Below are 144,179 nucleotides of genomic sequence, written 5' to 3' on the forward strand. Positions count from 1 at the left end.
TCCGGGACGACGTGCACACAAATTTGATGCAATGTGCAGCATGTGGCACAGGCTGACCACCCATCCCACTATCCAGGCGCTATTGAGTACATATGTTACATGTAAGCAAATGGAGGAAGAGCCCGAAGAGAGGTTTAGGAAGGCGCTTGGTGCAAACAGCAGGCATAGAGATCCAATGGATAAAGGAATCTCTTTTATTGTTACTAAAAAAAATTTTCTTATAAAATGAACATGTACATAACGTATTAAAAATGCAGTGCAACGCGTTTCAGCTCTGGACTAGAGCTTTCATCAGGCATGGTGTAAAGAAGAAATCCAACAGATTTATAGCTTACCTCGTTATGGAAAAAAAACGGGAAGTCCGTGATCATGACCTACCGGGGGTCAAAGTTCGGGGTTTTTCCGTTCGTGTACGGAACCCTCCCAGTATTCTATTGGTAAAAAGTACATTTCATCTATATAAGTAGGCGGGATTTATACATAGTATTTTTTCTTTGATATAGCAATTACGATTTGAAAAGAATGTGTAAATTGTCAGAACGATAATTCAGATGGAAAGAAAGATTTCAGATGGAAAGACACATACCTTTTTTTGACACTAGACATCTCGTCCCTTTATTCCAATATACCTCATCACTTAGGTTTGCAATCCATGCAAACCATGCAATGGTATCTGTCAAAATGCACTACCCTTCCTTCTAAACAAGTAGAATTTCTGACAGCCGGAATGGAATTCATCCGCAAACACAATGCATTTGAATTCCAAGAAAAAATTTACCATCAATGTCGCGGAACGGCTATGGGGACCCGAGCGGCCCCCAGCTACGCAAATTTATTTATGGGGCACTTTGAATCCCTTTTTATTTATAACTCAACCTTTTGGCCAAAGAATATTGTATATTTTCGTCGTTACATCGACGATTTGTTCTTTATCTGGCAAGGTAGCGAGGCTGAGGCAAAAGAATTTGTCGGAGAACTCAACAATAATGATTGGGGTCTTAAGTTTACCATGAATCTCAGTAGAGAAAAAATAGTGTTTTTAGATTTAGAACTGATAAAAAACAGCGGGAAAATCATTTCTATCACCCACTTTAAAAGCGTAGATAGCAATAGTTTCTTAGAATTCCATAGTGCACACTACGCCAAATGGCTGAGGAACGTTCCCTTCAGCCAGTTCCACAGGATCCGTAAGAACTGTACACAACAGACAGATTATGTAAAACAATCCTTGATACTGAAAAAAAGGTTCCGAGAGAAGAAATACCCCAAAGAACTAGTCGAGCAAGCGTATCTTAAATATGCTAAAAAAACACAGAAGGAATGTCTAGAAAGTGCAGAAACACGGAAAGGAGTGGAAAATGATGCAAAACGTCCTCTCAACTTTATCACTACTTATGATAGAGGTAATACCAAAATCAGAGCATGTCTGGCCAAACACTGGGGAATCCTAAGAAAGGACCCTGTTCTACAGAATATATTGCCAAAACAGCCAATAATCACATTCAGGAAAGCCACGACGATCAAGAACCTGATCGCACCCAGCAGACTAAAAAGCAAAAATGCTACCAAGTCTGTTACGCAGACTTCGAGCCCTAAGGCCCCCAGAGTAATCAAATGCAGACACAAATTATGTCTCTGTTGTGAGACCATCAATGGTGGCGTTAACACATTTGTTTCTAGGAAAACAGGAGAGATTTAAAATCAAAAACACTCTCTCCTGCTCATCCAGCTTCGTTATATATTTGGTTGACTGCTCATGTGGCCAACAATATGTTGGCCGCACCATTCAATCATTGCGAATGAGAATAAATGGGCACAGACACAAAACCAAAATTGGTTTTTTAAAACAAAGCCTCTCTAAACACATTACACAGGTACATGGAGGCGATTTCAGCTGCATAAAAGTTACCCCGATCGAGGAAATATCAGAAAAAGTCCCTGATCGAATCAAAATGCTTAACCGAAGAGAGTCATATTGGATATACAAACTCGATACCCTAAGCCCACATGGTCTGAATGAAGTCATAGAATCTATCTAACAGTAGTTCCATCATCAAAAGCCATATGACCATTGCGCTCATTTATTCATCTATTCACCCATCATCTGTTTGACTACCTGTGGTCCGTGTTTCGCTAAGATAGTAGCGTTCACTCCTGATCACTTCAGATCAGGTTTCAATTCACCTATCATCTGTTTGACTATTTGTAGTTCGTTTTTTGCCAAGATAGCAGCGCTTACCCCTGATCACTCCAGATCAGGTTTCAATTCAACATCCATATACATCACATTTCCACTCACCTTCCCCCAATGCATTACAGGTTCGAGTCCCGTCCAGGACCAATTTCGCCTTTTTAAAACTGTCACATGCTGCTTTCCGTAGTTCGGGTATCCATGGCACCCAATCCAGACGCTACTACAGCGGGTTGCCCCGGAATACCTCGCAAGACACTATATCTTCTTAGGTTCGCTTCATCATACCATATACTTGTCTTTGCCCTTCTGGAATGTCCTCATATATAGGTTTATAGATGTATGTATTTATCCATTGTTGTATGTATTTATCGATTGTTTATATAGATGGATTATCGTTCTGACAATTTACACATTCTTTTCAAATCGTAATTGCTATATCAAAGAAAAAATACTATGTATAAATCCCGCCTACTTATATAGATGAAATGTACTTTTTACCAATAGAATACTGGGAGGGTTCCGTACACAAACGGAAAAACCCCGAACTTTGACCCCCGGTAGGTCACGTGATCATGATCACGGACTTCCCGTTTTTTTTCCATAACGAGGTAAGCTATAAATCTGTTGGATTTCTTCTTTACACCATGCCTGATGAAAGCTCTAGTCCAGAGCTGAAACGCGTCGCACTGCATTTTTAATACGTTATGTATATGTTCATTTTATAAGAAAATTTTTTCTAGTAACAATAAAAGAGATTCCTTTATCCATTGGATCTCTATGCCTGCTGTTTGCACCAAGCGCCTTCCTAAACCTCTCTTCGGGCTCTTCCTCCATTCCACATCGTTCTGGGATCCTGGTCCTTGGCAAACGTGGTCTCCTAGGAGTGGCAGCTGCTGGTAGCTATTCACTACATGCTAGTACCATCTTCATCAAGGTGAGAGTCTTGACTTACTCTTCTATACCATTTAACCATTACGATATCACACGATAGCTGCGCCTCTCTTCCCTTGTTTCTACCTCCTGTCACTATCTGGGACCTGGAGCTTTGCCCCCCCCCCCCCCCCGAGTCCCTCGATCCCAGGCTCCTACTCCATGTAAGCAAATGTAACCTGATCCTTTGTATCCAATACTGGGTTAATGCATAAGCCTTTGGAAACTCCAGAGACTATTTCTACAAATAACTGCAAGCTACTAATGAAAGTCAGGAGTGACACTCCTCTTTTATAGTTACACTGGGGGAAATAAGTACATTATAGTACAGATTTTGCAAGTTTTCCCACTTACAAAAAATGGAGATGTCTGTAATTTACTGTAGGTACACTTCATCTGTGAGACAGAATCTACAAAAAAATCCAGAAAATCACATTTATGATTTATGATGTATGATTAATGAGCAATTTTATTGCATGAAAGAAGTATTTGATTCTTAACAAGCAAGAAATCTGGCTCGCTCAGGGTGCGTTCAAACGTTCAGTTTTTCAGATGCTGTTTTTGAAGCCAAAAGCAGGTGTGGATCATAATGGGTGAGAACATATCACTGAGAGGTGCTGCTCCTTCTCCTCTTTTTTTAAAAATAATAAAAGTTAAATCTTAATACCCTCACAACTTTCTCCTACAATTCCCCCTCCCCTTTTTTTCTTTTTTGGAAATATCTTTTTTTTTTACTCCACTCTTTACTGCTGTTAGTTTTTCTTTAAGAAGATCCTCCTACGCTGCCCTCATCACCTGTATTAATTGTGTAACCTGTTTGATTGAGTGAGTAGTCAGGTGTCTTTTATACAGGAAATAAGTTCAGTCACACTACAACCTCTCCACCATGGGCAAGACCAAAAAGCTGTCCAAGGACCCCAGGGGCAAAATTGTAGACCTGAACAAGACTCGGATGGGCTACAGGACCATAGGCTAGCAGCTTAGTGTGAAGACAACTCTTGGCACAATTATTATAAAACAGTAGAAATATTAGATGACCGTCAATCTTCCTTGGTCTGGGGCTTCATGCAAGATCTCACCTTTCTCTGAAAGGTTAGGAAGCAGCCCAGAGCTACTCAGGATACCTGGTCAATGACCTGAAGCCAGCTGGGAACACAGTCTCAAGAATTACTGTTGGTAACACACTAGGCTGTCATGGATTACAATCCTGCAGGGCTTGCAAGGTTCGCCAGCTCATGTCCAGGCCCGTTTGAAGTTCCCCACGGACCATCTGGATCATCCAGAGGAACCATGGGAGAAAGTCATGTCGTCAGATGAGACCAAAATCGAACTTTTAAGTATCAACTCTACTTGTTGGGTTTGGAGGAAGAAGGAAGTTGAAGGGTACCTACAATAAAAGTTACAGAACTCTCCATTCTTTGTAGGTGGGAAAACTTGGAAGGGAAAAAAAAACGGCCTGGGATCAACTACTTACAGTATTTCCTCCAACTGTAGTTTTGTCACCAATTAATGCAGTATATTTCATTCTTGTGACAGTTCTCGTACAGCTGTACACCCCAGCAAATGTCCAATAAAGAAAACTGTAGACCACAACTTGTTAGAAAGATCTATTTTATTTAACATTTGCTATACAGATTAGAAAACATTTCAACAAGCATCCTTCCACTCAAGTCTAGGACCCGCAATATGTCTACACAGATACGTCTCCAACAGAAGTGTGCACTGGAATAACAGCTCTCACAACGTAAGGCACCACTACATGATCACAAGTTGTAAACACAACATTGAAAGAAGGGCTTAGAAAGAAAACAGGTAAAAATACTCATGCAAAACTGTATACGTTTCATATGATCCAGTTACGTGTAGTGTAATGTGCATCAATTGCATTGCAAAGATCAAAGGAATTCATAAATCACAAAGTGCATAAGAACCCATGAGCAGAGTCTCACATTCACTGCAGAAAGCAGGGCCAGATTATAGGAGCAATTCTGATTTACGTGCGGCTGTAAATACAAAGTTACTTGCCATTTATGCCAAGTTCATCAAGTTCTAAACATTATGTAACATGTATTTTATCTCACATCACACAGTGTCATCTCAGTTTCCTCAGAGGGATCATACTTGTCTGGAGACTGAGGGTCATTTAAAGGATATGACAAAAGCTTCACACACAACCACCAAGAGTGTCAGCAATAAATGCAGCAGATATTAACTGTCATAATGTTATTATCCGATATACTTGAAAGAACATCCATTATATGATCAATTTGATCCCTACACTAGTGGCATGTTTAAGATACTGGCAGAGAGGATTTTGGGCAATATGAAGACATCAAGAAAGACTATAGCTGAACAGGCTTTCTTAATGTCCCTTGAAGGACTCCAATATACACATAAGCAAGGTTTTAGCCTAACACATCCGGGGGAGTAACTACAGCAGTAGCCGCTGCTATGGGGCCCACAGCGTCAGGGGGCCCTGGCATCCAATCTGACAAACTAAATACAGGATGTGCATTCTTATATACATACTATACTGCATATTTATCAGTATATACATGTGTGTATGTGTGTAAGAGTGAGTACAGTGTGTGTATGTGTGAGTACAGAAATATGTATATTTTTTGAGGGTGTAGGGGGGGTCCTGCCTCACCAAGGTACACCCCTGGACACATCCTTCTACCACTGCATGTATGTAGCCAAGACCTAAACTAGTTCATCGACTAGGGAGCCTGTCTGCTCCCTAATTACATACAAACTAAACTTATGGCCTTCTAGGTAAAAAGTTTTTAAAGCTTTTAATTTTTAATATGCTTAACACAATTGTCGTATCTTAGGGAAGTGTTACAATTTTTTCACTTTTCATTCATGCTCTGCTTGTAGAAACAGTGCAGTTAGGCCAGTGTCACACAATCATGCTTGGCTCCATGATGCAACTAGCACCGGGATCGGACTCCAAAGATCATAGTTATTTATGATACAAGGAGTCCCTTCTTCTCTGCAAACTGTAATCATGATTCAATGTGCCTCAGGTGAATCACAATTCATCTCATGCTACATAATAAGGTCCTGTCTCCGTTACCTAGCCTTATATCATATCTTCTATCCAATGACTTAGTGCATGCCATAGCAATGGGACAAAATTCTCAAAATTCTCTTTTGTCTATTTGTGTTCAACCTTATGGACAGTATTTTTGACTCCCATTAAACATTGCCACATTTTTGCATAGTAATTCTCCCCCATTCGAGTTTATTTTATGGTCTAGCCAAATATAATTAATTCAGACAGTATTTTCTGTGTGTGGGAAGTACATAGACCTTCTACATTTTTATAGCACATACTTTTTTATAGAAGATTTCTTTGAGATTAGGCTAAATTCACAATTGGACCTAATATTTGCTCATTAAAAGCATTCGCTGCATGATGTTTCTGCATTGGGCGTTTTCTTTTTATTTACACCAAGAGTAGGGCAAAGCTGTAAAAAGCTACTTTCAAGCTTATAGGCCAAAATGCTGTAATAATGATGTACAGGAACTGTACTGCACCTGATGTGAAGAAGGTATACAGCAATTTCAGAACATCTGGCATGAAGGTAGAAAATCTAAAATAAAGTTACTACAATATTCACAATTTTGATATCATCTGGGAGCAGGGCAGTTGTGAGGCCAATGAAGCACATTTTATGAGTTATCCAATTTTTTCTAACTAAACATGGGAGAAAATGTCAGTACATGCGAGGGCAGAACAAATTTAGTTGTAGATGCTGTACATGGTAGAGATTTAGCAAAGGTGTAAGGTGAATCTGCGGGGCACAAAAGCAAAATCTATGTCAGGAAACCAACTACAATGTATTGTCTTTAGAACTGTTCTCATATTGGGTAGAGACACCTTATAGAGCAGCAATGGTGAACCTTTTAGAGACCGAGTGCCCAAACTCCCTGTTCTGTCACTGCTTACATTCATATCAGCACCCTGAGGACACCAATAAAGTAGAAAATAGAAGAAATTTGGATGATCAATGTATCTTTCCTCCAGGTTCCCTGGAGTCCTCTCTGGTGATGGCCTGGGTGCCCACAAAAAGGGCTCTAAGTGCCACCTCTGGCACCCATGCCATAGATTCGCCACCACTGTTATAGAGGCTCCTGGTGTAATGCTACCCTCTAGGCCTGCTTTAGTTATACCCCTCCATATAGGTTTGGATAGTAGCCATAGACTCAATTCTCAGGAGGTAAAGGTGAATCTAAAATACATACCTTTTAAGTACGCAAAATTGATAACAATTGATTTGAAACTTACTTCCTGGGCGCTCCATGATGAGTGTACACCATGATGACATGCAGTGTAACCTACTGGCAGATGTAGAAGCCAAGCAGATTTATATAAATGGTTTTAGTAAAAAGATTCAGTAGAACTTGTAATTTATTCATTTAAACCTCTGCCGCATTTACCCTTAGATAGTCTTACAGCTATATCACACATATACAAGGCCGCCCAGAGGTTGAAATGATATCAATGTGTTCAATGCCTCTTAATTTGTAGCATGCGCACAGTGGGGGAGATGTACTAAACATTGTGCATTTCTTGCGGACGTGGCTCATTAAAATAGGCAGATTCCCTAACTTTTTGGCAGTGCACGCTACGAGGGAAGAGGTGAATAGGTGGGGACGGGGAGCCGTGTGGGAACGCTCCCGCCCACCTAAGTTACTAATGTCTCCACCTAAAAAAAAAGAGTAATGGCTACTCCTGCTTTTTAACCGAGGATGGACTTGGACTAGAGAAGTCAAACCATGTAGGATTGACTAAGAGGCAGGAGTCTTAGTACACCAACCCCTGTGCACACATTATTAGGTTTCTTTAAAATTCCACTTTAAAAGCATTTTATAAAAGTGAAGTCATATAGTGGTATTACAGTATTATTCAGTATTAATAGTGCAGTGCTCCATTCAAACACGGTGGAAGATGTAGGTCAAAAGTCTCATGTTCTCAAGAAACAGGACAAGCACCTATAAGGTATTTATGACCTACCCTACAAGTCCACAGAAGAAGCAGCACTCCAAAAGGTGAAGTGGATGCTACATTTCGATGTTAAACCTTCATGAAGCTTAAATGTGGAATCCAGCCATGAAATAAACTTCTTTAGATCTCATTTTCTTTAGCCTGTTCTATGGACTTACACCCACTTAAGAGATGGTGCTAAGCCGTATATAGTTCCTGGTGTGAACCATTAGTATCTATGTTGTGCTGCTCTGGATTTTCTTTGCTTGACATATCCTCTAGATACATCATATAGTTGAGATAAACCCTTTAACTACAGGGAATCCAATCTTCTCTGTGACTTGGCTGCTCTAGGGATAAGAAATAATGAGCACATATGCAAATCATGCAAATATCTGCAATGAACCGAATACAAATACGGAAAGAGGTAGTCCACATTTATTATTAGAGTCTGGTGAATACGTGAGATGAAGCCAGTGGAGCACACAATTAAGAGTGTAGCACTGCCATGACACAGGTGTAGTAGAGGTAGTACAGCTCTCAGTGTCACACAGCAGGTAAGTAGGCTGTATGTTATGCTACCAATGATATTTACACTGTAAAGCCACAAAACACATAGCCCACAGCGTCACGTTGACTAGTACATATGGCACGTTGCTCAAAAGAAAACATTTAAAAAATGTAAATTTTGATGCAAAAAGACATGACATGAAATGGAGTTAGCCCTGTGCAGATACCCGACCGGTAACAAGCCCCCAGCCCATAAGATTCTAGTAAATTTGGCATTTGTTCATATATTGTTCAGCTTGCTGCATCATTTAGAGGAAATAGCCTGATCTGGCCAGAGCCGGATTTGTAGAAACATTCAAAGGTCCCCTATGACTTCCTTATCTGTGCACAGCTTCATCCATAGCAACCATTGACAATCCATTCTCCCAGAGAAGTCTCCACACTAAAAGGAGTCATTAAAATTAGGGAAAACCACTCTTTTCTTCGCACTGGTCCATATATAACTTGAAACTGCTGTGCCAGGCCCCATGAATTCATAATACTGGTCTCTTTGTATGAGGATGAGACACTTTATAGGTCCCAAAAGGCTCCTTGGACTGGGTGTACACTCAGCACTGCCTCAAATCGCGCTGGACATCAACATGACAGACCTGAAGAAGTATAACATGTAGCTAAAATCATAAAGTCCACCAACTTTCAGAACACATTCTCCCATGCACCCTACATATTCATGGCATGGATGTTAAATGGAGGAGAAAGTAATCTAACAAATGTGCTGGAGTGAGACTAACCATAGACATTCCACAGTGAAATCTGTGACTGAATTCATTTAAGGGAACCCGTCAGGCACTTCTAACCTGCAAAGCAAAGATCCTCTCATATTGTGTAGTAAGCTGCTCTGAATGATGATACTGAAATAAGTCAGCAGCAGCTGTGAATTATAAACTGATCCTCCACTTGCATTGTAATCGTGTGAATCCTGAGTCAGCCGGGTGATCCAGAGCTTAGACTGCAACACCCCCCAACTTCTAAGCTGCATCACAGAAAAGTGTATAAATGTGCAGGGGGTGTTTATACCAGAGGACCAAGGAGGAACAACCGGCTGACTCAATTCACAAAATTACAATGCAGAATGGGGGTCGTTTTTTAATTCAGAGGAGCTGCGGACTCATTTCAATATCATCATACTGAACAACTCCCTACAGAAAAAGAGAGGACCTTCGGTTTGGTGGAGATGTGTCTGACAGGTTCCCTTTAAAGGGAGTCAACAGCTCCTGAAAAACCTCACAAGTAAATACAGAATTGTCCACGGGACTTCAAACGCCTTAAAGTTATGATTTTTTTTTTGCAAATGAGCTTCTCAGTACACCAGCTGCTGCGGCACCTGCTTGATTCACCACGTCAATGTGATGGACTACACATCATACAGGAAAAAGGGTGTACCAGCGGGCACTTTACTGCCAATGAGAATTGAAAATGATACCCTATAGCACATTTTTATACTGTTTGCAAATGAGATTTAAAGGGCCACTTTACCTTATGTTTGTAATGAGTGTGTAAGTGTGGGGGGAAGGATATAAGGTAATATACCAATATACATTTGTCCATAAACAATCTCCCTGCCCAGGTGATTCTTCATGGACAGTCAGAGATCACATGATCCTCCATCTTTAGCTATTACATGCACAGGAAGTCTCACTGATGAGGCTTCAATTTACTAATCAAGAAAGCTGTGCAGAACTTTTAAGAGATGTATATTGGTTAATTACCTAATATTCTGCCCCCCACACTTACACATTACAAAAAACATGAGGAAAATTGGCCAACCCCTTTAATACAATAAAATTAATATACAATGTTTTGTAAGGAGAATCTCTGTAGAAAACTCCCTCAACTACCTATGCTAGACCAAGGTTATCTTACCAGTTATCTTACTGTGCAGGCAAGTTAGAAAAAGGTAAAGATGCATATTGTATTTCATATCACTGGCTTGTATGCTGTATTAGAATGGACTTCAATACATGATATATTAAACGTCCCATCACATTCATCACTATTACTCTGAATGTTAAAATATGTTTCAATCATCTAAAAAGAAAATGGTATACATTTTCATCAGAACTAAAAAAAAACAAAAAAAACCCAAAGGTTGAGATTACACAAATTTAAAAACATTGGGATAAACTAAAGTTATAGTGAGCCGTCAGCATGAAATCATGAATGAAAATAAATGTATTGGCCATTCTGAACGATTTATTATTTTTGTTAGAGGGAAGTTTCAGTCATGTATGCAAAGCTTAACCTTTGTGAGGAACTGAAACACAGGACGTCATTGTCCAGTATACAGTTTGTAAGTCTTATCAGTAAATGGGAACTGGCTTATGCTCAGTCAGACACTGCAGGTCCAAACATGGGTGGGGAGCATTTACATAACAACTGGCGAGTTGTCATAGTGGCCAATACCAAGCACACAGGAAGGAACAACTGCTGCCGCACTCATTCCCCCATAAGTTGATATAAATGCCCCGATACAAACTGATCCTTAATATGACGGTTTAGTTGCTATACAATTTTCATGTCAGGATGACAGAGAACAGCATTGCCTTATAGGGATACAGCTGTATACACATTTTAGCCAAGAGTCTAACTAAACAAATGTCAGGTTATGGATATAAAAGAAAAAAAGGAACAAAAGCTTTCCATTCACAGACCGTAAACTTCACTTCATACAAGGATACGGCTTTATTTACAAAAAAAAACCAAAAACCGGATTAACTCTGGAATATCTTTTACAACATGGTTAGTTTCTAGCAGCAGATTGTACAAGCTAGGGGACTCTCAGCAGCACATTGCTACACGCCCCATAGGGCCGATAGCAATGCAAATAATTTTGGGGTAAGCGATTCCTCCAACCCCCTTATTGAGAATTTCTGTAATAAGATGCCACAAAGGATTGGGCCGTAACAGGGAAGGAACAATCTTTTGACGGCCAGGTTGGCTTGTATGAAGAGGGAACATCAACAAACGCTTGTCTGCTGCAATCTCACGGGACTTGGAATGGGATTCATTAACTAACCTAACCTTTTACCTTTTCACCGCAATAATAATACAGAGTTCTGTACAAAGCACCTAAATTAGTATAAAAACAAAGCCAAGCCGGACACCACTGGGAAATCTGGATATCATATGATCAAGTGGAAAAAAAATGTAATCTGCTGCGTGACAACAGTAACCAAGTTCAAAGTCTTCTTTGACTTGGCATCATTGGTTGGCCTGCATGGTTTATGGTAGAAAAGGCCACATACAAGAGATCAAAGTATATAGTCACGCCTGAGGACAAAGTACGGACCAGGAATAGTGTGCATTCAGTCATATCCATCATGACACACAAGTACACATATGTACACAGCGACTAACTGCAAAATAGTCACTAGAGAGCAAGAATTACACAACGGATCCAGTCCAGATATCTGGATGTGCAAATAACAAGAGGGTGATGAAATACTAGTTTACATGGTCACTGAGATAGGCCTTCATTAGCCTGCAGTGAGTGAGCCAGCATGCGGAGCCAGAAACACCAACTAAGGCGGATCAGTACTGGAAAACAAGACAGTCTTACTCCCAGGCAGCAACAAAAAAATTCACATGTATGTGTTTTCTTGTTATGTATAAAAAATACATTGTTACGTTTCTGATAGGCAACTATTTACAGACAGTGGACAAAATAAAAAATGTTGGCAAATGGGACCAATATGTGTGGGGCAGGAGGCTTCCCTAAGCTTGTGTCTCATGAAAAATACAATATTTGACTTTGTAGCAATAAAACCATTGAAAAGGTAACTTTGTGTTTTCAAATTTTACAATCTTCATCCATAGTAATAAGTACTTTGAGTGCTTTATGAAGTGCAATAACAAAAATACTAGATGTAATTTGCAGAGATTTGCCTACAAACCCTTTACTATCCTTGCAAATCGCTATAACATGTATTACAAACACGGACTGGTTTTTTGGAGGAGGGAGTTAAGGCATTCCTTGAGGAACATTCTGCACAGAAGATATTTCCACAATGTCTACAGTGGTGCTGCAAAGAGAAAGAAAACAAAATGAATGAAATGTTTAGGATTTTGGATTTACTGAAGAACAAAACAGCCAAACACAGTGTCATAGTATACAAGGTTGGAAAAAGATGCCAACCTTTAAGAATAAAACAAATGTTTTTATAACATATTGTTTCTGTACAAACTGCTCTCCTAACATATCCAAGGAACGAAGAGACATCAATGTCTTTATCTGCCTGTAAGTCTAGTTCTTTAGCACCAGAACACAAACCATGAAGGGGTTTTGAGAGAGGAGCTTCACATCTTTACAAGTATATCCACGGTATTAAGGGCTTCTAAAGTGATGCACCTCCTCTAGACTCTAAAAGCAATTCAACTCAGACAAAATATGACTCTTTTGTAGTGACTAGGCCATTCGTCCCCTGGGAATGGCTAACGCCGGCAGTGTGGATACTGCAAGGGGCGTCGCTAAGCCGGTGATGGGCGTTTTATATATTTGAAAAGGACAACAGAAGAACGGTTTTCCTAAAGATGGAGGGGAAAATGCTCCTCTATAGCCACTCCCAGGGGACGAATGGCCTAGTCACAGAGCACATGGAATTAAAAGGTACTACAAAACATATCTTTTTTTTCTGTACAACCTAATATTTTTATATACAAAAACTATTTGGCAGTGTATGTACTGTTCTCTATGGCAGGGGACTGGGAGGTGCTAAAAATAGGTCTCCTGGTGACAGGTTCCCTTTAACATCAAAGAGGTATTGCTAGAAAGGATATATGCATATATATTCTCCATGAATCATAGTGATGCATTAGTTGTGAAGGCAAGTTCTGCCACCCCCATGTCAACATCTACAACCTTATTTCTTTCCCCAGATTTAAGAAAATCAGTGACACAAATATTCTTATTAAGAAATATTCACATCTTACCCTTCTAATGGTTACTGAAAATCCTTTTCCACACTCCATGCAGTTCTGTACTTCATGGTCTTCAGTCCACTTTCTATTAAGTGCCTGACTGTGTTTTATCTGTAGGTTAGGAATGTACAAGAATTAGTAAATGTTCTTCATTCTTGTGCAAACAGGTAGTTCTTGCTAAAGAATAAAAACTAGAATTTTCATCATGCAATGCCTTTTGCTTGCCATTGACATTCAATTACTCTCTTACGAGATGTTGTGGTCAATAGTGACATAAGATGGTTACAGAATTTCAACTAATATTACCACAACGTGCGATTCTGGTCACCTAACACTTTTGTGCATAGTCATCTGTACACAGGACTGCTGTGTGCAGGTAACCATTGTTTATGAGACTCCATTAATATTCTCAGGGTATGAAGAAATGCTGGGACATCACCTGTAGTGACTGATTTTCTCGTCCAAGCTCCTCCATGGCATATGTGCTTTCATCTACTTTTTTCCGTAGCTCAACTATTTTGGCTTGTAGCTTCTCAATTTCTCCCTCACTTTTGAGATACCTAAAACACAATAGTAAGAAAATGATGACAGGATCTGTAAAAGGAGAATCACAAGCTAAGTGCAGGCAACAAATGTATCTATGAAAGGAGGGCCTTAATAGAGGAGGAGGGTATTTGAGATATTAAAGAGTTTTCAGAGACAGAGGCATTTTTTTGTCTCCATCATCAGTATAGTGCAGTAATAGGAAACGTTTCTTGAAAAGTTAGTGACTTAGGAGTTGCCTTCTTGAGTAATGCTCGATTAGAATTTTCATTTCTACAATTTACTGATAAAAGTTGTGAAACCTACCTTTCCAGAAGTGCCCGTCTGTCCTCCTGGTTATTCTGAACAGTAGCTTCCAGCACTGCAATCTCTCCTCGCAGATCATCTGTCTGCTTCTCCAGTTCCCCGACCCTTCGCTGGCTGCTCTGCCATTCCTTCTTCAGCGTTGCCAGGTTTTCATTTAAAGCTGTGATCTGCATGGTCAGCTTAGACTCATTCTCTTCATGCTTCCTCTTTTGATCCTCTCTTTCCTTTCCTTCTGTGATCTGATGAAAGAGGGAACACACATGCAGGGTGATGCTCTGATATATAAATGTGCAATGATACAATTCATACATGGTAATATGTGTAACTGCAGCCCATTCTTCACTATACAAGTACTGCTCCTACACATAACAAATTAGTTACCAGTTTTTCTCTCAGCTCGGTATGCTGCTTCTTCCATTGTTCCTCCTGTCTTTTCAGTTCATCCTTCACTACCTGCTGCTGCTCCTTCTCCTGTTTTAGTGCCGCCAAGGAGCTCTCCATCTTACCCTGGAGCTCCAGCTTCTGCTGAATCAGCAGTTGTTTGGCTTCTTCCAGATTGCTGGTTTTCTGTTCAGAAATAAGAGAAATCCAGTTTAAAGGTCTGTAACCATTACACAAAAAGAAGGCATTGTCAAAGCTAAACCCATATTTATCATTTAAAAATCTCATTAACATCAATGTAAATTTTATGTAATCCGTTATGTTCGAATTAGACAAATATCCGTTATCTTTGCCTTCATTTTCAAACAGAAGAAAAGTACTGCAGCCACCGTCATTTTTTCCATACATAAAACACATTGATAAATACCTGCCTGAACGGAAAATAACGGATGACAAAAAATATACATTTATGTCAGTGGGATTTTTAATTGATAATTTAAACCTTCCTTCTTTACTCATTTTAACAGAGGTAAGGAACGCTGGTTCAATGGTAGAGTGAACCTAGCCTTACTTTTATTAACAACGAGAGATTATTGTCTTCCCTTTTTGCACTCGGGATTTTTGGGAAAATACCTTTTGATATTCCTCTTTGATACTCTTTAATTCTTCTCTCTTCTTTGTGAGTTCTTCCTCTAACTTAGTCTTAAGGGCAATAAGATTATTTGCTTTCCCTTTCTCATCACTCAATTCTCTGTCTACAAGAGCCTGAAAAACAGAACACAACGGAAATGAAAACAAAAAGGTGGCATGTTTGAGGACATGGAGTTCAACAAGCAGATTACCTGCTTCTGAGGGTTTCTGGAGAACATTTGCAGGAAAAGACAGAATGTACAGAAAATACAGCCCTAAATCTATCTTAGGGTACATTCAGACGGTCATCTGGGGGGGATGTATGTGCGGCCTCAAATACGAACCCATAGAAGGCAATAGCGGCCACACGTGTGGTAACGTTCAACGCTGTACACGGGGAAAAGGCTGTGTCTGCGCTTTTCTTTATGCAGGTGTCACCTCCTACTCTCCAGCGCACAGCGGTATACCCACCCTGTCTTGTGAATGTACCCTTGCTCTGAATTATAAATTAAAGATAAGCAAAACAAAAAAAAAAGAGCTAATAATATTATTAAACAGACTAAAAGGGAAAACTGAAATATCATACAGCAATGTAAAATAAGAAATGTGGTAAAAGCGTGTAATAAGGAAGAGAAAGTACATAGCATACATAGGATACAATGATTTACCTTCTGTTTTTGGAGTTCCTGCAGGTTCTGCCCATGTTCCTTGAGTTGGTCTGTCTTTGACGATACTTCCTGCTCCATGCTGGTTTTTATTGTAGTTAGTTCTTTTATTTGTTTACCCTGACTACTTATTTCATTCCTATTAGACTTCAGTTCTTCTTGGGCAAGGATCAGCTTCTCCTCTAAAGACTACAATAGATTTTTCATTCTTATTGGGCACTTATAACACATGTTTGTGGTAATTTATTATACAATAAATCAGAATTGCCACTGATGCAAAGAAGAGACAGTAAGGTATAGCAGGAAATGTTATTTTTTTTAGAAAATAAACCTTCAAAGCTATTTGTTTTCATAAAGTTTTGAAAGGAATGATGAAAATAATAAGCATTCATAAAGTTTACTATTACCATTTATAATATTCAGAGATCCAATTTGGATAAAAAAATGTACTTGCACTTTAAAGGACATCTACCACCAGGATGATGGAGTGTAAAACAAGCACACTGACATACTGGCGTGTGCCCCCTCTGGCAGGATCTGCTTCTCTTTAAACTTTTTAAGGTCTTTAAGAAAATAAAAGGCTTTACAATTATGCAAATGAAGCTGGAAGTCTCCACACTTTATTTACACCTAAAAAGCTCAAAGCCCCACAGGTTCATTTGCATCATTTTAAAAGCCTTTTATTGTAAAAACCATGGCATAAGAAGCTGAAAGAAGAGCAGATCCTGCCAGAGGGGGAACACATTAGTATGTCAGTGTGCTGGGTTTGCAATCCTTGATGCTGGTGGTAGATGCCCGTTTGTCATTTGTACCATTTCTAATAGAATAAAGTCATGTTATATTCTATATGTATTGGATTTTTAACATAAATCATGCGCTGGATGGTTTTCACAGATTCCCCACAGTGCTGAGGTCAGGACTCTATAATGATGTATGCTGCAAGGAGTCACCACAAAACCCCTGGACAACAATTGGGATTATATTACAGTGCTGTTGTTTTTTAAGGGGTCAGAGACTCCTTCCATCATATATGACTTTATGTCCCGTCTTCTGCACTGCGGTCAGTTCATGAAATCCTGCAGGCAGACGGTTTCATTCACGGACCTCGGTTCTATTGTGCCAATTTTCACAGCATAGAGTAAGTAGAGCCACAGTTCTTCTAGGATGGACAGGGCCATAAATCTATATGATCGCAAAGGTAAAGAAACAGTGGTGGCACCCACATGGTAACATCCACAATCTTTACTGTATGAAAGCGGAGGGGCAGGGGGACGCTAAACACAGCTACAGTCCGTTTTGCTCTATAGAGCGCTTCCTCAATTGCTCATTAGTTTGAGGAAACCCTCTGTAGTGCAAAACTGATTGTATCCTTGTTCTGCGTCCCCCCGCACCTCTGCTTTGATACAATAAAGATTTTGGATGTTACCAGTTGAGTGCCACCACTGTTTCTTCACCTTTGTGACTGCCTTGCCTGTTTTGGTGGAGCCCCCCAGGATTCCTCCTTTGTGCCTACCTATCTTTGGGACAGAGGGACTTTTTGAGCTTGGCTTGGATGTGTAGGTGCCCATCCTTCTGTTTCTCTCTCTAAATATCATAAATCTATATGAAGCTGTATGTTCAGTTCAGATGAGGTAAAGAGAAACCTGGCCAACACATGGCCTAAGTTTTCTTGCTAATTAGTGGGCCCTTACTGAGTGTTAAATGTTTACATTACCATTAGGTCCTGCAATGATGGGGCACCTCACATACGGTAATTTGTTGTTTATCTTCAGGGAATCCAGAAGTGAAGATTCATTTTAAAGTTACATAGAATAGTAAAAAAGGAGGTGGCATCTATAGAAATAAAAGTCCTACAGTATAAACCACAAATATCTCATGTCTTTCCCTGGGGCATTCCATTCCAGCCAATAGGTTGAAACTAATTTGCCACATAGATATGAGGATATATTTGATGAATGCATATTAATTGCAACAGATACGGGCCTAAACCAGTTAAAATACATAGCATAGTGTACAACAGTAAATAAAAAACAAACAAAAAAAAACATGGAATCATACTTTGAGATCTTGTCGAAGAGCAGAGACCTCAGACTCCTTCCCATACATATCTGACTGGAGGCTCCCAAGTTTTTCTTGGAGGTTTTCATTGGCTTTCTGTAGATCAGACAGTTTTCCTTTCTCAGATGTCAATTCTCCAGTTAAAGATGCAATTTGCTGCTGGAGTTTCTCCTCTTGTTGTACCTGAGATACAAAATTGTGAGAACTTTGCATTACAATTTTTTTATAAAGAGAAATTATTTCGGCAAGGAGGCAAAAACAACAAGGATTTCTGCTGCCCCACCTTTACGTGTCAGTCGTTTTCATTATGCATTTTTAAAAGTAATGATATGTAGATTTTTTTTTTTTTAATAACCTGCATTATTATTTGTATTGCATTCTGAAAAGCAAATTGACTCATGATTATCTATTTAACCCCTTAAGGAAGCAGCCATTTTACAGCTTAAGGCTCAGTCCCATTTTTGGATTCTGACCTGCGTCGCTTTATATGGTTATAACTTTTGAACACTGTTACTTATCAAAGCGATTCTGAGATAGTTTTTTCCCCACATGTTGTACTTCATTTTAGTGGTAAATTTTGGCTGATAAGTTTTGCGTTTATTTACAAAAAAAAAAGAAAAAAAAATGATGAATTTTTAGAAAAAAATTGCCATTTTCGAAATTCAAAATCACCGCGTTTTCAGGCAGATCGATTTACCACCTAAATAACTTGCCGAATAACATTTCCCATTTGTCTACTTTACATTTTCATAATTTTTGAAATGTTTGGATAATGTATTTTGACGTCACGCGGCCTACAAATCGAATAGCGATTTTCCGTATTTTCAGAATTGACTATTTTGGGGATAAATACTGTTTGAAATTAAATTTTACATATTTAGCACCAAAAAACCCCTATATAACCTACCCATTTTCAAATCTGCACCTCTCAAACTATCAGAAACAGCATTTACAAAGATTGTTAACCCCTTGAGATCTTCATAGTAATTGAATCAAAATGGTGGTGAAATTTAGAATGGTCAAATTTTGTCGGTTATACGTTCATCTAGCCCTAAAATTTACACATTTCCAAAAGATAAAAAGAGAAAACCCATCTTACAATTTGTTCTACAATTTCTCCTGAGTGCAGCGACCCCCCACATGTGGACATTACTTTTGTTATGGGGGCACAGCGAGGCGCAGAACGGAAGGAGAACCCTGCAGCTGCCAGGATTTTATTTTTCTTGTTGCCCCCTTTTGAAGGCTATAAAATTTTCGCTTTTCCATTATAAAATTTTCGCTTTTCCGTTATTTGGGCCATGTGACGGCATTTTTTTTGCGGGATGAGAAGCTTTTTCCAGTGCTACCATTTTGGGGTTGGTATCACCTATTGTTGAAAATTTAGGAACTTTTTTTTGAGGTCATGAGTAGAAAAGCATCAATTCTGTACTGGATTTTTTACTTTTTTTTTTTTTTCGTGTTCACCGTATAGCCTAATAATCCTGTTATCTTTATTCTATGGGTCGATACGATTACGGGGATACCAGACATGAATATTTTTTCTTATGTTTTTTTGCCAAATAAAACCATAATGTGGGGAAAAATCTATCATTTTTGCATTGCTGTCTTCCAAGTGGCATAACATTGTTACGTTTTTGGCTACAGAGCTGGTTGATGGCTTGTTTTTTGCGGGACATGTTGTTCTTTGTATCACAGTATCATTCTGGAGTACATATGTTTTGTTGATCACTTTTTATTGCATTTTTAGTGGGATATAATAAGTAAAAATCATAATTTTTGGCGGGTTAACATTTTTTTTTACGCCGTTCATCATATGGGTTCAATAGTTATTTAGTTTTATTCTATGGATTGTTACGGACGCGGTGATACTATATATGTGGGGTTTGTGTTATGATTTAGACTTTTTTGAGCGTTATATGTCTCTTTATATGTTTTGGGGCTTATGGGCATTTTTAGTGATTTATAAAGTTATTTTTTATTGAAAAACATTTTTTTTACATTTTTTACTTGATCCACCATGGGATATGAACAAGCAATCATCTGATTGCTTGTCCATGATAATACTCTGCAATACTGATGTATTACAGGGTATTAGCAGTGCCAGACGTCTGTGACGTCATCTTAAAGGCACTGCCTTCAGGCTTCTCTGGGGTCCCGATCGGACCCCAGAGGTGCCATAGCAGCGATCAGCCCCCCCGAAAACGGCGCGGGGGGGGGGGGGGGGGGACGATTGTGGGGTAAAGACCCCCGGAAGGCATGTTAACCCCTACGGGACACAGCCTATTTTGGCCTTAAGGACGCAGACCCATTTTTCAAATATGCCCTGTGTCAGTTTATATGGTTATAAAATTGGAACACTTCAACTTATCTATGTGATTTTGAGATTGTTTTTTTGTGACATATTGTACATCATGATAGTGGTGTTTGTCTGCCAATATGTATTGTAGTTTTTTTTAAAAAAAGCAAAATTTGGCAAAAAATTAGAAAAATTTTCAATTTTCATAGTTTGAAATTTTTGGCTTGCCAGATAAATAATTTTACTTCACAAAAAAGTTTATATCCAACATTTACCATATCTCTAATTTATGTTTTCATCATTTTGACAGAGTTCTTTCACTTTTTTAGGATTTGAGAAGGCTTAAAAATATTACAGCAATTTTCCAAAATAAGAGAAAATTTCCAAAACCAAGTTTTTCTGGGACCAGTACATATCTAAAGTGTTTTTTTGAAGGCATATACATTAGAAACCCCTATAATTCACCCCATTTATAAACTGCACCTCTTCAACAACTCAAAACGGGTATAAGGGTGTCTGTTAACCCTTTAAGCATCTCACAGGAATTCAAATAAAAAAGAGGTAAAGTTAAGAAATTATAATATTTTTTCTATAACAGGTTTAATTAGTTCAAAAAAAATTAAATTTACAAGAGTAAAAGAGTAAATGCATCCTAAATTATGTTATGTGATTTCTCCTGAGTAAGAAAATATCCCACATGTAGATGTGAACTGGTTTTTGGGCACATGCCAGGGCACAAAGCAGAAGGAGGGCCACTGGGCTTTTGAAGAGCAGCATTTTATGAAAAAGCATTCACGTGTCATGTTGCTTTTGTAGATCCCCTGAGGTGTCAGAACAGTAGAAACCCCTGACAAAATGACCCATTTTGGAAACTACACCCCTCAAGGAATATATCAAGGGGTAAAGTGAATGGCTTGACCCTACAGGGGTTTCACAGAATTTATTAACATAGGACTGTGAAAATGAAAATTTACAATTTTTTCAAGAAAATCTCATTTTAGCCCCCAAAATGTCATTTTTAAAAGCAGTTTAGGTTGAAAAGTACCCCAAATTTTGTCACACAATTTCTTCTGAATACGGCAATACCCCATATGTGGTTGTAAGTTGCTGTAGGGGTATATGGCAGGAGTTGGAAAGAGAACAAGGCTTTAGGGCCTTTGGAGAGCAGATTTTGATGAAATAATTTTCATGCCCTATGTCATGTTTGAATAGCTCCTGGAGTACTGTAACAGTGATAAACCCCCAAAGTGACCCCATTTTGGAAACTACACCCCTCAAGGAATATATCAAGGGGTAAAGTGAATGGCTTGACCCTACAGGCGTTTCACAGAATTTATTAACATAAGACTGTGAAAATGAAAATTTACAATTTTTTCAAGAAAATCTCATTTTAGCCCCCAAAATGTCATTTTTAAAAGCAGTTTAGGTTGAAAAGCACCCCAAATTGTGTCACACAATTTCTTCTGAATACGGCAATACCCCATATGTGGTTGTAAGTTGCTGTAGGGGTATATGGCAGGAGTTGGAAAGAGAACAAGGCTTTAGGGCCTTTGGAGAGCAGATTTTGATGAAATCCTTTTCATGCCCCATGTCATGTTTGAATAGCTCCTGGAGTACTGTAACAGTGATAAACCCCCAAAGTGACCCCATTTTGGAAACTACACCCCTCAAGGAATATATCAAGGGGTAAAGTGGAAGGTTTGACCCTACAGGCGTTTCACGGTATTTATGAACATAAGACTGTGAAAATGAAAATTTACATTTTTTTCAAGAAAATCTCATTTTAGCCCCCAAAATGTCATTTTTAAAAGCAGTTTAGGTTGAAAAGCACCCCAAATTTTGTCACACAATTTCTTCTGAATACGGCAATACCCCATATGTGGTTGTAAGTTGCTGTAGGGGTATATGGCAGGAGTTGGAAAGAGAACAAGGCTTTTAGAGAACAGATTTTGATGAAATAATTTTCATGCCCTATATCATGTTTGAATAGCTCCTGGAGTACTGTAACAGTGATAAACCCCCAAAAGTGACCCCATTCTGGAAACTACACCCCTCAAGGAATATATCAAGTGGTAAAGTGGAAGGTTTGACCCTACAGGCGTTTCACCGTATTTATGAACATAAGACTGTGAAAATGAAAATTTACATTTTTTTCAAGAAAATCTCATTTTAGCCCCCAAAATGTCATTTTTAAAAGCAGTTTAGGTTGAAAAGTACCCCAAATTTTGTCACACAATTTCTTCTGAATACGGCAATACCCCATATGTGGTTGTAAGTTGCTGTAGGGGTATATGGCAAGAGTTGGAAAGAGAACAAGGCTTTTAGAGAACAGATTTTGATGAAATTATTTTCATGCCCTATATCATGTTTGAATAGCTCCTGGAGTACTGTAACAGTGATAAACCCCCAAAAGTGACCCCATTCTGGAAACTACACCCCTCAAGGAATATATCAAGTGGTAAAGTGGAAGGTTTGACCCTACAGGCGTTTCACCGTATTTATGAACATAAGACTGTGAAAATGAAAATTTACATTTTTTTCAAGAAAATCTCATTTTAGCCCCCAAAATGTCATTTTTAAAAGCAGTTTAGGTTGAAAAGCACCCCAAATTTTGTCACACAATTTCTTCTGAATACGGCAATACCCCATATGTTTTTGTAAGTTGCTGTAGGGGTTTATGGCAGGAGTTGGAAAGAGAACAAGGCTTTTGGAGAGCAGATTTTGATGAAATCATTTTCATGCCCCATGTCCTGTTCGAATAGCTCCTGGAGTACTGTAACAGTGATAAATCCCCAAAAGTGACCCCATTCTGGAAACTACACCCCTCAAGGAATATATCAAGGCGTTTGGTTAATGGTTTGACTCTACAGGTCAAGTTTTACAGTATTCATTAGCATATGACTGTGGAAATGAAGAATTAGAATTTGTTCAAGCAAATGTCACTTTAGCTCCTGAAATTCCATTTTTACAAGGGGTGAAGTAGCTAAATGTCATTTTTAAAAGCAGTTAAAGGTAGAAAAGAACCCCGAATTATGCCACACAATTTCTCCTGAGTATGGCAATACTCCAAATGTGGTTGTAAATTGCTTTTTTAGTGAAATAGCAAGGTTCAGAATGGAGGGAATGCTATTTTTGAAGTTTAGTTTTGGCTGAAATATCTCGGAGTCATGTTATTTTTGCACATACCCAAAGGTACAGTGAAAGCCCCCAACATGTGATCCCTTTTTGAAAGTGATAAAATTTGATCTTGGTCACTTATGTAGAATTTAGTGAAAAGCCGAGGTTAAATTTTAGCTTTTCATTTTTCCACAAATGTTACATTCATAAGACACTTTTTCAGACACTGACCTGCGCATAAAAATGAAACAATACTTTGTAACATTTATCAGGCTGTATCTTATGTGTGGCATCGGATTTGTAATTTTTGGGCAGCACTGGCATAGGCCTATAAATGTGCAGATAACATCATTAGGTATTCATCTAAGGGTATAATGATGCTTTTAGTTTTGTTATAAAAATTAAAAAATGGGCAAAATAAAAAAAATGGGCAAATAACAGAATGGCACTGATGGGATTTTTCCAAATTACACTTCCAGGGCTGTGTGGTAGATTCGGAAGCAATCCTTCATACACAGCCCAGGTTTGGAAGGACATGTGTCACATTGGTATATGGTATCCTTGCGGATACCATTCTTTGTGCACACACGGCATCTTTTTTGGGGTTTTTGCTTTTTCTCCGTTGGTGGCACCACAGACGGAAAATGTTGCCCTGGTACTATTCGGGGAACATTTATTGATGAGGCAGAGCTTTCCCCTTCCCCTTCACCCAGGAGGAGTGATTTGATGATATTCTCCTGATACTCTAAGTATTTACCCTGGTGGCCGGCCTGTCTGAAAATGACAAAGGAGTTGTACATTGCCATCTGTACAAGGTGGATTGCTAGTTTTTTGTACCAGATTCGGTTTTTTCTAGTCGCTGTGTAGGGCTTCAAAATCTGGTCATTTAAATCAACCCCCCCCATAAATTTATTATAATCCTGTATACATACAGGCTTCTGGATGGTGGTGGAAGTGCCACGCAGGGTGACAGGGGTACAGCTGGCATCATGAACTGTTGTCAGCATCATCACCTCTTTTTTATCTTTAAATTTTAAGCACACCACCCCCTCATTTTGCACTGCTCTGCTTTCGCCAGCTCTCAGCGTTTGACTGACAAAAGTTTTGGGAAGGGGTTTATGATTTTTTCGCACTGTCCCACAGGCCATTGTACTTTTGTCCATGAGACATTTAAACAGGGGAACGCTTGAATACCAATTGTCGGTATATAAGTGGTACCCCTGATTAAGTAGTGGGAATATAAGGTCCCACACAATTTTTCCATTTGTGCCAATGTGTGGTGGACATTCTGGGGGCTGTATTGTCCTGTCTTTGCCCTCATATACACGGAATGAAAATGTGTATCCTGTGTCTGCCTCACACAATTTATATATTTTTATTCCGTATCTGGCTCGCTTATTAGGCAGATACTGCCGGAATTTAACTCTCCCCTTGAAGCTCATTAGGGACTCATCTACTGAGATTTCCCTTTGAGGGGTGTAGACAGCTGAAAATTTTTCTTCTAAAAATGTTAGAACGGGGCGTATTTTAAAAAGTCGATCATAGTTTGGGTCATCCTGGGGTAGGCATAAGGAATTATCCGCAAAATGAAGAAATTTTTGTATAGCTTCGAATCGGGACCTGGACATTATTGTGTGGTACAGCGGGCAGTAGTACAGAACATCCGTGGACCAATAGGATCTTATTTTAGGCTTTTTTGTAAGGCCCATATTTAAAACAAGGCCCCAATACTTTAACATTTCCCCACAGTTTGTAGGGTGCCACCTATAAGGCCTGGCATAAAAAGAAGATGGATTTGCCCGTATAAATTCTTCAGCATATATATTGGTTTGTTCTACCATTAATTGGACCAAATTGTCCGTAAAAATTAATTTGAAAAAACCGAGGGCAGAGAGCCCTTCAGTAGGGACCTTAATCCCTGCTACTGCAGTAAATGCCGGAATTTGGGGGGTGTAATCTGTTAGGGGTTCCCAATCTAAATCCTCAGGCAGAACCTGAGCACTAACTCTCCTACGACTACGAGGGGGTTCTCCTGAATCGCTGGAGGAGGAATCACGAAAAAACTCAGGTTCTCCCTCACTGGCACTTTCAGTATCTGAGGCAAGCATGGCGTACGCTTCCTCAGCGGAGTACATCCTCACTGCCATTTTATAAACTACGAAACACGACACAACAATTATTTTTTTATTATTTTTCTTTTTTTTTTAACACTAACGCTGACTAACTAATGGACTGACAGGGACGGAATGACAAATGACAATGACAGACGGTGACTGACACTAATGAACGAACAACCTTTTTTTTAAATTTTTTTTAGTTTTTTTTACACTTACAGACACTGACTAACCCACTAAACCACTGACAAACTGACGGTAACTAACAAATAATACAGCTAACGGACAATGACTATCACTGTCAGTAACAGAGATAATCTATCTAAAGCGACACTAAATAACTAATGTGACGGACTGACAGCGAACTGACACTAAGTAACTAATGCAACGAATTCACGGCGCACTGACACTAAGTAACTAACGCGACGAATTCACGGCGCACTGACACTAAGTAACTAAAGCGACAAATTCACGGCGCACTGACACTAAGTAACTAATGCGACGGACTGACGGCGCACTGACACTAAGTAACTAACGCGACGAATTGACGGCGCACTGACACTAAGTAACTAACGCGACGAATTGACGGCGCACTGACACTAAGTAACTAATGCGACGAATTGACGGCGCACTGACACTAAGTAACTAATGCGACGGACTGACGGAGCACTGACACTAAGTAACTAATGCGACGGACTGACGGCGCACTGACACTAAGTAACTAACGCGACGAATTGACGGCGCACTGACACTAAGTAACTAACGCGACGAATTGACGCCGCACTAACACCTAAGCTACCTAAAACTTTTTTTTAGATTTTGAAAAAAAAAAAAAAAAGAAGAGAACTCTCCCTTATGAATGGGAGGTGAAGGGGTCAGGTGCTGGGGGCACAAAGAGGGGCGATCAGGGGTTTATGGGGTGATTTGACGGTGTGGGGGCAGACGATTCACTGACAGGCTCTGATCTCTCCAAATTCTCTCAACCAACAGAGAGATCAGAGCCTGTCAGCACAGATACTGTGCCCGCCTGTGACCCTGCTTCACTGTGATTGGTGGGTTCGATCTGATCCACCAATCACAGTGATAGCCAGCGATGGACCACATCTATTGGTCCATCGCTGGTCACATGTCTGGGGTCAAGAATCGCCGGTGCCCGGTCGCTGTCTATGCAGACAGCGATCCTAGGCACCGGCAATCAGAATGTGACACTGCTGTGACAGGCGGTTCTGTGCAGAACCGCCTGTCACAGCGATCGTCGGCAGTGGACCCACAGCAGCGGTCCATTGCCGGTGACAGGGGAGTGCAGGCTGTCCGTGACAGCCGATCTCCCCGTTCCCGGACACTGTCTGTACAGACAGTGAGACCGGGAACCTCCGATGCCGGCTCCGATGCTGTGACAGCTGGTTCTGTACAGAACCGGCTGTCACAGCGATCGTGGACAATGGACCAATAGGAACGGTCCATTGTCGGCAAGCCTGGGAGGTCAGCTATACATCCCAGCTGACCTCCCAGGTCCCGGGCACTGTGTGTAGCTACAGTGCGCCCCGGGAGAGAGGACGTTATAGTGCGTCCTGGTGCGCTAATGAAGCTCTCACCAGGACGTACTATAACGTCTAGGTGCCTCTAGGGGTTAAATGCCCGCGATCGGAGCCCACTCCGACCGTGGGTGTTAGCCGGGGATGTCAGCGGTAGATTACCGTTGAAATCCCGTGGCTAACGATGCCGGTTTGTCTGCTATGCAGCGCTGAACTGGCATAGTCTCTGCGCAGTAGCTGTACTGCGCTGAGCGCTATTCGCGGGACTCAGCGCAGTACAGCTACTGCGCAGAGCGCTAAGGCACAAAGGTTAAAGCACAAATAAATCAAAACAATCATAGATGATAATAGTAAACTTTATTATATATTTTACTTCAGAAGTGCCTTTCTCCTGAAAAAGATAGAAAAAACACACACTGGAGGCTGCCAGTAGGACAGACTCAAGGAGAGAGAAACAGGAAGTTGTGTAGAGATGCAAAGTGCAGCATGTAAATAACAGGGAAAGGCTGTCACAGGAGGCAAAGGTACAGGTACATATACATGCCGAGAACTGTCTAATGTAACAGATTTATTGAAAAGTGGCCAACCCCTTTAAGCAGTTTGAGTAATTCAGCTATCTTATAAAGTGTCTAGTGACTTAAAGGGAAACTGTCACTTCACTAAGCCCCCTTCCCCCCCAAACCCTACCTGCTTGTGTAATATGTACGTCCTTGTAGGTCTTTTGAAAAAATTTCTCTGTTGCGGAATGAAAGTTTAAAAAAAAAAAAAAAGGCAACCCCTCCCACTCCATACGTCTAGCAGTCCTGCCTCCTAATTGTGTAATAATTCTGTTGCGATCTAGGAGGGCTGGGCGAGATGCATATTGAGTGGAAAGGGGTTACCCGACTGCAGGAGGCGGGGGTCACCTGCCTGAATCATACAAATGAATAAAAGATCATTTTTTTTCATTCATTCATTCTGCTAAAAAGACCTACAAGGGACATACATATAACAAGAGAAGCTACGGTTTGTGGGCTTGGGAGGGGTTTAATAAGATGACAGGTTCCCTTTAAGTCTACAGATAATTCAGATCTGTAATCCAAAGACTATCAAGGGAAATATAGGTATGGAAACAGTTAATCTATAGGCTCCTGTGCTCATCTAAATGCTGAAGGAATAAGGACAAAGACAAGCTGTTTATTACTGCATTATATTACAAACTTTACTATTATACTCTACACTACCGTAGTTATTTCTGCAATTAAAAAAAAAAATCAGCTGTGTATATGTGCCGATTAACCATTTAAGGACCTCACCTTTTTTGTTTTTTTAATTTTTATTTTTCACTCCCCACAATCAAAAATCTACAACTTTTTTAAAATTTTACACATAAAGAGCTCTGTGACAGCTTGTTTTCTGCGTAACAAATTGCACTTCATAGTAATGTTATTTATTTTTCCATGCCGTGTAAATTGGTGAAAAAAAACGCATTTACGGCGGTTTCTTCTGCGCTTGGCATTTACGGCTTTCACTGTGTGCCCCAAATGACATGTCTACTTTATTCTTTGGGTCAGTGCAATCACGGGGATACCAAATTTGTATAGGTTTTATAATGTTTTCATACATTTACAAAAATTAAAAACTCGTGTACAATGTTTTTTTTTCATTTTGCCATCTTCTGGCGCTTATAACTTTTTTTTATACTTTGGTGTACGGAGCTGTTAGTGGTGTCATTTTGTGCGACTTCTGAGGAAGTTTTCAATGCTACCATTTTTAGGACTGTACGACTTTTTGATCACTTTTTGATTTTTTTTATATTTTTCAAAATGGCAAGAAAGTGCCATTATCGACAGTGGGCGCTATTTTCCATTACGCAGTGAAAAACTGTTATTATATTTTGATAGATCGGGCATTTTCGGATGTGGCAATACCCAACGTGTTTGTAATTTTCACTGTTTATTTATATCAGTTCTAGGGAAAGGGGGCGATTTGAATTTCTAGGTTTTTTATTATACTTTTTTTTTTTAAACTTTTTTGAAATTTTTACTTTTGCTATTTTTCAGACTCCCTAGGGTACTTTAACCCTAGGGTGTCTGACTGATCCTACCATATAATGCCATACTGCTGTATAGCAGTATATGGGGATTTTCATCCTCATTCATTACAAAGTGCTCTCTTTAAAACGAGAAAGCCTTCAGAAACTGTAAATACCTTATCCTTTAACTGTGCAGCGAGACCTTGCATATCCTTTTGTTGTTTCTTCTTATATTCCTCAGAAGCCACTTGGATCTTTTTCAACTGTGTCTGAAGTTCTTGTTGGAGATTTTCTTTTTCTTTTACAGAACTCTGCAGCTTTTCAGTAATCGATTTTATTTCAGTCTTCAACTTGGTGGATTCCTATGACCAAGAAAGTTATAGACTATCAAGAGACATCCAATAAACAACCTTTCAACCAATGTTCATAGGAACTTCCATGCAGATTCTGATGCAGGAAATGCAACAATACATTTTAAGGGTATAATCACACCTACGTACACACCTAAAATAGTAATGAAACTGGAAAGAGGTACAGCCACCGATCCTGACTTATCAGCATAACTGTGTTTCATGGAAAATATACATGCCCAATCTTTCCAATGTGTAATACTAAAAGTGTATAGTATATAACATAGGGTTGACTCCATGTATCCCATTCTTTGAATACAAGTCATTCATTTAAAGCCAGTTTTGACTTGGCAATTATCAGTACAACTGGATGACCTCTCAGTGGTTTCAAAAATGCTTTCAAAAGTATTTTTTAGTTTTCCGCAATGTAAAAAATAATTTCTACAAGGTGGTGTCTGCATTCACAGGAAGGAGGTGGGGGGATTTCTGCTGCCCAAACCCTGCATGTAAATGTGAACATCTCATGTCCAGAAATTTGTCGGAAGGGGCTTAACCATTAATACCATCTGTGCTGAAAAGTACAGTATTTCATGTTCTATGTAAAGAAGACATAATAAAAACAGATCATCAATAGGCCATAGCTAGAAAATTATGTCCAATCATAAATGTTATTATGTTACTAACAGATTTTTCTCCCTTTAGGGACTAGCACACACTATACATTTAAGGGGAACCAATCACCAGGGACCTCATTTGTGTTTTAACACACAATTATATTGTAATGCAAATGTCTAGAGAAGGTAAAATTGTATGCAGGTGTAATGGGCTTCTGCAAGCAGTCTTTAGTGAAAATGAGGTCCCTGGTGACAGGTCTGCTTTAAAGGGGTTTTTCCACAAAGGAAAGTTAGGCCCTATCCACGGGATAGGGCCTAAATTGCTGATCAGTGGGGGTCTCGGTGCCGAGACCCCCACAGATCACAAAAACAAGAGGTCCACTGGGGTCCCACCTACCTTCGTATGACCCCTCGTTGCTCCGTCAGATCAATAAACTCGGCGATCTCCGTCAGCTCCATAGAGATTAATGGAGCAAAATGGTCATGTGACGGACTCCTCGCTTTCGTGAACTATGGGGGTCTCAGCACTGAGACCCCCACTAATCAGCAAGTTAGACCCCAACCTGTTAGGCCCTTTTCTTCATGGGAAAACCCCTTAAGAATTTCTGAGCAGGGTGCATGATCTCACAAAAGCAGAATTTACTAAAAATTCATTCACATGAAATGCTCTTTATTTATGGTAGAATTCATCTTTATAAATTTGTGCTCCCTGTTCTAAAATAATCCATTGGCAGCATAGTTATATTTATAGCAATTGAGGTATTTTGTCTGATCAAATCTTTATAATCTGGAAAGATTAACAAAAAGCAAGTGTCAAATTCCTTCTTATATCTCATACACAGACTCTCGGGCAGTTTGATGAGGGTATGATAGGGATTTTGTGATATGGATACTTCAGAGAGACTCTGAATGCCTGCTGCTGTGATTCAGCGCATAACCTCAGGTCAATAAATAGTCATAATGAAAACTCCATTATGGAGTAACATATGGAAAAGAGGCTAAAGTCTTACCTCCTCCTTTGCTGTCAGATGAGCTTTAAGCTCCTGAACCTCTTTAGCTGCAGAATCTGTCTGGGCCTTCAGCTTAACTTTCAATTCATCACGAGATTTCTCCTAGGAAATCAATGACACACCACATACATTTTCATGGTAACACTCATAAGGATTAAACTTTACATCACAACATAGATCCACATAGATAATCTTCAGTAACCACACTACAGAGGCTTATTGCATTGCCTGACCCTTTACAAGAAACATATGTTATATCATCTCCTAATACTAGTATTTCTACCACATTAAGACAAAAATGCACCCGTGCAAATCCCATGAGCGCAAAATCCTGGTCTGGAAGCAGGGACTGCAGGCTGCATTAGGAAGCTGACAAGAGCTGGAACCACTGCCTTCTCTGTTCCCCGGCACTTAACCCTTTAAAGGCTGCGGTCAGCAATGGCTTTGGGAAATCTTTTGTTAGCTATTCCGACTTCCACACCGGTAATTCCCTTCTATCCCTCCCAAATGGCTATATACTACTTGGGGGCCCGGCTGGCTGGCTATATACTACTGGGGGCCCAGCTGGCTGGCTATATACTACTGGGGGCCCAGCTGGCTGGCTATATACTACTGGGGGCCCGGCTGGCTGCCTATATACTACTGGGGGCCCGGCTGGCTGCCTATATACTACTGGGGGCCCGGCTGGCTGGCTATATACTACTGGGGGCCCGGCTGGCTGGCTATATACTACTGGGGGCCCGGCTGGCTGGCTATATACTACTGGGGGCCCGGCTGGCTGGCTATATACTACTGGGGGCCCGGCTGGCTGGCTATATACTACTGGGGGCCCGGCTGGCTGGCTATATACTACTGGGGGCCCGGCTGGCTGGCTATATACTACTGAGGGCCCGGCTGGCTGGCTATATACTGGAGGCTGTGACCAATGCATTTACTACCCTCAGCTTATACTCGAGTCAATAGGTTTTCCCAGGTTTTGGTGGTAAAATTAGTGGTCTCTGCTTATACTTGAGTTGGCTTATACTTGAGTATATACTGTATGTTATTTCCACCGTTTGCAGTAAATTTTAAAATTTTAACTCATAAGGAAGAAATGAGTTACAACACACACCGTACAGCAATACTTACCATGACCTGCACCAGTTCTTTTCCAGTCTGCCGTTCCCTTTCCAGCACCTCTCTAGACTTTTCTAGAGACTCCGTGCTCGCAGTTAACTTGACTTTGGCGTCTGTGACTTCCTTCTGCAAGGCTTCTTTCTCCCGTTTCAGCTTCTCCAGGGCACTGACAGCTTCTTGCTTGTGTGTTGAGAATTTTTCTATGTCTTGCTTTAACTTTTCTACAGTTTCCTTAAGACTAGTCAACTCTTTCTCTTGTTTTGAGGTCATCTCCTTTGACTGGAGCAGAGCGTCTGCCTTTTTCTGGAGCTCCTGCTTCATATTAACCGCTCTTAAGAAAAAAAAAAATCATTATTCCCGATTTCAACCTAGTGAGCATGTGGGAACCTCCCTTGTGGTATTCCATTCTTAATCCATCTCCTTTCCATGCATGCTATATTAAAAGGCTATATGCACATCCGCTTCAAATAAGCACAGTTTAAAAGTGCATTTTTAATGCCAATTTATGTTATCTATAGTGCCTATTTGAGGCATTTCTTCTGCACACTTTTACCCATTTTTTTTCTTCCACCTGAAGAAATCAGTAAAAATCTAAGTCAAATCTTCACCATCAAGCAGATTTTTTTTTTACATGCCCATAGTTTTTGATGAAAAAAATTGCAGCTAAAAATCCATGAGGACACACAAGAAAAGATTTTATTTTCTGCATTGTGCAACCATTACCATGTAGGAAAAAGTTTACATTATGGTTTACATTATTTTATCCAAATGCCATGGATTTTCTGCAACAAAATCTGTGCATAAATTCTGCACATAATCCTCAACGTGTGCAGAAAGCCTTAGGCGACCACCACACATTGCGAGTTACATGTGGATTTTGTTGTGGAATATCCACAGTATAATACAGTATCATTAGAGCTCAAATCTACCTCAATTCCACACCATGATGGGGACTCGAGGTGGATTTCTGCTTGAAATGACATCAGATGAGATGAAACAAAACAGGTACAAAAATGCATAAAATTTGCATCAAAGACACTACAAAAACAATTGTATTTGATTCAGATTTTATGTGGATTTTCGCACAGATATTTATAGGGGTCAGAAAGAAAAAAAGGGGAGCAGGCACCACCTGTGTGAGATCTATTTTTGAACACTTGATAGGTATTTTGAGTTGGTTGTGTTTTTTCTAGTTGTACAGACGGTACAACACATTAACCGGGCCCCCCATCAGTTAAATTCAACACATTATCTATCTACAGATATTTATAGAGCAGAGTCTGCTCTATAAATGCAGTTTTTGGGAATATTTGCAGGCAAATTGCATTACCTAAAAGATATATCTGTAATCTATCTTTCTGAGATTTGACAATCCTTTCTAAAATTGGTTGATCAAATTTATACAAGTGGATAATCAAATCAATAGAGGTTGTGCATCTTTCCCAAAAATCACATATTTTCCACTAATTTTTACCATTTCATATTTTTTGGTTACATATGTAACCATTAGAGATGAGCGAACACTAAAATGCTCGGGTACTCGTTATTCGAGACGAACTTTTCCCGATGCTCGAGTGCTCGTCTCGAATAACGAACCCCATTGAAGTCAATGGGAGACTCGAGCATTTTTCAAGGGGACCAAGGCTCTGCACAGGGAAGCTTGGCCAAACACCTGGGAACCTCAGAAAAGGATGGAAACACCACGGAAATGGACAGGAAACAGCAGGGGCAGCATGCATGGATGCCTCTGAGGCTGCTTAAACGCACCATTATGCCAAAATTATGGGCAACAGCATGGCCATGACAGAGTGACAGAATGAAGCTAGATAGCATCTAAAACATGCAATAATTGACCCTGACACTATAGGGGACGGCATGCAGAGGCAGCGGCAGCAGGCTAGAGAGTGTCATGGCGACATACCCTAAATGGACTCAGGCTTCAAACCAATGGGTGGCAGAGAGGAACCAAAGGAGGTGAGCAAGAAGTGCTCAAATAATATCGGTACATGATAAAAGTTTGCCAGTATATTTTGTGGATTACACAGCAGGGTGGCGACAAAGTTAACATGGAAGCCATGAAAACAACCCAAAATTCTGCCTGACACAGCTCGTTTGATAAGGGGACCATGTATGGAGGCAGTGAACTAGTAGTAGATTAAAGGTGCTGCAGTTAAAACTATGTTAGTTGGATCTTGGCATGGAGCTGGCGCTCCGCTGCCAGGCGAGCTTTCGCCAATCCAAGCCCCTGTCTCTAGGCTACTCCCCAAACAGCACTTTTGTATAAGATCAAGTGTAGTAGCGTTCTTATAAGTTTAGGATATGCCGGGTGAGGGGAATGTAAACAGATACGCAAGAAGCGCATGATGCGCATGGAGCTGGCGCTCCGCTGCCAGGCGAGCTTTCGCCAATCCAAGCCCCTGTCTCTAGGCTACTCCCCAAACAGCACTTTTGTATAAGATCAAGTGTAGTAGCGTTCTTATAAGTTTAGGATATGCCGGGTGAGGGGAATGTAAACAGATGCGCAAGAAGCGCATGATGCGCATGGAGCTGGCGCTCCGCTGCCAGGCGAGCTTTCGCAAATCCAAGCCCCTGTCTCTAGGCTACTCCCCAAACAGCACTTTTGTATAAGATCAAGTGTAGTAGCGTTCTTATAAGTTTAGGATATGCCGGGTGAGGGGAATGTAAACAGATGCGCAAGAAGCGCATGATGCGCATGGAGCTGGCGCTCCGCTGCCAGGCGAGCTTTCGCAAATCCAAGCCCCTGTCTCTAGGCTACTCCCCAAACAGCACTTTTGTATAAGATCAAGTGTAGTAGCGTTCTTATAAGTTTAGGATATGCCGGGTGAGGGGAATGTAAACAGATGCGCAAGAAGCGCATGATGCGCATGGAGCTGGCGCTCCGCTGCCAGGCGAGCTTTCGCAAATCCAAGCCCCTGTCTCTAGGCTACTCCCCAAACAGCACTTTTGTATAAGATCAAGTGTAGTAGCGTTCTTATAAGTTTAGGATATGGCGGGTGAGGGGAATGTAAACAGATGCGCAAGAAGCGCTGAAATAATATCCCTAAATGATAAAAGTTTGCAAGTATATTTTGTGGATTACACAGCAGGGTGGCGACAAAGTTAACAACTTTGATGTGGAATCCATGAAAACAACCCAAATTTCTGCCTGACACACCTCGTTTGATAAAGGGACGATGTATGGAGGCAGCTATATGGACGACTTTTGGAGGTAGCAATGGAGACAACGTGTGGAGGCTGCTATGGAGACAATTTAATTTGGATAGTGCCTGTATGTGGCAGTCCCAAACATTTTTCAAACCAGAGGAGCAGGTAGGTGGCCCTCCAGTAAAATGGGATAGATTGAGTGCCTGTATGTGGCAGTCCCAAAAATTGTTCAAACCAGAGGAGCAGGTAGGTGGCCCTCCAGTAAAATGGAATAGATTGAGTGCCTGTATGTGGCAGTCCCAAAAATTGTTCAAACCAGAGGAGCAGGTAGGTGGCCCTGCAGTAAAATGGAATAGATTGAGTGCCTGTATGTGGCAGTCCCAAAAATGTTTCAAACCAGAGGAGCAGGTAGGTGGCCCTCCAGTAAAATGGGATAGATTGAGTGCCTGTATGTGGCAGTCCCAAAAATGTTTCAAACCAGAGGAGCAGGTAGGTGGCCCTCCAGTAAAATGGAATAGATTGAGTGCCTGTATGTGGCAGTCCCAAAAATTGTTCAAACCAGAGGAGCAGGTAGGTGGCCCTGCAGTAAAATGGAATAGATTGAGTGCCTGTATGTGGCAGTCCCAAAAATTCTTCAAACCAGAGGAGCAGGTAGGTGGCCCTCCAGTAAAATGGAATAGATTGAGTGCCTGTATGTGGCAGTCCCAAAAATTCTTCAAACCAGAGGACCGGGTAGGTGGCCCTCCAGAAAAATGGAATAGATTGAGTGCCTGTATGTGGCACTCACAAAAATTGTTTCAAACAGAGGACCGGGTAGGTGGCCCTCCAGAAAAATTAAATGCATGAAGTATAGCAAGAGCCAGTGGGCCCTGTCAAAAAATAGCCATTTTCCTCTGCTTTACTGTACAAAGAGGAGGAGAAGGAGGAAAATGAGGAGGAGGAGGAGGAGTGGATCAATTATTCAGGTTGAGCTTCCTTCACCTGGTGGAGATTGGAAATTCTGAGAAATCCAGCCTTTATTCATTTTAATAAGTGTCAGCCTGTCAGCGCTGTCAGTCGACAGGCGTGTACGCTTATCGGTGATGATGCCACCAGCTGCACTGAAAACCCGCTCGGACAAGACGCTAGCGGCAGGGCAGGCAAGAACCTCCAAGGCGTACAGCGCCAGTTCGTGCCACATGTCCAGCTTTGAAACCCAGTAGTTGTAGGGAGCTGTGTGATCATTTAGGACGATGGTATGGTCAGCTACGTACTCCCTCACCATCTTTCTGTAAAGATCAGCCCTACTCTGCCGAGACTGGGGACAGGTGACAGTGTCTTGCTGGGGTGACATAAAGCTGGCAAAAGCCTTGTAAAGCGTACCCTTGCCAGTGCTGGACAAGCTGCCTGCTCGCCTACTCTCCCTCGCTACTTGTCCCGCAGAACTACGCACTCTGCCGCTAGCGCTGTCAGAAGGGAAATACTGTTTCAGCTTGTGCACCAGGGCCTGCTGGTATTCATGCATTCTCACACTCCTTTCCTCTGCAGGGATGAGAGTGGCAAGATTTTGCTTGTACCGTGGGTCCAGGAGAGTGAACACCCAGTAATCGGTGCTGGAATAAATTCTTTGAACGCGAGGGTCACGGGATAGGCAGCCTAGCATGAAATCTGCCATATGCGCCAGAGTACCAACGCGTAAGAATTCACTCCCCTCACTGGCCTGACTGTCCATTTCCTCCTCCTCCAACTCCTCCAACTCCTCTTCTTCTGCCCATACACGCTGAACAGTGAAGGACTCAACAATGGTCCCCTCTTGTGTCTCGCCAACATTCTCCTCCTCTTCCTCCTCCACCTCCACCTCCTCCGATATGCGCTGAGAAACAGACCTCAGGGTGCTTTGGCTATCAACAAGGGAATATTCTTCCCCCGTCTCTTGTGACGAGCGCAAAGCTTCCGACTTCATGCTGACCAGAGAGTTTTTCAACAGGCCAAGCAGCGGGATGGTGAGGCTGATGATGGCGGCATCGCCACTGACCATCTGTGTTGACTCCTCAAAGTTACTCAGCACCTGACAGATATCCACGTCCACTCCTCATTGTAGACTTGAGGAAGCTGACTGACCTGACTACCAGTTCTGGTGGAAGTTGACATCTGGCAGTCTACAATCGCTCTGCGCTGCTGGTAAACTCTGGATAACATGGTCAGTGTTGAATTCCACCTCGTGGGCACGTCGCACAACAGTCGGTGAGCGGGCAGTTGGAGGCGGCGCTGCGCTGCCCTGAGAGTGGCAGCATCTGGGCTGGACTTCCTGAAATGCGCACAGATGCGGCGCACCTTCGTGAGCAAATCAGACAGATTGGGGTATGTCTTGAGGAAACGCTGCACTATCAGATTTAACACATGGGCCAGGCATGGCACATGTGTCAGTCTGCCGAGTTGCAGAGCCGCCACCAGGTTACGGCCGTTGTCACACACAACCATTCCCGGCTTGAGGTTCAGCGGTGCCAGCCACAGATCAGTCTGCGCCGTGATGCCCTGTAATAGCTCTTGGGCGGTGTGCCTTTTGTCGCCTAGGCTCAGCAGTTTGAGCACCGCCTGCTGTCGCTTAGCGACGGCACTGCTGCTGTGCCTAGAGCTACCGACTGATGGCGCCGTGCCCACGGATGGTAGTTCGGAGGAGGAGGTGGAGGAGGGGTGGGAGGAGGAGGAGGCATAGTAGGCCTGAAACACCTGGACCGAGGTAGGCCCCGCAATCCTCGGCGTCGGCAGTATATGAGCAGCCCCAGGGTCAGTCTCGGTCCCAGCCTCCACCAAGTTAACCCAATGTGCCGTCAGCGATATATAGTGGCCCTGCCCGGCAGCACTCGTCCACGTGTCCGTGGTCAGGTGGACCTTGTCAGAAACGGCGTTGGTCAGGGCACGGATGATGTTGTCTGACACGTGCTGGTGCAGGGCTGGGACGGCACATCGGGAAAAGTAGTGGCGGCTGGGGACCGAATACCGAGGGGCGGCCGCCGCCATGAGGTTGCGAAAGGCCTCGGTCTCTACTAGCCTATAGGGCAGCATCTCCAGGCTAAGCAATCTGGAGATGTGCACATTAAGGGCTTGGGCGTGCGGGTGGGTTGCACTATATTTGCGTTTCCGCTCCAGCGTCTGGGGTATGGAGAGCTGAACGCTGGTGGATGCTGTGGAGGATCGTGGAGGCGACGATGGGGTTTTTGGGCCAGGGTCCTGGGCAGGGGGCTGACTAGCAGCTGACACAGGGGAAGGAGCAGTGGTGTGCACGGCCGGAGGTGAACGGGCTTGTTGCCACTGAGTGGGGTGCTTAGCATTCATATGCCTGCGCATACTGGTGGTAGTTAAGCTAGTAGTGGTGGAACCCCTGCTGAGCCTGGTTTGGCAAATGTTGCACACCACAGTCCGTCGGTCATCCGGTGTTTCCTTAAAGAACCTCCACACTTCTGAAGATCTAGCCCTCGCCGCAAGAGCCCTCACCACGGGAGCTTCACTAGTTGACAGTGGCGCTGATGCACCAGCTCTGGCCCTGCCTCTCCGTCTGGCCCCACCACTGCCTCTTCCAACCTGTTCAGGTCGAGGACTCTCCTCCGTCTCAGAAGCACTGTGTTCACCCGGCCTCTCAACCCAGCTTGGGTCTGTCACCTCATCATCCTCCGATCCCTCAGTCTGCTCCCCCCTCGGACTTCCTGCCCTGACAACAACTTCCCCACTGTCTGACAACCGTGTCTCCTCATCGTCGGACACCTCTTTACACACTTCCACTACGTCAAGAAGGTCATCATCACCCACAGACTGTGACTGGTGGAAAACCTGGGCATCGGAAAATTGCTCAGCAGCAACCGGACAAGTGGTTTGTGACTGTGGGAAGGGTCCAGAAAACAGTTCCTCAGAGTATGCCGGTTCAAATGGCAAATTTTCCTGGGAGGGGGCAGACTGGGGGGGAGGAGGCTGAGGTGCAGGAGCTGGAGGAGTGGGGATTTCGGTGACATGGGTGGACTGCGTGGAAGACTGACTGGTGGTGGACAAATTGCTCGAAGCATTGTCAGCAATCCACGACATCACCTGTTCGCACTGTTCTGGCCTCAACAGTGCTCTACCACGAGTCCCAGTAACTTCAGACATGAACCTAGGGAGTGTAGCTCTGCGGCGTTCCCCTGCTCCCTCATCAGCAGGTGGTGTCTCACCCCGCCCAGGACCACGGCCTCTGACCCCTGCAGTAGTTGGACGCCCACGTCCCCGCCCTCGTCCTCTACCCCTAGCCCTGGGGTTAAACATTTTTAAAATGAGAGTTATAACTTTTTTTTTTTTTTTACTTTTTTTTGTTTTTTTTTGTGTTTTTTTGTGTTTTTTGTTTTTTTTTGTGTTTTTTGTTTTTTTTTGAGTTTTTAGAACCAAACAATCCTATCCTATTGCTATGGCTATTTTCTAGCCAAGTATCAAAGGAAGCACACTACTATGCCAGATGAGATGACACTGAGTTATTGCCTAATAGAAATCCAACCCCTACTGAATTTTGCCACTTCAGCCTTTGCTATGGATATGTGCGCCACTAAGCGCAGAACACAGCGGTCGCAAGTCTCACTACAAATTGCTCAGAATTGGCAAGTACATGCACTGCAGAAACTACAGCCACCAGCAGATCAACCAGAAATCAAATATATAGAACGCTACTGTAGGCTTCAAGAAGCTATTTGTATTCTCCTATGGCTATTTTCTAGCCAAGTATCAAAGGAAGCACACTACTATGCCAGATGAGATGACACTGAGTTATTGCCTAATAGAAATCCAACCCCTACTGAATTTTGCCACTTCAGCCTTTGCTATGGATATGTGCGCCACTAAGCGCAGAACACAGCGGTCGCAAGTCTCACTACAAATTGCTCAGAATTGGCAAGTACATGCACTGCAGAAACTACAGCCACCAGCAGATCAACCAGAAATCAAATATATAGAACGCTACTGTAGGCTTCAAGAAGCTATTTGTATTCTCCTATGGCTATTTTCTAGCCAAGTATCAAAGGAAGCACACTACTATGCCAGATGAGATGACACTGAGTTATTGCCTAATAGAAATCCAACCCCTACTGAATTTTGCCACTTCAGCCTTTGCTATGGATATGTGCGCCACTAAGCGCAGAACACAGCGGTCGCAAGTCTCACTACAAATTGCTCAGAATTGGCAAGTACATGAACTGCAGAAACTACAGCCACCAGCAGATCAACCAGAAATCAAATATATAGAACGCTACTGTAGGCTTCAAGAAGCTATTTGTATTCTCCTATGGCTATTTTCTAGCCAAGTATCAAAGGAAGCACACTACTATGCCAGATGAGATGACACTGAGTTATTGCCTAATAGAAATCCAACCCCTACTGAATTTTGCCACTTCAGCCTTTGCTATGGATATGTGCGCCACTAAGCGCAGAACACAGCGGTCGCAAGTCTCACTACAAATTGCTCAGAATTGGCAAGTACATGCACTGCAGAAACTACAGCCACCAGCAGATCAACCAGAAATCAAATATATAGAACGCTACTGTAGGCTTCAAGAAGCTATTTGTATTCTCCTATGGCTATTTTCTAGCCAAGTATCAAAGGAAGCACACTACTATGCCAGATGAGATGACACTGAGTTATTGCCTAATAGAAATCCAACCCCTACTGAATTTTGCCACTTCAGCCTTTGCTATGGATATGTGCGCCACTAAGCGCAGAACACAGCGGTCGCAAGTCTCACTACAAATTGCTCAGAATTGGCAAGTACATGCACTGCAGAAACTACAGCCACCAGCAGATCAACCAGAAATCAAATATATAGAACGCTACTGTAGGCTTCAAGAAGCTATTTGTATTCTCCTATGGCTATTTTCTAGCCAAGTATCAAAGGAAGCACACTACTATGCCAGATGAGATGACACTGAGTTATTGCCTAATAGAAATCCAACCCCTACTGAATTTTGCCACTTCAGCCTTTGCTATGGATATGTGCGCCACTAAGCGCAGAACACAGCGGTCGCAAGTCTCACTACAAATTGCTCAGAATTGGCAAGTACATGCACTGCAGAAACTACAGCCACCAGCAGATCAACCAGAAATCAAATATATAGAACGCTACTGTAGGCTTCAAGAAGCTATTTGTATTCTCCTATGGCTATTTTCTAGCCAAGTATCAAAGGAAGCACACTACTATGCCAGATGAGATGACACTGAGTTATTGCCTAATAGAAATCCAACCCCTACTGAATTTTGCCACTTCAGCCTTTGCTATGGATATGTGTGCCACTAAGAGCTAAACACAACGGTAGCAAGTCCCCCTGCTAATTCCTCACAAAATGGTAAAAGATGCAAATTAAAATAAAAAAAGTAGAACGTTATTGTAGCCCTAAGAAGGGCTGTTGGGTTCTTTGAGAATCACTCCTGCCTAACAGTAAGCTAATAGAACACCCTAACGCTTTCCCTGACCAGCAGCAGCTCTCTCCCTAGCGGCATCCAGAGACAGAATGATCCGAGCAGCGCGGCCAGCGGCTAGTCTATCCCAGGGTCACCTGATCTGGCCAGCCAACCACTGCTATCGACGTGTAAGGGTACCACGTCATGCTGGGTGGAGTGCAGAGTCTCCTGGCTTGTGATTGGCTCTGTTTCTGGCCGCCAAAAAGCAAAACGGCGGGAGCTGCCATTTTCTCGAGCGGGCAAAGTATTCGTCCGAGCAACGAGCAGTTTCGAGTACCCTAATGCTCGACCGAGCATCAAGCTCGGACGAGCATGTTCGCTCATCTCTAGTAACCATATATCAATGTTGTAGATCAGTGGGAATCCTGCCACTGGGACCTCCAATGATCATAAGAACTGCGGACCCACAGCTGAATGCAGCAATAGCATGTTATGTACATTGGTAAGCATTACTTACAATGCCTTCTCATCCGCAAGCTGCTGGACCAACTCCTTCACTTTCAACTCTAGTTGTGAGCTCTGCTGCTTCTGTTGCTGAAGATCTTGCACAGATTGTTCCCGACTTGATTTTACACTTGTCAGATCGATTTCCAGTTTCTAAAGGCAAAGATAATTTAGAAACCCGTGATTTATTAGCATTATTCTTTGTTTATTTTTTTTTACCAAAAAAGTTGTTTCATTTTAAATCAGTCAGTCTGTGGTAAAAATAAGTTCACACCTGCATCTGGCAAACTCCATTACACGTCCATTAGTAATTAGCAGAATAAACAGCGCAATCCAAGGAAAAAGGCGACAAAGAAAAGCCAGTGTACATGTATTTATACTGAACAACACAATCACGAGATTAATTTTAAGATCGGAACTTCGAGATATCCTTTTTTGGGCGCTATAACCAATAAGCTTGGAATACCAGCAGTAATTTCCTTCATGTGAAAAAGTACCCCTGAGGAAGCCAGATAGCGGCGGAACGCGTGGGGAGTTGGGCTCCTATCCCCGCTTTTGGATCTGGTGATATCCTACCTTTATATTCTTTTGGATTATTCTGATAATGCTTGCTGCTGGTTCTGTCTTGGAGGGGTAGAACATTATTCCATTTCATACTTATGTCATACAACTTTTACATGATTTGCATCATACAGCACGCACAGCTCACCAATACCATTAGACATATTAGGGGGTAGGTAGCTTCAATGCATGAACTGTAGACATTTTTTATCTGTTCATGCAATGGTAACTGCACATACTACATGTGCCTTTTAAGTGTTTTTAAAGGTCTGTTCAGTGTGATATTTCATCTATAATAAAAATTACTATTTTTCTATTTACAATCTTAGATTGTGTATTATTAGCCGCTTAGATACAATTCCCCTTTTTTTCTTAAATTTGTCTCAATGTGAAAAAGATGACGTTCTTTAGTCACCCAGCATAAACAGCGAGTCTTTATCAAGAATGTATAACAGTAGGTAATGGAAGATACATTGAAGTATATGGGGAACCTTCTGTTCATCCTCTTTCAGTTTCTGTTCCATTCTCCTAAGGGCGCAGTCACACGTCGCGGTTAACATTTGCACTTACAAAACGCAGTGTAAACGCAATGTAAATACAGGTGTTACTGCGTTTATAAAACATAAATGTTAATGCTTGTGTTAAAATCGCATTTACACTGCATTTTGTAAATGCAAATGTTAACAGCAATGTAATTAGGCAAATGATCTCTCCTCAGCTGTTGTAATGTGTTTCAAAATGCAATAAAAACGCAACATGTGAACGTGGCTTTAGACTGGGAGCATATTTGAAGGCCCCAATGCAGGTGTGAACTCGAAATAAGGTGTTATTTTTTAACTTCAGGTTTATACAATCACAGAAATACCAGATGTATGGAATTGTTTATGGCTTTTATTACCTTTAAATTTTGATTTGTTTAACCTGCCTTATGAAACCTACAAGATTTTTTTTTCTATTAAGTTTTTACTAGTACTATACTAAGCTTCAGGAATTTCTGTAGGATTATTAGTTCAGCACCAGGTCTTTTTCAGTTTTTGTGTTTCCATTTTTCACTTCCCACATTTCAAAAGTAATAACTTTTTTATTTTTCCATTTACAAAACTGTATGTAAGCTATTTATCTGCAGCACAAACTAAACTTACCAGTGGCACCATTCAACACTCTAAGCAATCAACTGGGAAGCTAGAAAAGTGCTCATTGTAACAACAAATGAAAAGACATCACTGAGGGGCTCAGCACTTCCCACCTCCTTCTGCCTCACTGCAGCATAGGATGTTTCTGCACACAGTGGACAGGATACTCCTGCACCGTGTAACAGCCTGTGAAGCTACAGCACAGGGGGGTTTGATAAAACACCCAGAACCCTGCTGACTCATTAGCATAATGTTAAAAGTGTATTTTAAAAGGATGGAGGCCAAGGATAACAACTATAAGAAGATTACCACAGTCACAGTGCCTGGATCTATGAATTGGTGTCCCTGGTTACTGTATGTAAAACTTAAAAACTAAAAACTTTTTAGGGGGCCTGAACAATTATGCAATATACCACTATACCACTGTACTGAGGACTCAGCCTGTTTATTCTTTAACCTTTATTAAACTTTTGGAAAGGTCTAATTCCTGGTTCTGCAAGCGATTACATATATTATAAAATGTAGTGTATAATTTTGAGATCTCAAAAGGTAAAATCTGATATCACTACTTTCTACCAAAGTAGGTATCTTGTAAGAAGCCATTTTATGCTTTCAATCAATATACCTCTTACCCACTACCTTTATTTTACAACATTAAACTCATTACCTTCACTTAATCTTAAATTAAGATTTTGGGAGAATCTTGAGCACAGGTTCTCTGCAAAGGAACGCGCACGCTAAAATTTTATGTAGCACATAACTGTTGTGTGACAAACAAACGCTACTGTAGTAAGCGCCACTCATAGGTAACATACGAAACAAGAGCCAAATGTACCTTAATTTGCCCCTCAAGTGCTTCTGCTTTTTGCTCTAGGTTCAGGTGCTTCTCCTTGTACTCTTTGAGGGTTTGATCCAGCTGTGTACAGTGATCTTGCTTTTCCTGTAATTTTGCCGTCACTTGCTCTAGTTGAGTATTGACCTTATTTAATTCCTACTTAGAAAATAAAATGCTCAAAAGAAAAATAGAAAACACATGTACTCAACAATCCAAAACAAGTGAAAAATACTCTGCAATCATAAAACCAAACTATACATATGCATGTATAGCGCAGGATGTGCTTGGAAAAATGGAAGCAGGACCTTTACCTGTTGCTTGTCTTGCAATGCATTTTGAGCGGTGTCCAAATGATTCTGCAGGTCAACCCTCTGTGCAGTCTTTGCAGCTTCAGCTGATAACAGAAGCTCAGTCTTTGCTTTGATCTAAAAACAATTGAAACATTAGTATAAACACTTACATAAAAATAGAACACTCTCAAATAATATTTTTTAAAAAATGGATTTACACTTTCTACAAAACTAGCTGAGGAAGGTGCGTAGAGTTATGATAAACATGGAGGACATCCGATACGCTGCAAGGAAAAGGATTTCGTAGAAGTAAAAAAAAAAAAAATCCAGGTAGCAGTGGGGGTGGTGGAGTCAAATAAAAACCATGGAGGATGTTTAACAATGTGAGAATTATCAATTTGTCAGGAGTAATTTGCTCTTTTACAAAACGTTTTAGACCAATTTTATGGCCGTTTTCATGACTCCAATGTAAATTTGTCCTTGGTAAAAGGAGGTGTTGTCTGCGTCAGAAATGACCTGTGCGCCAGGTAATTCAATATTGTGCCACCAACTAATAGGAAGAGCAAAGTAGGACACCAATCCATAAATCATATCAAAGAGGAGAGTCTTTTGTTTAAAATGACAGAGTACGTTTAGGGTGGTGGCACACGTGGCTTTGAACCAGTTTTCAGGCCGTTTTTAAGCAGTCCATTAAAAAATGCATGCAGTTTTTGAAAATGCACGTTTTTTGACCGTTTTTGTCAATATTCCAATTATCTGAATTTAGATAATTGGAAAAAGCGGTCAAAAACTGATGTGTTTTTAAAAAAATGCATGCGTTTTCTAATGGACTGCTTAAAAACGGGTTCAAAATGCTACGTGTGCCACCACCCTTATACTTGCCAGGGTTCAGGAGATAGAGTCGTTTGAAGTTGTTCACTGTTAAGTCGTTTAGAAACATCCTTTCTGCACGGGGCATGTGCAAATAGGACATATATAGCTGTATGGTGGTCGTGAAGGTGTTAAGAACAAACCCATAGAACCTTCCGTGTCAGTTACCCAGGATTGTCTGTATTAGAATACTGCTAGACAACATTAGATAAAGCCAAAACTGTACCTGCAAATCCAGCTGTGCCATTTTTTCTTTGCTTTCATTTAGTTGGCTGGTTAGTTCCTCAATGGTCGTCTCCAGAGACTGAACACGGTCTTGAGCTGCTCGAAGGTGTGATTTTTGTTCCTGTACTTGTTCGTGCAAATCCTCTTGTGCTTGTTTGTGACTTTCTGATTGATTTTTTAATTTTTCTGTCAGTTGTGATAACTGCAAGAAAAAAAAAGTAATCAAACATGTGTTGGGAGCCTAGCGCATGATCAATGAGATGAATATGCCTTTTAATAAAAAAATTTTAGCGTGTTTTTTTAAAAATATTGCTTGAACTCTAAACTTAGCAAGACAATAATCAAAGACCTTGAGTGTGTAAGTATCTCTATACAAGCATGCAGAACCAGATTACCGGGAGAGCTCCAGAGGCGCTTGCACCGGGGCCCCCACCAGCATTGTCTGACAGTCAGTTCACAGCTGTGAGGCGACTGTCTCTGGTAGTGCCAGAATACTGCTGCCCCAGCCTCCAAGCTGTGACAATTACTTACTGGCTCTGTCATAGAGTGTGCGGTCCATACTCCATTCACATTCTGCATGCAGTGTTCTTTTCAGAAGCTGACAAGAGTGCCCCCCTTGTAACCTACTACTGGTTGCCTGAACTAGATGCCAGCTAAGTTCTAGCCAGTCAGTGTTAGGTTTACTTACTCACAGATCAATTGGCCTGTTCCGTGAGAAGAGGAAAGAGAGAACTCTCAGGGAAACAGTGGCACATAGGACTGGCGGGTGAGACTGGAGGTTGACTAGGAGTAATAGTCAGTACTACCGCAATTTTGCCAGCTAGGCCAGTAACTAGGCTAACATGTAAGGTAGAAGAAAATTTAAATGATGAATGATAATTTAGAATAATGTGTACCATTGCCTGGGCTACATTCAGTTGGGACCCCCGCCAGATTTTGCGCCCAGGGTTGATATGCCTGTATACTAAATTCACTGCATACCTGTTCCTGCAGTGCATGGTTCTTCTCCTGTAGTTGGTTGAGTACAGCAGTTTCACCTTCCCCAGCTTGAATTTTGGCACACAGGTCTTCCCTCTCTTTCTCGAGTACAGAAATATTTTTTTTGCTTTTTTCCAACAAGGCCTCAAGGTTTTGAATTTTTTGGTCTTTGTCCCCAATTTGCCGTAACACTTGCTCAAGGTCATTCTACAAATTAAAAAAAAAAACAGTGGGAAATAAAATTACTTTAAGGTAATAAGATATTAAAAGATGCTACATATTATCCATTAAAACATAAAAAGTGTTATGCTTACTGCAACTTGAGCGTTTCAATTACCGTATATACTCGCGTATAAGCAGAGACCCCTAATTTTACCACCAAAAACTGGGAAAACCTATTTACTCGAGTACAAGCCAAGGGTGGGAAATGCCAGTGGTCTATAGCCAGCCCCTGCCCACAGCCAGCCCACAGTAGTATATAGGCTGCCAGCCCCCAGTAGTATATAGGCTGCCAGCCCCCAGTAGTATATAGGCTGCCAGCCCCCAGTAGTATATAGGCTGCCAGCCTCTGCCCTCAAGTATATAGCATGCCAGCTCCCTGTAATGTATAGCCTGCCAGCCCACTAATGTATAGCCTGTCCAGCCCCCTGTATTATATATTGCTTGTCAGCCCGTTGTAAAGTATAGCTTGCTGGTAAAAAAAAAAAATAAACTGACTTCTCACCATTCCAACGGCCTGGGCAGCTCCTCTTCATCTTCATGCCACAGGTCCGCTACAGCTCCGTGGGCAGCGCCTCTTCTTTCTTCACATGCGCCGGCAGCAGGTTGCGACAGCTCTGTGCGCACAGCCCGGCCGTGGGCACGAAGATGTCACGGACATGCGGCATGAAGATGAAGAGGGTCTGCCCGGGCCGTCGCAATGGTGAGTAGTAGTTTATTTTTTTAATTTACCCGAGTATAAGCAGAGTGGGGAATTTTCAGCACAAATATTATGCTGAAAAACTTGGCTTATGCTTGAGTATATACGGTAGTTTGCTAGATCTATCTTCCACATTTCAAACAGGGTATGACAAAAATAAGTAATGATCGCTTTATAATCATTGCAATTTGGACTGATCAGTACAGGAGTGATCTGGAAACAGAGATGTTGCAGTAAAAATCCCTTGGTTTACCGAAGCCTTTGTTCTGTCACTGTATCTCCAACTTGTCTTTTCTATTGCACTAAACTGTAAAGCACTGACGTTCTCCTTGGACAATTGGCAATTTAATTCCTATGTGACAGTCTGACATAGCTGACATAGAAGATACCTGGGCTTCACGCAGTTTAGATGTTGTGGTCTGCTGAACAGTTTGCTGTTCCTGATGCTGCTGTCGAATTTTCTCCAACTGATGCTGCAGATCGGCTGATGTAGAGGATTTTTCCTTAAGCTGAGAAAACAAAAAGTTTTCATTTTGATTCTTTTACATGCAGAACATATTTATCTCTCCACAAAAAAAAGTCTAAAAATTTAGGAAGTTTCAATCTAGGAACAGGTAAGGAAGACTGAAAGTTTAGGGTTTCATTGCTGCATATTGGATTGGAGTCCTAAAAACAGCTTAATTTTTTGATGGGATAATGCATTTAATCGCCCAGGAAGGTGATACACTTGGGCACTAATCACTAGAATATTGTGGGTCCCAACACTCTGTTTCTGAAGTCTGAGGTCACTGCTGCTACATATAATGTCAGTGTACTGTTGTTGTTATGTAATGCTGTAAGAAAGTAGTCATCTAACAATCTGATGGACTTGCTTCAGTATTGCCTACCATAAAAGTTGATGAACCATAATGATAGGGGGGTGTTTACTATGATTTTCCCTAGATCATTTTAGTTAAAATTTCATCCTACAAGCAGACATTTTACACAAATGTTCCAGTATGACAAGACTCCATACATAATAATGCAATGTAGTCCCTTGTTCCCCCCTCTAGTAATGATAACAGTACAGGTCCCTAACAATGTGCACTGTCCGTTCATGTGCTGCCAGCTTTAGGCCTCATGAAGTGGAAAGTATGGGGGCCAGTGATACGGCTACACATTTTGAGACTGCATCACAGTCCCCATATGGTCACAGTGCGGGGAGCTATCAATGGAGAGGGGCGAGGAGCGCTCAACCCTTTTTCCTTCACTCGGCTGTATGCTTGCCCAGGCCGTATGTATATGGTTTGGTTTTGGATGTGACAAGTTTACATAGGTGTAAAGGTTAGGTGTTCACATACTTTAGGCCATGAAGTGTTCTATATATTTTTTTTTCTCCCCTTGATTTGTTTTTTTGTAAGCACTTCATATCAGCATGGACAAACTCTAAGTGTAGTGTGGAGAATGATGTGCTGATATGCACCAAAAGAAAACCCCACACATGACTATATACTGGCATCCCTTGGATTATGTACATGTTAGCTTCTGTAGTTTTGTTCTTAAGTTGAATTTATCGGAACTGGTATATTTTTTTAAGTACAACCCCAAAGTATTCTTGTCGTCCCTGTGAAAATAGGATTTTCATAATTTTGGGATGTCATTAGAAAAAGGATTAACAATAAAGCTTTAATGCTTTCAAAACTTTCATAAACCATTCATAACTTTTATGTTGACCATTGGAGCCTTAGGGCAAAGCTCAGTAAATTGCCAGCATCCAGAGAGCTGCACCACAGAAGCCACAGTGGGCAGAGAGGTCCATCTGTAACTAGAAGTTGTCTGTAAGTTGGGAGTTCTTAAAGTGGTGTTCCCATCTCGGCATTCACATTTAGTTTAATTAATCTGCCATATATATACAATTTTTCAATTGGATGTGATTAAAGAATATGTACTTGTGTGAAGATGGTTTCTCAAAAGTGTGGCCATGTTGTCCCTTAGAAACAAGATGGCTGTCCTTTGATATAACCACCACTGCACTCTGGCATCGGTGGCCACCCATGCACAAATGAGCCCTAACTGACCACCTGGATTCAGCGTTCATCAGCACAGGACGGTTGTGAAGCATGCAGGACATTTTATATGAAAAAAATATGTTTCTTTTTGCAATCATTCCAGCAATGGTGGTCCTATCAAATGACAACAATTTTGTTTGTAAGAGACAACACGGCCACATTTAAGGGAGATTATCTTCAAACAGGTACATTTTTTTCCAATGACAACTGACTGAAGAAATGTCCAAATATGGCAGACAAATTCATTTAAATTTGAATGTACAGATTAGAAACCCCTTTATGTTTGGGACTGCCTGTACTACAATATACCAAACACCTGACCAGAAAAAAAGGGAAACTTACACAAATTTGAAAACATTTTTGGATCCAATGTTTTAAATAATTTTATATTATAAGGATAATTGCATCTAAAAATAGCTAAAATATTAAGACTGCCTGGTGACGTCCACAGAAGATATATAAATACACACACACATAGCAGAATATATTTGAAGATGTTGACTGGAACATAAAACAGTTTACACAAGGTGAAGGGTCCACATCTTCAGAGCCTGGCAGTGGCTAGAAATATAAGTGCAGAGCAAACATTCAGACCTGCTCCTCAGCACGTGAAAGCTTCAGCTGCAGATCCGCCACCTGCTGCTCCTTGTCCATCAGTTTCTCAGCGGACAGCTGCCTCTGCTCTTTGAGCCTCCCATGTGCCTCCCCTAGTTGGCGCTCCGTCTCCAGTAATTTGCTGTGGAGCTAAAAAGACATGATCATGAATCGGACTGCCAGGTACTTTCCGTCCAATCTTACATACAACCCAAATTCTATTAGATGTCAATGTCCAGAGATCACTGTGTAGCAGAAATTGTAGTATCTGCATATTTGCTTGCACATATAATAACTGTTAAAAGCAAACGTGTAGAATACTACAAAACTGGTTTATAGTTGCTACAAACAGATGAAATGGCTCCTGAGAATAACATATATAAAGTGTAATGTGCTATTTTACCAGGGAGTTAATTATGCCATCTATACATTGCCTGGGAAGTTACACAAGATCATAGTGAAGCAAATGTACACAGGAACAAAAAGTGACAGCCTTACAGGGTCTTCCCGTAGGCTACATGCATCCCCTACAGACAACATAGTTTTTGCCCTGTGCTCTACAGACAGCTAAGGGACTTCCAACATGAGCTAATGCCAACACAGTTGGAAGGAAGGCCAACTAAAGTACACACTTGGTGAAAATGGGATATAAAAGGTCTTACAAGACAACCTCTTTATTGTGGATACTAAAGTTGTATTAAATGGCATCTACCGCCAGGATGAATGACTGAATGAGCCTAAGGGGCTCCAGACTCCATAGGTGTTAATGGAGCCTGGAGCCCCATAAGCTCATTGCATACAGTCTTTCCTGGTGGTAGATGTCATTTAAGGCTACATGCACACTGTGTGCTGTGCCAGATCAAGGCCGCCATAGTAGTCAACAGTGAGCAGATACAGTGTGAGCATATTTGGTGCACCTTTTTCAGGGATTACACAGCTGTGCTGGGATTTTGGCGCACACAATCCTTTTTAGGGCTGGCTTCCAGGTGACACAATTTAGGGGGGGGGGGGTGCTGTTGGGCGATCCGACGGATTCAGACTGAGCGCGGGATTTAACTTTCAAATTGTGTCGCAATACAATGCACTTTCATGCATCATTAAAAAGATGATGTTGTCGGAGCGGAGAGCGACACATGCAGCATACTGGGCGCATGATCTTAGTGAATGGCGGCACAGCGCATTATGTCATGTTAAGTAATTTTAAAAACAAAATAGAAAAACTTGCCTTTTAAAGCTCTACGCTCGATTAAATATAATAAAGAACCAATGCCCAAGTAATAAATTAACAGTTTGACTAAAAATGTCCTAACTAAACAATGGTTCTCAGCAGGATCACGTATAAAATGTGTCACCTGGTTGATCTCACTCTGCTGCTGTAAACTATGTTGTTCCTTCTCTTCCCGCTGTTGTTGAAGCTGTTTGAACTCAGCCTTGAGATTCTGATGTTTGACCTCCACCTCAGATAGCTCTTCTTTCAGTTTCTGGTTAGCTTCTCCTTTTTCAGTCAATTCAGTTTTGAGGGTCTGCAGCAAGGCCTCGCTGGCAGATAGCCGTGCCTGGAGCTGTTGGCACTCCACATCTTTATGGTTCAGATTAACTTGCAGATTCTTCCTGGACATAATCTCTTCATTGTGTTTCTCTTCCATCTGTGTGTACTCCAACTCCTTCTTTAAGAGTTTCTCCACTAAGGTCTGTGAAATATAAAACCCAAGTACAAATAAATAATTGGCATACAATAACTTTTACAGTGGATATTTTAAATAGAAATGAATAGTGCAGATGATTATGGTAAACTCTGTAATACATCTTATTAAAGATAATTTCTTCTTTCCACTATTTTTCTTTCCCCTCTTACCTAGGCAGTATGTAGAAAGAGCTGTTCCATACATGGCAGACAGAGAAGGAGAGGAATGTAAAGCTTACCTTCTTACAAACTCATAACATTTAACTTGATAATTCAGCTCTGTAAGTACAGGTTTATCTAGTGTTCATCTATAAGGCCGCGGTCACTCGTACCGCTAGACGTCCATTCCTAACGCGACGCTAGCGCACAGGGGGAGGTCCTCGGCCCGAACGCACATGCGTTTCCAGAGAAATGCATGCGATCGGCTTAACAATCGCATGCGTTTCCCTGGAAACGCATGTGCGTTCGGGCCAAGGACCTCCCCCTGTGCGCTAGCGTCGCGTTATGACGGACGCCTAGCGGTATGTGTGACCGCGGCCTAAGGAGTTAAATAACTAGAACGTTCAACAGCTTCTCCTCATCTACCTGCTGTCTCTCTACAGAACTGAAACAGATTTATATACCCTGTTAAGTACATGAAAGCAATATGGATCTGCACTATTTATATCTGAAAAAAAAAATGTGGCTCCAAACATTTAGTTACAGTGGTGGCATCCCTGCAATTCTGTCAGATAATACTCAGTTTTTTCCAAAAAATTATTGCAATCAGAAATTCTTTGGTATTATTATCTTGATTTAACGTGTCTTAAATGGAAAACCACAAAAAGAATTGTTAAAAAGCCAAATTGGATATAATTCCACACCAAACATAAAAAAGGGGGTGGACAAAAGTCTTGGCACGGTTTGAAAAACCATGTGATCATTCTCTAATTTGGGTAATTAACAGCAGCTGTAACTTACCTGCGGCACCTAACAGGTGGTGGCAATAACTAAATCACACTTGCAGCCAGTTGAAATGGATTAAAGTTTACTCTACCTCTGTCCTGTGTCCTTGTGTGTCCCACATTGAGCATGGAGAAAACAAAAACCAAATAACTGTCTGAGGACTTGACAATCAAAATTGTGAGGAAGCATGAGCAATCTCAAGGCTACAAGTCCATCTCCAAAGACCTAAATGTTCCTGTGTCTACTGTGCGCAATGTTATCAAGAAGTTTAAAGCCCATGGCATTGTGGCTACCCTCCCTAGATATGAACGGAAAACAAAAATTGACAAGAGATTTCAACGCAAGATTGTGCGGACGGTGGATAAAGAACCTCGACTAACATCCAAACAAGTTCAAGCTGCCCTGCAGTCCAAGGGTACAACAGGGTCAACCTATCCGTCGGTGTTTGAATGAAAAGGGACTGTGTTGTAGGATATCCAGGAAGATCCCATTTCTTACACAGAAACATAATAAAGAAAGGCTGGAGTTTGCCTGCCAAAACGTACCTGCGAAAGACAAATGTTTTGGGAGAATGTTCTCTGGTCAGATGAGACAAAAGTAGAGCTTTTTTGGAAAAGGCATCAACATGGGAGTTTACAGGAAAAAAAAAGAAAAGAACACAGTCCCTACAGTCAAACATGGCAGAGGCTCCCTGATTTTTTGGGGTTGCTTTGCTGCCTCTGGCACTGGACTGCTTGACTGTGTGCATGGCATTTTGCAGCATAATGTAGTGTTCAGTGTGAGAAAGCTGGGTCTCCCTCAGTCTTCCAGCAGGACAATTACCCAAAACACCCTTCAAAAAGCACTATAAATGGTTTGAGAGAAAGCACTGGAGACTTGTAAAGTGGCCAGCAATGAGTGCAGACCTGAATCCCATAGAACACGTGTGGAGAGATCTCAGGGATCTGGAGCAGTTTACCAAAGAAGAATGGTCTAGAATTCCAGCAGAGCCATGTAAGGAAATCATTGATGGTTACCAGAAGCGTTTGTTCGCAGTTATTTTGTCTAAAGGTTATGCTACCAAGTATTAAGCGGAGGGTGCCAATACTTAAGTCGGGCCCATTTTTGGAGTTTTGTGTAAAATGATCAATGATCGGACTTTTTTTTTTTCATTCTCTTTTGTGTTTTTTCATTGCAAGCAAAATAAATGAAGATATTAAATACCAAAGAATTTGTGATTGCAATCATTTTCTGGAAGAAATTCTGGAAGAAAACAAGTTTTATCTGACAGAATTGCAGGGGTGCCAATACTTTTGGCCACCACAGTACATTTTAAGGTAGAAAATAATGTTTTGAGGGCGGAGTGTGGGCTCCAAAAATCTATACCAAGGAAATAGTTCTTTTACATCCCAGAAAGCAAGCCCTTTAGCTGTATACAAAATAAAACAAATGGTTCTGCAACCACATAATGTAATGTAATACTGATTATTGAAAAAAAAAAAGAGACTATAATAACTATTCAAGTTTCCATTTAGCACATACCTCATTTTTCTGTGACATCTCAGTCAATGAGCTTTTGAGTTGCTGCAGTTCGTGGACATAGACTGCAACTTCTTGGGGTCCTTTTTCAAGCTCAGCTTTTAATTGGGTAATAGTTGCCTAAGGAATAAGAAACCAGAAGAATTCTCAAAACCAATAAAAATATATTTTTGTTGATCAGGTGGTGACTCGCTCCATAATATGACTGCTGACAGTACAGGTACAGAGGCCGCAAGCCTCTCTAAGGCTAGATAATCCCACCACTCCAGTGTGACATCTCACGTAACCAGTATTCCCATGATAAAATGGGGAAAAAATTCAAAGTTTAGAGCTGAAATGTACTAAAAACAATTAAACCTATGATAATACAACCAAAGTAAAATGTATACTTTGCAGTAAACTCTTGCACAGGTTAGCTACAACACTACAGTTTACCTGCAGAAGCACCCAGTAATAGAAATGTATTTGAGAACAGTAAATTTGTATTTTTATTATTGTGCACAGGAGAATATCTGCTGCATTGTGGTCGCTATTTGTGTCTCTATATCAAGTCAGGTTATTTAACACCTAATGCACATTATATGGGGCACATCTTCTATCATAGTTGTTTACCTTGAAGGGGATTATCTCCATTAGCAAGCAGACAAAGAAAGAAAATGACAAAGATGATGGATGAAAGGTGAAGAACAGCAAGTGAAAGCCAGTGAAATATCATTACAAAGTAGAAAACAGTTATTAGGAGTGTATACTATAATCATTGGTAGTGTAATAAGCTATTACCATGGATATACAGGATTATCCTGTGTAACTATAAGGCATCATGCATGTGGCCACAATGCAGTGCATATACCATTTCTGGGGGGATTTCAGACTTTTCAGCCAGACTTTCAGACCAATACACCTACTTAAGTGAATGCGTCAATGAAAACAGGTAGGCACACACAGACTGATACTCAGCATGGACAAGATTCAGCCTCATTTGGCACAAGCAGGGTTGGCTATGCCTTAGGGTGAAGACACACATGGCGTTTTTGGGCCGTTTTTACTAAGTGCGTTTTCAGATCGTTAAACGCACTTAGTAAAAACGGCCCAAAAACGGCCCAAAAACGCCATGTGTGTCTTCACCCTTAGCCCTTTAAAAACAGACAAAGTTCGCTGGCAATCTATTAGCATTACAGGAAAACATGTGCGGTGATAGGCAGCTGCTCGTGGACAATCCCCTAACACCAACCAAGAGTGTATGGCTGTGTGAACAAAGCAAAAATGCAAACAAAAGAAGAAGTGTGGCAATTTCTGTGCTCCAGGGGCTATATGGAATACAACTTGTTTTACTGCCGCAGGGTGGCGAATTAAATCAGGTAGAAAATTAAATGAATGTCACTCACCACTGTCTTGAATCTTTGGGTCGAAGGTTTTTATTAACAATTTATGAGGGGAACTGTGAGTAAATTGGTCACTAAAAACCTTTGACCGGAAGATTTAAATGGTGGGTGTAATTCATTTCATTTTCTACCCGATTTGAATTATGAAGAGTAAAAGCATGTAAATTTAGTTTTTATTACCATTTACCATTAAAATCAAACATGGATAAACCAGGGACACTTACTCATAGATCCAGACACAGAGACTGTGGTATTCTTCTTATGTTTGTTATTCATTCCTTCTAAATACATTTGTAACATTATGTTAATGAGTCAGAAGGGCTCTGGGGGTGTTAGCAAACCCCCCACTGCTCTAGCTTCACAGGCTGTTACACTATACAGGAGCAACCCCCACTGTGTGCTGAAACATCCTCTTCTGCAGTGAGATCACATCCTCCTGCAGAAGGAGGTGGGAAGTGCTGAGGGAGCAGGAGAGGGGGTGACAGGGTAACAACCTATGAAGCCACAGCTGGAGGTGCTCTGGTAAAGTCCCCCTCCAGAGCCATTAGGGCTCATTAGAATCCTTTTAAATGTTTATTTTAGAAGGAAAAAGGACATGGATAACAAATATAAGAAGATTACCTCAGTCACGGTGCCTGAATCTATGAGTGGGTGCCCCTGATTATCATCTTTGATTTTGATGGTAGATATCCATTAAAGTTGTTTTCCAGGCTCATAAACTAGTATTGGATAGGTGGTTAGTATTTCACCTGAAAGAAGGGGGGGGGGGGGGCAGTGAGAATCCTGCGGATCTTCTCCATCCAGCCATTATATGCTGCAAGCTCCATCCATAGTGTTATGAACCAGACAACAGATCTGCAGGGGCTTTGCCTGAATTTCTGTCATCAGGCTGATACACTATGGACAGAGCTGTCGGCTTCCTGTACTATCCAAGTATGTGGCTGATGCTACACAGCAACTAACCTTCTGGATAGGTCATTAATAGTTTATGTTTCCAGACAAACCCCCCCCCCCCCATTAATCTCTTACAGTTCTTATCCGATTTCTCGTGTCTCCAATGTACGTATAAAAAGAAAGTAATCTAGGATGTGAATTATAAAAAGGTTTCCATTAAAGTCAGAAAAGGGAAATAAATAGAAGGATTTACACTTACATACTGCAAGTAAAATATATGCTAAGCTTTCCGAGAAGAACGTCATTGATAAAGTTAGGCAATTATTCCATGAAATATCTACATCATTACTATCTGCATTGTGCAAGTGCGTGTGGGCTAATATGCCTTTAATGCAAGTCATTTCCTGACAATCTGCCCAGCCATATTTTACACTGTTCAAGGAAGCGTATGGAATTGTTTGATGAAAGTGGATATTGCTTGGTATTAAATGTCACTCACAAAAATATAATGAAGGCAAATAGTTCAAGCTCCAGCAGACACAAGTATGCAGATGACAAATGGAGAAAGAGGTCAAAGAAGAACAAACTCACAATTCCCAAATGTGGTCTGTAGCAATGTTTCCCCAGTTTTACTCTATTGTAATAATGAACCACAATGCAAAATATATAGTCCCCAACATTCTATACCTATAAACCACTATACAGGCGGTCCCCGACTTAAGAACACCCAACTAACAAAAGACCCTTATTTACAAAAAGACCTAATTGCCCTAGGCTACATTGATCAGCTGTAATAGTTAGCAAAGGTATCTGTAATGAAGCTTCATTGTTAATCCTGGTTCTTATGACAATACAACGTTTTTAAAATCCAATTATCACAGAGACCAAAAAAATGTTGGCAGGGGCTATAGTTATAGAATATACACTTCCAAATTACATACAAATAAGAACAAACATACAGAACCTATATTGTGTGTAACCCGGGGACTGTCTGTATATTTATGCAGATGGAATGGACTGGTTCTAGGATGTCATTTTCCAGCACCACCTCCCTGCTTACCTCAGAGTTAGCATTTTGCATCTGCAGTTGCTTGCACTCATCTTTCAACTTCTCCGATTCTTTTTCACGTTCCAGAGTGGTTTTATCCATCAGCGTCTGAACCTGAATGAGCTCTTTTTTCAACACTGCCACATCTTCTATTCCCGGTCGTTGTAACTGTAAGGCAAAAAGACTATAACTATACATAAGGCTAGAAGATTACCCAGGAAATCAGAATCCACTCATATTACTCTTTTAGAAAGATATGTTCTGTTTGATGTCTGCAATATTTTATATTTGGCTCACACAAGGTAAGAAAAATAGAATACTAACTACTAAACCTTTAAAAAGAAATGTTCAAAAGTTAAAAATTCTAGAGCTCATTGTATCAATATGCCACTATAAGGGATACAAATTTGTTTAATTATAGAAAATATAAAGGAGAAGATATTAAAGGACATCTGCCATCAGATTTACTGTTGGTAGATTGCCCTAACTCACTTGCTTGTAACTCCACGCTCCAGTAGCCCTTTTCGATCTCTCCGACTGGCTTCTCATCAGTTCTGCGCAATAGCTCTGGCTTCGCAGACGAGCTGCGTGCTGAAGAGAAGCCAGTAGGAGGTAGATCCGTGATGTTAGGTTTCCTTTACAGAAAACCTTCAGTGGGAACACATTTCATCCACTCTATACTTCTTGACTCTTCATACAAGCAGAGGTTGGCGGCGACAGGAGGTGCACGCTGAACCAGAGATAGGCAAGTATGTCTTGTTTCTTATATTTGCTTGATCCTTTAACATCTGCCTTTTAGGGCTTTTACAGGTCAATTCTTGAACTATAAAGGGTAATCTATGAGCTCTATGGATTCTATTATATCACCGCACTCCAGGAGTAGAATTGATCTTTTCGGCAGATGAACAAATTGCGACAAGGTGTATAGAAAGAGGACTGGCAAGGTCTAAACAAGTGGTCAGAATACAATCTTATAACATCTTTACATAGGACTATGACAACATTTACCAGCTCTGTCTTTAGATCTTCTATCACACGTGATCGTATCTGTAGATCCTGGTTAAGACTTTTCACTTTTTCCTCAGTCGCAGCAAGGTGACCTTTTTCTTCATCATATGAAGCCTTCAACTCTGTATTGAAATATGAAAGAACATATAAAGTATGCATGACCATGAACCAGTTTAACAAGTACCATTATCTTAAAAGGGTGTTACAGAATAGATTTTGGACAGCTAAAAAGACCAATTTAAACCACAGCTTTGGACCTCTTCACAACAAAAGGCAATGGATGTACTATTTCCCTCAAAAAGCTGATCTACCAAGTTGGAATGTGTGTGTTGGTGCTATAGAAGTTGTCCAATGCAAACAGTTTTGTATGCTATCGATGAAAGCCAAGACCAGAATAAAGATCATGGCATACATCAATCTGTTGTTTTGTTGAAACTGACTTGCCCCAAACTCTTCATTGACCAAATACAAAAGTGTTACCATCTGATATTGCTGTAAATGATATGGAGAGCTCACCCGGTACACCCACCAATGTAGTCAATGCATAGATAATGGTTCAGTAACCACAGATATGTTCCCTGCTTAACAGCCAAGCCAGAAAATTATAGGTCAGCTGCCAGTCAAATTAATCAGGGCTAATATGAGTTTCCAGAACCAGCCACTAAACTAGGATTGGCGCTGCCCAACTCCAGTCCCATTCTCTGTATTAAGTGCTTTGAGCAAGTGATCAGTTTGGGTGACAGAAGCCTGAGCCACATCAATATGATATTGAAGGAAATCGGTCACGAGGATCTAGGCTCAACAAGCATCCGCCAACCTATTATCCAGGATCACAATGATACCTTTCCATATTCTGGGAGATTCATCATTAAAAGAGAAAAATAGGTTTTTACCTATGCAGTCACATATTTAAGGAGTCACTGGATCAAAGAATAGTCATCTCTTGCTTTATGGCATCAAAGATATCTCACAAGACTAGAACATCACCCAAAGCTACCTACTTCAGCTGCCAGACAGCTTCTTACAATGTACTTGGACTTTGTGAAATTAATGAAGCCTGAGGGGGGACATCCTAGCATCACTCTTCTCGCTCCACTTCAAAAGTCATAAGATAAGATCTTGTTCTGTATAAAGCTACGTTTCCCAGAATATACAAGGACATCACTGTAATCCTCCCCTGTCCTGAATAACAGGTTGATGGTGGCTTGAAGACCTAAATCCTTCTGACTAAGTAAAGATCGTCATCAATATTTTTAGCCCAGAAAGCCCCTTTAAATGTATACAGTCTGAAGTACTGTACCTAGAAATCTATGCTTCTGGAGTATACTGTAATTACAACCATTACATACACATCACACTTACCAACCAATTCAGTCGCTAGCTGTGCTGCCTTCTGTTCAAACAAGTCCTTCATCTGCTTGATGTTAAAGATCTCAGTCTTGGCTTCTTCCAGCTGATGTTCTAAAGACTGAAGTTCTGAAAGGCAAATTTATTTTTATACACCAAATAAATCAGTCACTGGCAAATATAAGGTACTAGACATGAGTTGTTTTCTATGGACCAAATACCATGAAAGGGGTGGTGTAAGGTTGGTAAATAAATAGCAAAGACAACTTTGAGTTATGTTGCTTTAACCTGATTGTTGTTTTTTTCTGATACTGATAGAATGAATAAAAGTAAAACTGTGAGTCATATCCCATAAGGTTATTGACCGTGTAGACAGAGTATTTTAATTCCACAATATAAGGCCTTGTGCAGCCAATTTCAGAGCCATACCACTGCCCCCCATAACGTTCTATGGCACCCACTCATGGTGCGGTGAGTACACAGTGTCTCACTGCACTGTAATAAAGCCATGCTGACAAGTCCTATATTTTGTCATCTTCCGGCAGCAGCCACAAGGACTGTGGGGATCTCATAGCCTAGACTGGATACAATCATGTCTAATACATATGAGCTGAAAAGCAGGACTAGGTATGCTCAACATATAAACAAGAGTGTTCTCATTTACATAGACCAAATCTTACTTGTGTTGGGCTTTTTCAGAGAAAAATAGATGTATATGACAATACACAATATAATCAAAGGTCATTTTACATTTATGTTTTTTTTAAAGGAGGTAGATGGTCCACATGGAAAATAAATTGCAGCTAGCTCTACCATTAACAAAGATCTAAAAACTCACAAAAATGTTGTATTTTCTGCAGCTGCAATGGGCTCATTTGATTTAGATGCATTTTCTATTGCCTTACACATTTTAACTATGCGCACACTTGATGATGTATAATATTGTGCAAACCTCTGGGAATAGGATACTACTCACTTGAAGATGCTACTGTGGTGACTCCATCAGGTATGGCGTTCTAAAAATATAAAGAAAAAAGAAGAAAGCAACTTACAACAATGAGGAATTCTATACAACTATGTTGTTGTTTTAGTTTAACAGGCAACACATGGTCAGGTGGAGATTTCCTATTCTTATTAGTTAATATTTTATTAGTTTTTATTAGTTAGTTTTTTGTGCACATCTGCTCTTCATAAGAAGGAGAGGTAACCCAATGGGAAAATATTTATACAAACACATCTACATGTATTTCACAGCAATGTACATCTCAGCTTAAAGGAAATCTACCACCAGGATCGGGGACTGTAAACCAATGCCACTAATATACTGGTGTGTGCCTCCTCTGGCAGGATCCACTCTTCTTTTTGCTTCTTATGCCCTTGTTTTTTAAAAAAAAAAAGGTTTAAAAATTATGTAAATGAGCCCGAGGAGCTGTAAATTGAGCCCATAGCCCCTCAGGCCCATTTGCTTGTTTTTAATAAAATAAGGCTTAAAATGAAGTGCATAAGAAGCTAAAAGAACAACAGATCATGCCAGAGGGGGCACACACCAGTATGACAGTGTGCCCGGTTAATAAGCCTTCATACTGGTGGTAGATTCCCTTTAAATGCCGAACTAGAAGAGTTGTATACATCCCAAAGGTTAAAAGAATCTATGAAAAATTATGTATGCACATAAATCTTCAGTTCCAGTACTTGTGGTAAGACTCCAGAAAAATATGGATCCAGACTTCGCAAAGCGAAATGCTTTAAGTCTCTAAACCCACATGACATAATGTTTTAATTTCTGTCATAAGCAGGGCTTCTTAGATCCTACTTTAAAAATCTTAAAGGAATTACTTGCTTCAGTTGCTCTTGAACATTTTCCAACTCCTTCTTCAGTTCTTCTGCATACCATTTCTCTTCCTAAATCATAACAACAATATGAAAAAGAAGATTCTATTTAAATACTAAAATCTGAATGTGTAGTTCTTAAGCTTGGAGTTGTTTGAGGGGGACATGCACTTTACTAGGTTTTTTTTTATATTTCTACTGTAGTTTTCAGCCGAAACTGGGAAATCTGTAGGATACAGTTGGAGGAACCTGTCTGTAGTGGCATTAGTCAATGGCAAAACTGATCCAGTCTGCCAAGATCCTAAATATTTGCCATGCTGGGGGCAATAATGTGATTTCAAGTACAACAGAGTAGTGGCACGAACACTTTCTCTACTCCCTGCACTTTAAAGAGCAAAGACAGCTTTCAACTCATTTGTTAATTATAGGAGAAGGCACGTACATCAGAAAACATAAGGCTGGACATTTACAATGTCTTGTCCGCTAGCTTTTTGGTGTACGAGGCATGTAAAATTCCCCTTTTTTGACAGTTTTGGGCATGGTGGGGTGGAGAGTGGGGCAAACAGGGGAATGCCCCAAACCGCAGAATTAAATATAGTTTCCACTGGAAAAGCATCAGATTCTATAGCTGAAATCTCCACCAGGTCAGACCAGGTCTAAATTGGCCTGACTTGGTATAGAACCATTCCAGTGGCAGAGTACATGTCCAGATTTATTAAGAGGCCGGGGTCTCATAACAATCCGCCTTGCTGTACAACGGCAGGCGGAAAATAGATACTGGCTTTTAATGCACAAGTAAAAAACTCCTCCAAAGTGTTCTGACAATTTCTACCATTTTAATAGTGATATTCCAAAATGGTTTAGTAGCTCTAGACAGTTTACACAAGTCAGAGAGGAGGCAGTGGATCTTTTGGTTATTAAGCTCTACACTCCTGATATCCTGCAGACAATAAAGGGTTACAAGAGGATTGAGGCACTGCTGTGCGATAATGTATATTACAACGATTCAAATGATGTCCTTCTACATTTTGGGAGATACTTTACCATTAAGAAAGAACTCTAAATGTTGCGTGCAAATGACTTTTACGTGTTGGGTGGAGAAAAGTTGTGCCGAGATGTCCATTCCATGAACATCACTGGTACTAATTCTGTGGGACATCTTTAAAGCCAGGAGGGGACACAAAATAATGTTACCTTGAGTGATGCTTGTAAGTCTTGTACCTCCTGTCGAAGTAGCAGTAACTCATCTCTTGGGGAAAAAAAAGCATTTATTGTCACTGTATAATTCGGCATAAGTCTTCTGATTAAATATCACAGTTCAGGAGTTTATAAGCCGGGAGTTGTGAAAGATTAGTAAAAAGGGCCTGCCTTTTCCTTCTCATAACACCGTCTGTATTGTCCATGGGCATTGTCCGTTGCTGCAGCTCAGCTCAAAATCCCACAATTCACATGTCAGAGAATGTATATAGAAATATTTTGCCATATACATTTTATATTCTAAAATGAAACAATTTCTGAGCACCACATCTCCCAATACGTGTACCGTCATCAATAAATATGACTACTGCCGTTATACAACAAGCTTAAGTCTGATAATGAGCAAGTGCAATAGTCCCAGCCACCGGATGAGCAGTATCAGAAGTGCACATGTGTCAGCAAATGGCACGGTGAAGTCCTTACTTTACCCCTGGTGTAACAGGTAACACTAGGGGGAATGTAAAACTCTCAGGTGAGGGGTTCAGAAAAAAAAACTGCAGAACTGTTAATAACAAATAGTATAAAAAAAAAACTGGATGACAGTAACACCATAAAGAACTGACCTTTCTGATAACTTTTCATAATTAGCTGCAAGGTGTTGTACATGAGGAGAAACCCCTTGTTCTGTTCATTATTTTCTGCATCAGTTTTCCACTATTTAGGATCCACTTACTATTCTAAATAGTTATGACGCAGTGAATAGAGATAAGCTCCTATTAAATTTTCCTATAAATAAAAAATAAACTTGTACTTACCTTCTCAGTTGTTCCTGTTCTCCAGCACTGCCGTCTGTCGCTGCTGTGCCCCTATTTGTTTACAGGGGCAGGGATGCAAAATTCTGCCTGTCCGGCACGTGCCACCTGCCCCATACCCGATGCAGCGTTAGATGTGTATCAGGAGCTGGGACAGGTGATGGGTGCAAGTGCCGGGAGCCGAATGTGTATTTGTGTAAACTATACACAAATGCAGGCCACCTATAAATCTTTTCTTTTTTTTTTTAACACACTCGGACAACGCCTTTAATAACTCTATAGGGTTATGTGAAGACTATCAAAAATGAAAAAGGTTCCATCATTTCAAAGATTATATAATATTCACAAAACACTCTGCAAACTAATCTGATTAAATGAAAATGAAAGAAGAAAAATACCTTTCTGTAGATGAATTGACCTCTCCTCCGTGACCTGGGTCACTACTCTGCTCATGAGAAGCTTCATAATGTTTAAAAAGTTCTTCAGCTGTTCCATGGGATTTCATACAAAGAGGACAAATGAAGCCCTAAAAGAGTGAAGAGAAAAAGTCCTCTTTCATATGGTCTCCAAATATACTACTTTGGACACACATTGACCACAACCTTTATGGAAAAAACTATTTGTTATTTACAAGGTTTTAAACCAAAATCAAACTGCTTACCAGATACCAGAAGGCAGGGGGTGGGGGATAGGGGTTACAGCTGAATATCCTGACCAATATTTTAATCACATACAAAGTGCAGTTGAAAAGATAAATGAAGGCTCATGCACACAAACATGTGCCATATTTTCAGCAGCTAACACTTGTCCCCATTTACTTCTATAGGCTCATCCCCCTGGCTGTGGACTCCATGGCCCCCTCAGATGAACCCAACATATAGAGCAGCTTCTATTCCTAAAGAGTATTCTTCCAAGCTGTCTGGTCAGTATACAGCAGGGAACACAGTTTAGTAATGCATAGTAGACCACACCATGTCCTCCTGCTGCGTTTAAGGTCCATTGCACACTAACGTTATCGGGACCATAGATTGCATTAAACCCCCCACAAGGGTCATAGACGCTTTCACACACAGTACTACTCTTTGAAAAGTACCCCATGTGTCTAAACAGGCACTGACTTTTCACTGTGACTGGCGGGACTCAGGAGCCGCAGCAGCAGTTCTGCTCTGTCCTGCCACTGTGGAGTTATTTTGGAGGTGCAGCTGATCTGTTCTGTGTGTGAGCCCGAGGCCCCGAGCAGTGCAGCCCCCGGACACAGCCCATCCTGGATCTGATGATACTTTTCTCTGTAGCCAGAGGAGCTACCAAAAGCCATGGCCACTCTACATGCCAATGTCTCTGGATTACAATTGTAGCAAATATGAAAGGCTGGGGCCGAAAAGCCTTACCTTTTAGGTGAATCTCTCTAAACACATACACATATAGTGGCCGCCTACTTTCAGTAAGTTTCTGAGACCATATGGATTTTTTGGGGGGATACGGACACACCTTTTTCCTCTTCCCAGTACTCTGCATTGAAAATTAAATACCGCTAATAGGTTCATCAAATGTAATTAATAATGGTTACATTATATATTGCTCTAAATTCTTCCCCTAACCAAGCCAAAAAAGGTCCCCTGTTGTGATAAATGTGTCTCTGAACAAGCAAGGAGCATGACCCACTCAGAGACATGACTAAATATCAAAGATGATGCTTTCAATTGGTTGTAAAAATCAATTATTCACAGAATCTTCGGATGTAAAACAAATTATTGCTATGATACTGCATGAGAATCTTGGAAACCAAACTGTGGTGTTGATGCCTAAAACCGACTTAGTAATATTCCATGGATCCCAGCCAGGAAGACAAACAAGAAAAAAAAAAAATCTACTACGGGTTTATACATGCAACTTTCATAGAAAGTTAAAGTACAGAAAACACCTTCCTGGAGGGTTAAACTACGGATTTGTGTTGCTTTCTTGTGGCACTCAACACTATTTTCCCAGACTGCTCAGCTCACATTGAGAGATCACATGAGGGATTTGGGATGACAATGAGGTTGCAGCTTCTAGTTACTGCACTGGCGGAGGTAAAGCTTTATGGAGTGGTCACGGGTGCGTGTGTGTATGAATGTCCGTCGTGTTAACAATCACCCAATTTTGCACAGTTGCTCTGTGACTCAGGGAACTTCATAGACCAGGTTTTGACCCAAAATTTTCTGTGCTTTCCAAAACCACTTATTAACCACCATATACAGGAGCCATTGTCTGCTGCTGCTGGGGCTGTTAGGAGCAGATACGTGATTGGTTGCTTTTCTGCCACAGGTCATTAATATGAGCTCTTAGCTTTGATTGGTTACTATAGGCAATGAGTATAAGACACTTATGTGTGAGGTAAGATGGATAGGGATACAGAGATAGGGGGGTATTTATCAGAAATGTCTGGCTCTGGTATTTATCAGAAACTCTTCCAGTTTCCCATGGAAACCAATTAGAGATCAGCTGTAATTGTATGAACAGCTGTGGGAAAATGAAACTTGAGCTCTGATTGGTTTCCATGGGCAAATAAAACAGTTCTACAGATCAGACACTTCTGATAAATCCCCTCAGAGATCGTCACTGAAAAGACTGCCAGACACATAACACAATCCAGTAATGAACACTGAATCCAGTTGGCCAGGCAGGACTCAATAGCGCATGTGTGGTCACCGTTGCCAAAGTGCAGGGATGGTCGTATCCAAGGACATCTCATTTCTAAGGAACATAATGGCTACATTTATGGGATCTTATCTTCAAACAGGTAATTATTTTAATAACACTTAAAAAGGACCTGTCACCCCAAAATAGCCCCCCACCAAATGGGCCCCCCCATAACCCTCTCCCTAGCCCCTTTCTCTCCAGCAATTTTTTTTTTTAAATCTATGGTCAGAAAAGCTGTTTAAACAGATCCGACCTCTTACAAAATAAGAGGTCGGATCCTCAAATCTAGGGAGCTGCAGTCGGATTTATTCATAAGGGGGTCGGCCGACACTCCCCCAGCACACTATAAAAGTATGTAGAGCAGATTAATTAAACTAAAATTTAATGCCCAGATTGGAATACCCCTTTATCTCAGATTAACTTTTCTGCAAGGTGTTTTGCAGTTTATCAATTGTATTGAAATCCACAGAAATGATGGGCAAGCAAACTCACTATTTTAACTTCCAACAATGCATCCCAAGTTTAATGCTTTAAATATAGACATGCGATAAAAAGGAGAAAGTGTCAGAATAATAGACATAAAATATTTCAAATATTTCAAATTAATCCAATGTCTATTGAGAGATGAGTTATTACACATTGCATTGAACCACCAAAATGAAGATTCTGCCAGAATATTCAGAAGAGCAAAAGAGGCCATAAACAACCCACCAACAAAACATTAAGCGTAATATATACAAACTATTACATGCAGATCTGGAGAAAAGGCAAAGGCTTTCACCTGTTTTATGGGCCAAAGCTTAGGGTTTCTAAGGTGCTTTGATTTGAAGAACAGAGGAACTAAACACACCAAAAGCAAGATAGCTGGGCTATATGAATGATGAAATATAGAGACCCACGGTTGCATCGGGAAAACCACTGGATGCTTGTTGTCCCCTTGTTCCAGATTCCTCATGCTCGCTCTGGTAATGCTCAGCGAGCTCAGGGGCAGTGATATACATGTTCATGCATACAGGACAGATGAATCCCTGCAGAATGAATACATAAAACTCCACACTCAAACTTTTGTAAAACTTATTGCGTTCCCAAAATCTTCCAATAAATCGTAAAAATATTAAGAGGTTAAAATTATGCCATGCCCATGATGAACAGAGATCACAGACCGGAGTTCAATGCTTTGTAGATTTGCTGGAGTTCCCAAATCTACAACTAAAGTTACAGCCAACCTCTTCTAGCGTTGAACACTCTGTTTATTCAGCTCCATAGAGATGAATGGAGCAGAATGGTACACAACAATGATTATTTGCTGAAAGTGGACAATCCCTTTAATAATAGGGGGATAAGATGTATAAATTAATTATTAAACTGAGCAGATAAAATGAAAACAAAAACTAAAATCAAATAAGTCTGGAAGTTACGGATGACAATTGAGACAGTCTCGTAGAGCTGTTTAACCAGAAGATCTATGAGCAAAGAAAATAACTTTACCTCTGATGTACTTTCATTGTTAACAGTGTTTCCAGGAGTTGCAGAAGATTCAGATTCAGAATTCTGAGCTCCAACTCTCCCTGGAGTCTAAAAGAAAGAAAGAGAAATACTTAGCAATTTCAAAGAAAAAGGAACATCCATGAGTTATGGCCTGTACCCCACAACCCTGCTTGGTCTGTTAAACACAAAGGTGCGCTGGCTGGATGTCACAGACGATGCATAGCGCAGAGGATCATAGTGAAATGATACTTCCCGAAATACAGCAGAGCTTTACCAGGATTACAGCTGGGCACCGCTATAATGTGGGAAAGCTGAGACATATTTCACTACGATGAAAAGAGCCCCCGGCCTAAAATGGAGAATGTGTCTGCTTGGATAAGAATCTCACGTTCATTTTGGCATTATGTATTTTTAATGTGCTTTTATTTTGACGACCAAAGGATAACAAGGAAATTTCATGATCAATTATTTTATGGACCCATTTAATTCTGAATGGCCTTATATTAGAAACCCATATAGTAATGTAACCAATTTCAAAATGTCACCCCACAAACTTTAAAAAAACGGCTTTTAGAGACTTTGAAAACCACCAGAGCTTCACAGTAAGTAAAACAAAACGGAGGTAACATTTTTAATTTTCAAAATCTGTCAATAATATGTTCAATTTTCCCAAAAATGTAAACATCCACTAGGGGAAAAGTTGAGAAGGAAACTTTTTGTTGAGCCTTTTCTACCAAATTTGACAACAACCTACAACAGTGGATGTTAACTATTGTATGGACAAATGGCTTTTTGAGGCCAGATTTTGCTGAAGTAGATTTTGACATTATGTGCCATTTGCAGAGACTGAGACCAGAAAAGTGGAAGCTCATGAAAACTAAACCCCTCAAGGAAATTATCAAGAAGTATGGAGTTTATTTTAAACTCACTGACTTTTACGGATTATATAAACATTGGCAAGTAAAACTCATAGATTACATTTTTCGCTTCAACTAATACTAATACTTTAGTCCAAATTTAAATTTTTACTAATTTTTTGCACAATTTCTCCTGAATAAAGCAATCCCTCACTTGTGAACAGAAATTCCTTTAGGGGTGCACGGCAAGAGTCTTTTTAGTATGCCAAATCTCTCTTAAAGGAGATCTACCATTTGCTTGTATGCATTATGAACCAAACATACCTTGAGAATGATGTAGCTACATTGATGCAGAAACATATCTTGTTTAAAGTGGTTTTCCAACTAACGAAAGTTAGGCCCTATCCACGGGATAGCACCTAACTTGCTGATCAGTGGGGGTCTCAGTGAGGAGACTGCCACAGATTACGAAAAAAGTGAATTAGTCTCACCGGTAATTCTGTTTCCATAAGTCCACCATGACGGCACCTGGAGGTTGCACCTTGACCTTTGGTAGGGACAGGAAGTTGCGAAAGATATAAGGCCCCTCCTCTGCCGCTGTTCCCCAGTGTCTTCCAAATAACCACCGGGGTTCCAGTAGAGAGCTAGAAGATATTAGCCAGACATCATTAATAACACAGGGCAGGGTAAATATAGCCGTCATGGTGGACTTATGGAAACAGAATTACCGGTGAGACTAATTCACTTTTTCCATTACGTCCCCCATGACGGCACCTGGAGACTTACCAGATAAATAGATTAGGGAGGGACCACAGCCTGGAGAACTTTCCGTCCAAAACTCAAATCATGGCTAGAAGGTAGATCCAGGCGGTAATGTTTTGGGAATGTCGATGTACTTGACCACGTAGCTGCCTTGCAGATCTGGGAGATGGATGCTCCCCGTTTCTCTGCCCAGGAAGTAGCCATAGCTCTGGTAGAGTGGGCTGTTATGTTTTTTGAGAGACTCACATCTTGTAGCTGGTAGGATTTAGAGATGGTTTGTTTTATCCACCTAGCAATGGTGGAACTTGATGATTTCTCTCCTTTATTTTTTCCCCCAAACTGAATAAAGAGGTTTCTGCACTTTCTGAAAGATTTGGTTCTGTCTAGATAGATTATGACAGCTCTTCTGACATCAAGGGTATGCCAGAGTGCTTCCTTCTCATTCTTTGGGTTGTTACAGAAAGATGGTAAAACGATTTCCTGACTTCTATGGAAGTCTGAGACTACTTTTGGGAGGAAAGACGTATCTAATTTTAGTACTATCTTGTCTTCCGAGATGATCAGGAAGGGTTCCTTGGAGGATAGGGCCTGCAGTTCTCCAATTCTCCTGGCGGATGTTATGGCCACAAGGAAGGAGGTTTTGAGAGATAGGTCTTTCAGGCTGCATTCCGAGAGTGGTTCGAACGGAGGCTTCATAAGGGAGTCTAGGACTAGTGATAAGTTCCATTTTGGTATCTCTGATCGGATTGTAGGTCGCAGTCTTAAGACTGCTTTCATGAACATCTTCACCCACTTGTGCTCTGCTAATGGGAAGTCAAAACAGGCGCTTAAGGCCGAAATTTGGACCTTAAGGGTGTTAGGTCTTAATCCTTTAGAAAACCCATCCTGTAAAAAATCCAGAATTTTAATGATATCCGGTTTGCCCGGAATCGGGGAAAGGTCCCCGCACCAGGATATATACTTTTTCCAGATCTTGTAGTATATTTTGTTGGTGATTGGTTTCCTGCTTGCTATTAGGGTCTGTATGACCTGGTGAGAAATTCCCTTAGCTAGGAGCAATTCCCTTTCAGGAGCCAGGCCGCTAGGTTCAGAAACTTCGGGTCTGGGTAAAGAAGAGGGCCCTGGTGTAGCAGGTCCCTTCTGTAGGGAAGGAAGATGGGTCCTGAGATTGCTAGTTTCAAGAGAAGTGGGAACCAAGGTTTCTTCGGCCAGAATGGTGCTACTAGGATCACTGTTGTCCGACTCGATAGAATTTTTTGTAAGGTTCTGGAGATTAGGGGAAATGGAGGAAAAGCATATGCTAGATTTGTCCCCCATGATTGGCTTAGGGCATCCAGTCCCATAGGGTTGTCCTTGGGTGAGATGGAAAAAAATACCTCTGTTTGAGTATTCTTTTTTGAGGCAAACAGATCTACCAATGGAGAGCCCCATTTCTGGGTTAGAGAAAGAAAAACTTCCCTGTTCAGGGACCATTCGTGTGGGTCCATCTTTTCTCTGCTCAAGAAGTCCGCTGACTGATTCTCTGACCCTTTTAGGAATACCGCTGTTAAGGAATCTAGGTGATTTTCTGCCCAGGAGAAGATCTTCTTGGTGACCTCCATCAGGTCCGAGGATCTTGTGCCCCCTTGACGACGTAGATAGGCCACAGTGGTCACATTGTCTGAGAGGATCCTGATATTCTTTACCTGGGTTCTGGGAAGCCTTTTTAGTGTTTCCCATACTGCCGATAATTCCCTTAGGTTTGAGGATTGTCTTCTCATCCAAGGGGACCATGACCCCTGAAGGTAACGGTCTGGAAGAACAGCTCCCCATCCTGAGGAACTGGCGTCTGTTTGGATGATCAGGACTGGAGTTGGATTCCATGGTATTCCCTTTTCTAGATGCTGTTGGTATTTCCACCAGTTTAGAGAATTTTTGACTTCCAGGGGAATGACCTTCTTGAAGTCTAAATGATCCAGGTTCTTGTCCCAAATTTTTAGTGTCCACGCCTGTAGTGTTCTTACATGGAACTGGCTCCATGATACACAGTTTATGCAAGCTGTTAAGTGACCTAGCAGTCTCATGGCTGAACGGACGCTGCATGATTTTTTCCTCTGGAATTTGTCTATGAAGGAGGTAAGGGATTCTCTCTTGTCTTGTGGAAGAAAAGAAGTTTGGCGTCTGGAATCTAACATTACTCCTAAAAATCTTGTCTCCCTCTGGGGGTCTAGATGGGACTTTTGGAAATTTATAATCCAGCCCAGATTCTGCAGGGTTCGTATCGTCCGATCTCTGTGATTGAGAAGAGTCGGGGTCGAGTCTGCCACTATGAGGAGGTCGTCCAGATATGGAATAATTGAGATTCCTTCTTTCCTCAAAAATGCCGTCACTTCTGCCATGACCTTTGTGAAGGTCCTGGGGGCTGATGAAATTCCGAAGGGCAGGGCTCTGAATTGGAAGTGGCAGACCTTCCCTTGAGGTGATTCCACTGCGAATCTTAGGAATTTCTGATGATTCTTGTGTATGGGGACATGATAGTAGGCGTCCTTTAGGTCGATAGTGCACATTTGTGCGCCTGGAGGAATTAGTGGGGTGGCTGTCCTTACTGATTCCATCTTGAAATATTTGTATTTTATGTTCTTGTTTAGCCGCCTGAGGTTTATAATAAGTCGAAGGGTCCCATTTGGCTTTTTCACAAGAAATAAGGGGGAGTAGAAGCCCTTCTTTTCTTCTTCTTTGGGAACTGTAACAATTACCTTCATTGTTAACAATTCTTGAAGATTCTTCCATAGCTGTATTGTCATTCTCCGAGATGTTAGGTTGGAGACAAGAAATTTTTGTTGTGGAGGGGAGCTGAATTCTATCTGGTAACCTGATTTGATGATACTCAGGATCCACTTGTTTGATGTGATCGTTTCCCATCTGTGGAAAAAGAAAAGAAGACGCCCCCCTACCTGGTAGTCACTGTTTTTTTGATTGATGTGGAAGGTTGGAGAATAGATATCCTCGGCCTCTTCCACCTTTGTTGAAGGACCAGCGGCCCTGTTTTCCTCTGCCTCTGGAGTCTTTAGAATCCTTGGGATTCCGAAAGGAATAGTTTTTCTGGGGTTTCTTAATTTCCGGAAAACCTTTCTTTTTATCAGAGGCTTTTTCCAGAAGAGTATCCAGTTCAGCGCCGAACATGAAGTCTCCTGTGAATGGGATGTTGCAGAGCTTTGTCTTGGATTTTACATCCCCTCCCCACTGTCTAAGCCAAATAGCCCTACGGACTGAATTAGATAGAGCCCCTTCTTTTGCTGACAGTCTGATGTTTTCAGCTGAAGCATCAGCAAGAAAGCCTGTCGCTGAACGCAGCAGCGGTATTGTTTGTAGAAGGAGATCCTTGTCCGCATCTGTTTTAAGGTGGTCTTCCAATTCTCCTAACCAAAAGAACAGAGTTCTTGCTACCGAGGTAGCAGCTATGTTAGACTTGAGGCCGAGCATGGAAGATTCCCAAACTCTACGGAGTAGGGCATCAGCCTTTCTGTCCATGGGGTCTCTTAGTTGGGAAGAGTCCTCAAATGGCAGGTCCGTTTTTTTCACCACCTTAGACACTTGGATGTCTACCTTGGGGGGGCTGTCCCAGGTTTCTGTCTCTTTGGGGTCAAAGAGTAACCTGTTCCTGAACTCTTTAGTGATGTTTGCCCGCCCCTCAGGATTCTTCCATTCCTCCTGGACAATATCTTTTAGGGTCTGATTTATGGGGAAAACCCTTTTCCTTTTGGATTTTAACCCTCCAAACAATTCGTCTTGGATGGATTTTGGCTCTACCACCTCTTCTACGTTAAGCGTATTACGTACAGCTTTAAGGAGGTTATCCAGTTCCTCATTAGAAAAAAGGTATTTTGAGGTTCCTTTATCCTCGGACACCGAGGAGACATCATCAAGCGAGTCCTTCCAAGAATAGGTAGGAGCCGCAGAGTATTTATCATAGTCCGAATCAGTGTCCTGGGATCTAAGTTTTTTAGGAGCTGGCTCTTGATATAAATCCGGATCCTGGACCAGTTCAGGTTCGGGATTTGGCTCAGGGCCCAGTCCCGGTATCGGTCGGTTTAAATTGGTAAACATCATAAGAGAGGATTGGAATTCCTCCCGCATGGCCGCTTTAAGCTCATTTAACATTGATTCCTTTTCCTGTTGTAGGGCCCTGGCTAGGCATTCAGAGCATAGTGATTTTGGATACAAATCTGATAATCTTATGTTACAGGAAAGACATCTTTTTGATTTAGTAACACATTTCCCTTTTTTGGGGTCCTTGTCTTTCTTCTCCTTGTCCTTAGGTCTAGAAGAGTCGTCCTAGGACAAGGAGACAGACTATATTAGAATCTAAACAATAATGCACACCAAATTTTTATCCCTTTTAAGTAAAGTTTTTTGGTTGTACTCACGGTACCCGGGACAATGGGGGAAGAACCAAGGTCGTCCGCCATAGTAAAGGATATTTTCCACAGCTTCAGTAGTGAACTCGTTGGTGGTATAGAGGCTGACACAAAGCAGGAAGCACTTTTAAACTTCCCGCCACCTTCTAAGCCAATCAGATGGCTTCTTTAAGAGTCACGTGACCCAACCCGGAAGTCGGGCGCACTGCGCATGCGCGAATCGGCCGGCGATACACGGCCGTCGCGCAGTACGCACCGGCGTACAGGAGGCAGTAGCTGTGGGAGGTAGCGCCCGGAAGCCGGGGGGCACCTCATCCAGGGTCCGGAGACCCATGCTCCCCTCGGCTTCAGCTCCAGGCCGCAGGAGGAGGGGAGCCAGGACGCGTCCCGCAAGACGTCCAGCCAGGAAGGGAGGTACAGCCCCCGCTCGCGGCCCGTCCTGGGGGGGTTTCTAATTTCATTCCTCCCCCCCCCCCCCCCAAGGGGAGAGACGAGGTCTCGCAACCCTGACCCTTGGTAGGGACAGGAATACACTGGGGAACAGCGGCAGAGGAGGGGCCTTATATCTTTCGCAACTTCCTGTCCCTACCAAAGGTCAAGGTGCAACCTCCAGGTGCCGTCATGGGGGACGTAATGGAAATGAAGGGTTCGATGGGGTCTCACATACATCTGTCGGAACCCTTTGTCGCTTAGTCAGACTAATGGAGCAGACGGCCATGCATGACCGTTCTGTTCCATTAATCTCTATGGAGATTACGGAGATCGGTGAGCCCAGCGCTCGGCAATTTCTGTCAGCTCCATTAAGATTAATGGAGCAGACCGTTCATGCACAACCCTCTGCTCCATTAGTCTGACGGAGCAACGAGGTGTCCGACGGAGGTACATGGGCCCCATCGGGCCCCTTGTTTTCGTGATCTGTGGGGGATCCCCCAACTGCTGTGTACAAGTCATTCAATTTGTGTTCACAACAAGATATGTTTCTGCATCAGTGTTGCTACAGTATTTTCAAGGTAGGGTTGGTTCACAATGAATGAAAACAAATGGTAGATTTCCTTTAAGCAAGTGCCTCCATTGACACTATAAAAAAACAAAAAACATTTATACTTAGCTAGAGATGGATCTCACTGGAATCAGGCAAAAGTATTAAGATTCACCTTATAGCACCGTTGTGAGCAGTCAGTGGATTTGTTCTACTTTTCCTGGCCGGATTTGCAGTATTTTTTACCTCTTTTTATAGATGTCTATTGAAAGTTATGTTTTATTAGCTGTTCACAAATTGTACTTCTACCATCTTCAAACAGGCATATTTTTTAGATGGAGCTGGATGAGGGCTTATTATTTGCTGGACAAGTTTTACTTTTTTTCAGTACCATCTTTTAGAAGACACTTTTTTTTGTAACTTTATAAATTGCTTTTTGTAAGGCAGGAGAGGCAAAAATTTAATTTTTTGGTGCTTTTTTCAGATTGAATTGAGGACTAGAGACCCCTCCACACAGAACAATGTAAAAATAAAAAGTGCAAATTCCTATTCTACATAAATATTACTTGTGTACATCATTTCTATTCTATGTTACATGATGCAACTCTGTGAAAGAAGAAATGAAGCATGCATAGCAGAGGAAGCATGCTCAATGGATTATCACTAATCCATTTTTCCTAGAAGACCAAAGTTTAATAAATATTCTCGGTGAATGAAATTGTAACATTTCTTATCTGGAAATCCAAAAGCAAGACAAATCTAGAGGCTAAGACAAGCTCTAGCCACATCTAGAAGCCTGTGGGATAATTAAAGGATTTCTTTTCAGGATTAAAGGATTTATTTCCAGCATTTAAACAAGAATGTTTCTGAATAACTGGGTATCAAAATAGTTTTACATTTCAGCATCACATTTGCAAATAGTGAAAACTGAGCCTATAAAGTACATGGTCATGTGACGTCTCACAGGTGCACGGCTTGTTATATCACAGAGAGTAATCAGAGATGTGTGATATAATGAGATGTGAACCTGTGTGACATCACATGACCATGGACAGATTTCTATCCACTGGAAGTAAACATAAAAGCTTTCTATAGCAGGAGAGAAAGCAGAGAACTACGAAACACAGAAATGGAAACAATAAGTACGTTGGAAAATTGTATAACTTTTCCTTAAAGGGCACCTACCACCACAAATCTACCTATAAAGGTAGATTGGGTGGTAGGTGGATCAATGGGACGTGAGGATAGCCCTTTTAAGGGCTAATCCTCACGTCCCTGCACTTTTTTAATAACTTTTATTAGATATTTATTCAAATTTACTTATGCGGCTACTGGGGCGTGGAGTAGCCGCTTCTGAGGTTACACGAGGCGGCTACTCCTGTACAATAGTCTGCCGCTTTTACAGGCAGTGGTCTGGGGAGGGTGGTTCAAGGGCTTTTCAGCCATAGACTGACTTGAAGGGGGTTAGGTCTGGGGCATCAGCCACAGTCTTGTCTGTGAAGGAGGGGAGGGTCCAATGAATCAGCCATAGTCTGGTCTGAGGGAGGGGGCCTGATCTGGGGCATCAGCCATAATCGGCTCTGTAGGTTGAAATTTCCAAGCAGTCACAGGAAAAAAAAATGTTGTACCCTTTATTAAATTATGTAAATTTACTATGCAGACGGTCCACTACTTATGGACACCCGATTTACAGGCGACCCCTAGTTACAGACGAACCCCTTTGCCCCCCCCCCCCCCCACTGTGACCTCTTGTTTAGCTCTCTGGATGCTTTACTATAGTCCCAGACTGCAATGATCAGCTGTAATGTTTATGTAATGAAGCTTTATTGATAATCCTTAGTCCCATTACAGTAAAACATTTTGAAACTGGGGCAAAAAAATGTTTTTGCCTGGATCTGCAATTAGAAGATATACAGTTTTGACTTGCATACAAATTCAACTTAAGAACAAACCTATGGAACCTGTATTGTACGTAACCCAGGGACTGCCTATAACTGGTTAAGTGCATAAAACATGGATTGTGATGATTTTCTTGCATAATAATATTAACACTAGGAGTTATTCATTTGTATTACTAAAAATGTCAATGGCCAAAAATACTTATCTGGGGAAGGAGGAGCCAAAGCCACAAACACTGTCAGGAATAGGGCCTGTCTGGCTGTGTGTAGGAGCCCATAAAAAACAATGCAGGAGATTAATCAGAAGTGTCTGAGCACAAAACTGTTCTAGTTGCTCATGGCAATCAATCAGAGCTCAGCTTTCATTGAAAAACTGCTGCAGGGAAAATGAAAGCTAAGCTCTGATTGGTTGCCATGAGCAACTAGAACAGTTTTGTGCTCAGACACTTTTCATATATCCTATCCTTTTCATCTAATATGGCCATGTGCAGTAAAAGAATAGACAAAGACAATGGGGGGGGGGATTTATAACATGCCAGCGCCTCGTGCATCGGTGTGAGGCGAAACTCCACCCCTTTGTTTCATTTGGCCTCTGGTGAGCAGACAAACAAAACACTGATTCCATTAGAAGATTCCTATGTGTATAAAATATGGAGGAAATGGATAATGGAGTGTAGCCACCCTTGTATGTTAGCACTGAGAATCGCAGGTCATATGTGGCTAATGATCTAGAGCAGTGATGGTGAACCTTTTAGAGACCGAGTGCCCAAACTACAACAAAGATCTGCTTATTTATCGCAAAGTGCCAACACAGAAATTTAATTTGTGATTTATACTCCATTCTCTGTCACAGTTTTCATTGATACCAGCCCCTGAGGGCACCAATAAAGCAGAAAATAGTCCCAGGTACAGCTGTCACTTTAAAATAGCTCTGTGCACAGCAAGTCCTGGGCTGTTTGGGACTGCAGGAAGATACCTGGAGTCATCTCTGGTGATGGCCTGGGTGCCCACTAAAAGGGCTCTGAGTGCCACCTCTGGCACCAGTGCCATAGGTTAGCCATCACTGATCTAGAGAAACACCCCACCCATTCTAGACAACAAGGCTGCATTTCTTACTTACTGACTCACCCAATACTAGTATCTGACATGAATTTACTAACTGAACCCAATGTTTATCTTTCCTGAAACATGGACTTGGATTTCAATGCTGTAAGTGTAGCCTTAGGAAGTGCCTGTCTTGTGCAATAGGAAGACTGTACAATGCCTGGTTAAACTATAGGCTGGGGCAGAGATCAGTAACAAGTCAGCAAATCAAGCCATGAAAGGCATTTCCCTGCAAGAATCCAGCAAGATCTAAAGTCCATTTGTTACTCATACAAAGAAGAGCGGCCATAAACAGGCGCGGCCCACTAGCGAGACACTCAGGACTATACAGGCACAATGCATGCTGGGAAAGGGAGACTGACTCACATAGGATAAGAATTATATTCAATACAGTATAAAGGCCAATTCACAGTCTATTGTTCAGAATAGTATCGCTATCAAATAATTATTCATTTCTCAAAAGAGTAACACTACTTGTCTAAGGGACCTAAACCCTGCACCCTCTAAAATAATGAACATGAATAGGATCCCACTCAGAGCTTGAGGTTGCTGCAATGCAGCTTTATGAGCAAAATATCACACACTGCTCATTAAAGAAGACCTGTCACCCCCAAAAAGACCCCCAACAGGTCTCACTGGGAGTAACAGGTCCTCTTTAAGAGAGATGTACTGAAGGACATCTACCACCAAGATTATAACCCAAGCATGCTTACATACATGTGTGTGCCCAATCTGGAAGGATCTGCTCTTCTTTTAGATTCCTATTCCCTGTTTTTTTTTATTATTTAAAAAGGTTTAAAATTATGCAAACAAGCCTCAGGGGCTCTGGGCGTTGATTTGTATAATTTTTAAAGCCCTTCTTTCTTTAAAAAATTCTAAAATCATTACTCCAGTAAAGAGTAGAACTAGACAGTTCTCTGCTGCGCCAGATTGTCTTTGCCGATGCTGGATAATTAATGTGGTGAAGTATAAGACTGGCGAGTCAGGCTAAAAATCATTTCAACCCCTCAATAAATGTGGTGCATTTCAGGTTCAAATGACAACAGTATTCTGGCGTAGACAGTTGTGAGGGGGAGGAGAGCCGAGATGCAGGATAAATTGAAAACATGCCATAAATAATGTCCTATTGCTGGACCCTCACTAATTCCAATAAATAGCCTTGTAGAGAGACGTGAGCTCCAATTGCCACAGGTGTCCTTTTCTAACAGTGAGCTTGAAACATTAAAGCTGCACTGTGACTGGTTGCAGAAAGACCGTTTTATAAATGTGATTTAATGGTTATAACTGGATGTGTCCTGATGGAAGTCTACAGGAGGTCTTTTTATATCTCTTCAATGTTGCAGCAAGTCGAAAAAACGACTTTAATTCCTGTCTAAGATGCAGTGGGGGAGCTCAACCAAGCAGTCAGCAGTCACACCTCCTGACCACAATTTGCACTGCCCACACTCTGTCTCTTGCCAGCATCTGCCACTTCCTACCCCTTTCTCCTCTCGCCCCTTCCACAGTGTGCCTGTGATCTCGGTAGGAGATGAGGAAGCCGTTTTTAAGATGGGCTACAACATTGAAAAAATATAAAAAGATCTCCAAATGGTAGGACCAGGTACCGATTGTGAGAGTGGGGGTTTATGTGGTGACAGGTCCCCTTTAATAACATTCCAGCTGTATAGAAGTCAGAAGTAGGGGGCATATGGATAGAAAGTGTCCAGGGGTTGTTTGTAGCCATGGAAACTGCCAAAACTGACAACGGAGTAGTGAAAATCCCGGAGACACACTATGAGGTGGCATCTTGAGAGCTGTCATGATGTCACAGAGCAAGACTCTCCATCATAACCAGACAGCCAATGGAATGGACAAGACGCTGCTGAATTTATCAATTCCACTCCAGAATTTTGGGAAATTTCCAACATTGTGGGTTTGCACAAATTTTGACATTTTGTATTTTTCCTCTATTCATTCCAGTTTTGAAATGTGACAGTGGACAGCCGTCCACCTGACCTACAGCAGGATTTATTCAGCTGAAAAGGTTAAGAAGAAACTTTCCTTCTCCAGGTTCTTACCTGGCGCCGATACCTCAAGAAACTTGTGAGCATGGGTTGTACCGTAAGGCACTTGTTGTTAAAAATTGTCGTTATGTGGGGCGCCAGTCAGGTACAGGTCATTGGTTGACATACTGGGATTTCTATAAATGCAGATATAGCCTTGCCTCATGTCAGTATGCAGATGTTTCTAATATTTTTCAATATAAAATATGTAGGGTCTGTTTCTTGTCCCTTAAATATTAGAATCCAAAAGTGGTCACCTGGCTGGCATTTCACTGTAGTGTAGCAATCATTCTTTCTCCATTTTTAATAATAAGGAAGGTTTTTTTAGACTGATCACGGAAGGAACTTATTGAATAAAGAAGTATTCTGAATATTTTTGTGGCAACCAGGTTACCCCAAGGGTTAAATAGCAGGCAAGAGTGTATATTATTGATAAAATGCTCTCTTTTTCCCCTAAATATTGACGAGATTTGTTTTCATTGGTTATTATGACAGGAACTGTCAAAGGACTAATGATGTAGGAGAGTTGTTATATTGTGATACGGACACAATCACCTCACCAAGGCACCACAAACCCCAAATATTCTGTATGTTAATACTGTCTAGTTGGCATTTTTCTTATTCCAGCATCATATTTTCAAGCACTGTTCCATTGAACCTTGAGGTCAAGCACCCACCAGCTCCTTACAGCTGCTCAGTTTCCCAAGGCCATGTTCACACGTTGCGTTTTGGTTGCGTTTTCATTGCATTTTGAAATGCATTACAAAAGCTGAGGAGAGGCGATTGGCCCAATTACATTACAGTTTTCATTGTTAATGCTATTTTAACGAAAGTGTTAAGTGTTAATAAACCGCATGTTAACAGTAATCTAATTAGGCAAATCTCCTCTCCTCAGCTGTTGTAATGCGTTTTGAAAACGCAACATGTGAACATGGCCTAACTTGTACCAAAGTCCCGCGTATGCGTAGTGCAGCAGCTGGAGAGGCACAGGGCAAGCACCAAAATCACAGGTGCATAAAACTATTCATACTGGAGACCCCCAGACCAGACAATAATACTGGAGACCCCCAGAGCATAAAACTACAAATACTGGAGACCCCAGAGCAGATAAATACTGGAGATCCTATAGAAGACAATAATACGTGAGACCCCCATACCATTACATAATACTGGAGACCACAAGAGCATAAAATTACTAATACTGGAGACCCGCACAGCAGCCAATCATATCAGGAACCTCCAGAGCATAAAACTACTAATAATAGAGACCCCCATGGCAGGCAACAATACATAAATGCTCTCCTTTCCTGGCTCCTCTTTTGCACTTATTGTACTGTAACTTTCAGAAGGGTGCGGACCACAACTCATGGCTTGAAAGACCGCATGTGGCCGACGGCTATGGGTTGTAGATCCTCTCCTAGGCTTTTAAATCGAGAGGAATGTGTGTTGAATTTTATGTACATGCTCAGTAGTGAAGCTCCTCTGCAACAGATTAGAGGAATAAGGCATTGGGAAGGAATGCTGTCAGGAAAACACGACTGTGGAGTCGAAGTTAGGGAAATTGAGGATTTGAGGCCGGAAGTTTTGCTTTCCAACTCCACAGCTCTGGTCGGCACAAGTGAAGCAAAGCATTTACAGTGTAAAGTCTCTCCATGGTTCTGATACATTTTATTGTGGGAGGTTTTGTATTTAAAAGCAGCAGATATTCTATTTCTGTCATATTCTGTGACTATGAGCATACCTGGAGCATTTTCAACTTTCATGACTGGATTGGTAAAAAATACCGTCACTGCCAAATTGTTCTATATGAATATGTATATATGTATCACTCCACCCATTTACACCAGTGACTCAGGATGAGCAGTGTGTAGAGGTGAACCTGGTTCTATGTATCCAGCCCAGTACATGATCGTGGAAGTCCTTAAAGGGAACCTGTCACCACACCAACTCAACCAAGCATTAACTTGGTCTTTTTGGCATATTTCTAGGTTGCAGAATGAATGAAAAGCCATCTTTTACTGTTTTGTACAATGCAGTCAGTCAGGTAACCTATAGTCAGTTTGCTCTGCCCACTCAATGCATCTGGTACAGCCTGTCTCCTAATTGGAGGATAACCAGAGAATGACGTCACAATTAGGAAGCAGGATGCATGGAGTGGGCAGAGCCAACTGACTGCAGGGGCGGTATTACCTGACTGCATCGTACAAAAGAATAAAAGATGCTTTTTTATTCATGCTGCAATCTAGAAATATGCCAAAAACACCTCCAGGGGACGTACATATATACAAGAAGGTAATGTTTGTTGGCCAGGAGAGGGTTAATGTGGTGATATATTCCCTTTCACAACCCAGATATATCCAAAGACCTAAATTCCTAAAGACCTTAAGCAGCAAGTAATGTGATTGATCAGTCATATTTCAACCTGCCCATCTTCAAAACTACACTGAACACAGGAATTGTAGGGCGGTAAGTGGCAAACCACAATTACAGAACAAGGAATTCTATCAGTTTTAAAATACCAATGGTGCCATGTAGGAACATAAACTTACTGTATGATAGTGGCAAATCAATGCAAATCAACCTGCTAGTGGACTAGAGGTGGATCTATTCCTAAATTGCAACCCCTTTTGCTGTAATTGTCATGGCTGACTGATTTTGTATATGATAAAAAAATTATTATCTCTCTCTGCATTGTCACTTCAAAAGGACGATTTTACTCCTATTAAAGGTCACATTTTCTTTGAGAGCCTCTTTGAATTTCTTTACAATTAAAAACAGACTGTAAAAAGAGTTCCTTCCTCCACACATGAATGTTGTTCAATGAACATGTTTTCACTGATCCGTGTGGAGAATGGAGAAAACTAATAGTATGTCCTATTCCTGGGGGTTTGTAGCTTGGGCCCCAGAAGTCTATGGAAACATGAAAAATACAGTTTCCGCACAGGTATCATATGTGTGTGCTCCGGATTTACAGTTCAGTTTATAGGTAACACAATTTAGTTTTTCTTTGTTTTTAACAGATCCGCAAAGATGAATGACATTGGGGTGACACAGTTTTGTTCAAACATACGGCTCCATGACCGCAGATGTGAGGACAGAAAATGCAGCCAGTGCTGTATCCACCACCAAGACCTGGGGTTCTAATAGCAGGTATTTAGATACAACCGTGAATTCAATGGTGGTCAAAATGTGCGCCCTAAATGACCCATCCTAAATATGGTAAATGTGCTACAGATTTCCAAACAACTAAGCCCTTATGCCACGATTCTGAGAGTCGCCACGTGTGTGCTGCAGCATTTTCATGAAGTCTGGGAAAACAGGTCATATAGTCTGATCCAAATAATAACACTCCACAGGGCCCAAAACAACAGGCGTGGGGGCTAATACTGCAACTGGTACCGTCCACTGCATTCACCACCACAGGTCTATGTGTAGACTATTGGACACACAGAGCCCAAAGCTGGGACTGTTAGGCCATTATATGTGCTCAGGACATGGAGGCCCCTTGTGGGGTCCCAGCTAATGTCATATTTTGACACCTCTTTCATTCGCTGAATCCTGCAGTTTCGCTTTGCATGAGAAATGTCACTACACACCAGCAAGGCAAGGGTTACTAGGCCCGCACATGACTGAAGGCCTCCCCATAGCCATGCAATGAAGGCAGAGGTAGCAGCAGGCCCCGCACATTATGGCCCCTCCACACCCGGTCAGGCGCTCAGCCCATACACACACCCTGCACTAGGAAGTGCCTGTCATTCACGTGCAGCCACCATAGAGCTCCTCACCAGCTGCAGGATCCTCCGGAACATGTCGCCTGTATGGGGACTGCGAGGATGGGAGCGGCTGGAGGAGGCAATGACAGAGGCTCCGACCTTCTCTTCTCTATTCTCTACCGGGCAAACCGCACAGGCATACGGACTGTCTCTTCTTCTCGATCATTCAAACCAACGACAATGTTTACACTCCAAACCTGCTGTTCTGTCAGACGCCGAGCCCTGGCTCTCTAGCGCCACCTAGCAGTCCTCCCACGGCCAGATGCTGCATTTCTGTGGACCTACATTTCATGGCGGGAATGGAAGTCTGCACTTCTTAGTAACAATAGCAGACAGTATGCTGAGGAATCTGGTGCAATGGCTTCACCTAATTGTACACCACAAGCTCTGAAGCCCTGGCAGTAGGGTTCACCTTGCTTCTCATCTCAGGGACTGTCCAGTATCATACAGGCAGCTAATGTTTTCATTTTGTGTGGCCTCATGACAAATTAAAGGGGTTCTCCAGGATTAGTGAAAACAAGATGAACAATGCAGTCCTTCGACCTTATACAAAGCACATAAACGTACGTGTAACACGTATGCCTCTCAATATTTGTGGTGGAAAAAGAGGGACAAAAGATGTGCCATGGACATTATTTTGCTCCAAGTCCCGCCTTACTCCAACCTCACACAGTAAAATTTCCTCCTTAGTGGTCCAAATCTCCCCTTCACATTGTGACCCCCATCCACCCCTAAAATGGGACTTTGTGACATTACAATGATCACTGTAACTATTGTCTGTGTCTGGAGAAATCAAGGTTTAATCAATAGAGGTGACAGGGCTTTTTTACTATGAGAACTGTCAATCTGTGGAATAGCCTGCCTCAGGCACTGGTCACAGAAGGGACAGCAGAGAGCTTCAAGAAGGGTCTAGATGCCTTTTTACACCCAAATAACATTATGGTATATAATAATGGTTATGATATATAGAATTGTTTCTCCTAAATTCCTTCCTCATCTAATCCCTTCCCTTCCTTGGTTGAACTGAATTGATATGTGTCTTTTTTCAACCGTATAAACTGTGACATCACAGTGACCTATTCTAACAATACTCCACCGTCATATCTCAATGACCAATTGTGACAATGGTATATTGTGATATCACAGTGAACCTTTAGGACAATGAATAATTGTGATATCACAATGACCTATTGAGTCAATGATCCATTGTGACTTTACAGTGATTTATTGTGATAATAACCCATTATGATATGACACTGACCTCTTGTGACAATGCTCCATTGTGGCATCACAAAGACATATTGTGATATTGGCCAGTTTTGACCTCACAATAATTGTGACAATTAAAATGACCCATAGTAATAATGTTCCAATGACCTATTATAACAATAGACCATTGTGACAATTGTGCTCTGTGACATCACAATTTGACACATAAGCACTTGACATCAAAATGAAATTGTTGTGAAATTGTGAACCATGGGAATTTGCAATTATTTCCCCCTTTATGGCAGCTCCCGGCCTAGTTGGAGTGTGCAGGCCCTGTGCACAACCTGCAGCGTGCAAACTGTCAATAATGAAACTTTTAATAGTGAAAGTTTGCATGCTGCAGAATATTTCTACACCAGGTCCTATGCTGCGCAGCCAGCCACCTGATATATCAAGAGGCCGGAGCCTTTTGATTTATCAGGCTGCCTAAAGGGAGCTGTGAAATTGTCATATGCCGGCCCACGAGCGCCAGTATATGATAAATGACCCCCATTGAGCAAGTCACCATTTGTGACATCACAATGACCCATGGTTACAATGACCCATTGTAAAAGATCACAATGACATCACAATAATTCATTGTGACAATGAGCCATTTTTGTTCCAGGGTGATCTCATATTGACCCATTGTGACATCATGGTCCATTTTGACATTACAACCCAGTGTGACATCACAATAACAACCCATTGAGACAATGGCCAATTGTGATATCACAATGAGGCATGGTGACAATGATTCATTCTAACATCACAATGACTCATTATGACAGTTGTCCATTGTGACATCATCGTGACATATTTTGGCACTGGCCCTTTGTGACATTACCTTGACCCATTATGACAATGCTGCAGTATGACATCACATTAAACCATCAAAACATCACAAATACCCGTTGTGACAATAAACCCTTTAGGCTATGACCAATTGTGATATCACAATGAACCATGGTTACAATAACCCATAACACAATATAATGAATAGGTTGGATTTGATGGAATGATGTCTTTTTCTAAACTTTTTTACTATCATACTACTATGATACTATTGTGATTTCCATCACTCAATGGGACTTTGACCCATTTTGACATCACAATGCCTAACTGAATTATCACAATGCTATATTGTGAGACTGGACTATCCCTACTAGCCACAAAAAGTTAAATTGTGCTATAAAAATTCAATACCTACAATAAACCAGGGAAATAATGTTGCAAAACAATATATAATAATTAATCCGTCCTATGAAAAGTTTGTTTCCACTTGACCTTGTTGGCAGTGGTAGTGGGCACCTGTTCTCACTTCAGCCAGTGTTGTGAGTTTTGGCTGCTGGCTTACAATATGTTCAGATTCCAGAGGTGCTTTTACCCGATTGATGTCCCCAAGCTTGTAAGGTTGCTAGGTTACATTGACACTTTTTGCAAAGACATGCTTTAAAACTCCCAAATGTGTAACTAAAATACCCTATTAAGCTATTTATTCCAGTGGCCATATTTACCCAGCAGACATAATGGAGGATATCATACTTGAATGATCTATTTATTACATAACTTCTGTATCAAGTTTTATATTTTCAGAAATATAAGTGGTATTGGTTGATTAATTTAGAATCCATTATTTACTTCTTACTTACTTATGACCCTGTATGACTACATTTACATGTTTGAAATGTAACAACAAAATAGAGCAGATGAAAATATTGAGCTTTGTAATATACGTTATTAATGAAATATCTTCCTTTGGCCTTCTTTTCCCTCTGCCTTTTTTTTTCATTTAAGCAGATTTCTATCCTGTACACCACTGACAGCTCAAAGATAAAGGAGCCTGATAATTTTTTACATTTTTTATGCTGAATCGTCTCCTCGTCAAAACCTTGTGTGAGTACGAGGCTTCCAGGGTAGTTTGTGCAGCCGGCTGCGAGATAGCCACTTGTAGCGTGCATGTGCTACAGCTCCCGAGAGCTAGGTGACGTCACCTGCTCTTGGGAGCATGAAAGGGAGGGCGTAAATAGTCATGCTAATACCCATCGCGGGTGTTACCGGTAAGTCTTTGCTGCAATATGCAGCAAAGACTTACCGGCTATGGAGAGGGCTCAGCCCATGAGCCCTCTCCATGCACCGGGACCCGACCGCTGCCGTGAATACACGGCGGGCGGTCGTGAACCAGGTAAAAAGCTGTTATTGAACGGGGTACCACAAAATAATGTGTCGGATTGGGTTTAATAAAAGAATGGACGCAAATTAGAAAGAGCATATTTGAACACATAAGTGAACAATGGAAGGAAAACCTATTACAGAATAATTCAACCTACTATGGCTTAAACTTACCTAAAACATCACCAGAACATCCAGATAGGTTGATAGCGTTCAAAAAAACACAATGGGTCACATTAAATTGGCAGCGGCAGTTATCTGCTGTTGAACATGTATTTATAAAGTGTTTGCATTAAGACCAATCAGCGTATGAGAGGGGGGACAGACTTTAAAGGAAATATACCATTGGGAAACTACTTTCTTAGGTAGTTCTCAATGCAGATTTCCCCTCAGCAGCTGCTGTTGCCGAAATAAGCTTTAATCCATTGATATGCAATTTTCTTTTCCAAAGGCTACTGGGGATCGAGTAGTAGCCTAAGAGAGCTCTGTGGGCGAATGCCTGCTTCATACACGCCTCCCAGCGTCTCTATAGCTTGTTACTGCACGTCTCCGGCACTTCGCAAGCATAGCAGCTCTTGTGCCGGAGGGGCATCTGACTCTCGTGAGCTACTGAGCTTGCAGAGCTTCAAATGTCCTGTGGACTTCCAGGGGTGCTCATTACTGGATTCCCACCTCTATATGATAACAAATCCCATATCAATGGTTGGAGACGTGTACCAAGGATACCCACACACCCCTCCAACCAATGGCATGGGAATACAGTAATGAGAACACTGTCCCCTGACCCGCTGGAAGACACGGGACATCAACAGAAATCATGAAAGTAGCTGGTGGCTTGTCACATTAAAGATGCAGCTCTTCTGGGCTGAAGGCTAAAATTAACCAAGTACAATATGGGTGGCCCTGGTAAACTTTCTTAAATGTAGCCAACCCCTTTAAGCCTAAATGAAAATGTCTGTGAGAGTATCATTATTAGTAATTAAAGGACATCTACCACTAGGATGAAGACTTTTAAAATTAAGCAAATGAGCATTAGGGCTCTGGACTCCATAGGTTTTAATGGAGCCTGGTTTTAATTTGCATATTTATAAAGTCCTTTTTTGTATTAAAAACACGGGTATACAATGCTTAAAGAAGAGCTGCCAGAATGGGAATACATCAGTATGTCAGTGTGCTTGGTATACAATCATCACCTTCATCCTGGTGTCATCCAGTTCATCCTTTAAGTGTTACCTTCTAATTGAGTTTCATAATAGCCTAAAGCAAAATTCTAGATAAATTGAAGACATGCTGCACTATACTCAACCATGCCAAACATAGCACATTCTAGTATTCCCCACTATGTACTAGGTGAAAGGAGAATGTATTTTGGAAGTGTGATGCTGCCAACTACATGTGATGACCCTATTTTTAGCCATGCCATCAATCCATTATTACATGAACCATTTTGCTAACACCTTGGAAATATCAGGTGAGAACATTTCTCCCTTTCTTTGAGACACAGCAGATTCATTGTCTATATTTATTGATAGCCAACCATGCAGAAAATGATATACTGTATTATGAGAAGAAGTACTCTAATCCTTCACGAGTGTTTTCAAAACCACAATGGGCCAAATGTATTAAACTGGCTGTGCCGGTGTTCTGCAGTACTTTGAACACAAATACATGTGCAAAGTGCTTGCACATGTATTTATGAAGTGTGTGCGCCATTTTTTTGTTGCGGCTGAACTGTGTTTGCCGCAACACACAACTCTACACCTATAGGGCCGTTACTGTTTAGAGGTAGTCCGACGGTAGCGTCAGCACACTGGAAGCAACGAGCCTACTAGTGTGCGCATTAGCTCTTGAGAGTCCGGTGCGTGTCTGTCACCAGAACAGGAGCTGCTGTGTTTGCACAGAGTTCGCTTACTGCAGGAGACTCACGGTAACAAGCTAAACAGAAGTGGGGAGGCAGGTTTGAAGCGGCTACTGGGAGCATGGAGTAGCATTCGCCCCCAGCGCTCTCTTAAGCTACTACACAGCCAGTACCCTTTGAAAAAAATTGAATGGATTATTTTGGCATCCTGGAGTAAGACAAAAATGGGATGCAGCTGCTGCAGGTAGTACTTAGAGGGTGTCAGGCTCCAGGGGTAATGGACCCACTGGACCACCGCGAACAATGAAGTAAGCCGACACCTGGGACCAGAATCTAAATGGCACCCGGTTTTCACCAGAGCCCGCAGCAAAGCGGGTCGGACTTGCTGCAGTGAGGTCCCACCAGGCCATACCACAGGTTTGACTTTGTCCGTGGTGGCAGCCAAGGCGAAGTACACAGACATTAGTCAGGATCGTAGTCGGGGACAAGCATGAGGTCTGGATGGGCAGCATGGAATCAGTGTCAGGAACAGAGCAACAGGTCAGGGCATGGCGGAACAGGATCAGAGTCAACAACGGAACCCGGGTCACAATAGGAAATCACACAAAGAATGCAGGGCATCAGGGAAAAAGCTTTTTCAATGGCACTAGGAATGAACATCTGGCAGGGTGTGCGGGGAGAGGCTGGGTTAAAAAGGATTTTGAGTAAGGTCAGCGCCAATTAATGCCATGCTGGCCCTTTAAATCTTCTGAAGCTGGCGAGGACAGGTGAGTAGTTGTAGCGGCGCCCAAGGACACACAGAGAGGCATGGCTTCTCCTTGTGCTGGAGGAATCTTTGCAGGAGATCAAGATCCACAATATTGTCCTTGGGCTCCCAAAATCTCTCCTCTAGCCCGAACCCCTCCCAGTTAACTTCGAAGAACCGCTTAGCTCTCACCGTCTTCATGTCAAGGATCTCCTTTACTGCAAAGATGTCTGTGGAGTCAGCCTCAGGAGCAGGAGGAGGTACTTGCCGGGAGAAGCGGTTCATGATGAAAGGCTTGAGTAACAGGACATGGAAGGAGTTTGGAATCCGCATGGTGGGAGGAAGGCGCAACTTGTAGGCCACAGAATTCATGCACCTCAGAACCTTGAAAAAACCCAGAAATCGTGGATCAAGCTTGTAGCCAGGGATCTTTAGCCGGACATACCTGGAGGACAACCAGAGTTGATGAAAAAAGGAGCAGAGAATGCAGATGCTGAATCCAAGGAGTTATTAGAAAATTCTGCCCATGGCAACAGAGTGGACCAGTCATCCTGACGGGCGGAAACAAAATGATGGAGATACCAGCCCAGGGTCTGGTCAACTCATTCCACCTGACCATTAGACTGTGGGTCCAATTTTACATGCAGCTTTACTTGAGGAATTTGGAGACAAACTGAACCCCCCCAATCAGAAACTATGTGTTGGGGTAGTCCATGGGGCTGGAAGATGTAATGGAAAAACTGGCTGGCAAGGTGTGGAGCAGATGGCAAACCTGGCAGAGGAACAAAATGGGACATTTTGGAAAATTGGTCGGTTACCACCCAGATGACTGTATCGCCATTTCTATGATGAAGTCCATTGCCACATAAGTCCACGGGCAGCTGGGTATCGGCAACGGCTGAAGAAGACCAGCAGGTTTCAGACGAGACAGCTTATTTTGGGCACAAGGAGCGCAGGAGCCAACAAAGTCCTGAGCAACTGTGACCAGATTTGGCCACCAATAGAAGTGGGAAATGAGGGCAACAGAGCGCTGTACCCCAGGGTACCCAGCCACACATGAGCAGTGTGTGTGGCTGGGACCATGATTAAGGACGGTTAAGCCGTCTGAAACGCGTTGGTGGACAGGATTTAAACTGTGGATGTTTTGACATTAGTTTCGAATAAACTTTGAACACTCTTTGGAACCTGGCTGGACCAATGGATTATTTCGACTACCCAAGACAGAATCCTCTTCCGTAGAGCAGGTCGGACATAGGTCTTAAGTAAAAACAAGGATACCTGCGCTGGCTATAAAATTAGGACTATTAGGTTCGGATAAACGCTATACCGCTAACGGATCTACAATGATTTAAACATCAGTGTGCACGATGCACTAACCTGTAAGTGGCACCCCACTTACAGGTTAGTGCATCGTGCACACTGATGTTTAAATCATTGTAGATCCGTTAGCGGTATAGTGTTTATCCGAACCTAATAGTCCTAATTTTATAGCCAGCGCAGGTATCCTTGTTTTTACTTAAGTAGTGTTTGTAGCAGTGGAGAGGCACACTGTCCTTACCAGTGAAGGTTTTTTCCTTTCTCTTTTTTTGCTTATTTAAGCACTTTGTCCAACCCATCTACATCTTTGCGCCAGTGTATACCAAAAATACCCGGACATAGGTCTTGCCAGGAGGTAGCAGCCAAAGGTCCACCAGAGTGACCACTACCAGTCGCTCAGGAGGGATGACATGCCGAGGAGCCGGTTCTTCTCCAGCGACATTCGAAGCATTAGAGAGGGCGTCAGCCTTGAAATAGATGAGGAAATTGAAACGGGATAAGAAGAGTGACCAACAGGCTTGTAGTGGATTGAGTCGCTGTGCAGTCTGGAGATAGAGGAGGTTCTTGTGATCCGTGAAGATGTACACCGGAAAATGAGCTCCCTCCAGAAGGGGAGTTCTTCTAAGGCAAGTTTTATTGCCAATATTTGCCAATAGTTCCCGATCCCCTATGATGTAATTCCTTTCTGCGGAAGAGAAAGTCTTTGAAAAGAAACTGCAGGTGACAGTTCGGCCTTTGGGCCCTTTCTGGGTAAGCACCGCTCCCGCTCCTACTGAACAGGCATCAACTTCCAGGTGTTAAGGCTTCTCTGTATCTGGCCGTGTGAGAACTGGGGCTGAGGCAAAGGCAAACTTCAGAAAGTACAACCAGTGATTTAAGGATATAATCTTCGATTCCTCGGCAATGGTGACCAGTCTATAAATAAACAAGATAGGTAAGTGTATGAGAGCCTACCTAAGTAGGACTCAACTGTTTGTACGTCTCAAGAATCAAAGGTGGGCCATCTATGTAGCTCCTTGGGAAAAGTCCAGGAATGATTCACCCCAATATCTGCCACTGTCTGAGAAGTCAATTATAATATAGGTGGGGTAGATTGAAAATCCATATAGACTACATAGAATGCATAGCAAAGGGAATAGTGATAGTTTGGGCTGGGGTCTTACTGACTCATTGGTCATAGAAAATCCCTACAATAGCCCTGATTTGGGACACAAGTCTATCATACCCTGTTAGCCTAGCTTCAGAACTGTGATCCTATTTAACCACTGGAACCTGACCCTGCAATAACTGGTCCTGTTACAGACCTATTCAGGTTTTAATCCTTTTGCGTCATAGAATGGCACAAATAGGGTATACATTCCAACTCCTGTGTCATAAAATGTAAACACACATAAGGTATGAATCCCAAATCCTGACAAGGCTTGTTTCTCCCTATTGGGCTCATCAGGGGATGCTGGGTTCATCAAAAAACGCCCTAATACAAACAGGGAGTTTATACCGTATTACCCCTTCTGGATTGCAAATAATTTGCATAAAATATGTAGATGGATTAAGATAAAAGTAGTCTTACCTTATCCCTGTGGAAAATGAAGTTGGCTGAGGGAGTGTGGTATAAACTCCCAGTGTCAGCCATACAGACCAGTGGGATCTCCTGACTGGTGTCTGTGCCGGGGTTTTAAAGTACGTGCCATGATGTCGGAAACACGCCCCCCATGCGTCACCCACTTGTATCGACCAATCAGAGTGGTTTCTCCGAAGCCTGGCCCCGTGGGTGGCGTGGGTGCACAAAGGGAGTGCACACCGGCAAGCAAGGCGCGGCTTGTGCATGCGCACATCTGTGGGCGAGCTGCCAATCACACGCAATAGGTAGGTGGACCGGCCAGAGAAAGTAGTATGTTCGGGCGCAGTACTACATATAACGCACAGTGGGTCCTGATGCAAAAGAATAGGGATTTAAGGCTTGTTAGTCTCAATGGCCGTATGCAGAGGCACAGCGCACATATTAAAACTGAAAGCACACACCCGAATTATGTGAGAAATGTACCAGCGACTTAAGATAGTGCTGCTATAATAAAGTATACACTCAAAACTGAAGGGAAAAATAATGTTATTGATGTTGACACAATTGTCCTATGACTATAATTGTCCTATGAGGGAGGGATGGGAGTGGAGGGGATAAGGGTTTAAAGAAAACTGTTCATTGAGACCCAATGCCAGGAGGACGAAGCATCAGCAAAACGCGCGTCGGGGTGTATGTTTATTGGCCTCCTAGGATCCCCCATTGAACCTACCACCATGCTTACGGGTAAGCACTAACTGATTATGTGCATAGTGGGAGCCGGAAGGTACCTCCGGTCCCTACCTCAAATAGGATTGTATTGAGGATATATTTTCTTGGTTATACTCCCGTTCGCATAATTTACCACTATTTATCAGACTGTGTAGTCTGTAGTACTTTTTATTCACCTCTAGGTTCTGAGGTTCCTTTAGGGCGCTTATGTTTTCGATGGTTGCCCCAATTTCCATCAGGGGCTAATTGTTTCCCCCATTTCTGTCCCTACTAATTGGTTCTTTGTAATTTGTGTATTGTCATTCTAATAAAATATATTGTGAATTTTATTCATTTTATGATGGCTTTTTTCCGGCTCTCTTTTGGGTTGTAGATTGTGTATTGATTGGGAGTTGCGGTGATATACTGCTGTACCAAATTGGGCTTCTTTTTCTTTGGTTTTCTGTTATTTAATGCCTCTACATCTATGCTTGCAAATAAAGTGTTGGGTCCAATAGTGAGACCATCAAATCTTTTAAGCAAATCGGTCGTGTCCCGAGTGAAAAAAGGGAGAGCTGTGACAAAGGGAGCTAATACCTTATCAATGTAAATGCCTACGTTCTGGCAGAGTGACCCGACTCCCAAGACGATTGGACGACCTTTCAGTGGCTTGGTGCCCTTATGTAATTTAAGGAACCCATAGAATGTGGCCAATACAGGATGTTTGGGTAAAAGCAAATCGTGTTCATCTTTAGTGATGGGCTCCTTTGTTAGGGCTTTTTTGAGAATGCCTTTTAATTCTGCTTCATATTTAAGTATTGTTCTGTGGGGTTTCTTTTAAGAATGGAATATCACTCTCTATCATTAAGGAGACTAAGACAGATTGTGCGGTAATCCTCCGACTGTAGTACCACTATGTCCCCACCCTTGTTGGATGGTTTAATAACTATGTTGCAGTCCTTTTCAAGGAGAGATAGAGCCAATGTTTCGTCTCTATTGCAGTTTATGGATTTGGATCTTAGGTCTGCACTTTCAAGGTCATCTAATACGAGTCGTGCGGAAACATCAATACTCGAGATGTCCCCTATTGGAGAGGTCTTGGTGCTACGATTTTTAAAATCTGTGAAGGGGCCTTTACCAAATGTGGTTGCTAGAGGATCGGATATGCCGTCTAATAGACGGATGTCTGCTAGAATATTAATAGATATCCCCAAGTCCTGACATTCCTTTCATTCCTTAATTTTAAAGTATTTGTGCCAACATAGTTTGCGTAGGAATACATTTTTGTACCAGTTAAATGTATCACATTTGGTCGTAGGGACAAATGACAACCCTTTCCTCAGTCTAAGTCTGTCCTCTGGGGTTCCGGTTTCTTAGGGCATAGATTGGGCCTGTTGACAAAAAACATGATGAGGCAGAAGAGGAGATAGCGTGTGGGCCGGGGTTCGTGGGTGTGCTTTCCGAGCATGCTGTGTTGTTCCCGGGGAGATCGTGTCCTTTCTATTGCTTCCCCTACCTCTGCAGCGTCTACCCCTCCCTCTTCCTCTTGGGCCCTGACTAGTAACCAAAAGGTCAGTGTCAGTGTCTGTTGTTAAGTCTGTGTCAACACGGGCAGACCTAACGTTTATGCGAGAATATGCTTTGTTGTCCCTGAAGTCACTAAGGTAGCTGTTAAATTGTGTGTGTTTCCTTTTTTTGAGGTAGAATTGAAATCTCTCTAGATTGTTCTGTAAACTCAGGGACTGTTGAGAATTTGTCTGTGATTTCAATGTGACTTTAGTTTAGAGACGGCCTCTTCGGCCGCCTGAGACCAGGGTCGAGGATTGGCGCCCTTCCATGTTAGTGTCACAATGGGAGACACTAGGGAGGAGAAGTGCAAAATAAACTGCCGGTAGTACTTTGCAAAGCCCAGGAACCTGTAGTCCTAGTGGGCGAGGCCATCTGTAGTCCCATGTAAGAGATAATATAGCCGAGAAAGGGGAGACTCCTCTGCTAGAACAGCTGGTGTTTTACAGAGTAATGGTAGCGGTTCTTAATGGTAACCGTGTTAAGCCCTCAATAGTCTATACATGGACGAAGTGACCTTTTTGGCCACAAAGAAGAAGCCCAAATCGGCAGGGGATTTACATATGAACCCCCTCTTCAGGTTCTCTTTGATGTAGGCGGACATTGCTGCAGTTTCGGGCACAGAGAGAGGGTGCATCCGACCACGGGGAGGAGACATGTTCTGCAGCAGGGAAAGTCTCTGCTTGTGGTGGCAAAGTCTCTGCTTGTTTCTTCGAAAAGCAATCCACAAAGTCCTGGTAGGAGGCTGGGAATCCCTCCTGAGGCTTGGTGACCCCAGAGGAGACCATGACAGGTAGAGGATGAGGAACCTCCGTACAGCAGAACTGGCAATCAGGTCCCCAACGAAGGATCTCCCCGTCTTCCAGTTGAGCATGTGTGCGTGTAGCCGCAACCACGGGAGACCTGACAGAATGGAAAAATTGGATCGCAGTAGCACATAGAAAGTCAGCCTCTCCTTGTGTAGCACTCTGGCCTGCAGGGACAGAGGCTCGGTGCAGTACCGGAGAGGATTTGGCCTGACTGAAGAGATGACCAGAGGTTTCTCGAGGCTGGCGACAGGTACGTGATGCCGGTAGACCAGGGAGGCATCCACAAAGTTTTCTACAGAGCTGGAATCCTGGAAGGCAGAAATCTGGAACTGGGCACCTATCCCAGAGCTAAGCAGAATGGGGAGATTCAGACGTGGAAAAGCTTTATTCTCACCTAGGCTCGCTTCTGCCAAGAACCCTAGGTGCGAGCGTTTCCCGGACGCTGAGTGGACAGGTCTGAAGGAGGTGTTCCGGACTGACAGAATAGAGACAGAGGTTCTCCTGACGTCGCCTGGAAGACAGCCGAGCTCTGTCCACTTGCATCGGTTCCTATGCAGCAGACACGGAAGCCGGCTGAGGTGGTCTTTGGAAGACTGGAGCCAGGCGGGGCAGACTTCGGGACCTGACTTGCAGTTGTTCCTGACGTTGCTCCTCTGAGCACTCAGTAAACCGGATGTTAATCATCGTGGCCAGAGAGATGAGATCACTCAGCGTAGACAGCAGGTCCCGTGCAGACAGGGAATCTTTAATCTGACCAGACAGTCCTTTTTTAAATGTAGCAAGCAAGGCCGCATTATTCCAATCCAGCTTGGAAGCTAAAGACTGGAACTGGACCGTATAGTCTCCAACAGAGGAGTCCCCTTGACGCAGGTTCAGCAGTGTGGTTTCGGCTCAAGATGCCCGGGCAGGTTCCTCAAAGGCGGATCGGAATTCGGCAAGGAACGCTGTGAGAGTAGCCGTAACTGGATCGTCCCTGTCCCAGAAGAGGACAGGCAGAACAGTATCAGAGTCAAATACTGAACCAGGGTCACAACAGGAAATCACACAAAGAACGCAGGGCATCAGGGAACAAGCTTTTTTAACAGCACTAGGCACGAAGATCCGTCAGGGTGTGCGGGGAGAGGCTGAGTTAAATAGGATTCTGGGTAGGAGACCGGGAAGCACGCGCAGGGCCGTGGACCTGGAAGCAGGAGCGAGGACGGGTACGTAGCTGTAGCGGGGCGCAGGGGCACACGGAGAGGCATGGGTGAGCCCGCGACCGTGAGCTCGCGGGAGCACCCGTGACTAAGGGAACCTGTTGTCAGCAACAATAAACTGCTACCAGTATATTGTCAAACAGTGTAATACCTTCTAGTTTTTTTTTCAAGGCATCATCTAGAAAATCATCTAGAAAAGATGTAAATTGGTTGTAGATGGTCAAGGTGGCAGAGAGTTTAACATTGAAGTCAAGATGGGGAGCTCTGAATGCCTCCTCCTCAGTGATTGACATCATGCATGTGATGTCTCTGGATGCAGGACCATCAATTACAGTGATGGGAGCTCCAGTGTTAAAATCTCTGCCTCCTTGACTTTATACAGCCAGTTTACATCTCACTTTAAGGTTGATTATCTGCATGAGACCACCACACTGGGTTATGACAGAAACATGATCTGGAAGGTGTTCAGCTGCTTGGCAACATACTGGTAATGATTTATTAGGTAATTTTGCTGACAGGTACCCTTTAAAACAAAGTAGTTACCTGATAGTAGATTTTCTATAACCGGTTCGCGACCGCCCGCCGTGTATTCACAGCGGAGGCCGCGTTCCGATGCATGGAGAGGGCTCGCTGGCCGAGCCCTCTCCATAGCCGGTAAGTCTCTGCTGCATATTGCAGCAAAGGCTTACCGGTAACACCCTCGATCGGTGCCGGCACCGATCGCGGGTGTTTTCTTGCTGATAGCCGCCGGCAAAGCTTCCGGCGGCTTCAAACAGATGGCGGCGCATGGGCGCCGCCATCTTTCTGAGGATCGCCACTCCCCGTGACGTCATCGGGGAGCGGCGATCCATCGCCATGGTAGCTTCGGGTCTCACGAAGACCCGAAGCTACTTCGGGTTAACCCATTCATTACAATGTGCTATCAGCACATTGTAATGTATGAGGAGTAAAATCACCATATACTGCCATACTGTAGTATGGCAGTATATGGTAGGATCGATCAGACAACCTAGGGTTAAAGTACCCTAGGGAGTCTGAAAAATAGTAAAAGTAAAAATAAAAAAAAGTTAAAAAAAAAAATTATAATAAAAAAACCTAAAAATTCAAATCACCCCCCTTTCCCTAGAACTGATATAAATATAAATAAACAGTAAAAATCATAAACACATTAGGTATGGCCGCGTCCGAAAATGCCTGATCTATCAAAATATAATAACGGTTTTTCACTGCGTTTAACCCCGTAACGGAAAATCGCATCCAAAGTCAAAACTTGCACTTTTTTGCCATTTAAAAAAAAATTAAAAATTCTATAAAAAGTGATCAAAAGGTTGTACAGTCCTAAAAATAATATCATTGAAAACATCATCAAAAGTCGCAAAAGATGACACCTTCCTCAACTCCATACAATGAAGTATGGAAAAGTTATAAGCACAAGAAGATGGCAAAATAAAAAAAAAAATTTTGTTCATGGGGTTTAAATTAGATGCGTCATTTGTGGCGTGAAGTGAAAGCCGTAATATCCAAGCCCACAAGAATACGGCACAAATGCGTTTTTTCATAATTTTCACTGCATTTGGAATTCTTTTCCCACTTCCCAGTACATGGCATGGAATATTCAATGCGATCACTATGAAGTGCAATTTGTTACGCAAAAAACAAGCCATCACATAGCTTTGTACGTGTAAAAATAAAAAAGTTATAGATTTTTTAAGGTGGGGAGTGAAAAATGGAAATGAAAAAACGGGAAAGGGCCCGGTCCTTAACCGGTTAATAATCTCGCGCACTTAGCTGATGACAGGTTCCAATAGCCTATGATATGTTGATTTTAAAAATTCATTTGTCAGCATTCTGAATCATTTTAGTAGTTTAATATAGTTTATTTCACATTACCTGGCTCCCTAGCAGCATGTGGTGCCTTTGTCAGTCTTCTCCCCTCCACACTTGTGTTGCTACCTCCCTACTTCCTGTCACGTGCATTGAGCAGGCAGGGGCTGATGTGTAAAAAGAGGAAGAATGCATGTGGAGACTGAGACACATGCACACTGGCTGCAGCTGCCCTGCCCTGGGACTCACCACACGCTACCGACAGGGAGCTAGGTGAAGTGAAATAAACTATTATAAACTGCTGAAATAATTCAGAATGCTGACAATAGCATAGATTATTGGAACCTGTCACCATTTAAAAAATGACATTCCTGGTGACAGGTTCGCTTTAAAGTACTCCTGTTCAAGTTTATGATTTCTTTGGTATTTTCTTCACTGGCCACCGCTAAATGGTTAAGGCTGTATTTGCACCTGTGTCACATGCCTCTTGCGTGACATCACCAGGATACAGCAGGGGAGAGCAGGTGAGTATGGAGCTGGAGCACCGGTGAGCATCAAACTATTATTTTAAAAGTCTAGTCCATGGAAGTATAAAAAAAAAATAATCTACACTTAGATGATTACGCCCTATAAAAATTGTATGAGAGATTGTTACGTTCACAGCTGTGCACCCGCTATAGCATACAACAGCAGCTGTGCACACTGTAATGCTGGCAATGGGTATGCCCCTTGTCGTGCACTCCGTTGCAAGCTTACCATTAGCTGCCATTTCCGGCCATGCTCCAGCTCCCTTAGGGCACGAGCAGTGCTTCTCTCTCCTTCATAAAGAAACAGGGCGTATTCCAGCAAGGTTGTCCCACCCAATCAGGGTGCACCAACAGCCATATAGTCCTGCATGTCCTGGTCCCCACACCTAGGCAAAGGTTCCTAGCTTGTCTAGTCCCGCTGTAAGATGTTTTGCTTCTATTGACTACTCGTGTTTCACCCCGGCTTGTAAATTCGTCTTTGATCTGTGCAACCCCGGCTTGTACCATGAACCTGTGCTGCTACTCGACCCTCTGCCTGTCTCTTGATTCTGCTTGTATGTTCCCTTCCTCGACTTCGGACCAACTTTAACCATTCGCTAGCCTGACCCCTTGGTACCATGTACCTGTGTCTTTGTGCCTGGTGGGGAGCTGCTATCCTTACTGAGGAGGCAGCTTTGCGACCTCTCCACAGCAAATTCCGGATCCCTGTATAGGGGTGAAAGGGTGAATACCAGAGAGGTCTAGGGATAACACCCTTAGTGTGTGGCCCAAAGTCAAACCAGTAGGATAGCATAGTGCTGCTTGTTAAATTACCTTTTATCTTGTAAACTGGAAGGGGCAGAACCCATTGCCAGCGTTACACACCACAACTGAGCCTTTGTATACTAAGAGAGACCAGCGGTACAGAGCTGAAAAAGAGCGCCAGAGATAGGTGAGTTTGTAATTTTTACTCCCCATGGGGCCATTAAACAAAAAAATTCCCTCAGTCACCCCTTTAATCTTTTCTTATCTAGTTGCAAGACCAGCAAACTTATATGGTCCCGCTCAAGCTGTCATTGACAGCCACTGAATCGCGAAGTGTTGCCAGGAACATTATGATTCAATCCTTAGGAGCAGAAAACACACTGCAAGTTTGCATATGAACACTATGTTCTCATTCCAGAAGTTGTACTTTTATTTATTGATATTGCACTGGCTACCAGAAAACATAGTGGTACAATGTTACATAAGTCTCCATGGTGCTGTCATTACAAAATAAATTCAAAAGGATCTATCGCTATTTTATTGTATTATAAAAGATAAAAGCTATAATTTTTAAACTTTTTTAGAAAATGGACCAGGAATCAATATTGACCGCCTATCCTTAGGTTTTATAAGAAACCTGTCATCAGGAAAGTCATTTTTATGTGATGACAGGTTCCAATAGATTATGTCATGTTGATTTAAAATATGCCTTTGTGGTTCAGCTGAATAATTCCAGTGCTTTTTTATTTCATTTCTTTATTAAAGTAGCATAGGTTCACAAGATCTACAATGTACAGTGATAAAGCAAGTAGATACACAATACAGTAAGGCAGTATATGGTAGGATCAATCAGAAAACTTAGGGTTAAAGTACCCCAGGGGGTCTGAAAAAAAAGTAAAAATATACAATAAAAAAACCTAAAAATTAAAATCACACCCCTTTCCCTAGAAAATCATAAACATGTTAGGTATCGCCACATCCCAAAATGTCTTATTTATCTAATTCAATAAAAAGTGAATACAAGACTGTACAGTCCTTAAAATTGTTGCATTGAAAACATAATCAAAAGTCGCAAAAAATGAAACCACTCACATCTCTGTACACTGAAGTATGAAGAAGTTGGCGCCAGAAGATGACAAAATGAAGATTTTTTTTTTATTAGAGAGGTTTTAATTTTTTTTAAATGTATGAAAATATTATAAAACCTATACCAATTTGGTATCCCCATGATCACACCGACCTAAAGAATAAAGGAGACATATCATTTGGGGCGCACAGTGAAAGCTGTAAAATCCAAACCCACAAGAAAACTGCGCAAATGTGTTTTTCACCCTTTTCACTGCATTTGGAATTTTTTTCCCTGCTTCCAAGCACACAGCATGGAATATTAAATAATGTTACTATGAGGTGCAAGTTGTAACGCAGAAAACAGCTCTTTACATAGAAAATGTAAAAAGTTATAGATTTTTGAAGGTGGGTAGTAAAAAATGCAAAAGCTAAAGTAATACACTACTGTATATACTCAAGTATAAGCCGACCCGAGTATAAGCCGCGGACCCTAATTTTACCACCAAAAACTGGGAAAACCTATTGACTGGAGTATAAGCCGAGGGTGGGAAATGCATAGGTCACAGCCTCCCCAGTATATAGCCTGCCGCACCCTGCCCCATAGTATATAGCCAGCCCCTGCCCCACAGTATATAGCCTGCCAGCCCATATCTCCCATTATATAGCCAGCCCCCTGCCCCAGTATAAAGCCAGGCAGCCCCCAGGAGTATACAGCCAACCCCCTTTAGTATAAAGCCAGCCCCCTGTAGTATACAGCCAGCCCCCTTTAGGATATTGCCGCCCCCCTGTAGTATACAGCCAGCTAGTATACAGCCAGCCAGCACCTTTTAGTAGCCAGCCAGCCCCCCTTAGTAGCCAGCCAGCCACCTTTATTAGCCGGCCAGCCGCCTTTATTAGCCAGCCAGCCCCCTTAAGTAGCCAGCCCCCTTTATGTCCGGCGCGGCTCCCCGATACTCGGCGCAGCTCCTCTTCTGTCTTCCCCGAGCTGCTCGGGTCCTCGCACATCCTCTTCTGTCTGCTGTAACAGCTGGCAGAGCGCATGGCAGCGGCTCACTATGATGCACCCGCTGATGACGTCATAGTATGCGCCGGCCGGCAGAGCTCATGGCTGCGTCTATGCCGGCTGTTAGAGCAGACAAAAGACAGAAGAGGAGCCGTGGGGACCGGAGCATCTCGGAGAAGACAGAAGAGGAACTGCGCTGACATCCAGGAGCTACGCCGAGCATCAGGGGCGCCGAAAAGTGAGTATGTAAGAGTATTTTTTAAATTGACTCGCATATAACCCGAGGTGAGATTTTGGGTCCAGAAAAAACTCTTTGGGTGGAGGAGGCCTTAAAACACAGTGGGGGTCATTTACTAAGGGCCCGATTCGCGTTTTCCCGACGTGTTACCCGAATATTTCCGATTTGCGCCGCTTGTACATGAATTGCCCCGGGTTTTTGGCGCACGCGATCGGATTGTGGCGCATCGGGGCTGGCATGCGCGCGACAGAAATCGGGGGGGCGTGGCCGAACGAAAACCCGACGTATTCGGAAAAACCGCCGCATTTAAAAACCGAAAAAGTGTCGCTTGGGGAGCGCTCACCTTCACCTTCTATGGGATGGTGCATTCCGGGGCATTAAGATTATTTTCGGCGCTGCAGCGCCACCTGGTGGACGGCGGAGGAACTACCATCTTAAATCCCAGCCGGACCCGAATCCTGTGCAGAGAACGCGCCGCTGGATCGCGAATGGGCCGGGTAAGTAAATGTGCCCCAGTGAGCGGTGGTTGTGCGTTTCCTTTGTCTTGTACATCGTGGATTTTTAAATTATTGAAATAAAGAAAATTGGTATGTTTTTATGAAAACACTGGATCGTATTGTGAGCTGTTTTTTTCAGGTTTTTGCTTATATGTGGACTTGTATCAAAAACTATTGACTTATAAAAAGAAATGCTTTACACATTAAAATGTTGAAAAATCATACATTTTATTAATCACAGTATTGATATAGTAGCCAAACAATACATATTAAAAACAGTGCATGACCTAACAGTATATACGTAAAGTGTCTGCCTTTATTATAAAGTGTATGCCAGATTATAGATAGCTGAATATCTACATCTGAACATGCATAGGTTACTTTGAAGAATCATAGGCATAGTTACCATACCAGGTAGAGAGGCACACACTGTAAAACCCAGACACGTATTTCGCTAGTAGCTTTTTCAAGGACTTGTGGACTTGGAACAAAGTTTATCTGTGCTCCAATCTACCAAGAATATATTTATACCATCAGTGTTATAGGTGTACCTGATTTTACTTTAGATGTTGTATTATTTCAATACACTTCAAATTGAGATAATAGGGATATTCCAATAAAATCAAGTTATCTGCTATCCACAGGACAAATTATGCTTCTATTTAAAGATATATGAAACTTCCAAAGATAGCCAATTACAGCCCTTGGCTAATCATAGCAATCCCATAAAAAGGAAATGTTTTTTTTCCAAACAATGGTCAGAAGTATTTAATTAGTGAAAATAATCCCCGTTGCTTTCTCAGAATTTGATAACATTAAAATGATCTTTATGGATAGAATTTATCTACAGTTAGTTAAACTACAGTAGGTAGTAATACATGACTCAACTGCAGTAAATAGTTTTCTAGGGGAATACAGCTAATATTAGTCTTCTACATTCAGTAATGTGAGGTGACTCTTATGTCCCTCATTCAGAGTTAAAAGTATTTGCATAACAGTTTTGTAGGAATGATCTTGTATCTGTAAATAGGAAGACTTGTGTCATGGGACAGTGTTAACAGTAATGTAATATGACTTCTGTCAACAGTGATCTATATCTACAGCAGGGGACACACAAACCTTGTCTTTCCTTGCATAAGAAGGACAGGTCTTTAGGGGTAGTTGTAGTGGGTGCGCTTTGATGCTTCTTGTCACTGTTGCCATTCTTTACAGAAGCACATAGATTTTATCAGCTTATATTTCAAATTATGCACGGTAACAAGGAAACGTATTAATCATATGTATTTATATGTGTACAAATATTGGGGGAGATTTATCAGAAGTGTCTGAGAGCAGAACTGTTCTAGTTGCCCATTAAAACCAATCAGAGCTCAGCAATAGTTTTCTCACAGTTGTTAATAAAATTTAAGCTGTGTTCTGATTGGTTGCCATATGCAACTAGTGGGGTTCTGCTCTCACACACTTCTGATAAATCTCCCCCACTGTGTGTTTTGTATGCTTTGCATATTTAATCACATAATGTGACACGTTAATCACTTGTAGTGCTGTCATTGAATGCAATTACACACAATTCTCAGCAAACCCAAGGGTTCTCCACCCTAGTAATATTGGCATATTGGCAAAGCCGGTTGAACTATGTATCCTCCTCCTATATAGATTATTATCCATATAGGGGCACAGGTACTTACCCGGTCATGTCGCGATCCCCGCTGTTCGTTGTCCGACGATCATGGACTCCGGCACAATTCACTAAGATCTTGCAACCGGTTTCCTGCATTTGTCGCTTCCTCGCTCAGTTCCGCCGGAGTTCACCTTCTTCTTCCCAGTGTATGTAAGTGCATGTCTTGCGACACAATTTAAATGTTAAATCCCGTGCTCAGTCCGAATCTGTCGGATCGTCTGATGGCCCCCCCCCCCTCGATTTCTGTTGCATAAAAGCTGGCACCGATGTGCCAAAATATGACCGCGTGCGACACAATCCCCTTCTAAATGCCTGTCCCAGCGGCGCGTTCCCCGAAAAATTGGAAAACCCGGCGGAAATGCAGGACCCTTGGAAAATAAGCCCCAGGGAACCTGTTATTTTCTTGTTTGCTGCATAACATATACGCTACTTTTCACACAGTTTGTGAGAGGGGTTGGAATGTAAACTGATAACTTGTATAAACCATGGAGAAAATGTTTTGTTTAGTACATGGAGAGAGATAGGCGTGTATTTTTATGTAGGCAAGAGCTGGGAAGGTATAGACATTATGGGAGCCCGGAAAAAGTAAACTTTTCCTCAACAATGTCGTTTACAGAATTTGACAGTGGAACTATAATGCTGCTGTTAGGGAAAGGACATAAAGATAGGAAAGAACAGACAAAATATCAAAGAATACAGAAGTCCAGAAAATCCTAGCAAGTTCCAAGGAAGATTTATATCAAGCGGCAACAAGTGGGCAAGCAATCCTATTATGTTGCCATCCAGGCAAACCAGACAAGCAAGGAAGAAATGTCGAGTGGAGGAGGCATATATCCATCACCGCTAACTGTCTGCAGCCCAGAAGACAAATTGCAAGCTAAATACAGAATTCCTGTCAGCAGCGTATCTCCTGCCATACTTTACAGGCGGAGAATGTACAAAATTCCTTAATTACAAAATATTTAAAACACATCCATTACATTACACATTCATCACACATCTATTACACACAAACCTTAAAAAAAATCCCAGGCCATGTTTTCTGGATTCCACTGTTGGTTTTTTTCGTTAGTAATGCTTTACTGGATTCTAAACATATGCTTACCTTTTATGAAGATTTGTTTTTTCTGCTAATTTGTACAGAACATACTGGGCAAAAAGCAAAAACAAATTGACACTTTTTCCTATATGTTCCAGGAAAGCAAACATACTAGCAACATGACATCTGTGAGGTAACTTCACTTGTTGAAAAATAATAACAATTCATATTATATCCACTAGATGGTGCTCACCTCCTGAAATTTCTTCCTGTAGTGAGTTCCCCACGATTTAATAATCTATCATTTTGAAATGAATGTGAATTTTTGAAACAAGCAGGTTCCTTAAAACCGAATTCAAAGAAAATGCTGAGAAAAAAAATGGGTTTCTAAGATGGTCTTATCTCAGGTCTGGGACAAGTTTCAGAACACAAAAAGATAGAAATTTTTAATTTTCCAGATAATTCAATACAAACAGAAACAAAGAAATACTAATGCCTCACTACTAGACACATTTAGAGTCTTGGAGTGTAGTCTAAAGAAGAAAATATGCCAACAATGAGAAATAAGATCGTACACTCATTTCAGGGCCATTAAAATGTTAAGGATTTAAAAGTACATAAAATGTCGACCAGAAGGTTTTGAAGCAAGTTTTACAAACACAATTTATAGCCTTAAAACAATTGATTATACAATGACGGAACGGGTTACTTATGCACGTTGATAACGAAATAGACCTGTACCTCGTACTGAAACCTAACTGACATCCCGTGGACGCATTTATTCCAATAAAATGGAGCTGTACAGGACCACAAAGATGAGGGCTGAAAGCTGAGCCCCACAGACAAATCATGTGTTGTTTTTTTAAATGCATCCAAAACAAAGCCCGACCCCTGGGAATACACAGAGGATTCTGTCAGGGTGCAGGGTAAGTTATAACACACCATTATAATGTAATACAAATGCTCAGAGAAAGCAGGAAGGCAGAGATAAAGTGTGATATTAGGCTTATTTTAGTTTGATTAGATATTGATTTCATACAATTTTATGTCATATGGATTTGTCTTTTTATTAACAAAACGAAATCTGTGGAGTTGCAGATCTACTACTCTTTCCAAGTTTTAAAACTCTGAATATTGTAAATTGTCCATTATTAACTCTTAGAACTCCTTCAATAGAGTCTAAATTCCTTGTAAATCTCTTGTACCATAAGTCAGTTATGACTCTACATCAGTCTCCTAACTTCACACCAATTCAATTCAAAGACGATTTATTGGCAGGACCAAATAAAAATGAATGCATTGTATTGCCAAAGCATTTAGAGAATAGGGGATTGTGTGAAATGGGCTGAGGTACATTGGGTGCACTGTGTATTGGGGTTATGGGTTTATGTATGTCACATGTCTCTCAGTCTATGGCAGGCAGTTACAAATTGCCGCTATGGCCATTGTGGTCTACTCTCCCCCCAGCAGGATGGAGATCTTCGCTTCCTCCTTCATGGAACTGATGTTCGGGAGGAGATCTACAAGTCTTCTTAAGTGAGTGTCTTACTTCTCAATATCACACAGCCCAGCCCTGGGAGTAGCAGGATGCTTGATCCTGATGCTAGTATCCTTAATGACTACTGTAAAAAGCCAATACAACAGGGGTTAAAGATTTTTAAAGATTTTGACCTAATATAGTGGGGAATTAGGGGAAGGCCGCATTTCTATGTAAAATTACTGAACAAGTCATGCTTGATATTAAAAGGTAGCCAAGAGGCAACCGTGATGGAATATAGAAACATTCATGCACACGGTAGGGGGGAGGGTCATGTGCAGTGGCGTACCGACCACGGTCGCAGCGGTCGCCATTGAGACCGGGCCCATGGGACGGGGGGGGCCCGGGCGACCGTCTCAATGGCGACCGCGGTCTGTACGCCACTGGCAGACGGGCAGGGGCCTCCGTCCGTCCGGACAGGAAGCTCCTGCCCGTCATAGTATAGTGCTCGATGCGGTCGGAAGCGGCCGCTCGAGCACTATTATTGCAGGTGGAGCGATGTGGCCGGAAAACCACCCCGGCGCACATCGCTCCATGAACTAGGATGCGCGGCCGCGTGATGACGTCATCACGCTGCCGCGCACCCTTTCCTGTCTGGCCGCGGGCGGAAGATAGAAGATGTGGGAGCCAGAGGTGAGTACAGTTTTCTTTTATTTAAATCTGAGGTAAAAGGGACTTATTGTATAAAACATTTATTTGATGTGCTAATTAATTGTGGGGGGGGGGGCAGAATATTTAATAATTCATTGGTGAGGGGGGGGGAGAATATGTGATAATATATTGGGGAGGAGAATATGTGATAATTCATTGTGGGGGGGGGCAGAATATGTAATAATTAATTGTGGGGGAAGAATATTTAATAATTCATTGTGGGGGGCAGAATATTTAATGATATATTGGGGGGGGGGCAGAATATGTGATAATTCATTGTGGGGGGGCAGAATATTTAATAATACATTGTCGGGGGGCAGAATATTTAATAATTCATTGTCGGGGGGGGGGGCAGAATGTGTAATAATTCATTGTGGGGGGCAGAATATTTAATGATATATTGGGGGGGGGCAGAATATTTAATAATTCATTGTGGAGGGCAGAATATTTAATAATTCATTGTCGGGGGGGCAGAATATGTAATAATTAATTGTGGGGGGGCAGAATATGTAATAATCACTGAAATGTCGGTTAGCAGAAAGGGTTTTTTTTTTTTTTTAGGTATAATTGGGGGGCGGGGGGGCCCCATTAGGAATTTTGTCCCGGGGCCCAGTGGACTCTAGTTACGCCACTGGTCACGTGCCAGGTTTTGCCAGGTTCATCAGTGCCTCATCACTGTCTCTCACTTCCTCTTAGCCTTATCTTGAATACCTAATGAAAACTATGGAAGGCCCCACTTCAAAGACTGAATAGGGTCTCTGGATCTGAAGGGGGTAGCTATCAACTAACACATCCATAGGTCTGGTGACTTAACCACTTCATGCCGCAGCCCATTCCCACCTATCTATAACTTTTTTCTTTTTCCATGAACAGAGCTTATTTTCTGCTTAACAAATTACACTTCAAAATGGTGGTATTTAATATCCCATGCCGTATACCGGGAAGTGGGTAAAAAATTCCAAATGCAGTGAAATTGGTAAAAAAAACAGTATTCATGCCGTATTCTTGTGGGCTTGGTTTTTACAGATTTCACTGCATGCCCCAAATGACATGTCTACTTTATTCTTTGGGTCGGTACGAATACGGGTATACCAAATTTGTATAGGTTTTATAATGTTTTCATACATACACAAAAATTAACAGATCTGAAGCTGTATATTTACTATATATGTCACATTTGTCACATTTGCACTTTAAGACACGCCTTTATACTTGTACTGTGTACCATGTTTCCTATATATACCCGATGTGGGTCGCTTGTTAATTTGCTTAATAAAGGTGTCCTACACCGAAACGTCGCCACTTGTTCAATAAAGATCACCAACTTTTGATTTTGAACCTGGAGTGCTGCCCACTATTTTCATTTATATTTATATATATATATATATATATATATATATATATATATATATATATATACAGGTGGTCAACTACTTAAGAACACCCGACTTACAGACAAACGGCAGCCCCCTCGTTTTCGCGATCTGAGACCCCACTGATCAGCAAGTTAGGCTCTACCGATAGATCCTAACTTTAGTTCGTGGGAAAATCACTTTAACCCCTTAAGGACACAGCCATTTTGTAGCTTAAGGATCAGTTCCATTTTTTGGATTCTGACTTGCGTCACTTTATATGGTTATAACTTTTGAACACTGTTACATATCTAAACGATTCTGAGACTGTTTTTTCCCCACATGTTGTACTTCCTTTTAGTAGTAAAGTTTGGCTGAAAAATCTTTCCGTTTATTTACAAAAAAAGAAAAAATGATGAATTTTTTGAAAAATTTGCCATTTTCAAAATTCGAAATCATTGCGTTTTCAGGCAGATAAATTTACCACCTAAATAAGTTGCTGAATAACATTTCCCATTTGTCTATTTTACATTTTCATAATTTTTGAAATGTCTGGATAATATATTTTGATGTCAAGCGGCTTAAAAATAGATTATCGATTTTCCGTATTTTCAGAATTTACTATTTTGGGGATAAATACAGTTTTAAATGAAATTTTACATATTTAGCATTAAAACCCCCTATATAATCAATCCATTTTCACATCTGCACCCCTCAAACTATCAGAAACAGCTTTTAGGAAGAATGTTAACCCCTTGAGATCTTCATAGTAATTGAATCAATATAGAGGTGAAATTTAGAATCGTCAAATTGTGCTGTTCATTTAGCCCTAAAATTTACACATTTCCAAAAGATAAAAAGAGAAAACCCACCATTCTATTTGTTATGAAATTTCTCCCAACTACAGAGACCCCCCACATGTGGCCGTTACTTGTTTTATGGGCGCACGCGAGGCTCCGAAGGGAAGGAGCACCCTGCAGCTGCCAGGATTTTAGCTTCCTCATTGGCCCCTTTTGTAGGCTATAAAATTTTCGCTTTTTCGTTATTGGGGCCATGTGATGGCATTTTTTTTGCGTGATGAGATGCTTTTACCAGTGTCACCATTTTGGGGTTGATATCCCCTATTCTTGAAAATTTAGGAACTTTTTAGGTCAGGAGTAGAAAAGCATCAGTTCTGTACTGGATTTTTTACTTTTTTAATTTTTTCGTGTTCACTGTATAGCCTAATAATCATGTTATCTTTATTCTATAGGTCGATACGATTACGGGACATGAATATTTTTTCTTATGTTTTACTAAATTTGCCTAATAAAACCCTAATGTATTATTTTTGCATCATCGTCTTCCAAGTGGCATAACATTTTTACTTTTTTGACTATAGAGCTGGTTGATGGCTTGTTTTTTGTGGGACATGTTGTACTTTGCAACAGTATCATTCTGGAGTACATATGTTTTGTTGATCACTTTTTATTGCATTTTTAGTGGGATTCAATAGGTTTGCGGGTTTTTAATAGTTATTTAATTTTATTCTACGGGTTGTTACGGACGCGGTGATACTATATATGTGGGGTTTGTGTTATGATTTAGACTTTTTTGAGTGTCATATGTCTCTTTATATGTTTTGGGGCTTATGGGCATTTTTAGTGATTTATAAACTTATTGTTTTATTGAAAAATGTTTTTTTTTTTACTTGTTCCACCATGGGACATGAACAAGCAATCATCTGATTGCTTGTTCATGATAATACTCTGCAATACTTATGTAGGGTATTAGCAGTGTCAGCCTATGCACATGCATAGGCTGACACTGTGCCTTTAAGATGAAGTTACGGACCCCAGAGATGCTATAGCAACGATGGGTGCCACCAAAACGGTGGGGGAAAGACCCTCGGAAGACATGTTAAATGCCGCGGCCGCGCTGACCGTGGCATTTAACGGGTTGACAACCACGATTGGAGCCCATTACGACCGCGGGTGTTAGCCGGGGATGTCAGCGGTAGATTACCGCTGACATCCCGCGCCCCCTGATGCCGGCTGAACTGGCATCGTCTCCGCGCAGTAGCTGTACTGCACTGAGCGCTGTTCGCAGGACTCAGAACAGTACAGCTACGGCGCAGAGCGCTAAGGGGTTGATGTTGAGGATAAATGTTTTTTTTTTGGTTATGGAAGCTACAATCGAGGAACTACTGTCTTTCCTAGATAAGTTAAAGGAATGTATCAGCATTTATGGCAATACAAAACTGTACAATTGTGTGTTGTTAGTAGGTGAAGGGCAGGAAAAAGGATTTATATTCCAGTATTGTAGATGGACTTGGTGAACTTGGGGAGTGATCTTTAACTTCTAATGCTCCAAAGCCCTCTTTACTTTGTTCTTAGTAAAGGTTTTAGTATGCTTCTGGTTAAATGCTACCGTACAGCACACAATAAAACAGCTCTCCAGGGCTCCTATTTAGCACTGTCTGATCATTGTATGATCAAAACTGCTGTTAGGTTCCCTTTAAATGGTAAACATAAAGCACTGAAATTTACTCTCACAGTCTGATTCTGTTTCTAGACACAGTAGTGAGGGTACACTGAGGACAGCTCTATTTAGATAGAATGCAGACAGGAATAAACATGTTACATTACTGAAGTTGTTATCCAAATGAGATATTGGATTCCCTATCATGGAGCCAGCTACTGACAGCAAAGAGGACTGTATTTGATGATATTTTATCCTATAATTTCTGACACCTGTAATGTTTTATACTAAGGTGTATAGAGACCGCGGTTTCACATATCAGGAGGAGAGATGAGCCTAATATCTCAGGGCAGCACCACTGGCAGGTTGAATTTTGGGATGGAGCACCATGGGCACAGCAGCTAGAGGACTGTCACCAGCTTTTATTCCACTAAGTTCCAGCATTCTCAGGTAGAGTATGAAAGATCCATTGTGCCCCATTTCTCTATAAAAATAAAATCCCTACCGTCACAATTTCAGATGATCTATGGTTCTATAAAACCATTTGGTGTCATATTAAAGAGGACCTGTCACCTGTAAAAACAGCACTTGCACTACAACAGATGCAGCAGTGTTACACTGCTAGCGTTATCAAAATCCTCCGCTAATGCTACTGCATTGCTGTTCACAAGTAACGCCGGACCGCTTTCAAGCGCTGCTTCCTCCCTGGACCGCCCCACCCACACCATAGGCTGGTGGTGAATGCTGAGCGTCATCCAGCAATGACCGCCCCTAATCCCGCCCCTTCACGAATACGCCGAACCGATTTAAGAGAGGTCTGGCATTTCTAGTGTACATCGTGGCTGTGTCTGCTAGCGTTATTGGAGGTGTTACACTGCTACATCTGTTGTAGCACTAGGAGCTGCTTACTATAGTAAGGTGTATAGAAAAAGGATATATGGTAAGCAGCTCCCAGTGCCGTTTCAACAGATGACAGGTCTTCTTTAAAGCACAATTGTACAGTTTATAAAGTTTTTCCTATAGCTGCAATAACTGAAAACTAACATTTTAATAACCATATTGCAGCTGTTTCTCTGCTAATTCTATGTTTTCTGCCTCACTCAGTCTCAGTCCATAGAATGAAACTCTCGAAAACCTCAGGGACAGGAAAGGGTTAGAGGGCAATGCAGTGTGCTCCTCCTTCTCTGCTCAGTGATTACAGGAAGTAGCTCCAATATGATTGCTATGGCTACACTCTACTCTTATGTGCATATGTATAACAGTGCTTAGGTGTATATTCAAGTTTGTGTAATAAACTGTGTATATAGGTTACTGTAACTGTAATGCATTAGTTAAATGTGAGGATGTAAAACTGACATTGAATTTATCTATCAGGTTATGGTCAAGTCTATGTTGTACAACAGCAACACTTAGAGATGATTCAGCCTGAGATTTTGTGTCCTGATTGTCTGGGCTGCTAGTGGTAGATAGGAGAGCTCAGCATTGTGGGAAGTGAGGAAAAGCAGCACTGGCCTCGGTGTCCTTAACTGATGTAACAACAAGGAAGTGTTTGCCCCCTACAGGTGAAGCTAAAGATAATTTTACGAAAAAATCTAATTTTAGAAAACGGATTAATCTCTTACATAAAAACAAATGAGGGACAAGAGTTAAATTTTAATTTCAAATGTAACTAATATTTATATTTATTATTTAACTCTTGTCCTTCATTTGTTTTTATTATGAGATTAATCCGCAATCTAATACTTATTATAATTAATTTTATGAAATGTAATACAAATATTTTTAAAATATGCTAGAATCTACTGTAGATTAAACTGCAGTCTAGGAAGTATGACCGCCAAAAGTACAATAAATTGCCTCAGACTCACCAGCCTATTTAAATACAAATATTTATTTCGGTGAAACGCATATAAAATGTAATTTTAATAAATACAAGTTAAAAAGCTCCAAAACATTAACCAACAAATAATCTTATATCATACTTCATCTCAGTGCAGCATGACACAATGGAAGGGTGCAGCTTTCAAAAAATCCCAATAGGATGGTGACTCGATAAAATAAAGCAGTGCAGTGTATAAAATGTTTAAATCTCTCCCATTCTGGGAGCAGCTTAGAGGGAGGCTAGTAACGATGTATAGTAGGTCCATCTAGGTCAGAAAAAGATGTAGGCACTGCCCCTAGTATGCCCTAACTGAACTCACTCTCATGCCCCAAACATAGCTCCAGTCCTAACAAGGACGGTCCCAGGCTATCCCTATTACGAGAATTCCTTGGTACACCCTGCCAGTTCAAATAGACAGACGTTCCCGACACGTTTCCAATAGCACATATAGTGGGTCTTTCATCAGAGGAATCAAACAAACACAATTCTGCAGATACAATATCTGACAGTTGTCAATGGGGTGGATAAACACTCCTGTAGCAGTCATATTGCCTTCAACTAAGACTAAAAGGTTATGAACTCAATTAACTTCCTGCCTGCCCTGGATTCTGGGATGCAGATATCCAAAATCAGGGAGTTAGTACAGCGAGTAATCACTCCACGGGTTCTGGTAAACACACTTGTGTTTGAAATTGCCATTAAGCACATGCGTCTATGGAGATAGAGATGCCGGCAACCCACTTCTGGTCCGACAATCAGTCCGAGAAGTCACATCTGGTAGGACGGCATGCCACATCATTCAATTCAAAAGCTAATTGGCGCACAGAACCGGAGCGGAGGCGGAGTTATGTTACCCATGCACCATGGCAACCAGACAAACACCTCTCCTACTCCAATGAAAGAAAACTAGTAACAGCCGTCACAATCAGTCACCGATAGAGAAGAACAGTCAAATATGGCACTGGCTGTATTCAACATATTGATAGATCACCACTTATCAGGCCGAATTAATGATACTGGATCACATTGCCAATAGTATCCAAATATAATTATTCAAATACCAGCAATTATAATAACCAATGGCCAGAGAGACTGTATTATAAAAAACACACTCACATAAAATTGCTTTCAGGTTGGTTGAAGATAGAATATACACAGACTAGATATACTACACTCATTACCGCATGTATTCCCCCTTGCTGTAATAAGTGTAGGCAGACAAAAAGGAAGATTATCTCTCCCATTGCCCCAGAGGTAAAATAGAATGGTCGAACAAAAGGCCACCATCTTTTTGTGGTAATGTACTCTGAATAAACATACATCTGAATTTTAGTGGTATTCATTCTTCAGAATTGGGACACCTCATAATCTACCCTTACATGTTTAAATGAATGAGGCAAAGGACAAATTTTCATTAAGACCTTTTGGTCACATTGTCACACCTAAAAATTCATTTGGTCTCTATCTGTAAGATTGAGTGGTCCAAATCTCCACCTCTTGGGTTAGGGATCACTACATCAATGCCCATGAATTTGATATCATTGATATTTCCGGCATGATGTACATTCATATGTGCCACTGGAGTATCTCAATTATGGGCAATATCACCCAAATGTGCACCAATTGGTCTGAATTCCAATTTAGTCTTGCCAATATACTCCGTGCCAAATGTGGACACCGCCCTATAGACAACTGTACGGCCTTTTGATCACTTATTGATTTTTTCTTTAAATTTTTCAAAAAAAGTGGCATTTTTGACTTTGAGGGCTATTTTCCGTTATGGGGTTAAGCGCCAGGAAAAAAATGTATTATATTTTGATAGATCAGACATTTTGGGAGATGGCGATACCTTATGTGTTTATGATTTTTACTGTTTATTTATATTTATTTCAGTTTTTGGGAAACGCGGGAGTTTTGAATTTTTAGATATTTCAAATAATTTTTTTATTTTATTTTTTTACCATTTTACAGACCTCCTAGGGTACTTTAAGCCTAGGTTGTCTGATTGATCCTACTGCCATATACTGCCATACTTGCCAATAAGGTGCAAAGAAAGGTGGGGACAGAAAATTCCGCAACTATTCCACTCGAAATTTGATAATAAATGCCCCCCTATATGTTTATCACAAATTTCTTTAAATGTAATAAACCTCTTAAACTGTGACCCATTGTTATAAATATTATAAGCGGTTCTTTCACACAGGCCAGTGTATACTTTTAGATGAGTAATCCTGAACTATATTCAGAATAGCAGAGGCTTTTATGAAGTATTTAACATAGCATGTGGCACGGAAACTAAAGAATAAATCGTGTCATTACACAAAGTAAATATTTATTAACTTCCTGAGATAAGATAAGAACCATTTGTATAATGTTACATTACAAGTCATTTCATGCCACGAAACCTTTGGTACTTAGAGGATGTAAGAGCCATGTTAACAGGACCAATGAAATTGAAGACGCATGACAAGTATTTATTAGGTTACAATTACCTGTCATAAAAGCAGTCAGTCTGACTTTTATACTGATTTAAGATCTATACATGTCAAAACTTAGTACCATAAGATATAAATATATATATATATATATATATATATATGGTACTGTTAGTTATGAAGAGGAATATAATCTATTTGTTTTGGCTATACAGATTATTATACCACAGACAGTAAATGTTGTTGTAGATTCAGTAGGATAATAACATGGCAGATTTATTTTACTGGCCATAAACCTGATCATGATTTTACTCAATACACAGAGGTAGATTTATTAGTGCTACTACATCAGTTTTGCAGTGCGCTTCAAGAAATTGTGATTATTCTTGCGACTATGCCCCCTGCGCACCTTTTTTGTGTGGAAGGGCATGAAGGAGTGTGGCTGGCGTGGGACATTCCTACATTCACTGCTGAATGTTCGCAGGTTTTTATGTAAAACTATGCCAAGTCGGACCTGACATAGGTTTGCTAAGCTGCCCAACGGATACAATAAGAGGTCTAAGTCTCTTGATATATCCGCCATAGTGAGTGGGTGGGATCATTATCATGCGCCATCATACACTATGATATCATAGGCTTTGATAAATGTCCCCCGTAGTGACCAAGTTACTGCTAATTTTTTCAACTTTTCTGCTGTGTTGTGAAACTGCTTTAAAGCATATAGGGGGGAGATTTATCATGAGGCACCTATAGATGGTGCAGCTTTGCCATGTGCATTTGTGGTAGTCTGAGGAACTGGATGTGTACGGTCATGGCCAAAAGTTTTGAGAATGACACAAATATTACATTTTCACATGATCTGTTGCCCTCTGGTTTTTATGTGTGTTTGTCAGATGTTTTATCACATACAGAAATAAAAGTGCAATCATATTATGAGTAGCAAAAGCTTTTATTGACAGTTAGAATGAGTTAATGCAGCAAGTCAATATTTGCAGTGTTGACCCTTCTTCTTCAGGACCTCTGCAATTCTCCCTGGCAGCTCTCAATCAACTTCTGGACCAAATCCTGACTGATAGCAGTCCATTCTTGCACAATCAATAGTTGCATTTTGTCTCAACTTGTTGGTTTTTGTTTGTCCACTCGTCTCTTGATGATTGACCACAAGTTTTCAATGGGATTAAGATCTGGGGAGTTTCCAGGCCATGGACCCAAAATCACTATGTTTTGTTCCCTGAGCCATTTAGTTATCACTTTTGCTTTATGGAAAGGTGCTCCATCATGCTGAAAAGGCATTGTTGATCACCAAACTGCTCTTGGACGCTTGGGAGAAGTTGCTCTTGGAGGACATTCTGGTACCATTCTTTATTCATGGATGTGTTTTTAGGCAAGACTGTAAGAGAGCCGATTCCCTCGGCTGAGAAGCAACCCCACACGTGAATGGTTGCTTGATGCTTTACAGTTGGCATGAGACAAGACTGGTCTTCTCCGAATAAGCTGTTTTCCAGATGTTCCAAACAATCGGGAAGGAGATTCATCAGAGAAAATGACTTTACCCCAGTCCTCAGCAGTCCACTTCCTGTACCTTTTGCAGAATATTGCTGCCCTCCTTGACACCAGGCCTTGCTCAAAGAGTCTCCACAGTGCGTGCAGATGCACTCACACCTTCCTGCTGCCATTCCTGAGCAAGCTCTGCACTGCTGGTAACCCAGATCCCGAAGCTGAAACACTTTTAAGAGACGGACATGGCGCTTGCTGGTCCTTTTTGGCCGCCCTGGAGCCTTTTTGGCAACAATGGAACCTCTCTCCTTGAATTCCTTGATGATGCGATAGATTGTTGACTGTGGTGCAATCTTTCTAGCTGTTATACTCTTCCCTGTTAGGCCGGTTTTGTGCAGTGCAATGATGACTGCACGTGTTTCTTTAGAGATAACCAAGGTTAACAGAAGAGAAACAATGATGCCAAGCACCAGCCTCCTTTTAAATTGTCAAGTGGTGTGATTCTTACTTAATCATGACAGATTGGGGCGACTCTTGGGGAGCCGCTGGAGCAGCCTGGGAAGCTGCGAAGGCTTGGGTGACTCTTGGGGAACCGCTGGAACAGCACTGGGAAGCTGTGGAGGTTGGGGCGACTCTCGGAGAGCCGTTGGAGCAGTAGTGGAAAGCTGCAGAGTCTGGGGCAACTCTTGGAGAGCCACTGGAGCAGCACTGGGAAGCTGCGGAGGCTGGGGCGACTCTTGGAGAGCCGCTGTCTGGGGCGACTCTTGGAGAGGCTCTTAGGCACACCGGAGACAGGAGCGACTCTGGAGTGGCCTCTGGGAAGGCCGGAGACTCTGGAGTGGCCTCATGGAAGGCCGGAGACTCAGGAGCGGCCTCTGGGAAGGACGGAGACTGTGGAGCGGCCTCTGAGAAGGCCGGAGACTCTGGAGCGGCCTCTGGGAAGGCCGGAGACTCTGGAGCGGCCTCTGGAAAAGCCGGAGACTCTGGAGTGTCCTCTGGAAAGGCTGGAGGCTCTGGAGCAACCTCAGGGAACACTGGGGACAAGCAGGGCAGTCATGGAAGCCAGACTTGAGGTTGTTCGAACCTGGACCGGATTTTTTCCAGAAACGTGGTATAGGTAGCCATGTCCGGATCACCCCTATTCCATATAGGAGTAGCCCAGGCCAGGGCCTCTCCAGAGAGCAAAGAGAAAACAAATGCCAGCTTAGACCGTTGGAAAGGACTGGAAAACAATGCCCCTGAAAACAATTGGTGTTGCCATCTAACTTGTTAGGCATAAAAAATTTGGGTCCAGACTACTGCTGGAAAACATGGCGGGATGACTGGATCAACAGGAGGAGTTGAGGGAGCCTGCTGCTGGGAGACAATCATCCGAAGAGTGGCAGCGAGTTTGTCCAGGATTTCTTTTTGGACAGCAATCTCTTGAGACTGCTGGGCAATACGGCTGGGAAAGTCATCCAGTAGCTGGAGTGAGTCCTTGGCTCAGTCCAGGGCTTTAGCAGGATACATGAACTTGTCGGAGTCCATGGATGGATCTTACTGTCACACACGGGGGTATGGGAGAGTCTTTTGGGGCAAAAGTCTGTGGACTCCCTGGACCACCACGGAAGATGATGGTACTAGCCGCAACTCTGGACCGAAACCTAAGTGGCCCCTGGTGTGCACCAGAGCCCGCTGCAAAGCTGGATGGTCTTGCTGCGGCGGGAAGTACAGGTCATTCCACGGGTGCGACTAGGCCCGCGGTGGCAGCCGAGGTAGGGACACAGGGAAGGCAGGACCTTGAGAAGGCAGGACCTTGGGATGGCTGGACCTCGGAATGGCAGGAGCTCAGGATGGCAGGGCCTCAGGATGGCCACCGGCATACAGGACCGCCACAGGAGTACAGGATAGCCACAGGAGTACAGGACCGCCACAGGAAAATAGGACCACCCCAGGAATACAGGACCGTCACAGTAACACAGGACCGCCACAGGACCGCTACAGGAACACAGGACCGCTACAGGAGTAGAGAACCACCACAGGAGTACAGGACCGCCACAGGAGTACAGGAACGCCACAGGAGTACAGGAACACCACAGGAGTACAGGACAGCCACAGGAGTACAGGAACGCCACAGAAACACAGGAACGCCACAGGAACATGGGAAGCACGGAGGCGTCTGCAAACTCACAGGAAAGACGGAGGCGTCTGGAAACGCTCAGATGGCTCTCACTTCAGTAGAATGACTTGAAGATCTGGCAGGGGATGCTGGAGCCGCCGGGCTATATAGGAGCCTATATATAGAAGTCAATGAGGAGGCCCTTTAACCCCTTCCCGACATTTGACGTAATAGTACTGCATGGCGGGAGGTGCGTTCCCGCAAAATGCAGTATTATTACGTCAAGCTTCTGGCGCCGGCTCCTGAACGGAGCCGGCGCCAGAAGCTGCGGGTGTCGGCTATATATTATAGCCGACACCTGCCTCTAACACCCGCGATCGGAGATTTCTCCAATCGCGGGTGTTAACCCCTAACACGCCGCGGTCGCGTGTCAGAGGCATTTAAATCTAGTCTGAAGGGAATCGGACCCCCCCCCCCCCCGCGGCGCTTACCGGGGGGGTCCGCTGCTCCGATCGCACTGCCGGTGCCCGGGGCTGCGAGATCTTCATCCGGAAGCCGGGTCCCTGCCTTCTAGCAGGACCCGGCTGTAAGACACTGGGCATGCGCAGCATGCTCAGTGTCTTACATTACACAGTGCAATACATCTGTATTGCACTGTGTAACCTGTAAAATAGCTTGAACAAGTGATCAGAAGATCACTTGTTCAAGCTTAGATGGCAGTAACTGTAAAAAAAAGTTAAAACAATAAATAAAGGTTTTTTAAAATAAAAATAAATAATAAAAGAAAGTGAAAGTCCCCCCAAACACCACATTTCCCTGTACACAAGTAATAAAGTATAAAAAACACTAAATCACAAAAAAAACCCCACTTATTTGGTATCGCCGCGTCCGTATCAATCTGTACAATAAATCCTAATCATAATTGGACCCTCTAGGTGAATGTGGTAAAAAAAAAACCCCCAAAAACTTGCCAAAAATTAAAACTTTTTATCAAATTGCTTTACAAAAAAGTGATCCGAAAAAGTTACAAGCGCCAAAATGATACTACTGAAAAGAACAACTTGTCACGCAAAAAATAAGCTCACAACCAGCTCCGTCAACCAAAAAATACTATAGTTATGCCGCTATAAAAATGGCAATACTAAAACAAATGCAATTTTTTCTATTCTAGTTTTCCTTCAATAAAATTCGACAAATATAAATAAAACTATATAAATGAGGTATCACTGTAATCGTAGTGATCCGTAGAATAAAGATAATATATTATTGTTATGCTACAGCGAACACACCCCCAAAAAAATGCTAAAAATCCAAAACAAGAATTTATTTTCCTCCACACAAAAAAAGTTAATAAAATTGCTTCAATAAACTAAAAACCCTCTAAAATAAAGGTTTTTTTACAGTGCATCTCGTCTCGCAAAAAATAAGCCCTTATTTGTCTAAATTGCTTAAAAAATAAAGATTGTATAGCCTATTCCCAACGAGCGTTGTAATAGAACGGTGCGGCGGGTAGTGACTTGCCAACACGGTTCAGACACAGTGATCGGGGCAAGACGGCGGCTGTTCCTGACAGCCATCCATCCTGCCCCATGGACCAGAAGGGTTACGTCCCCCCCCCCACACCCCCAGTTTATTATCGCTGCTATTGGCTCATCAATTCAGACGAGCCAATAGCAGCGAATTTACTTATGACGTCAGTAATACCGGTCACCATGTCTGTAGACACGGTGATCGGGGCAGGGTGGCGGCTGTTCCTGACAGCCACCAATTGTGCCTTGTGGTTCAGAGGGGTTTTGTTGCCCCCCTCTGTCCATGTTTGCCGCTATTGGCTGGTCGATTTGGTCCAGCTAAAAGCATATTCGTCACAATGGGCATCGCTAGGGTGAATAAGAGCAACACTTGGCGATAATTTCCCTACGAAAAACGAAGATATGGTACAAAAGCGCTGGCCGTGCACATTGTACAGATTATGCTGTACAACTCTTACGTGCTGTTCCAATGTGCAGGTCCTGCCGTATCATTTCTCCGTTTTCAAGAGGAAGATATTAGGAAACTAATATTGGGACAAGAAGGACGGGCCCCAGTATCTCTGGTTTAGATGTTCCTGTGTTTTGTCAGGGCAGCATTTTCCCGGTAAATTCTGCTGCTTCTAAAGGTAGGACTCAATAAAGAGTCTGTTCCAAAAGAGGAGTTAGGATGGACACTATGTACTAAGAGACCCGTGACACCTCCAGAGTGACAAAAGTTTAGTTGGTCCCGTGGTCTATTCTGCCTCCTTATACGCAACACATTCACAATTCACGCCCAACCTGTTGTGAATTCAGTAAAATGAATAATTGTAACAACTGGTAGGTCACGTTGCTCCCTATACCCCTCCATTATTTCATAAGGGGCGCCACATAACGGGCACTGAACGTTCCAGAAATAATTGCAATTTCCATCTTGGACTCCATTGCACATCGTATTTGGAAACCACCTATATGTTCAAAATGCTCATTTCACCACGTGTATTACACTACACCACATATTACACCTTGCTAAATTCCCCAAGGGGTGTACATTCAACAATTAGGGTCACTTTTCAGGTTTTCCTCCGCTTTGGTACCACTAGGGCTCTCCAAATGTATCCTGACACATGTGAAGGATTTCTTGCAAATTTGGCCTCTAAAAGACAAACACCCCTCTTTTCCTCTACTGTGCGCCCATAAAGCATTTTATATGCACATGTGGGGTACTTCTACACTCGTGAGAAATAGTTTTACACCTTTTTTGGGGTTACTTAATATATTATCCCTTGTGGCTTACAAAAATTAGGGGTAAAGTGACATTTATAGGAAAATTTTCACCTTTTTAATGTTTAGGGCCTAATTGGATCATTCACCTGTAGGGGCAAATACATATATTACACATTGCAAAATTCTCTAAGGGGTGTGTGTTCAAAAATTAGGGTCACTTTTTGGATTCTTCTCTGTTTTATACCACTAGGGTTCTCCAAATGCATGTCAAACATTTCTGTCAAATTTGGCTTCTAAAAGGCAAACCTCCCCCTTTCCTTTTACTGTGCGCCCATACAACATTTTATATACACATGTGAGGTACTTCTACACTTGAGAGAAATAGGTTTACACATTTTGGGGGGTTATTACATTTTTTTTTATCCCTTGTGGCTATAAAAAATTAGGGGTACAATGACCTTTATAAGAAAATGTTCACCTTTGTCCTATTTAAGCCCTAATTAAATCAAACACCTTTATGGACAAATACTCATATTACACCTTACTAAATTCTCTAAGGGGTGTGCTTTCCAAAATGGTGACACTTGTTGGGGTTCCCCTCTGTCTTGGTACCACTACGGCTCTCTAAATGCATCCTGACACATGTAAAGGATGTTTGTCAAATTTGGCTTCTAAAAGGCCAACGCCTCTTTTTCCCTTCTGAGCTTCAATGCGTACCCATACAACATTTTATTTGCATGTGTGGGGCAATTTTATACTCGGGAGAAATGCTAGTACACATTTTTTGAGGTTGTTTCATCTTTAATGCCTTATGGGATACAAAAATTAGCCGTAAAAGTGACTTTTTTGGGAAAATGTTCATCTTTTTCCTTTTAGGGACCTAATTGAAGCAAACACCTGTGGGGGAAAATACACATATTACACCTTGCTAAATTCTCCAAAGGGTGCACTTTCCAAAATGGTGACATTTGTTGGGGTTCCCCTCTGTCTTGGTACCACAAGGGCTCTCCAAATGCATCCTGACACATGTAATGGATGATTGTCAAATCTGGCTTCTAAAAGGCCAAAGCCCCTCCTTCCCTTCTGAGCCCTACTGTGTACCCATACGACACTTTATATGCAAAAGTGGTGCAGTTCTGTGCTTAGGAGAAATAGTTTTACACATTTATGGGGGTTGTTTCATCTTTTATCCCTTGTGGCTTACAAAAATTTGGGGTAAAAGTGACTTTTTGAGAACATTTTCACCTTTTTTCCCTTTTGGGGCCTAACTGAATCAAACACCTGTTGGGGCAAATACACAAATTACACCTTGCTAAACTCTCTAAGGGGTGTACTTTCCAGAATGGTGTCTCTTGTTGGGGCTTTCCTCTGTTTTGGTACCATTATGGCTCTCCAAATGCATCCTGACACATGAAAACTTTTTCAGCCATATTTGCCCTGCAAAAACGAAACAACGCTCTTTCCATTCCAAGTGCCCCCCTGTGCCCGTACAGCAGGGTATAGTGACAAAATGGGTATTGGCATGCTCAGGAGGAATTGCCCTAAACATGGTAAAATGCATTTTCCTTTTTAACCCATTGTGAAGGTGCAAATTTTAGTGTTCAATGAATCTATTGTAAGATAAAATTACATTTCTCTAATTTTACTTTCATTTATCTTTCACCCTCATGAAACGCTCATAGGGTTAACAAAATTCCCAAAGGTTGTTTTGAATATTTTGACGGGTGTAGTTTCTAAAATGGTGTCATTTGTGGGGGTTTTCTATCATGTGGGCCTTATAAAGTCACTTCTAACTAAACTGAACCTCCAAAAATAGGTTCTGATGATTTTTGTGAAAATCTGAAAAATTGCACCTAAAGTTATAAGCCTCCTAGCATCCTAAAAAAAGGAAAAGATGTTTGAAAAATGTTGCCAAGTTAAAGCAGACATATGGAAAATGTTAGTTATCAAGTTATTTTAGTGATATGACTAACTTTCCAAAAAGTAGAAAATTTAGAATTTTGAAAACATTGTTTTTTTCAAAATTTTTGGCAAATTTCCATTTATTTCATAAATAAATACTAAACATATTGATTAAATTCCTCGACCAACATGAAGTACAATGTGTCACGAAAAAACAATCTCAAAATCAACTGGATATGTTAAAGCGTTCCAAAGTTATAACCACTTAAATAGACACATGTCAGATTTTAAAAAATGGGCCGTGTCAGGAAGGTGAAAAGTGGCTTCGGCGTTAAGGGGTTAAGTTCCTGGAGAGTCAGCACGCGCGCCCTAGCAGTGGGAACGCGCGGCCTAGCCAGGAAGCAGGCCAGCGGCCTGGACGGGACTGCGGCGGAGCCATCAGGAGCCGGGAGAGGTGAGTACAGACCCGAGGGAGCAGAGACAGCAGCAGCGAGGACAACAGATGAGGGGACAGGTGCATCCGTGACAAGTTGAAATTTCTTTGGGGGAAAAAGTTCATTTTCTAGGCAGATATTGACTTTGAAATTAATTTGTAAAAATTAACATTTGTATCATTCTCAAAACTTTTGGCCATGACTGTATCTTCTTGTGGTAGTCATAGCAAATAGCAGCCCAGAAATTAATGAATGTGCCTTCACCCTTTATATGTACTTGATGTCGCTTCAAATGGAAGGTACACTAACGGTTTGCATTACATTTGTGAAGTGCTACAGAATTTAACACTTTAGTCCCAACATAAACACTAGATCGAAACAGCCACAGTTGTTGCTACTTCTTTTTAAAAACAATGCATCATAGAACACAGAGATATCCATGCTTTTTATTGTGAGAATGGCGTCAAAATATTACACAAATAAATCCAAAAAGCTTCTAAACTTAGTTTTAGAACACAAAGTCTGATATTTTCATCCCAAAATAGTTCCTATAGAATTGTTTACATCTACCACTAACTTTCATTACACCTATTTTGTGGTCTTGCAATGTAAAAAAAAAAGTGACCCAGATCTGCTGTAAACCTTTTTAAGCAATATTTATATCCAATAGAAGCTTGTATACTGTATTGTATCACTGTGTGCCCTAATGAGAGTAAATCTACTGTCTGCACACTATTTTTAGTACAGGTAGATTCAGGGGCGGACTGGGAATATAAAATGGCCCTGGAAAAAACTATAAAAGTGGCCCCATTTTATGGACGGAGTCAAAACAAGTGGGTGTGGTCAGATAATGTGGGTGGGGTTACTACAGACAAATTGTTGGTAGATGGCCTTAATGCAAAACAAGAACATCTTTTGCTAGTAAGTGAATCTAATGCGCAAAGAATGTGACCTGTCGATCAGTAAATGATGCAAAAACACAGCCCGATAAGCCTTAAATACCTTTCCCCTGTGCCATACATGTACAATTCAGAGAAAGAATATATTGATACTGCCTCCTATGTTCAGGAATAATGCTACAAAAACACATTCAATCCTGTCTTCTATATACAAAATAAAACTACTACAATACCTTCTCCCATATACAAGCCAACTACTATAATACTGCCCCCTATGTACAATAATATAACTACTATAATACTGCTCCCTATGTACAAGACTATAACTACTATAATACTGCCCCCTATGTACAGGAATATAACTACTATAATACTGCCCCCTATGTACAAGAATATAACTACTATAATACTGCTCCCTATTTACAAGACTATAACTACTATAATACTGCCCCTTATGTACAAGAATATAACTACTATAATACTGCTCCCTATGTACAAGAATATAACTACTATAATACTGTCCCCTATGTACAAGAATATAACTACTATAATACTGCTCCCTATGTACAAGAATGTAACTACTATAATACTGCCCCCTATGTACAAGAATATAACTACTATAATACCGCCCCCTATGTACAAGAATATAACTACTATAATACCGCCCCCTATGTACAGGAATATAACTACTATAATACTGCCACCTATATACAGGAATATAACTACTATAATACTGTCACCTATGTACAAGAATATAACTACTATAATACTGCCTCCTATGTACAAGAATATAACTACTATAATACTGCCCCCTATGTACAAGAATGTAACTACTATAATACTGCCCCCTATGTACAAGCATATAACTACTATAATACCGCCCCCTATGTACAAGAATATAACTACTATAATACCGCCCCCTATGTACAAGAATATAACTACTATAATACCGCCCCCTATGTACAAGAATATAACTACTATAATACCACCCCCTATGTACAAGAATATAACTACTATAATACCGCCCCCTATGTACAAGAATATAACTACTATAATACCGCCCCCTATGTACAAGAATATAACTACTATAATACCGCCCCCTATGTACAGGAATAGAACTACTATAATACCGCCCCCTATGTACAGGAATATAACTACTATAATACTGCCCCCTATGTACAGGAATATAACTACTATAATACTGCCCCCTATGTACAAGAATATAACTACTATAATACTGCCCGCTATGTACAAGAATATAACTACTATAATACTGCCCCCTATGTACAAGAATATAAATACTATAATACTGCCCCTATATAGAAGAATATAACTACTATAATACTGCACCCTATGTACAAGAATATAACTACTATAATACTGCTCCCTATGTACAAGACTATAACTACTATAATACTGCCCCCTATGTACAAGAATATAACTACTATAATACTGCACCCTATGTACAAGAATATAACTACTATAATACTGTCCAACTATGTACAAGAATATAACTACTATAATACTGCCCCCTATGTACAAAAATATAACTACTATAATACTGCCCCCTATGTACAGGAATATAACTACTATAATACTGCCCCCTATGTACAGGAATATAACTACTATAATACTACATATATACACAGAAGCGAACATGAAAAAAAAATGAGTATTTATCATATACAGCTACAGAAAACACATCAGATCCTCACCTATTGCATCCAGTGACATCAGGTGACGTCTCCTCGGATTGTGCTCGTTCCTCTACTCCATTAGTTCCACCATCACCTTGTCTCTTCCTCCAGGTACACAGCATTCCTGCAGAGTTTACCACACAGACGTCTTATGTTCTGCACTTTCCCATTGTCCCTTCTTCTGCTACCAACAATACTGTGCCCCAAATACTGTAATAGAGCCCCCTGAAATATTAGTACAACACAAATAGTGTCCCATAATGTAACATACTGTAATGGTAAGGATTAGAGATGAGCGAACATACTCGTCCGAGCTTGATGCTCGTTCGAGCATTAGCGTACTCGAAACTGCTCGTTGCTCGGACGAACACTTCGCCCGCTCGAGAAAATGGCAGCTCCCGCCGTTTTGCTTTTTGGGCGCCAGAAACAGAGCCAATCACAAGCCAGGAGACTCTGCACTCCACCCAGCATGACGTGGTACCCTTACACGTCGATAGCAGTGGTTGGCTGGCCAGATCAGGTGACCCTGGGATAGACTAGCCGCTGCCCGCGCTGCTCGGATCATTCTGTGTCTGGATGCCGCTAGGGAGAGAGCTGCTGCTGGTCAGGGACAGCGTTAGGGTGCTAGTAGATTACTGTTAGGCAGGAGTGATTCAACAAGAACCCAACAGCCCTTCTTAGGGCTACAATAACGTTATACTTTTATTTTTTTGTTTGCTTGTGGCTGGGCTTGCTGGCACTAGTAGTGCAGCTAGTACCATATTGTGAGGAATTTGCAGGGGGACTTGCTACCATTGTGTTTAGCTCTTAGTGACACACATATCCACCTCAAACACCAAAGTGGGAAAATTTATTAGGGGTTTGATTTCAATTAGGCACAGTCTGTCGTTTCCTTTTTATTTTACGTTTATTTTTTCATAACTCAGCGTCATCTCATCAGTGTGCTTTCATACTTGGCTAGAAAATAGCCAAAGGAGAATCCAAACGGCTTACTTACGCCTACAATAGCGTTATATATATTTTATTTCTGGTTGATCTGCTGGTGGCTGTCCTTGCTGCAGTGCATATACTAGCCAATTGTGAGGAATTTGGAGTGAGACTTGCGACCGCTGTGTTTAGCGCTTAGTGACGCACATATCCATCGCAAAGACCGAAGTGGGAAAATTTATTAGGGGTTGGATTTCAATTAGGCACAGTCTGCCATTTCCTTTTTATTTTACGTTTATTTTTTCATAACTCAGCGTCATCTCATCAGTGTGCTTTCATACTTGGCTAGAAAATAGCCAAAGGAGAATCCAAACGGCTTACTTACGCCTACAATAGCGTTATATATATTTTATTTCTGGTTGATCTGCTGGTGGCTGTCCTTGCTGCAGTGCATATACTAGCCAATTGTGAGGAATTTGGAGTGAGACTTGCGACCGCTGTGTTTAGCGCTTAGTGACGCACATATCCATCGCAAAGACCGAAGTGGGAAAATTTATTAGGGGTTGGATTTCAATTAGGCACAGTCTGTCATTTCCTTTTTATTTTACATTTATTTTTTCATAACTCAGCGTCATCTCATCAGTGTGCTTTCATACTTGGCTAGAAAATAGCCATAGCAATAGGATAGCATTGTTTGGTTTTAAAAACTAAAAAACACAAAAAAAAACTAAAAAACACAAAAAAACACAAAAAAAAGTTAAAAAAAAAATTAAAGTTATATAACTTTCATTTTCAAAATGTTTAACCCGAGGGCTAGGGGTAGAGGAGGAGGACGAGGGCGGGGATGTGGGCGTCCATCTACTGCAGGGGTCAGAGGCCGTGGTCCTGGGTGGGGTGAGACACCACCTGCTGATGAGGGAGCAGGGGAACGCCGCAGAGCTACACTCCCTAGGTTCATCATGTCTGAAGTTACTGGGACTCGTGGTAGAGCACTGTTGAGGCCAGAACAGTGCGAACAGGTGATGTCGTGGATTGCCGACAATGCTTCGAGCAATTTGTCCACCAGTCAGTCTTCCACGCAGTCCACCCATGTCACCGAAATCGGCACTCCTCCAGCTCCTGCACCTCAGCCTCCTCCCCCCCAGTCTGCCCCCTCCCAGGAAAATTTGGCATTTGAACCGGCATACTCTGAGGAACTGTTTTCTGGACCCTTCCCACAGTCACAAACCACTTGTCCGGTTGCTGCTGAGCAATTTTCCGATGCCCAGGTTTTCCACCAGTCGCAGTCTGTGGGTGATGATGACCTTCTTGACGTAGTGGAAGAAGTGTGTAAAGAGGTGTCCGACGATGAGGAGACACGGTTGTCAGACAGTGGTAAAGTTGTTGTCAGGGCAGGAAGTCCGAGGGGGAAGCAGACTGATGATGAGGTGACAGACCCAAGCTGGGTTGAGAGGCCGGGTGAACACAGTGCTTCTGAGACGGAGGAGAGTCCTATAGCAGAACAGGTTGGAAGAGGCAGTGGTGGGGCCAGACGGAGAGGCAGGGCCAGAGCAGGTGCATCAGCGCCAAATGTGTCACGTAGTGAAGCTCCCGTGGCGAGGGCTCCCGCGGCGAGGGCTAGATTTTCAGAAGTCTGGAGGTTCTTTAAGGAAACACCGGATGACCGACGGACTGTGGTGTGCAACCTTTGCCAAACCAGGATCAGCAGGGGTTCCACCACTACTAGCTTAACTACCACCAGTATGCGCAGGCATATGAATGCTAAACACCCGAATCAGTGGCACCAAGCCCGTTCACCTCAGGCCGTGCACACCACTGCTCCTTCCCCTGTGTCAGCTGATAGTCAGCCCCCTGCCCAGGACCCTGGCACAAAAACCCCATCGTTGCCTCCACGATCCTCCACAGCATCCACCAGCGTTCAGCTCTCCATACCCCAGACGCTGGAGCGGAAAAGAAAATATAGTGCAACCCACCCGCACGCCCAAGCCCTTAATGTCCACATCTCCAGATTGCTTAGCCTGGAGATGCTGCCCTATAGGCTAGTAGAGACCGAGGCCTTTCGCAACCTCATGGCGGCGGCCGCCCCTCGGTATTCGGTCCCCAGCCGCCACTACTTTTCCCGATGTGCCGTCCCAGCCCTGCACCAGCACGTGTCAGACAACATCATCCGTGCCCTGACCAACGCCGTTTCTGACAAGGTCCACCTGACCACGGACACGTGGACGAGTGCTGCCGGGCAGGGCCACTATATATCGCTGACGGCACATTGGGTTAACTTGGTGGAGGCTGGGACCGAGTCTGACCCTGGGGCTGGTCATATACTGCCGACGCCGAGGATTGCGGGGCCTACCTCGGTCCAGGTCTCAAAGGCCTACTATGCCTCCTCCTCCTCCCACCCCTCCTCCACCTCCTCCTCCGAACTACCATCCGTGGGCATGGCGCCATCAGTCGCTAGCTCTAGGCACAGCAGCAGTGCCGTCGCTAAGCGACAGCAGGCGGTGCTCAAACTGCTGAGCCTAGGCGATAAAAGGCACACCGCCCAAGAGCTATTACAGGGCATTCCAAATCAAAGTTGTTAACTTTGTCGCCACCCTGCTGTGTTATCCACAAAATATACTGGCAAACTTTTATGATTAACCGATATTATTTCAGCGCTTCTTGCGCATCTGTTTACATTCCCCTCACCCGCCATATCCCAAACTTATAAGAACGCTACTACACTTGATCTTATACAAAAGGTTCTTAGAAGTGCTGTTTGGGGAGTAGCCTAGAGACAGGGGCTTGGATTGGCGAAAGCTCGCCTGGCAGCGGAGCGCCAGCTCCATGCCAAGATCCAACTAACATAGTTTTAACTGCAGCACCTTTAATCTACTACTAGTTCACTGCCTCCATACATGTTCCCCTTATCAAACGAGCTGTGTCAGGCAGAATTTTGGGTTGTTTTCATGGCTTCCATGTTAACTTTGTCGCCACCCTGCTGTGTAATCCACAAAATATACTGGCAAACTTTTATCATGTACCGATATTATTTGAGCGCTTCTTGCTCACCTCCTTTGGTTCCTCTCTGCCACCCATTGGTTTGAAGCCTGAGTCCATTTAGGGTATGTCGCCATGACACTCTCTAGCCTGCTGCCGCTGCCTCTGCATGCCGTCCCCTATAGTGTCAGGGTCAATTATTGGATGTTTTAGATGCTATCTAGCTTCATTCTGTCACTCTGTCATGGCCATGCTGTTGCCCATAATTTTGGCATAATGGTGCGATTAAGCAGCCTCAGAGGCATCCATGCATGCTGCCCCTGCTGTTTCCTGTCCATTTCCGTGGTGTTTCCATCCTTTTCTGAGGTTCCCAGGTGTTTGGCCAAGCTTCCCTGTGCAGAGCCTTGGTCCCCTTGAAAAATGCTCGAGTCTCCCATTGACTTCAATGGGGCTCGTTATTCGAGACGAGCACTCGAGCATCAGGAAAAGTTTGTCTCGAATAACGAGTACCCGAGCATTTTAGTGCTCGCTCATCTCTAGTAAGGATATTTTATTTCTTCTTTCTCTCCTTTAACCCCCTTAACCCCCCCACCCACCCCAGTATTGATAGAGCTCCTACTATGACCCTGATGTAATAATAATGGCCCCAGTCTACCCAAGACATAGAATTTATGCCTCCAGCCTACCCCAGACATAGAATTTATGCCCTCAGCCTACCCCAGACATAGAATTTATGCCCCCAGCCTACCACAGACATAGAATTTATGCCCCCAGCCTACCCCAGACATAGAATTTATGCCCCCAGCCTACCCCAGACATAGAATTTATGCCCCCAGCCTACCCCAGACATAGAATTTATGCCCCCAGCCTACCCCAGACATTGAATTAATTGCCCCAGCCTACCGTGGAAATAGAATTAATGCCCCCTGCCTGCCCCAGACATAGAATAATGCCCCCCCCAGACATATAATAATGCCCCTTGCCAGCCCCAGATATAGAATAATCCCCCCCAGACATATAATAATGCCCCTTGCCAGCCCCAGATAAAGAATAATCCCCCCCCCAGACATATAATAATGCCCCTTGCCAGCCCCAGATAAAGAATAATCCCCCACCCCACCCCAGACATATAATAATGCCCCTTGCCAGCCCCAGATATAGAATAACCCCCACCCCCACCCCAGACATATAATAATGCCCCCTGCCAGCCCCAGATATAGAATAATCTCCCCCCCCCCGTCCCAGACATATAATAATGCCCCCTGCCAGCCCCAGATATAGAATAACCCTCCCCCCACCCCAGACATATAATAATGCCCCCTGCCAGCCCCAGATATAGAATAATCCCCCCCGCCATATAATAATGCCCCTTGCCAGCCCCAGATATACAATAATCCCCCCCCCCGCCCCAGACATATAATAATGCCCCCTGCCAGCCCCAGATATACAATAATCCCCCCCCGCCCCAGACATATAATAATGCCCCCTGCCAGCCCCAGATATAGAATAACCCCCCCCCCACCCCAGACATATAATAATGCCCCCTGCCAGCCCCAGATATAGAATAATCCCCCCCGCCATATAATAATGCCCCCTGCCAGCCCCAGATATAGAATAATGCCCCCCGCCCCAGACATATAATAATGCCCCTTGCCAGCCCCAGATATAGAATAACCCCCCCCCCAGACATATAATAATGCCCCCTGCCAGCCCCAGATATAGAATAATCCCCCCCGCCATATAATAATGCCCCCTGCCAGCCCCAGATATAGAATAATGCCCCCCCCCCCGCCATATAATAATGCCCCTTGCCAGCCCCAGATATAGAATAATCTCCCCCCCCCCCGTCCCAGACATATAATAATGCCCCCTGCCAGCCCCAGATATAGAATAATCCCCCCCGCCATATAATAATGCCCCCTGCCAGCCCCAGATATAGAATAATCCCCCCGCCATATAATAATGCCCCCTGTTCCCCTCTGGCTGGGCCAGTGCTAGTAGCCATTGCTTATGCGTTGGACGTCCGGCATGGACTCACAGGGAGGTGAATCTGAAGAACTATTATAAATACCTTACCAACTACTGCAGAATTACTGGACTGTTGTTAGATAACCAAAGTCCATTTTTAAAATAGATGACAAGATCCACAAATTTAAAGGGTGATGAAGTGATTCAGAAGTCCATTTGTCATCAACTCCCCCCTAAAGTGGATGAAGTCAACTGTTATACCGCTGTAAAAAAATTAATCTTGATAGATTTTTCCTTTACCCTATCTTTATTTCACATTTCTATGGTTAAAGGAAACCCGAGCGACACTGAATAAAGGAGATGTCAGCTCTTTAACAGCAGGTTGCAGTATCCAAACCCAAATCTACTTCTAGAGACCATGCAAAGACACGTGACCCTTTCATCTAAAGTCTGCAGCTATAAGCCTGGTCCTGTTTTACCAAACTACAACCCCAAGTTTACTTCACAATTTATTTTTAACCATGATAGACTGAAGATTGCCAGTTCAGGAACTAAAAGGGTGTCATCATCTATTTTTACTTCATCAAAAGATTATAACATCTTTAAGCTATGACCCCCTTAGGAGCATTGCCCTAAATATAACCAACCAATCATAGTGAAATGAATGTTGTCTTCATAAACTATATTCAGAATTTACAGTGATCAGTATTAGAATAGATCTTTATAAACCAGTTAATAGCTCTGCCTAATTGTTTAAGTTACATCTTTTTGTGTTATTGTCAGTTCTCATGAGAAAACTTCAGATAATTGAATGTTATTAAAGAGTTACTTCTCACATTTTGCAGAGTGGTATCTCCTAATTGCTGAGTAATCTCTGATTACAATTAGTGTTAAATACTAATGTCATGTCAATCACCCTAATAATAGGTCACAATCATGAGGCTTTACTGATTCACAGCATAAATGCTAGATTGATAACATCAAAGAATGTGATGGAAGTGACTGGCTCATTATGGGATTGTCTCTGCAGAGTAAAATAATTCTTAAAGGCAGTGGTAAGAGTGCAGAGGTTGTGGTCCACACTCACTTTGGGGTCTAAGGGCACAAAGACCCCCTACTACATATAAAAACAGCAGAACAATAAACAACATAGTAGAATAATCTGGTATTGATTTTGGATTAAAATTTTGGAGTTTTACTATATGCTTTTTTTTTCTTTTATTTCATGTTTAAACATATTCTTGATTTGTACAATAATACAATTAGTCTTACTGTGATAGAGAACATGTGGTGAAAAGCTTTAGCTTTCATAGCAAAGTCTGAGAGTTACTGACCCGAGTAGAATAAGATGTAGATTGTGTAAACCATCTTTGCCAAAGTCTGTTTAGTGCTAAATTAACTGAGAAGAATAGGACCTTAGGAATAGGATCTGCTAAATAGAATACCTAAGAAATGTGATGTATTTCATATAGCTGATTTCATTATTTCAATAGCTCTATGGAATCAGTAGCAAAAGTTGGCCTTAGGCAAATCAAGCTTCATGGGGTGTGGAGGAGTCCCTTTTGTCTGCATACGATCTGAGGTTTCAGGACCCTGAAAGGTCCTGAAGTGGCTCTGCTGTACATATGCATTGAGAGAAGGAACAGATGCACAAGGATTTCATGGGTGATGGCCCTTCTCAGCATAAAATTTGGTGGGTGGTTTGAGTGGCCATTGGCCCCCTAGAAGGCTTGGGACCCAGGCTACTGCCCAACCTGTCTATATTATAATCCGCTACTGATAACAATATAAGTAAACTTTACTAACTGTGCTCTTAGCTGTTTCATGACAAAATTTGCCCAACATGGGTGCTGTTTTCTAAGGATGGAGATGCATTTCCATTAGGAAGGAAAAACGTTCTTTCAGTTATATTAAAAACATTAGTAGTTTAAAATACATTTCACCCATGCAGTCTACAACCCATACCTTCCCCTCTGTTTCTAGGAAGGGGCAGGATAACAGGAAGCTAAGTTAGATTCCACAATGATGATAACCACCAGACACAGTTGGTGGTGACAAATGTAACAGATGTCATGCTGTTTCATTGGCCAACAAAATATATTGTGATCTATGAAATGAACTAAGTAACCCATGACATGAAATAAATGAACAATTTACAATGGTTCTTCATGTAGTAATAAATTGATACTATGTTGACAATGGATAAAGAATTTGCTAGATAGAGCCAGAATAATTCCCCAGAATCTAGTATGGCTTAAAAATACAGCCGGCGCAAATCTTTAGCAGGGTATGATAATTAGCAGCTCCGCTGCAGCTATACTTAGCCTCGGGCACATTGCAGCGGTATGCTGTTACTGTAACATGGTATTGTGGAATTCCTTATGTTGCCTCACACTGTCCTCCAGTTTCTAAACATGCTGAAGTAAATGTAATGAACATATCTACAGTCACTGAGCAGATCCTGAACACATGTTGTCTATGAATCAGCTCCAACATGGGCTGAATCTGCTGATTGGAATGTTTTTTACGTGCATATTTTTCTAGGTCAATCTTGGAGTGCATACAAGAAGTACATGACCTCTAGGAGAAATAAGGTCACTAAAAATATCAACAGTTTTGTGAACATCTTATTTCTTATAGGTTTAACAATTGTCTACCAAAATGACATTGTCTAAATCACACATATTAGTGTATGTGTGTAAAATTTTCATAAAACGGTAAAGTTATACTATTGGCACACACTAGAGTCATAGGATAAGAGTTATCACTGCTTCTACGCCAGTTTTTTGGCATAGAAGCAGTGATATAATCGCAAATTCTTGTATAGCGAATCACAAATACGCCACCTCCACGCCATTTGGGCATGGAGGGGGTATAGCGGGGCACAGCAGCCAGCGGAGGGCATGGGCACTTTCCTGCCCTGTCTTTTCATTCTTTTGCAGACCTTTGGTTTGTTTGTTGGTTTCTTATGCAAAATTATGCCAAGTCAAACCTGGAGTAGTTTTGTTTGCCGGCAACGCCACCCGCCAGATACATCAAGTGGCCACTAAATCTCCCCCATAATGTCAATTTATGATGACATCTTTGTGATCTGAATTGTCCTGCAGAAAGGGTATGAAACATCAACTAGGTTCCCATCATTTTTCATATCAATTTCTAATCATTTCTTTTTGTTTCTAACATTTCACAAGATAAAATTTAAAACTTGAGAAAACAGAATATTCACAAGACAGTAAACGTGTTAATATGAATACAGAACTGAATGCTTTATATAGATCATTAAAAGAAATAACATATAAACCAATTTTAAAGGCCTCCGAGCATATCATGGGCCAGTTATTGCTGGTTAGATGGCCTAATGCTACATTTCCCACTTCATGTGGCTTTGTGCAGCAGCAAGAGCTGCAAGAATTGGTGTAGAAGATGAGTCATGTTGAGATTGCACAAAATGCCCCACATTTATCAAAAACAGTGCAAACTGCACTGGGTGCAACTTTCCTGTGGAGTGTGCAGAGTGCACCAGATTCATGAATTGTGCAGCACATTCTATTTTTTGTTGCACTTTGTTCATGATGCCGAACTGTGGCACAGACACAATTGTGGCGCAAGTTCCGACTAAGCACTAACACGCCCCTTTTGGTGCACATTTTTTCTGTCTTTTCAAACACAGTGCACTTGTGACACAAAATTGGCGCAGACACTTTAACCACTTAACAACCAGGCCCTTTTGAGTTTTCATTTTTAATCCCCACCTTCAAAAATCTACAACTTTTTTATTTTTCCATGTAGAGAGCTGTGTGAGGGCTTGTTTCCTGCATAACAAATGTCACTTCATAGTGAATTTAATATTCCATGCCATGTATTGGGAAGTGGTAAAAAAATTGTAATGAAGTGATATAGTGACACGTCTCCTTTATTCTTTGGGTCAGTACGATCACGGGAATACCAAATTTATGTAGGTTTTATAATGTTTTCATACATTTACAAAAATGACAACTTCCTGTACAAAAGCAAAATTCTTCATTTTGCCGTCTTCTGGCGCTAATAACTTTTTCATACTACGATGTATGAAGCTGTGTGTGTGTCATTTTTTTGCAAGATAAGATGACATTTTCAATGATGCCATTTTGAGGACTGTACAGATTTTTGATCACATTTTTTTACATTTTTTTATGTTACAAAATGGCAAAAAAGAGAAATTTTTGACTTTGGGTGCTATTTTCATTATTAAATGCCAAGAATAGCTGTTATTATATTTTGATAGATTGGACATTTAGGGACACTGCGACACCTAAAATGTTTATGATTTTTACTGTTTATATTTATATCAGGGGGTGATTAGAATTTTTTTTTTTTAAATGTATTTTTCAGACAGTGTAAAAAACATAGTTTGCTATGTGTAAGGGCATCCGACAATTTTCTTGGCCAAAACGCGTCAGCCGCTTAAGGTGGCAGTATCCTTTGTATGGTATTTTAAGATGTAACCAATAAAGCAAGTTATTATTTTTATTTTTTCTGGTTCTGGACAGTTTTTTCCTATTTTTCAAAACCCCTAGAGTACTTTAACCCTAGGTTGTCTGAGTAATCCTACCATATACATACTGCCATACTACAGTATAGCAGTATATGGTGATTTTACTGATCATGCATTACAATGTGCCACTGGCACATTGTAACAAATGATGAGATGCTATACAGCCTTGGTTCTTACAAAGACCCCAGGCTGTGATAGCAACAGATTGTTGCTCCCCGACGATGGCATGGGAAGCGGCGATCAAAGGCAGGATGGCGGTGCGGATGTGCCACCGTTTTTCTTTACTGCCTCCGGCAAAGCTGGTGCTAGCACTGATTGTGGATGTGACCGGTGGCTGTTTTCTGCAATATACAGCAATCACTCACCATGTATGGAGAGGTCTCAGCCCATGAGCCCTCTCTGAAGACCTGCAGCCGACGTGTGCCATATAGATACGGGGTTAATAAATGTGGACCACTGTCTGTACTACAAATGTGCAGTAAACGTTCAGCCATTTATTGTAAAACAGTGTAATGGCCAAATAGCCCCTTCCCTTTCTCTGTCAGTCTCATAGGTCTAATGATAACTTCCAGAGCAGTGCAGGGGGTGCCAGATTAATGAAGACCGGCTGCCAGTTTTGATGAATCTGGTGCACCCTCCACACACCACAGGCAAACTGCACAAAGTACAGACTGCACTAGTTCTGAGCCAAATATGTTGTATATAAAAAAAAGGATTATTAATATTGTAAAATCACACATTAAATTTGTATATGCTGCTATGAGCTGAAGTGAGAATGAGTCATTTCTGTTTGATATAAATACCTTTAACTGTTTCCTTGTGTTGTTTGCTTTGTGTACAGATCATTATATCCTACATATACACAACTCTGCTATTCTCAGGAAAAATTCAGCACTCAGGATTACACCTAATTTGAGTCTCTACTTTCACTTACCCTGCAGAAACCTGCTAAATACAAAAGTAGACAAGAACAAAGATAGGACAAGGGTTTCAGAAAGAATTGCCCCCCCCCACACACACACACACCCATTTAACTCTTGTTTTTTCCTTAATACTCCTCCGCATTTTGTGTCATTCAAGTTTACAGACTGCAAGTGGTTTAGACTTACATGTTGGATGCCAGGTTGAGGTGCCAACATGCCACTGAGGATATTAAGATATAGGCGAGAATCTTTGCCTCTGCTAAGGAAACTCTATGTAGAGCTCTGTTATCGGCCCCCACAACACACTCCTAAAATACAACCACGTACCTCACCTACTGCTGTCAAATTCTACGAACAAGAGAAAGACGGTTGTAGAAATGTCTGGTCTATCAGAGACTTGTAACAGCAGGTATATACCAACAACATTGTATTTAGCAAACAGGTTACTCCAGAGGCTACTCTTCTCTGTTTGCACTAACAACACTAGGCCCGATGTGGCTGTTATGGAACAAACATGTTCTCTTCACAGCAATGTTTTCAGAAAATATTCACTTGTGTACTTTTGCTGCATTGCCTGTTTTCACATCAAGGATATCATTTAGAAGACACTGCTGAGAAAACAACCACACTTACTGTACATAGCTGTCATTGAGGAAACTCGCTCTAGTTATTTTCCAAACGTGGCAAAATGTTACACCGAAGAATATACACAACAACCTCTTTCACATAATATTGACACATCAACTTTGTAGTCTTATGACAGATCACAGCACCGGCTCATACTTGTTTTCTATCTTGCCTGTAAGGATACAGTATGAAGAGCATCATTTTGGGAGCTAACTGGAGCCTTCAGTACAGAGTGGATCTCTATGTTAATTTAGTCATTTACAAGGTAAACTGAATTAAAAGAAAACTAATGTGATAAATATAATAGATCCTTATTCAAAACAGATAAACAATCAACATACAAAATAGGGAGGAAAAGAACAATTAAAACAGCACACTGATATGACCAACATAAAGGTGAATGAAATATTGTCCACCTAACAACACCCAGCACATCCAACACATGGATAAGTTGCTCTGGAGCCCTACGTTGTAAAATGAATATCCCACAATGTCTGATAAGGGATCTCAGTATGGTATCTGTTAAATATAAAGTAATTTATAAATTTATAAAGCACATTTCACAAAAGACAGCCAAGTCATACCAGTATGACAGTGCAGGGTACAGTGCAGAACTGTGGCGCTATAGACAATGGGGGTTAATGACACTCCATGTGTATCATCATTCAAGGTGTATCATTTTGTTATAGGAGTAAGACTGAATAAGTATTCCCTTTCATTATCCAGTATGCCAATGACAATATGACAGTATGCCTATAAGATCACTACAATACAAGCCCACCAATCACTTTATTTATCACAGGTTTGTGTATACTTGTTGCTGGGGAGTTGGTGTTTCAGCACATGCTTACTTGTTTGATGTACTTATAATGCACAAGCACGATTAGACCATAACATCTAGTATGGCCCCTTGGCACTTCCAGGATGTACTCTAACAATGGAAACCCCATTCACAATCTGGATGGAATGACCGCACACATGGTTAATGGAGAGCGATGACAAGTGGTAGGGCTGCTACCTGCTATTCAGTGCTATAGGCACTTTCCCATGCCAACCGTCTGGAGATAAATTGAATTACCACTTTATCTGTTTAATTACTCAGATACTGATGTACAAACCAACATTATGTAACCTCAATTTCACCAATTTCTGTTACAAACAAAGATTTGATTGGTGGAGAAATAGTGAAACTGATTAAAGCAGTTACTCTCTTGGTGATCAAAAGTGGAACAAGTTGTACTGGGTGATTAACTTTCCATTGGAATATGGCTGATATAGGTAGTGACTACTTAGATTAAGTAAAGTATCCTGTTCCACTGGATTCACCATTGAAGGACTAAATTCTAGCTATTCACTGTCTCTGAATACTTTGGACACATTGGGCCAGATCTATAACACTGAGCCAGTTTTCTCTCTGACTTTGCACTGAAAAGAACATCTTTGGAGCTTGCACATGTATTTCAGAAGTGTTTGTGTCATGGTTGCACGGTGTCACCTAAAGGGACATGTTAGTGCTTAGTTTTAGTTTGTAACACATTTAATACCGCAACTCTACAGAATTGTGTTGCACGCTGTTTGTTGTAGGTGCATACTTCCCGAGCAGTGCATGTTGCACCAGATAATTCAAGACAGTGCACCAGATAATTCAAGACTGTGCACCAGTATTCAATAATCTGACGCGCTCTCACATTCACTTTTGATAAATCTAGGCCATTGTTAGACAAGATAATGCATAATGTGGAAACGGTCTAGGAGTTTCTCCTGTCCTGTCAATTTTAAGAAGAGTTTTCTCACATGCCTAAAAAAGGGGGACTGTGGCCCATTTCAGTGCAGTCATTTGTGTTACGTCGGGAGTAGTGAAGCTGTGACACATATATATTGCGGACACTTCTTAAATACATGTGCAAGCAGTAAAAAAAAACCCTGCAAAGTCAGCCAGAAAACTGACGCAGGAGCTTTAATAAATTTGGGCCATTGTAAAAGAACTGTCGTTGACCTACACCTGGAAAGAGAATGTACCCTGTAAGCAGGGGCACACCTGCCATGAAGCGAGTTGATAATCTTGCCTCAGGCAGCGTGCCTCCTGCAGGACGAGGGGGCGGCATCGTACTCCAGCCCACTGGCTGAAACATCCCCCTGCCCACCGGCCAGCACATGCTCCCGCCCCCCAGCACATGCTCCCGCCAGCCGGCACATGCTCCCGCCAGCCGGCGCATATATATATATGCTGTATGTATGTGCAGTGTGTGTATATGCTGTATATACTGTTTGTTTATTTGTATTTGCTTTATGTATACTCAGTATGTGTGTAGATGCTGTATATACTGTATGTTTGTGTATATATGCTGTCTGTATATGCAGTATTGGGGATATTTATCAGGGCCTGCCATGTCAGTGGCGTCGAAGCCCTGAAATAATTGTAAATTTTAGCTTATAGTTAGCATACACGATTAGTTTCCAATGGGGAGTGGGCTGGAACAGGGCGTTCCTGTCACAGCACCTGCACAATCCCTGCAGCCGGGGAAAATTCACCAGCTGCATTAATATCTATGCCAGGCCCTGCCTAGGACCCCACCTTTTGATGTATAATACTGTATGTATTAGTATATGATGTATATATACTATATGTATGTATAAAATGTGTACATACTATTTAGTATGTGTGCAAATCTGATGCATTTTATACTGCATGGCGGTACTCTGTATGCATTTTGTACTACATGGAGGTACACTATGCATTTTATACTACATGGCAGCAGTACACTATGCATTTTATACTACATGGCGGCTGTACACTATGTATTTTATACTACATGGCGGCTGTACACTATGTATTTTATACTACATGGCGGTACACTTTGCATTTTATACTACATGGCGGTACAATGTATCTATTTTATACTACATGGCGGTACACTGTATCTATTTTATACTACATAGCGGTACGCTGTATCTATTTTATACTACATGGCGGTACACTGTATCTATTTTATACTACATAGCGGTACGCTGTATCTATTTTATACTACATGGCGGTACACTGTATCTATTTTATACTACATGGTGGCACACTGTATGCATTTTATACTACATGGCGTTACACTGTATGCATTGTATACTACATGGAGGTACGATGTTTGCATTTTATACTACATGGCGGCATGCTGTATGCATTTTATACTACATGGCGCCACGCTGTTATGCATTTTATACTACATGGCGGTACACTGTATGCATTTTATATTACATGGCGGCATGCTGTATGCATTTAATACTACATGGCGGCACGCTGTATGCATTTTGCATTGCTTTATTTTCATACCAAACTAACATGATGGATCTGGTCCTGACACTCCCTGATATATTACATATATTGGAAGGGGGGCATCTCTCTATATCTCAGCAGAAAGGCTTGTTTCACCCCTGCCTGTAAGCCATATGCATCAATCTGGACTTCACTTCTGGAAATCCCTAGTCAGTCCCAGGAGTAGTCTCTCTTGGCAACAGACAGCAGATAACACTGTGACATAGAGACAAAGTCAGAATGCAAGCAAGGTCAATGCTAGAAATACAGAAAAGGAGAATATTGAAGAAGCCTAAGAAACAAATGGATCTTATTGCTCAAATGCAAAAGTATTTGGAAGGATCTTTATGAAGCCTCTGATGGCTAGAAATAGTTTAGAGATGGGAGAGCTTTGACATGTGCTAAGGAGTTTAGCATGAACTAAGGAAGAAGCACAAGAAACTGCTGGGGGGGGGCACCAGAAAGAGAGGTTCAGAACAAAGCTGTGTCAGATTGTACACTGGCACTACAGCAAGAAGCACATTAATGAATGAGGAATCATCCTGCTGGACCTTGCTACGGTTTCATTGGCGGAATCACAGTTGGATAAGTCCAATTGTTTGAGGCTAATCGAAGTGCTTACCCTGTGCTTGCATGTAGCTCAGCTTTGGATTTCTGCCATGCATCCATGTGGTTTTCCACCTTGAGAGCTGCTGCATGTAACCCTATGTGTACCACATCTTTGTAGGCCATTTAGAGACAAGTTAATAGAATTTTCAGACCAGGGTGAGTGCATAGATGTCCTCTCCAGGCTCCCTGGATCTCTTAAAGTAACCACTAGGGTACATTCACACATGCATGTATTTGACCCAGATTTTCTCTCTCCAGACTTTCCAGTGTGGATTTTAATGCCCTATATTTGGACCCGTCTGTGTTCAGAATATAGGACATGTTTTTTTCATGAAAACCTCAAGCCAAAATAAGTTATGTAAAAAGAGCCTTATTCTTCTAATAAGTATAGTAAAAATAACTCTTATTCTAATATAGTAATACG

At 41.9% G+C, this 144,179-nt stretch overlaps 1 protein-coding gene and 1 long non-coding RNA gene across 7 annotated transcripts; one reads left to right on the plus strand and one right to left on the minus strand.

Annotated features, from left to right (window-relative positions):
• Nucleotides 1–4,718: 4,718 nt before the first annotated feature.
• EEA1 (early endosome antigen 1) lies at nt 4,719–84,723 on the minus strand. 6 transcript variants are annotated; one of them, XM_072146557.1, is made up of 30 exons: nt 84,520–84,723; nt 68,696–68,782; nt 68,107–68,235; nt 64,927–65,054; nt 63,714–63,768; nt 62,526–62,591; nt 61,666–61,705; nt 60,705–60,818; nt 59,343–59,464; nt 58,347–58,502; nt 55,014–55,130; nt 52,216–52,554; nt 50,864–51,013; nt 48,611–48,730; nt 47,306–47,509; nt 46,326–46,526; nt 45,251–45,364; nt 44,940–45,095; nt 42,424–42,563; nt 32,366–32,684; nt 31,238–31,339; nt 29,440–29,625; nt 18,188–18,370; nt 16,133–16,318; nt 15,468–15,599; nt 14,835–15,020; nt 14,454–14,692; nt 14,044–14,164; nt 13,617–13,715; nt 4,719–12,709 (listed from the first exon to the last, which is right to left on the minus strand). In XM_072146557.1, the coding sequence occupies exons 1-30, from the start codon at nt 84,541–84,543 to the stop codon at nt 12,587–12,589; spliced, it is 4,338 nt and encodes a 1,445-aa protein (XP_072002658.1). In that variant the 5' UTR covers nt 84,544–84,723; the 3' UTR covers nt 4,719–12,586. The 6 variants fall into 6 exon arrangements, with proteins under 6 accessions (XP_072002658.1, XP_072002660.1, XP_072002659.1 ...); XM_072146559.1 differs by lacking the exon at nt 68,107–68,235 and having other exon boundaries at nt 84,520–84,722; XM_072146558.1 differs by lacking the exon at nt 84,520–84,723 and having other exon boundaries at nt 67,989–68,235; nt 68,696–68,781.
• Nucleotides 80,392–106,086, plus strand: LOC140126746 (uncharacterized). The gene is made up of 3 exons (XR_011854887.1): nt 80,392–80,600; nt 83,755–83,884; nt 105,886–106,086. It is a non-coding gene; the product is annotated as an uncharacterized lncRNA (long non-coding RNA).
• Nucleotides 106,087–144,179: the final 38,093 nt, after the last annotated feature.

This window comes from Engystomops pustulosus, chromosome 4 (genome assembly GCF_040894005.1).
Source record: "Engystomops pustulosus chromosome 4, aEngPut4.maternal, whole genome shotgun sequence".
Lineage (NCBI taxonomy): Eukaryota > Metazoa > Chordata > Amphibia > Anura > Leptodactylidae > Engystomops > Engystomops pustulosus.

Bases quoted from the DNA above. Each gene is read 5' to 3' on its own strand.
- EEA1 (XM_072146557.1), bottom strand. From the start codon at position 84,543: ATGTTCCGGAGGATCCTGCAGCTG. The intron at 68,236-68,695 runs GTAAAGTTATTT...TTCATTCTGCAG, and splicing joins ACAATGAAAGTACATCAGAG to GGATTCATCTGTCCTGTATG. The intron at 31,340-32,365 runs GTAAGTATTGCT...TTGATTTCCTAG, and splicing joins AAGAACTGGTGCAGGTCATG to GAGAAATCTCGTGATGAATT.